Source organism: Engraulis encrasicolus, chromosome 15 (assembly GCF_034702125.1).
Source record: "Engraulis encrasicolus isolate BLACKSEA-1 chromosome 15, IST_EnEncr_1.0, whole genome shotgun sequence".
Taxonomy (NCBI): Eukaryota; Metazoa; Chordata; class Actinopteri; order Clupeiformes; family Engraulidae; genus Engraulis; species Engraulis encrasicolus.
In genome coordinates, this window is record NC_085871.1 from 300,918 (window position 1) to 404,659 (window position 103,742).

At 43.6% G+C, this 103,742-nt stretch overlaps 3 protein-coding genes and 1 long non-coding RNA gene across 5 annotated transcripts; 2 read left to right on the forward strand and 2 right to left on the reverse strand.

Annotated features, from left to right (window-relative positions):
• The first annotated feature begins 24,189 nt into the window (after window positions 1–24,189).
• On the forward strand, window positions 24,190–65,211 carry lmo3 (LIM domain only 3). Of its 2 annotated transcripts, none has more exons than XM_063217834.1 (4): window positions 24,190–24,391; window positions 32,256–32,469; window positions 57,042–57,167; window positions 63,460–65,211. In XM_063217834.1, the coding sequence occupies exons 2-4, from the start codon at window positions 32,264–32,266 to the stop codon at window positions 63,563–63,565; spliced, it is 438 nt and encodes a 145-aa protein (XP_063073904.1). In that variant the 5' UTR covers window positions 24,190–24,391; window positions 32,256–32,263; the 3' UTR covers window positions 63,566–65,211. The 2 variants fall into 2 exon arrangements, with proteins under 2 accessions (XP_063073904.1, XP_063073905.1); XM_063217835.1 differs by lacking the exon at window positions 24,190–24,391 and adding an exon at window positions 25,121–25,341.
• LOC134464374 (uncharacterized) lies at window positions 27,086–29,765 on the forward strand. The gene is made up of 6 exons (XR_010037869.1): window positions 27,086–27,129; window positions 28,144–28,243; window positions 28,382–28,439; window positions 28,553–28,659; window positions 29,047–29,102; window positions 29,274–29,765. It is a non-coding gene; the product is annotated as an uncharacterized LOC134464374 (long non-coding RNA).
• Window positions 65,212–83,015: 17,804 nt separating the features above from the next.
• Window positions 83,016–85,420, reverse strand: LOC134464375 (microsomal glutathione S-transferase 1-like). Its single transcript, XM_063217836.1, has 4 exons — window positions 85,167–85,420; window positions 84,670–84,802; window positions 84,456–84,550; window positions 83,016–83,644 (listed from the first exon to the last, which is right to left on the reverse strand). Exons 2-4 carry the CDS (start codon window positions 84,793–84,795, stop codon window positions 83,398–83,400), a joined length of 468 nt encoding a protein of 155 aa, XP_063073906.1. The 5' UTR covers window positions 84,796–84,802; window positions 85,167–85,420; the 3' UTR covers window positions 83,016–83,397.
• Window positions 85,421–86,351: 931 nt separating this feature from the next.
• On the reverse strand, window positions 86,352–88,990 carry LOC134463564 (microsomal glutathione S-transferase 1-like). The gene is made up of 4 exons (XM_063216727.1): window positions 88,830–88,990; window positions 88,273–88,396; window positions 87,800–87,897; window positions 86,352–87,059 (listed from the first exon to the last, which is right to left on the reverse strand). Exons 2-4 carry the CDS (start codon window positions 88,387–88,389, stop codon window positions 86,813–86,815), a joined length of 462 nt encoding a protein of 153 aa, XP_063072797.1. The 5' UTR covers window positions 88,390–88,396; window positions 88,830–88,990; the 3' UTR covers window positions 86,352–86,812.
• Between the last annotated feature and the right edge of the window lie 14,752 nt (window positions 88,991–103,742).

Here is a 103,742-nt window from a genome sequence, read left to right on the forward strand (position 1 = left end):
TTGAGGTGCGCCCCAACTTCAAAGAGAATTATTCAGGTCCCTCCTTTATTTGATTATGGCCAGTCGCCTGACCTCGCCTTTGCCTGTGACCACAATACATTTCACCAATTAGCTCCAGCACCTGGGTGCAATTGATATGTTGTCTCACACCCCAGACATGGTGTGGAATACATAATGGTGTGGCATCTACGCAAATCCACAAATAATTTAATAACAGATAAATATTTCAGGACTTTACCGTTAAGCAACCCATTGGATTTTTTTTGCTGGACTTGTGGGGCATTATGTGCATGGCCCCTTTATGGATTTGAAAAAATTGTTTTAAAAATGAAGATGTTTTAATATAAAGATTTCAGGTTGTGCGCTCCATCTATCCCCATCTTACCTCTTATTCCACCCTCATTTACTATTTGAAGCAACTATTAGTGTTTTAACACCACAGGAAAGTGGCCTCATTGAAATGCAATAAAACTGCACAGAAAGGCAAAGTTAACTAATGGGCTCAAATTTTCAAACGAATGCGAGATTAAAGTCAATTGAATCTCCCATTGGGTTTTGACTGAAACCCTTTGAAAAGGAGCCCCGTAGTGAGTTTGTGAAATGAAAAATAGGGCTTGTTCTGAAATATTAATAACATTTTATACCCTCATTATGGCGAGCAATAACGTTTGTTGAGAAACTTACTTTGGCCCCCTTACCTTGGGGTGATTTACACATTTCCTTGATTGGATTGAAAGCAGGTGAGGGGACCGTTTGCCCAGAGCACACTGTAAAAAAAAGCACAAACATTTGCTCAGTTAATGTAAGCCATTTACAAACCAGAGGAAATTATATCATTTAAAATAGGACACATCCCTATTTGATCTGCCCCTCATATATTTGATGTATTTTCTGCCAGTGCAAGCATTCTCTTTGCCAGAAATGAATTGGACTGAAAACAAAAAGGTGGGCTACACTTGCTGTTATGTAACAACATGTTTAGCAAGGTTTGACACAAGTCAAGTAGAGTAGGCCTTAACACAACCCAGACGCTGTGCTATAACATTAGGGACAGACACACGTAAACTTCTCTGACCTAATTTTCTCAACATGACAAGAGTTCATGCTTAAGTACCCGATGAGAAAGAAGCATACAAGGCGACTACACTGTATTTCTGTGTGACTGTTTAGGGCAGTGGATACAAAGTTGCATTTGTTCCCCTACAACTCCTTTTCTCCTTCTGCCTGGCCCTCCCGCCTCCATTTGGGATTTTTTTTTCGGTTTGTGGAAAATCGCACAGATTGCACACACAAAGGAGGAAGCAGAAACTCAAAAGAGTGACAGCAAGGAAGGTTTTGAAACTCCCTCTTTCTCTTTCTCTTTCTCTGTCTGTCGAGCCCCTCTACCTCTCTATCCTGTCTTTCACTCCCTCTCTATCTCTCCCTCTCTCCCTCTCTATCTCTCCCTCTCTCCCTCTCCCTCTCCTCTCCTCTCCTTTCCTCTCCTCTCTTCTCCACCCGTGATGGGGTAGAAGTCATTAAAAACATCACTGCAGGCCTAATTAAGACGGGACATCTGGTCTCTCCTCACAGAACGGATCGCAGCCGAGTACAAATAATTCCTCCATGACAAGTTGAGAGGTGTCATACATATCAGTGATCGTCAATCAACAGGGGACTTGGAGAGAGCTCCTTCATCGTTAACGAGCAAGTGCTTTGTTTTCCCTTTATTGCAAGAAAATATCTCCACAAATTTCAAACAGGTAGAGGAGCTGAGTGTCTTCTGTCGTCTTTCAAGTTGCCTTTTATACGGCTGCCAATTAGTCGGTGTAAACTTTAAGTTGTGTTCTTCACCAATGATGACTTTTGCATCGCTTAAAACAGAATATCCATGTGCTGGTCTAACACTGCTGTGACTTCACATATATAGATTGGTATGATTTTGGTATCAAGTTCAAAATAGTGACGAGGTCCACAAAGTTTGTAGATTGATCTTTCATTGATCTTTCAACATCGTGAACTCAACTAACCATTAGCGTTTCAAGGCACAACAACATTCAGAAGAAACCCACCCACTGTAAAATGCATGTTTTTTTAAACAATGACCTCTGGTTTTGACCTGGCTGAAAAATGGCTGTTTCCTTCCTCGCAAAGACCCACTCTGAGGGTGAAAGAAATCATTTGTGATTAGGAAAAGAACACACTCAGTCAGGAGCTGAAGAAGCAATGCATGAAAATAATTGGGGCCCAAGGGGTGATATTTGTTCTCCTGAAATAATAATTATTCTTATGGACTTCTGTGCGCAAACATTCAAACACAGGGGGGAAAGTAAAGTCATTATTTCCTGGGCTAGGCAAGCATACATTTCAGCAATGTTGCTTACTACATTGTTTAGCAAATCTGGGGATTATGCCTTGCATATATAATGATAGCTATAGAGGCCTTATATAAACGACAGTATAGTTTACCTGCTATATGGGGCTGTGTGTTCAGCAAGACAGATTCTGGGCATTTAACATCTAAGCCCTATCCCCTTTTACAGACAATAGATAGACGGATAAGTGTATGAAAAAGTTCTCATTGGGTCTCAAATTAGGCAATTTCTATGTAAATCGGCAATAAAGCAGAACTTTGACAAACACCCTCAGCCCCTCCCCATCTTATTGACACGGACTATTCAGAAATCGTTTACCGCCTTGATAGCGGTTGTCCTGCTGCTGCGGGTAACTATTTACCTTTCCACTCCTGTTATTTTCTCTGTGATATTAAGCCGTCCTCAGACACTGTGGGAAGCCACTGGGCCTCTTTCATTATTTCTTTTTACCTATCTTGGATGTACTGCACTGTAACCGGATTGCAATAATGAGTCATCTTGTCAATGTCAAATGTGGATTTTTTTCTCTATCAAAAATATTGGTCTTAAGGTAGCAGCCTAGATATGGCGTCCACATGAGAAAGCAGAGAGCATTTTTTTTTTTACCAAGCACTGCCATGGAAGTCACGATTCTGGCATATTTATATCTTAATGAAATGTCTATTTAATTAAATGTATATTTCGGCCTATTATTTAGGCTACATTTATTCATATTTGTGTAGATTTTAAGTCATCATCCATCACATTCATACCACTGAGAAATAAAAACAAAACATAATAAACGCATTAACAAAATGGTGTACTGTATATGCTTGTGAAATCTTACAATCTCTCATTGTTACATTATTATAATCAGTTGTAGGCCTACTGAATCTGAAACCTTAGGCACCGCCTTTTAAAGGAACATTCCACCCTTTTTTGACTTTCAGATGTTTGCAGTATGTCCAAGTATTACATATGAATGTGTGTATAATTTTCGTCTCAGTGTGTTCAGTACTTAGATTTATTAGTGTTAGAATTATTAGCATAGCTTAGCATAATCACTGGAAGTAAATGGTACAATTAGCATCAAGCCACAAGTGATCACTGTACAGAATTACAGTGTAAATTGCTGTTTTGTACTCTGGTGAACTTTACATTCACTTTAAAGTGATTTCTAAGTACATTTGATGATGTTTTATTTTGTACATAGACTTCCATTGATACGGCTAATATGACTTGACAAAGCAAACACATAGAGACAATATGTTTTACCAGGACTTAACTATATACTATGAGCAGTTTTCTGAAATGAGGTGGGCTGTTCCTTTAACCATGAGCCCCCACTCGACCGCATGAGCAGTGGCTTGTATGTAGAATGTTAGCTGGTAGCAAAGATGTGGGTCCAGCACCGCCCCCTTTCCCACCCTGGCCTGGATGTTTATATCGTCATGATTTTCCCGCCAGTGATATATCACTGTTAATTCAACTATGCCGTAATCGCTATCACTGTTAATCTGTGTCAACTGACTTTTGCCAGATGAATGTAGTTTCACCAAGCTCCTCATGGCGTCCCACTGAGCTCCCCACATCCATCTGGGATCTCACCCGATGGGAAGGACTTCAAGAAATGATTTGATAGCAAAGTTAAATAAAAGCACAACACTTGATTCCTCCGAGCAAGCCGCTATTGTTGTCTGAACCAAACAGTCGTCACACTGTGCCTGAGCCCACCCATACTTCATGTGACATTGCACAAAGCTTTGCTGCTCAGTTAGTCTGGCTAGTCCTGCTATCTAAAACATGTTAAATCTTCAAACTCAGAATACATTATTTTTTAGCATCTCCAAAGGCTCAATGGGGCATGTTTACAGCAATGATGCACTAGTTCTGCTGACAAGTGAGTGAAAGGAAAGCGTTATCCTGATTGTAACTTGAATGTAACTTGTAACTGATTGTAACCACGAGCATAGCCCTTGGAGAAGTAGATGTGGGTTTGGGGCCTCCTTTGGAAAAGTGGGCTTACAAGGCAAGATGGCCAGAGCAAATGCTCACAAAGTGTAGCTAATCCACCTTTTTGCAGGACAATTATGTACTTTCTCATGCACAACATCATAAGGGATCTGCAACCCTTTCACGTACTAACATATCAAATAACAATGTTCACTGTTGCATATGTAACGGAGGCCAACTAGCAGAGTATGGCGTGGAACGTTAGTAAACCTCCTTCCCGAAGCCTTATATAGTATTGGTAGCGCTGGGCTATCGGACTTGTCCTTTACCCCAGCGGTATTTTGCTGTGACTCCATACCCGAACCAATGCATTGACGAGGTGGCGAGCTCGAGATCCCGAGGGGTACTGACATCACGGGAACACCTCGATTACACTGGTGCCTTGACCCGGATGGGTTTAGGGGGGTGATTGTAACGGAGGCCAACTAGCAGAGTGTGGCATGGAAAGTTAGCAAACCTCCCTCCCAAAGCCTCACGGTAGGGACACATAGACACGAATTTGGCCAAGCGAAGCAAACTTCGCCATTCATTCCTATGAGAAAGACGAAGGCAAGCGAAAGCAAGCGAACAGGAGCAAAGTGAAGCAAAATTATTTAACAAAGTTTAATGTTATGCAAATGAGGAGCGAATTCGTCTGCCACGGCCCAATCAAATCAACAACATAACTGGTCCATTCCATTTGATTCACCACCACGACCTGATGACGGTTGAGCTGTCAGTGAATTTCGCCTCTCTTCGCCTCGCTCGCTTCGCCTGCTATGTGTCCCTACCATCATACCGTTTCCGGTAGCGCTGGGCTGTCGGACATGTCCTTTAGCCCAGCGGTATTGTGCTGTGATTCTCATAACTGAAGAGATATGTTGATGAGATGGCGAGTTCGAGATCCAGAGGGGTACAGACTACGTGGGAACACCTCGGTTACACATACAAGCCCTCCAAAAAGCAAACTGCTTTCCGGTGGACCGATAGTCTGACCAACTGTGTTGTGTAAAAGTGCTGCATGTGACTTAAAAGGAATTTTGAGATATAATGTTGTTCTTCACAAAAAGCTACTTTGTTCCTTAAAAAGTACATTATAAGAAGATCATCAATTATCACCTTGGAGCACTTTACAAGTGATACAGATTCATGCTCCACTTGGGGCCAAGCCAACAGGTATACTTGGCTAGAATACAGCATGCTCTGCAGTTAGGCCTACTACAGTAATGATAGATTGTTAAATATTGTAAACAATTTCTCAATCAGAAAACATCCATGACATACAGAAACAGTTTCATTATTTTTAATAACCATGTCTTTCTCTTGATATTTTAACTTTGACTTGAATGTTTGGTATGGTTCGATGATTTGCAATCAACAGATGAGAAATCAAACACATTTTAAAACAGATAATGCAGCATTGCCGTTGGATACATGCGATTCATGTAAGTTTGAAAGTAATGGTACTTTTTGCCACCAGCGGTCACTATTAGGTTCAGCTTGGCATCACATGAATCTGGTTGAAAGGCCATTCATTTATTCATGTTGTTTCCTTAAAATATTCACATTGTGGTGATCCATTGTGGCAGGAGAAACATCTCCAGTGCCAGACTGAATGGAAGGCAGGGACCCGGGACAGTTAATTATTGAAAGTATTCACAAGTGTTGCCCCCAAAATTGCATATAGGCTACACATAACCTTCAGAATGCCCGCACTTGCAAAAACATGCAGTGTCATAACCTTCCAGTGTTGCTTACGGTGCTTACAGAGACACGGTAAGGATGTTCCCATTCATCACAGGCTGCCATTGAAATACTGTTTTCCCCCTACGTGCATACAGTCTTTCCTATTCCACTTTGTGGCATGGCCTTTGGGATCAAATGAGGTGAAAAGCACCTTAACCCTTAATGTCCTGTCATAGTACGAATGGCATTCTGTTTGGAAATCAATGATTAGAATCTCAGGCGAGTGGAGTCGCTGTGAAAAGATGGCAATGAACTGTATAAAATCTTTGTGAGGCATCTTTTTATTGACTGTAAAAAAAACCTCAACACCCCCACAAAACTCAATTTATCTACTTGGGGTTTTTTTCCATTTCACTGCCGTTACATACATAGAACATCTTTAGAAAAGGCTGAGACATCCCAATCCATTAATCGAAAGTGATTTCACCAAGCCACACATTTGTCCAGTTTCAGAGTTCAAATGTTTATACATTTCATTAAAAAAGCTACTCTCTTGACAATTGAATGTCAGACATTACCCTATACAATTCATATCTTTGTTCAACAATACAAGTTGTGTTGATAATATGAATAATGGTGTAGGCCTATAATGGAAGACTTCATTTGCTGTGAAGTGTAAGTGGAAAAAAATATAAATTACTTGGCTTTGGAAAGAGGCCGAAAACTGTCAGTGAAGGACAGAAAAATGTGTGATACAATACTGCTGGGCTAATGCTACAAGAACTGCTTTGATCACGTAGCAAAGATTGCAATTCCCAGTGGGACCATATATGTATATGACAAAATGTATGCATTGACTTTAAGCATCATGTAAGATAAAGGATGTATTTAGATAAAGCACAGAGTCAACATTAATTTAGTCCTACATGTTAGAGGGATGTAAGCTAATTGTGATTAATTAGCACAGAAATTAAGTTTGACAAGGTGAGATTTTTATGGCTATAGGCCTTGGTTGAAAGGAGTTTAACTGCAATGAGATATCTGTGCTTGGATAACAGAGAAAAAGAAAAGGGAAACGCTCCGCGCTTTTGGTGTTTCCAAGCCGATATCTTGTTTCAGCGCATCCTCCGAAAGCTAAACTAATGGAATTCTGTGTGGTGGTGCTGTCTGGCGTATTCTGATCACTTGAAGATTGCACTATTGACCAAATGTCAGGCACGGAGCGATGTGATGATTGAATAAAAGAGTATACATAATCGAAGCTGAGAACTCTGCCAGGGCTGCCTTCTGTTACTTCTCTAACAACACCCTGGGAAATTCTGAAAATCATTACGACTCCCTTACCACACACACACAGCACACAAAAGCACCCACCCACTACCATCACCTCCATCACTGATCACCTCCCATAACACAGTGATGCTCTCTCTTGCTCTCTCTCTCTCTCACACACACACACACACACACACACACACACACACACACACACACACACACACACACACACACACACACACACACACACACACACACACACACACACACACACACCTGACGTATGCAGGAATTCTTAAAAAAACATTTGCCTTTCTTCACAGGTATTTTTTTATTTTCTTAAGAAACTATATAGCAGCTAAGTGCATACACATGCACGCACACACACACACACGCACACGCACACACACACACACACACACACACACACACACACACACACACACACACACACACACACACACACACACACACACAGAGGTCCCACATGATTCAACCAACTGGTCAATGAATAGATCTTGGCCAGTGTTGCACCATTGTCTGATGAAATATTTGAGTCTCTGATTAATCTGCTATCAGTTGCTGAGGAGTGAGACGTGAAGAAGATGACGAAGCACCTGCCCAGCCTTCAGAAAGCAATTTAAGCCCCAGGATATTTAGATCTGTGCCACAAACCAATTGGTTATTCGCTGTGTGGTGAGAGGTGAAGACCAGCCCCTAGGGAACATGCCCTTAGAACATAACTCTTGCACCTTAGTGGACCAGCTGGGCTATGGATGAGACTTTCATTTGGAGTGGGAAAAACCCAAAGGAATCCAACAGCAGTGAGGCTACTGTCGAAAATATGCCTCTCAGCCATCCGTGTGGTGCTAACATGGTAATGATTGGACTTTAATCTAAGGCCTAATCCCTCAGATACTCACATATGTAGCTTTGACACATGTCCATAAATGGTCAATATTTTACCAGCAGGTGGTAAAAGTCAAAACTTTTTAAATTTCACTAGGATTAGTGTCTGCCATGAATTACATGAATAAGCTGTTTATCCATCAAGTCTAAAGAAGTACATTGTCAATATATAAACATTTCTGTTGAAAACAGAATTTAGTTTTTTTGTTTGTTGTCAGCATGTATGCATACATCTTAGTTCTTCGCTGGAGAATGGACTTCTCGTGATCATGTCGCTCTCGCAGGAGAGCGGCTGTCCACGCGGTGGACCGATCATCAAAGTGCTTCACGGGGTCAGCGGACCACTACACTTGAGAAGCTCAGAGATTGCATGGCGTATTGGGCATGGTTGCTGACCGTGGTGCTGAAGTACTGCCACGGCTGAAATGTCTATGCAGTAAACATTCTCGAGCTCGAGAGTACGGGGTGCCACTGAGAGCTCGGGCAGTACCTACGCCCTCAGATATGTGCGAACTCTAGCACTAGCCTGATTATCATCAACGTTCAAATCTCTTCGAGACTTGGTCTGAACAAGAGCATAACAATTTCCCAAACGGCAATGGTTGACCCGTATCCCTTGGTTTGCTTATGGTTGTTTGCTTACAGACAAAGTGGGAGAAGTTCCCGTATTTTCGGGAACTCAGAAAGTACTTGCATTGCTCTTGACCTGACTAGTTACAACGCTGAAAGTGTTTTGTCATTAGGAGGGCACGGCCTGGCTAAGCGGACACCCCCTGGCGGATGATGGGCAAAGGAGCGAGGTGAAACTGAGAGGAAGCTAGGGCAAGATGCTTAAGGAATCGATAGATCAGCGGTGTAAGGGAGGCTATCGGGGAGTTGGTGGTTGCGAGCGAGAAAGAACATTTCTGACTGGAGACAGGTGAGCGGAGAATAAATGCTGTATAGTTAATTAAGGGGCGTTCCAAATTTCAGTGCACTGAAATTTCACTGAATGACGACAGAGCAGAGAATGAAATGCAGCTGGTTAAACAGGCGTGCAAATCTTTCGCACTGAATTCAGACAGATTGACAGTTGAGCGGAGAATACAATGCAGGTGGTAATTAGGCATGCCAATTTCATTACGCTTCTCCCAAACGTTTGTTTTTTTCACAACACGTTCATTGTTATCGTTGTTGAGATCTGTGTTCATACATTAGCTGATTGTTTTTTTTATCATTTGGTTCTTGAGAAAATCTGGGGGAAAAACAATGTCGAACACTATTCAAACCATGGCTGTAAATAATGGTCTAAATAGAGAAAGCAAAAAAAAGCAGGGAAAGACCCTTGTGATTGAACTGTGACCTAACCAAAAATGATTGTAGGATAAAGAGAGGAGTCATCAGCCTTCATCAGGGGGATTCTTCATGAATTACCTTTTACATCTTGAAGAGAAGCAATCTCCATCTGTTCCATGGCAGGACCCCCTCCAGCAACCCCTGATATCACCCAACACGATTAGCCGGCAAAAAGACTTGGGTAATGGACCCTTTACTAGCTCATCTGTTTAAAGCAATTATTCCGAGGCAACGACACATTTCTCAAGTTGAGCATTTCCTACACAAAAGAAAAAGGACTGCTGTAATGCTTGTGAGAAGCTGATTTTGATGGTGCGAGTTTGGGGGAAACACGAAAACAGAAGTCATTTCCCTGTGGCCAAGTGGAGACCAATAATCAAATGGTGCATGCAGTTCAGTGTTGAGGTGAGCCATCTGGCTGAGCAGAAAGGCAAATCTCTCACAGTCCATTTCCAGTTTAAGACCAAGCTCTCCACAGGAAAAGACGGGAAACACTCAGAAACGGCAGTTGAAGACTTAACACTTAAAATCAAATGGCAAGGTAATGTTCCTAAAATAGCACTAAGACCTCAGGCATCTTTTAGGATGATATTCCTGTAGCATATCTGAAATATACTATGTACGGCCTAGACCAGTGGTTTTCAAAGTTGCGGCCTGGGACCCCTGGGGGGGTCGCAAGGAGGTGCTAGGGGGGCCGCGCAGGGTGGCAGGAAAATTACAGCACAACAAAAAATAAATAATTGAATGAACTGACTAACGTACAACAAAAATAAGCTAAACAATATTCCTATTCCTATTGGTATTATTTTATATCCTAGTGTCCCACTGCCTCACAGGCCCAGACTATGGTTGTGAAAGGGGGTCCACAGAAAAAATAGCATGGCGCGACCCATTTACCGGTAATAGGGGCCTTGACTAGAATCTACTGGTATATGGGGGGCCTTGTCATGGTAAAGTTTGGGAACCCCTGGCCTTGACCATTGATTGAGTTATAGACAATGAGAAGAGTTCTAAACTCAATTCTAAACCTCACAGGGTGCCAGTGCAATGACCTAAGCATTGGAGTGATATGATCTCTTTCTTTTGTTTTGGTTGGAATAGCTGCTGCATTTTGGATTCTGCATCTGCCTGAGTGACTTTTGAGGAAGGCCTATTGGTAGAACATTGCAATAGTCAACTCTACAGGAAATAAAAGTGTGAATGAGTTTCTCCAGATCCTAAAATACTTCAAAGACAATGATGGGTATTTGCTGAGGATGAAATGCTACATTTCACATATATGATCTGGTGGCTTGCATCGCAACATTCTATATCCTTTCCTGTTCAGATAACTGTGAGGCAGACAATGAATCTAGAGTGACTGTATGCTTTGCACAGTTCCACTTTGCACAGTGTCTGAAGAGCTTGGTGAAACATAGACATCCTATGATCATAGCTGTAACCTGTTTGTGTCATGCCAAAATATATACAGGTCCAAGATGTGTTTGTGCAACAATGACACTGTCTTCTGTAACTCCCGGCTAAAAGTTAGGCAGAACATGCTGAAAAAGAACATCAGATCCCTTGCCTCTCGCTAGAACTCTTTTTTTCATCTTGTCGTTTTGGAGAGGAGTGCATTTGAGACTAGAGCTCTGCTGGGCTAAAAGAAAGCTCAGACAGGGGGGGGAGAAATCAAAAATGGCTCCGGTGGATGACAGCCCCATTGTGTCATGAGGCCCAGATCTTTGCAGTCTCGTCGTTTCGTGATTCTTTGCTTAGCCCAATGTGCCAATCCCTTCAATATAGACAGTGCCTGCACGAGTTGCATCCCTTCCACCATTACCTCCTGTGTGAATCTACGTAAGATGCAAAGTAAACTTCTAATCTCCAGCTTAGTTGTGTAAGTACTGTATGTAAGGCAGTTCATAGGATTTCTAAGATGGGTTTGCTGCTACCTCTCTCTCCTTGAAAATGTTTTCATACCTGTGCAGGCTGGTGTAGTGCCATACACACACATCAGACAATGAAGGAGTGATGTAATATTGCGTCCTGGCCAGATCCAGTAATACAGTCGGAGGTATAAGTCTGCCGCAATTTAAAACTACTTATCCGAGCCGAATCCAGATGGGAAATCATTCCCAAACACTTTTTCTTTCATAAGCGCCAGCCAGGGCTTACCCGCCACTCTGTTTATCCCCATGCTGTGGACGGGCAAATCACTTTCAATAAAAGGGCCCAAGAGCAAATGAGCGGTGTAGCGGCAAGGCGAGTGGCCTCACTCTGATGGGGGCCGCGTGCTTCAGATGGCATTCCTGTCTAATCTCTTTTTCACTCTCATGATAACGTCCTGCCTCCAGGATGACATTCTGGTACCACAGCCCTGGTTTGGAAAAAAAAATCAAATAAGGATACTTGTGCAAGCAATTGCATTTTTTTCCCCACTCACAAAAACAACATTTAGGCTAGGTAAATATCATATGTTCTAGCAACACAGCCATTTTCACTGTTGTGTCAAATGTTGAGATCCTTGTGTCTGCACAACAACACACACACACAAAAAATCTGACGCTTTTTTGAGTACCTCACATGTAATGCATAGTGAGGATGGGCCAAAGTGGAGGTTCCCTTGGAAGAAAAAAAATGCTTGCGTGAATAAAAATCCTGCCACAGCCATCACAACTACAATGAAGCGTGATCTGAGAGAGACGTGCGCTCGCTTCGCCGTGCCCGTCCCTTGGAGAGCGGAATCTGTTGTGATCACGAGGGGATTAGCAGACGATTCCACTGGGTCTCCCGACTTGCGAGGAGTGCAGCCAATTAAAACATAAAGGAGGGGGCTTATGCTCCTATGCAAAAAAGGCACAAGTGAGATGTAAAGAATTTCAGCATGCTGTGCTCCCTCCGTGTATCCACCCAGGTCCTCTGAGCTGCACTTCTATCTCAAAACCGGGTGGGAGCCAATCTTCAGAGTTCTTTTGAAACAAAATGAGTTGTGAACTACATCCGTGATTTGCCGCTTTGCAGGGGAGCCCATTTCCATTAGACTGACTACAGTTACAACATCAGGCACAAAGTGACAAAAGCGCTGCATCTACACGATGTTTACTGATTCAGCATCTGTTGTTCTTCTGTGCTTTTTCAAATGTCAGAACAGCATCATACTCGTGTACAGATATGGGGCCTTGCATGTCTCTTTTTGATAGAAAAATGCATCCAGGTACTCTTAACAATTTGCAGTTATATTGTCATTCTGGCTCCAGCCATCACAACATGTGCTGTACAAATCAGACGCTATTACCTAGCCATATAGAATTAGCAGGAGAGCTGCCCTGCAGCTATATGTTAAAATCTCTCTTTTTTTCCTAACAGTAAGCAAATGTGTAAGGGAGCTTTGCTGAGAAATGCTTCCCAGTGACAGCTATACAACAATAGCCATGATTTCAATACGAGGCCTGTGTGGAAGTGTGACAGTTGCACCAGCCTCTGTGAAACGCAGCGATTAGCCATCTTAATTAGCTGTCTTCTTCATTGATGGTCTTCCCTGGCAGATGGAGAGTTGCTGTGGAAGGATCGATCCCCCGCTAGATGCAGCCCTCCCACAGTTGTCCTTGTAATCTCTCCATCCCAAACTTTTTTGAGGGCCAGAGAAGACTTGTTCCTAGTACCACAGCTTTCACAAACTTGAACAACAAAAATACATGATTTTATCACACCTAGGTTTCTCTCAACTCACTGCCACTGGGTTATCACATTAGATTGAGAGTTGTTTTTAAAGAGTAATAATCTCACGATGCTGAGGAACTGTTTGATTAAACTCACAAGGATATGCCATGAGCTTGTACATGGAACATTCAGAGATGTTACTTCACAGTAGGCCTAATTCAAGTCATCCGAATACGAATATGGTCAGTAGGGCTGTAACGATATTGTATCGAACCGAGAAATCGTGATACACAGAGTCACGATACTGTATCGTGATACAAGGAGGCAGTATCGTGATACGCCCTTTCAATGTTTTATTACCCATTAGTCCAGAAAACAACCTTATGATTTGATGTGGTAGTGTTTTCAAACTTCAGTGGAGATACATTTCAGAAATCGTGGGCTGTATCGAACCGTAGGTCAAAAATCGTGATACGAACCGAATCGTGAGTTGAGTGTATCGTTACAGCCCTAATGGTCAGTGATGTTTTTTGGGCTCAGACGTCAGGTGGTACAACCACAACTAATGTCCACAAATGGATTAGTAATTGATTCACTGAAAACAAAAACATCATTTAGGCCTAATCCATACAACAGTCACATTAGCTGTGTCTGCATCACCCTGCGTGTGCTGCTGCTACTAACGTCACTGACACACATCTACTGTACATATCCCAATGTTTGTCCAGACACGACAAGACAATAAAGGTTGTATTTTTTTTTGATGACTTCTGCGTATTAGGCATTGCTACTCCAGGTAGCAGAATGTGCCCCATTAATTTTCTCTTCAGGGGTGCTGTCTGCAAACACTATAATGAATAGCATAGTCTGAACACCAAGATCATGCTCCTGCTGTAAAAGTCAAGAGGAATTACATAGAATATGCTCTGGCCATAGCGTTACAGCATACCTCTGAGGACTTCAGCTGTGAATCAGACTTCCACCTTTGTCATTGCTCTCAACCTAATGACACATTTAGCGCGCTGGAGGGGCAAAAAATGTCACTTTCTCAAGGCCCCTAATGTCCTTTCCTGTGAAAGGTGTCTGTTAGTGTACTTTTGAAGAATTGTTCCACATCAGACTGTAATGGCCTCCATTGTCTGCACAGTCTGGCAAAAGGGCTTTTAGCATTAGTGGAGTGGCTAACACCTTCCTAAATGTATGAGTCAATTAGGGGAGCAGTGTGGAGAGAGAATAGACCCACCACTTAACGGCACAGCCAGGGAGCCGCGAGAAAGAGGAGGAGAAGGCAGAAGGACACAGAGAGAGAGAGGGAGAGAGGGAGCGGGGTCTCTGCCATAGTGAGTGCTGCACAAGCTTCAAGACCATGAGACTGACAGGGCTAATATAATTATGATGACTGACACTCGGAGGAGTGCCGAAACTGCCATGAGATCATGAAGCTCATTAGCGACATCCATGTGCTGTTTCACCTTGCTCGTTAGCGGACGTGCACACACAGACACACGCACACACCCACACACACACACACACACACACCCGCGCACACACACACACACACACACACACACACACACACACACACACACACACACACACACACACACACACACACACACACACACACACACACACACACACACACACACAGCACACTGTACGACTCTCAGTGTTCAAACGTGGCAGTGTGCACATACATATACCACGCAGTATGGATTCCAGTGTTCCAATGTGGCAATGTGCCATGGTTGATGTCATACAGGGACCGCACAGTGTGCCATTCTGTGCAGCATCTTGCAGCGATGTCATTTTATCGGGTCTTGTTTACATGAATAGGCCCGTGGGCTCAGTGGCTCAGTTCAGTGATGAATGTTTGACTGTGTGTCTTTCTAGCCTTGGTGGACAGGCTATGATGGTCTCTCTCGAATAAAGAAGTGCTTGTAAACAACAGTGTTACCTTTTGAATGACACCTTTGTCCTATTATAGTAAAAATAGCTCTCTTTAGTACATGTTTGTAATGTTTCTTAAAGTACCATATCATATATTATCTGTTGGACATAATCTGGTAACGCATCAATATAATGAGGCAAGCATATAGGTCCAGGGGAAGACATTTGATGGTGTTTATGAAGGATACTTGAGCATGTTCCATACACATTTGTCTTTTATAAGTGGCTGTCAGAACAATGGGCTCTTGGACTGTCCTTCAAAAGTAAACATGCTGCAGCCCCATGGGTGGTATTTAGCATTTTCACTGGGTAATAAATGTTGTAAATGATGTGCTCCTCGGTAAATAAAGCAGCAATGAACAAGGTCAGGGCTGATGCAATAGCTAATATAATGACCTGAGAGTTTTGTCCATGGAAGACTATTGTATTTATAGAGATATGATCCAGTCTTTATGAAAGATATACAGTAGGTGTCTGCTTTAATGCCTATAATATAACGGTAATGGCAGATGGAGGAGGATGCAGCATATTTAAGAAAATGTCCTTTCATATTTAGAGGTTTAATCCACAACAGATATCGATCTTGTGGCTTTCTTACACCATGGCCTCTTTTCATTATGCAGGCTATGCCTTTCAGTTTTTCAAAGGCCTTCTCCTCCTGTTTTCATTTACAGCTGGAGAAAGAGGACATTTCAAAAACCATAATGCAAGCCTAACATTTGATGAAAGAAGGATAAGCTCATCAGAAATACTGAAAAGGGGTATATAGAAATAATGAAATGTTTATCAATACATCTATAATATAGAATAGCAAGCGTAAATGTAGCTAAAAATGTATGCGCGTAAAACCTGTGGTACCATTTTAAGCAGAACTGCTTGACTGTCAACTGATGGTAGGCATAGCAATCAGGGATTGTCGACAAGAGATTAAAAGATATTTTCCTCTTCAGGCGAAGTAAATTGGTTTTGGATTAAGGCTGATTGATTGCTGCAGAGGTATACAGCAGTCTGTTTGAAATGCTCAGTTCTGAACACATAAGTCATTTCAGCAGAGCTACTCAAGGAAATCACACTGGATGGAATCGATAGATATTATGTAGCAGTTACCAGTATCGCATCGCTCAAGGTTATCATTAAAGGCTTCATGAAACATTCGAAGGTTCATCTTGTGGTTTTGAACAAAGTCTGAGATGTGTGTGTGTGTGTGTGTGTGTGTGTGTGTGTGTGTGTGTGTGTGTGTGTGTGTGTGTGTGTGTGTGTGTGTGTGTGTGTGTGTGTGTGTGTGTGTGTGTGTGTGTGTGTGTGTGTGTGTGTGTGTGTGTGTAGGTGTGTGTGTGTGTTGTGTCTCTGTGTGTGTGGGTTGTGTCTTAGAGAAAGGGGTTGGAAGAGCGAGAGGAATTTGTTTGAAAAAGAAATTGCGTCTTTGAGCGTGCAGTTTTTTTGATAAAAGAGAAGAAATCACGTGTGTGTATGTGTTTGCGTCTGGCAATAAAATAAATATGAGCTTCACACTCACTTAATGAGGCTACGAAAACACAGCTTTGGTAATTAGATACCCATTTCACATTATATGCTTCTGTATCCAACAAATGCTATACAAAAGACCCTTGAATATATCAAAACACGGGCCAAATAACAAGGCAGAATTCACAAACATAAGGAACCTTGAGTCTTATGAAGAATACAGCTCAACACTAATCACAAGTTGTTATTAAGTCTTTCATACAACTGTAATATATCAAGTTTATGTGGACCTATGTCTGGTAATTCATTGCCAAATGCTATACCAGTAAATTCAAAACACTTTTTACATTCAAAGGCACATATCCCTCAACCGAGGAACTTCTGTCTGAGGCAATTAAGTGTACATACTACCATTCTCATGTGTAATTTGTGATCCTGTTTCGCCTGCTCCTGGAAGAAAGTAAGGCTTGTTAGCAGTCTTTTCAGATCAATAAACCCTAAAAATGTAATCATGAGTGCCGAAGAAATTAGTTCAAGTCTCTCAAAGGTAGATGTCAAGATATCACAACAATTTTGTTTATTTTTTCACGTTTGAGTACTGTTTCCTTGGATACTACAGATTGTATCACTACTTAAATGAGATCAGTTTAAATAGGTCTTGAAACAGGTCTGAGAAAACCAGCTAAACTATTTTGGTGGAAAAAACTCACACATGGGCAGCTGTGGCCTAATGATTAGGGAGGTGTTCTTAAGGTCACAGGGTTGCAAGTTTGAAGGCACCTAACCCCACATTGCTCCAAGGACTGTGACCAATATCCTAACTGTAAGTCGCTTTGAATAAGCATCTGCTAAATGTAATGTAGTGTATTTGTTACGTCACACTGTAACATAACAATGGGCCTTACATGGAAACGTTCTCTTGATCTTTTTTGTGAGGTCACCATAGCGCGGACTTCATAAATGCATGTTTTGTCAAAAACGAAAGTTCAGGAGAAGTGTAATGAAATTTGAGATGCCCTAATTCCCACCTGTATTCTATTCTCCTCTCAACCGTCACTCTTCAGAATTCAGCGCGAAAAGATTCTCCATTCAGCCATTATTCGGTGTAATTTCAGTGCACTGAAATTTGGAACACTCCTTATTTTCCTACACAGCATTCATTCTCTGCTCACCTGTCTCTAATCAGGAATTTACTTTATCACTCACACCCACCTCCTTCCCGTTCACCTCCCTTCTGTCGCTGTTCGGTCGATTGTCAGGCATCCTGCCCTAGCTTCCTCTCCAGTTCACCTTACTCCATTCCTCTCTGACCATCATCAGTCGGGGGTGTCCACTCAGACCCCGCACATATCTGCGGGCACAGATACAGCCCGAGCTCTAAGTGGCGCCCTTCACTCCAGAGCTCAAGAATGTCTACCACGTAAACATTTCTCGGCCGTGGCAGTATTTCAGCACCACGGTCAGCGATCTTGCCCAATACGCTGCGTAATCCAACTATCTCAGCTTCTCCAGTGCAGTGGTCCGCCAGACCCCTGAAGCACTTTGATGATGATTTCATGACAAACAGATTACATGAGTTGGTTAGTACTAGGCTATATATTAGAGCCCTTAAAAAAACGTTCAGGAACTCATTCACTCGTGCCATGCCTTAGTAGTTCGTTCAGTCAAACACCTGATATGCTGCTATGTAGTATTAGTTGTGGAAGCTGCCATTGCAACACTAATTCTGTTCTATATTGTATTACAACTCAGTAGGACATACTGGTTCTTGGAGTCTCCCTGATTAAACATTCAGGAGCAAATTAATTGTCAGTTGAATTAAGTAATCTCTATCTGTTCTCAGGGGGATAATGAGAATGGCCAATATCCGGTGGCCTGAACATCCTTTAAATTCGGAGGACTCCCCTCAGGCCTCTTACTACCGTAATTCTTTAGACCCAGTTGGAGAGGGTGTCAGTTAGCGCACCACACTTTGCTGCTTTGCCATGGGCTGAAGAGAAGAACATGAGAGAGAAAAGAGAGAGAGAGAGAGAGAGAGAGAGAGAGAGAGAGAGAGAGAGAGAGAGAGAGAGAGAGAGAGAGAGAGAGAGAGAGACTAAGACAGTTGTCATTATAGCTGTGCATCTTTTGACCCTTTTTGAAGGTCACACACACTCCTTAAGCACTTATGGAGGATCTCTTTGAGGAAGAACCCTGAATTGTCATTACAGTCCTCTTCTTCAAGTAGGCCTATGTTAGGTACTGTATATCGGAGAAAGAGCAAAGAGTTGGCCAAGCTACAGTGCTAGTTGAGAAGTACACTCCTCAAACCTTGGGTGGGAAGACAAAGAAGTCAAGTTTGAAAAAAAAAAGAATATGGAGGAGGCCTAAGAGCCTCTTATAAATGTCAGAGTGGCCAGGGAAGAGGTGAGAATCTCAGAGGTAGAGATACACAGTCTTTATGCTTCACATCCCACCTGAACATTCCTGTTCTATACAAACACACTAATGCACACAAGGAATGGAACACACATGCACAATTGTGCATACCCATTACGTGATCTATGCGAATGATGGCTGACACATTAGTAAGCCTCCATCCAGACACCCCAAAAGGAACAGAACACCTCTCTCACACCCTCATCCATGGCAGAAGGTACCCTTGAGCAAGGCCTCTTATCCAAAATTCAGTAGGAACTCTTTACTGAAACAATTGTGCACATCTCATCTTCACAGTAAAGTAAATCTATTTTGCAAATAACATTATTGTGAAGCCGTGTGAATAAGGCACGGAAAGACCTCGCTTACACACCTGCACACTTGTGCACTTCCATGAACAGATATCTACAGGATGTAGCCAAACTTGCCAAGTAGGACTGGGTTGGGATCAATAAAAATGTTGCCATTTCTGTGAAGTTCCCTCTAAATTATGGGCCAGTCTCGAAGACTATCCACTTTGGCCCCAGAGAACTGTCGGCTCACTGGGAAATTACCAGTATGCCATATTACCATTTCAGGCCAAGCAACATATTCTGTGCAATGAAAATATCTACCCATATGCACGTTTTGTTAAAAACGAAATTAGGGAGAAGCGCAATGAAATTTCACGTGCCCTAATTTACCACCCGCATTCTATTTTCTGCTATTTTCTGTCATTTGTCGGAATTCAGCGTGGAAAGATAGGCACCCCTATTTATGCACATTTCATTCCCCACTCAGCCACCATTCTGTGGAATTTATCTACACCGAAACTTGGAACACCTCTTAATTAACTACACAGCATTTATTCTCTGCTCATCCATCTCCAGTCAGAAATTTGCTGTCCCGCTCTCACCTACCACCTCCCCATTCGCCTCCCTTCCGCCGTTGATCAATTCGTCAGGTATCCTGCCCTAGCTTCCTTTCCAGTTCACCTTACTCCATTGCTCTCTGACCATCATCGAATGGGGGTGTCCATTCAGACCTCGTACATGTCTGCGGGCTCAGATACTGCCCAAGCTCTGAGTAGTGCCCCATACTCCCAAGCTTGAGAATGTTTACTGCCTATGTTACGGAGGCCAACTAACAGAGTGTGGCGTGGAACGTTAGTAAACCTCCCTCCCAAGGGGGGCGCTGTGGCGCAGCGCGCTAAGCCCCCCACATTTGGGCTCTCACCCAGGGTTCGACTTCAGCCTGGGTCATTTCCCATCCCTACCACGTCTCTTTCTCCACATTTGCTTCCTGTCGCTCTTCACTGTCCTATCTGAAATAAAGTCGAAAAAGGCCATAAAAATACATTTAAAAAAAAAACCTTCCGTCCCGAAGCCTCAATACAGTGCGGTAGCGGTGAGCTATCGGACCGGCCCTTTTAGCTCAGCGGTCTCGTACTGTGCCTCCCATTGCCGAACCCGATGCGTTGACGAGGTGGCAGGTTCGTGGCCCTGAGGGGCAAGAACTGTGTGAGAACACCATCGGTCACACATAGACATTTCCTGGCCGTGGCAGTACTTCAGCACCACGGCCAGCGATCTTGCCCAATACGCTACGTAATCAAACTATCTCATCTTCTCAAGTGTAGTGGTCCGCTGACCTCGTGAAGCACTTTGATGATCAGTCCACCGCGTGGACAGACGATTTCCTGTGAGAGCCGCATGCATACCTGCTTACTCCAAATTTTAGATCGTGAACTAATGAAACACATATCAATAGCCATTACCATGCAAAGGTGCACATTTTACATGCACGCACATTCAAAAGAAATGCGGCAAGTAAAATACTCACACCAACCTGACCAAATTCTTATGAAACTGTGGTCCCATCTCCACATTGACTTTGTCCATTAAACACTGATCTGCACATTGTTACTTCTAACTTTTTGACATGGTGACAAAAAAGTCTGTTAAATGTGCACGTCATAACATCACCATTTCCCTAAAGTCCTCTGAGCTTAAGCATGTCAGGAGAGGAGGTGGCACTGATTGGCATTATAAAAAGGCTGTGCCATCATTCCTTACCCATGCTCCTCTTTTCACTCTTCCTCAAAGCTGCCAGCAGAGGACTTTTAGAAGATAAAAAGACATGAGGAAAGAAAAAAAGTCCCTTGACAGATATTATCATTACAACCTTTTATCAAAAGTGCAAACTTATTTTCCCCACCCTTCATATGTGTCTCGAGCTTTGCCCTCCCCCACCTCTCTCAAGGTATATCTATGGAATATGTGTGTGTGTGTGGAGAGAGAGAGAGAGAGAGAGAGAGAGAGAGAGAGAGAGAGAGAGAGAGAGAGAGAGAGAGAGAGAGAGAGAGAGAGAGAGAGAGAGAGAGAGAGAGAGAGAGAGAGAGAGAGAGAGACTGAGCTCTGTCAATTGGAGTGAGTGCACAACTAAGTCTGGCTTCACTACAAAGGTTAGCAGATCTGACTGTCAATACTGTCAGAGGAATGGAGTCTTTGGGAGGGGAGGGAGAGAAGGAGGGGGTGGAGACATGGAGAGGTTAGGTGGTGTTGGTGGTGGAGGAGGGGGGTGCAGGAGGGTTTGCTTTGAGAGAAAGAGATACTTTGATATTTCGGAATGTTAGAAGGGTGAATGTGGAGAACTGGAGGTTGGGGATCTAATTACCGGGCCATAATTGGGGGCTGGGGAATAGGTTGCCGTCCTCTCAACTCGCTGCAGATCAATTATGTTAAGAGAACATCTGTAAGTAGAGCTTAATGAGGTCCATTAGAGCAACATGGCGCTGCCTTCCCTAACGGTGCTTGTCAGCTTCTTGGATGAGCTGCTGGAGTGTGCTGCTAACTAGGGACCTGGTGGAGGTGCTTAAATAGGCGAGCAGGCGTGCGGCCGCGGCTCAGGTCTGTCTTGCTGCTCTGCCAGAGACAACGGGAGAGTCAAGTCAAGAAGAAACACAGGGCTTTCGTCCAGAAAGAGAGACGACTTCTTTTTAGCGAGAGTGAATCAGAAATGCGTGAGGAGTTGGGGCTTTTGCTGTGCTACTGATACTTTAACAATAGAGACCTCCCCGAGGTGAACTTTCCTGATGGCGTATTGACAGGTTAAACCTATTGATATTGACCATTTGGCCAGTGAATAATACTGAATCACCATATGAGGATTCGCGGACGCAAAAGTGTTAATTTAATTCAAAGACTACTGTGAAGCAATACTGCAATAAAATATGTGCCATACGTTGTGTGACGTTCAATAAAAAAACGGAACAAAGTGGCACAAAGAAGATTCGTCAACAACTTTTAGCTTTCGCCGTACTCCTTGGCTACAGAGAAGGTAGGTAACATATTTTTGTCTGGTGAAGTGCACCGTGCTGTCCGAACTTCATACAGTATTGCTAGAGGTTTGTTAAGAGGGATTAAGTTGATTCTTCCATTGAATGAGGGCTTAGGGATAGCAGGCGAGTAGGCTAAATGAGAGAAATAACGCTTAACTCCAATCCTCTCCCGTTGGAATGATTTCCCAGCGAAACCGGTAATTAAACCCCCCATTTTTTTAGCCCACCAGAAAAGGAGACATGCTACATTCCATCCCTTTTGTGTTGCACCTTTATACTCCTTTAGCCAGTGTCCCCGTCATATGAGGGCGCGCGCGCGAGAGAGAGAGAGAGAGAGAGAGAGAGAGAGAGAGAGAGAGAGAGAGAGAGAGAGAGAGAGAGAGAGCAAACCCGCTGTTCTCTTATTACTATTATGATTTTGCCGAAGTGTCAACGTGCAGAGCCACCGCACTTCACCCTTTCCTCGCTGGACACCCTTCAGTCTGTCACGTGACAGCTCACCGTCGCTATAATAGCATCCTCTCATCAAGTTAGGAATTCCAGATGTCCACGGCGAATAATCGACGTGGTAATGCGTGGTGAGATGAAATGCTGGCTTGAGGACAGAAAAAGAAGTTCTCTCCGCTCCCTGTCTGCTGCAGCCTATTTCAGGTTTTTTTCCCCGTCTGTCTTTAAGACCCGTTAAACCCTCTCCCCCGCAAATTGCCTGATTACGCAGATAGCCTGCTTTGAAATAATTCAATCCATGACAAAACCTAATTACTGGCAGGTAATACGCTGTCAGCTTTAATGCATCTCATCACTCATAATGGGAGAGAAGAGCATTTTATGACCCATCTCATTATCGCTGCATTTTAGAGAGTGATTGGCGGGAAGCCGCAAGCCAACTATTGACGGTATTCTCCAGCAGAACTGTCTGTCTGCATTATCCCTCATCTTTCTGCTCATCTCTCTTTAAAAAAAAAACTTTTGTGTCTATCAGATTCTATAGATACAATTCCTGTTTTCTTACTTGCATTGCGTCTTCTTCCTTTCCTCCTGACATGCTTTCGCTCACTCATTCTTTCCCCTCAATTTGGTCTCAATTCTTTCAGTGATATCATAGGCCTGTTTCATGCATCCAGGCGTTATCTATGTGTGTATGTATAATTTGATGTTTGCTGCAAGTGTATGCGCATTACTAGGTCAGAGGCCTTCATTTGGGGGGGGGGGGGGGGGCATTTCTCAGGTCCCGCGAAATTAGATGCCCAAATACAGGTAAAAGATGAGTGATGTGCCAACACCCACAACACTTGTGTTTCCACCAAAATGTGTTCTTGGTATGCTGAAATGTAGACCTGAAAGAGATGTTGTCCACTTTGCTGACGAAAGTTTGAAATGATCACCACAAAACAATGGGAATGATTACAACTTCAAAACCAGATACCAAATGTCTACAAAGGCTGCCGTCTGTCTAGGTATAGGAGAAGCACATTCACTACCAGCCTACCTCGTGCCCACCTCGTGGCAGAAATGATTAATTATTGCAATGCTGTATGCATCACGCTGCCACAGTCCCTATGAAGAGCAGCGTTGACGGGCTGGCACCTGCCTTTCTACTTTTTCAACATAGCTCACTCGGTGAAGTGCTTGTTTTGCGCGCCTCTGATTCAGTGTGGAGGGTGCGCGCTCTCCCATGCCTGCGCGCCTGTGCTGGATATGTTGGTAATGACCTTTTCCTCGTCGTGTAATGTCTCACTGGTGAGGGATTGAGTTTGAAGATAATAAAACGAGGCTTCACTGTTCTTCGCTCCTCACTCAATGGGCAAGTTGTTCTTCAGCTCCTTCGAATAGGCTATCTACTACTTGTGACGACGCGCCAGAGCAGGCGTGGAGAACACCTGTAGCTTCTGGTTCGAACAACTCCTTGCACACAATCCTTGAGGACCTCATTATTTTCAACCTGAAGATCATACCGCACTAACGCGCGATGTCAGTATTGTGAACTTTAGCTTGCCAGGAATACAGTTGGCTTCTGCACCTCTGTGCCCGATTTCAAGTTATTCCTCTCCATAACTTGGCGAATAAGGTGAGTGGGTGCAGTGTTTTCCCTGTTCGCATCGGAACCCGGTGTTTTAAACATTTTGTGCAGATTGGCGTGGTGATTTGCTCTTCTCTCGCAGTTTAGCCTGTTTATTGTAATATAGCTTCGATAATGCATGGTTTGGGATTGGATTGCATTGCAAATGACGAAGCGCAAGACTGTTAAACCACACTTTCAGTGTTGCGCAGTTGTTAGAAAACGTTGGATGCTCCTGTCATTTTAGTCATTGTAAAAAAAACACTCATGTATCGGTGTAGCCTAATAAGCAAGTATCAATGTGCTCTTTTAAAGTAGCCTAACATTCATTGCATCCGAGGACCAGTTCATTGATTTCCTTTTTTAATGTAAAAACTTTGAGCCGTTTTTTTCTCCAAAATTGTCAGCTTGGATGCTCAGATAAACCTGTGTCATTCATTTAAAAATCGTTATCCCCTTCAGCAAGTTGATTATTATCCCTTGCCCTTATTACCGACTTGCACATCCACTGCTTGGAATAGCCTATGCCAGCTCGGAGCACGATAGGATTATAAGATTACGGCGCCGCGAAGGGGTAAGCATATGCCTTTGTCATCCGCTGTCATTTGTTCACCGCCACTCGCCAAAGCGGCGGCTGCTGCTCGATCTAATTTCATAGCTCGAGCTCTGTTGTAACAAACGGTTTAAACGCTGTGTGGTGCTCTGCGATAGTCAGCCACAGCTCCGTTCCTAGTCGTGTGTTGTTGATTCGCGTATTTCTTCACTCATTTTCATTCTTTTTTGTGCGTGGCGAGAAGGATTCTTACTTCTAACAAAAGCGAAGCCACCCTCCGCGAGCGTGCATACAGCTGCTCACTTGATAACACAAACGGGGGATTTCGAATTGTGGTTCCTCTTGCTACAAGGCGGCTCGGTGACAGAAGCTGGTCAACAAATGCAGAAAAGGGAGAAAAGTTTCGGTAAGAGGCTCTTGTATGTTCCCTTGTGCATAATTTGAACGTACCTTTGCGGTGTGTGATGGTGGTCGCCAATTGACTTAGTTTCCTCTCATTGATGCGGTTGAATGTTTACTGTGGGGGTACGAAGACCTACGCTCCTGTTTTCACAAAAGATCACCAGTTATTTATTCAGACAATATGATGTTTCAACATCTGACAGCTTATCTGTCTATTTCATTCACTGCATAGTAGGCTACTGGAACAATTTCCCACTTAATACATGGGTCGGTTTTCATTAACGTGAAAGGACATGTGCGTATTTTCTGGCTTTTTTTTTTTTAAACACGAGATGTGTTCGTCATCGATTCGCAAGATGCCTCGAAAATTGGTTTGTCGGTGGCAAATCTTATTGGCCTTTACCAAGCACTATGCTGCCATGGCAACAGTAATTAAACTGATAAGAGGGTGAAATGTCAGCATCCCGCACTCGCGCAGCTGCGATGTGGGGAGAAGGAATCAAATTGGGAGACCAGGCTACTCCGTGTGTGCTTTCGTCGCCAACGAGCAGTGTAAAGGCTGGTATGGTTTGCGGGGAAGCACATGCATCCATGCTTTGCAGTTCGCGGAATCGAAAAGGGATGTGAATTGTGTGCGTAAAGAAATAATAGGCTATTCGCGTTTGGCCTCCCTAGTGTAAAATCCAGTTGAAAGTCTAATGGGAATTCTACTGGTGTGAACTGGTCCGAACTGGTCTCTATTGGTTTGAACTGGTTTCGAACATTTCTACTGGTAGGTCCAGTTAGAATACCATTTGACAACCAGTAGAACCATTAGAGATCCAGTAGAACCATTAGAGCTACTGGATTATGACTCCTAGGTCCAGTTAGAATACCATTCTGACAACCAGTAGAACCATTAGAGCTACTGGATTAAGACTCCTCACCAGTTCGGTTGAGTTTAAACCAGTAGGCCTAGGTCTAGCCTTTAACTGGTGTGTGTTGAATTTGGATTTTGGATACCATTGCATCTGTAACTGGTGTCGTTTCAAATGGATTACAACGCAGCCAGTAGCCTATAGGCTGGGTACAGCGTGTCTGTCAAAACAATATCCTTTCAAATTACTGCACATCTGTGGTGTGTCATTTATTTCCATTTATCATTGGCTGCAGGAAAGTCCTTAAATGGCATTTGTCAACACTGTAAACCCACATTTTATCTGTAAATACAGTATGTGTTTTGGATATAGATTTTATGATATCTAGTTTGAAACATACATGGGCCTATTTCTAAATTAGAATGATGATATTATTGTTATTATTAATATTATTAATAATAACAATAATATATTCATTATTGATATTATTAATACTGATATTATTAATTCAACCTGGCCTAAAGGCTATTTAAACTGAATTAATCAGAAATGTTTAGCAACTGTAACCTTTTTTTTTTCATTTAGGCCTATATGACCTAGTTCCCTTGGACTAATTTGAAAACCAATTATTTTATATTAATAGAACTTTCTTGTGCACTTTGTACTTCCAACCTGTATTTCTAGACTGAATGCACAAGTTATTTCCAATATGCATTCAGAAAAATGCTGGGTTATTTCCGTAACCCAAAACGCTGGGTTAGGTACGGGTTGGGTAGTTTTGGGTAATTTTAACCCATAATGTTAACCCAGCCAGTAACCCATTTCATTGGCTCACGAGACTGCTCTGATGGCCGTGAAAGATCGTTTCAAATTTCAACTGACAATATGGGCCAGAAAATGTTCAAGAAGTCGGTGAAATTAAAGCCCTATGTAAGGTAAGTTCATTGTTTTAGTCCCATCATGTAATTTTTTTCATAATTTCAATACGTAATTGACAGGGGATAGTAAAACCGTTGTAATGTTTATGGTTGCTATTCGTGATTTGAAATGACTTCGCATAGGCCTACTGCACTCAGTTATGGTAGGTCCCACTGCCACTTCACAGCTATGTTCAGTTCGTTGGGAGCTTAATTTCTTGTTAGAAATTGACTCTATTATAAATGTAACCTCGTTTTGAAGTGTATAACATGTCCTGTTCGAGTTACATCAGTGGCATCCAAGGAGGTCTTCCTTACTGTATCATTGGTGACATCTGAAGTTAACACCAGCAGTCTGGTTTACTAATGCCGTTAGCATTATGCTAACGGTTAGCGTTATGCTAACGGGTTAACAACAAGAATCATGGTTTGTTTGCAAGTTTGTTGCAAAATGTCTGCTTCATTGGGTGCTTGGTTTACTGTAGAAACGAACTCTGTTTCATTATGAATTCTTTTTGATGTAAGTTTAGCCATAACATGTCCAGTTAATATCACACTGTCACTGTATGGCATCTAACACCAGAGGAAAAAACTAGCTACTTTTCTCTGCTTTAAAATGCCGCTAGCATACATGCTAACGTGCTAGCAACAAATGTTACTTTGTTGAGGCAAGAGTTGTTTGGATATACATTAATGATACACCCATGTTGCCCTTTTCATGTTCATGTAAAAGGGGGTTGTCAAGGAAGCATGTTTTGAACCTGTTCTTTGCAAATCTGTAACATAGTTCTATATTATTGTATTCTATATTATCCCTATGTTCCCCGGGTCCTATGTTCCCCAGGTCCTATGTTCCGCATTATTGTGTGTACATCTCTAAGATAAATCAAAAGACAGAAGTCAAGTGAGGGAGGCTACTGGGTGGGTTTAAGTTTAAAAGTTGTATGTGTGTTTCAAATGTCAGTCTGTTTCACAGTGTTTTTCAGAGATGAATACCCTAATGTTTATGTTGTGTTATATTTTGCTTTGCAGTTGAGAAGATATCCAGAGACCCTGTTGCTGGGTGGAGCTGTCTTGTTACTGTACGCAACCGCCATGTCTGAAAATAAGTGGAACTAGTCGGTTTCTGAAGGTGAGCAAACTTGAATTGAATGAATTTACACAAAATGTAGCCTATGTATTTTTAAATGTCAAAAATCTATTTGTTTAAGTTTCATATTTTATCCTGAGACCATAGTGTTTATGTTGTGTGTTATTCTCTCTTTCGCAGCAAAGAAGATGGCCAGGACTCCTTGCTGATAGATGGGAGCCAGATAGAGTTGGTAGAGGTGAGTAAAATGTTACAAATCTACACAAAATGAATGTGTCAAAGATAAAACAATCTGTGTATCTCACAGTGTTAATCAGAGCTGTATGTTGTGTGTTTTATTTTGTTTTTCAGCCGAGAAGATGGCCAGGATTGCTGCTGGACGGAAGTTGTCTAGTTACATTGATTCCCCTTGTAGGACCGTGTCGGAAAATGCTGAGAAAGACCAACGTTTTTTAAAAGTGAGCAAACATTCATACATTTACACCAGGGATGTCAAACTAAGGCCCAGGGGTCAAAACTGGCTGAGTCCTTTTATTCGGCCTGCGAGATCATTTGAAATGTTTATTACAGTTGGCCCACATGCACCATTAATACATACTGTAATAAGACTTGAAATTTGGTGTGTCACAAGAATATAAGTGGGCTCAGGCCAGTGAAGTAGCTCACGCTCATGTGCACCAGATTATATGCAGGCACAGTGAATTATGATGGGAATCTGTTTATGAAATTCAAATTAGTATTAACTGTGTGTATGCACAATTTTAGTTCAACTTATAACAATCAGTGTATCTCACAGTGTTCATCAGAGATGCAGTCATGTTCTATGTGATTATTCTGCTTTTCAGAGAAGATGGTCAGGGACTCTTTGCTGCTGGATGGAAGCTGTCTAGAGCTGCTAGAGGTCAGTAAAATATGATAAATCTGTACAAAATGTTTGTCAAATATTATGTTAATCAGATCCATAGTTATGTTAATGTTGTGTACTATTCTGTTTTCCGTGGTATGTGTTTCAAATGTGTTAAAAGAATCTGACAGCCCACATATCAAAACTTTTTTTCCCCACTTCCCTTAGTGTCACTCTGGTTGCCACCTTCTCCCATAAGGACACGTTGACTGAGGGAGATATTGAGCCCTGCCCTGACTCTGCACACAACCAAGGAGAGTGCCAGTAGCGCGCGCGCGCACACACACACACACACACACACACACACACACACACACACACACACACACACACACACACACACACACACACAGAGAGAGACACACACCTTTTATGGATGACAGTGTTTTTATATTCATTAACATTTCAGTTAGAGGCTGCCTGAGTTTGTAAGAATGTCAGTGTTGTATTTTCAGGTTATTGTCATTTTAAGTTAGCTTCAGCCTTGTCAGACCATCAGATTCGCCCTGCTTCCAAACCAAAATTTGGAAGATTCAGGCAGGATCACTTAATTTTAAGTTAGAAGTCATGTGTGTTTCCTATATGTGTTTTTTTGCCCTTAATACCTACTGGGATATTGATTTGTATTTTAATTGCATATCAAATAAACTGACTTTCGATTTGAAATCAGCTGTATCTGTGTGGTATGTGTCTGCATGAGGTCGTTATTAATTGATATTACATAATGAGATTGAATAAGCATAAGTGACAATAACTTGGGTAAAGCAAAATTCTTACTGCCACTTTTTGTTAACATTTTCACTGCCTCTATGCTTGAGCAAGGCTGACTAGTTACTTAAATTAATAACCCATTGCAGAGCATCCAGTTGAAAACCAGTTGAAAATTCCAGTAAAAAAAACAGTGGCTGGTTGGAGAAAACCAGTAGAGACCATTATAGAACATCCAGTTGAAAACCAGTTGAAAACTCCAGTAGAAAACCAGTAGCTGTTTGGAGAAAACCAGTAGAAAACCAGCTACCCTACCAGTAGAAGTGTTCCAATTTCCAGGTAAAAACCAGTAAAAACCAGTTCACATTTCAACTGGTTTCCAAATGGTTTTTCCTACTGGTTTTCTACTGGAATTTTCAACTGGTTTTCAACTGGATTTTCCGCTAGGCCTTAACGCGAGCAATGCAATAATACAGCGATGAGAATTGTGAAAGCGAAGCCATCATTAACAAGGTTGCTACAGGACTGCGAGAATCCATAATTGGAGCGCAGCTAGCAGTGTTTCTTGCCACCGACAAAAAAATGATGACAGACCAAGCGAAAACTACTTCTGAAGGTTGGTGCTGAGACTGACCTGTGTTAACCAGCTGAGTTGGGACGGCGCGGATGAGTGGCAGAGAACAAGGACGTTCAGCGGAGGCAATCAGCCGTACACTGCTCTAACAGTTCAATCCAGCCAATTAAAAACTCAACAGGGAAAACGCAACTGTTGAGAATAGTTTTCTCATGCAGGCTCCACAAAAACGGTCCAAGTGTTATTCTGGTGTGTCCCAATGTAGGCTACACCTGACTTACTACACTTGGCTGTATTGTGAACATCACATACTCAAAACAAAGACATTGGTGTGATCTTGTCGAAAAGTAGGCTAATCAGTTTCAGAAGTCAATACTGGCAAGAGGAGTGTTTTTTTCTGATCTCAAAAAATGTTGTGCTTTCGGTTGGCTGACATCAGCCAAGCCTATTAGCAGGCATGCACATTTTGTAGCATGCGCTTTACCTAAAAAACTACTTCAGTTGCTATGCATTGGTTTGCATTCTAATATCACACCAAAGGACAGTGAGACAGCTGGGGGCATTGGATTCCTTGTTTCTGGCTTCATCATCTCCAATTTTAATTACGAAATGTAGGAGATTGCTTGTGTCTAAATGAAACACACAGCCTTATAAAAGAGCACTCTGTGTACCATATAAACTACAGAGACACCAGCAGGCTATGGAGGAACACACAGGAGCAGCTTGCTTGCACATGGGATTTCAGGGATGGGGGAGAATGAAGTGAATTTGGATGACACTCCTAACCTTGGAACAACAGATGCACTGTGTCTAACAAGCACCCTCACCATGTGATGCTTCCCAAATTAACGAACAGCACACCGCCTCGCCTCGCTTTGCTGGGCCAGCTCTTGCAGACTCAGGAGTAGTGTGCGTGATGGGAGGAACTTTCTCTCTCTCTCTCTCTCTCTCTCTCTCTCTCTCTCTCTCTCTCTCTCTCTCTCTCTCTCTCTCTCTCTCTCTCTCTCTCTCTCTCTCTCTCTCCCTCTTTCTGTCAGGACAAAAGAGGAGCCGAAGCCCGAGCTGTGGGGGAGAGGGGTGGCTCCTCTCCGCTCCTCTCCTCTCCACGCTGTATGGAGGTAGAATACTAATTACTGGCTGGGCTGCGTGGACCGGCATTGTTCCCCCGGTTGCCTAACAAAACCCTTTCATGGCCCTGTGTTGAGGGCGTCACAATTGGTTGCCCGCCTTAAGAAAGCTTCTCACAACAGCCCCTATCCTGAAAGAGTGTGCAATGTCTGAAAGGAGGCAAGATGAAAGAGAAAGTTACAGTTAGAAAAGAACACTGCTCAGCAGTGCTATGCTAAATGTGTTTTAAAACCCACACAACATTTGTGAGATCAGTGTCCTTGCTTGCTAAAGTGTTTTTTTTACCCCTGTCTTAACATGCACATCTTCCAACAAAAACAAGTGTTGTTCACAGAAAGTCTTTCCAACAATAATTGTATTGCTGGATTGTTTCCCTTGCAGTAGAAAATGGCGTAGTTCGTCCACTGTGGACTATTTTGATTCCCAACATGACTGGTTAAATTGCTTAAATCATGTCAATTCCTTGCACCTGTTATAGACGTCCAAAAAAAAAGTGACCTATACCAACGTTCAAATGTTCAACTACATTTTCACGTACTAATGGGGTCATAATTACATCCAAATAGTGGACCTGGTTTGCACGTCGATCTGAGGTCCAGAATTGGTCAAGGACCGACAGGCGCAATATAGACATCATCTCAACGTCTATACAACGTCCAATGTTTAGTGGGGTGGACAATTTAGATTCCCAACATGGCTGCTTTATTAACCGTGTTTGTGTTCTTCTTTTCCCTCCACAGGTATACAAATGCTCTCCGTCCAGCCGGACACCAAGCCAAAAGGCTGCGCCGGCTGCAACCGGAAAATCAAGGACCGCTACCTGCTGAAGGCCCTGGACAAGTACTGGCACGAGGACTGCCTGAAATGCGCCTGCTGCGACTGCCGGCTCGGCGAGGTGGGCTCCACGCTCTACACCAAAGCCAACCTCATCCTCTGCCGGCGTGACTACCTCCGGTAAGACCCTCAGTTAGACGTCGCCGTCCGTCCTACACCGCACTTACATTAGCTGCACAAAGTCTGGTTCTGTTGTGATACACTGAGAATATCTGAACATAGTATTGCTGTGGTGCTGGGGAGTCGATGGAAAAGTAATTGTGTCTGGAAAAAAAATACTTTTTGTTGTGCATACATAGACATGATGCAGAACTGTAAGTCATTCAAACTTTTTTGTGGTCAAATTATTATTTGCCTCGAAGTTGGATGAGGACATTTCCTAAACTGAGGTAATCTACTCCATCGAACCCTACACCACTCTTCATCCATGACTCTAATGTGGTTTGCGAGGCAGTATTCAAAAGCAACACGCGCTAGTCTGAGAGGATGTACTTATCCAGTCAGCTCCTCATATCCTAGTGATGTTTGAGAGTATCTGGGTGTCTTGAGCACTGCCAGGCCTCTCAGGCAGCAGGGTACCTTTTATGAGCTCATAAACAACATTGTTATTCGCCGGCTCTTGCTGACTGCTTTGGGGGGGTTCAGCTAATCAGCACATTTCAATGTGGAGGGCAGGCCATTGTTTTGCGGAGGACCACCCGGCTCTGTGCCCCTTCCTCACCCTACGCGGTGGCTTGTGCTCCAGACTCTCATGCCTCAGCTGTTTGGGTGGCGAGACCCACCCGGGGCCCCCTCGGTGTCAGGGCCTTTTGGTCCTTGATCAAATTAATGTTGTATCACCTTAGAAACGACACAAAAGGTCACCTCACTTCGGTGTCTTGCCTATCTTTTCATAATAACTCGTGCCATGATTATGATACACTGTTTAGTAGTCCCTCTGTGTAACCATGTAGGCAGGAAGTCATGGGCGCCCATGATAATGCACTCCGTTTTTTTCAATCAGTCTTGTTTGCATTCGTAGCATTCAACAGGCAGAGGGGGGTGGTGAGGTGGTGCTGGAGATGCCTTGCATGATACAGCCAAGGAGCGGTGTACAGCCTACCTGTTGTGCCGATGTAGGGATGATATCGGTCTTTGTACGGCTATAACTCACCGCCTGCCTGTCACCAGCGGCACTCTGCCCCACGCATGAGGGTGTGTGTGTGTGTGTGTGTGTGCGCATGGTTGTTCATGAGCGTTATGTGCCTGAGTGAGAGAGCAGGGGAACATGTATGTCACAGAGCTCAGCGTATATACCATTGTGAGAGTGTGGGGCCTTGTGAGCCAGAGCGCAATGCAGACGGGCTGCTTTGAACGGCACAGTTCATTTAATTTCCGCACTGGGGGGGATTGAGGCTCTCCATTAGACGCAGTACACAAACAGGCTTTGGGGAGACGCCGGCTATGAAGTAGTGCCAGAGGGGGCTTGGAAAGACAGATTACTATCCGACAGTAAGGCTTATTGACTGCGGCCTCCAAAAAAAAGCTTCCCCCATCACACAATAGGCTCTTGCATTTTTTAAAGGGAGACTCGGCGAATATATACATCAAGTGAGACGACAAAAGGCAAAGAGAAATGTGTTCTGTGCATCAGTTGTGGTGTATGTCTGAGGTAGAGAGGCAGCCAGACTGTCTTTCTCTTCCCTTCGACAAGAAATATCATCTCTACTGACTCGAAAATGAATAGCACAATGACACATTCGACCAAGAGAAGCGTCCTCGCGAGTGGTCTGAGTCTTATCGAACTCATAAGGTGCATCCTTCATTCCTTATATGAGTTTTTGTTTGTGCACTACGATTCACTCCTATAAATCAAAAGTGTGTGTGTGTGTGTGTGTGTGTGTGTGTGTGTGTGTGTGTGTGTGTGTGTGTGTGTGTGTGTGTGTGTGTGTGTGTGTGTGTGTGTGTGTGTGTGTGTGTGTGTGTGTGTGTGTGTGTGTGTCTAGCCAAACGGGTCACAAGAGAGCCCAATTTCACCATGTTATTCTTTCATCTTTGGAGTTCAAGGTGACTGAATTGATTTGATGCCTTGCTATCACACAAGTGGCCCGCCGTGAATGCAGCCTTACATCCCCTCACTGTCGACTAATGAATGGCAAATATAGCCAAGCGCTCCGGCTCCTCTCATCTGATGCGTTTGTGCAACAAAGCCAAGCAAGGCTCCATCACAGACGCAATCAATGGCCCACCTTCACACGGCTCACCTTTTCACAAGCAACCTATTTGGTTTCGGTGTTCACTTTGGGGGAGGTAAGGGGGGGTTGCTACTTAGTTTAACTGGTTAAAAAGAGAGGCCGAAGAAGAGAAGAAGAGAAGAGCAGGAACGACCACACCACACTGCTGCTAAGTCCCAATTTTGTGTTCCATCTGAAAGATTCTATTTAAAAGTAAATTATTCAAGGCTTTATTATACTGCTCGCTCCCTTGTAGAGAATCAATCCCATCCTGCTTAGCAGTGTGGCATGTTATTAGGGCTGACATAACCAGGGTTAATAGAATTCTGCAGGGGTCTACAACCATTAGCGATGTGATCCCACCAGCTGAGAAATAACAATCCCTATCCTAACACACACACACACACACACACACACACACACACACACACACACACACACACACACACACTTACACACATACATACATAGACGTGCAAAAGCAAACAAACAGAAAATAAGGACAAGAAAACTGATTTCTGTCCACATATACCTTCTATAGTGGGTTTGTGGAGAGTAAATATTGTGTTTGTGGTGTGTTGGTGTAGGGTGGGGGTTGTTTGGTCTAGAGAATGGTCAGTATGCATTCTTCGAATTGGGGGGAGATGATTACTGAGCGAGGGTGTTTTTATCTTGCGTTACATGAATCCTCTGTCGCACTCTAAGCATACAGTAGGTAAATGTTTTTTTTTTAACGCTCTATCAACAAATGATTCTTTTGATACTCCCTCCCGACGCCTGCACTGATGATAATGGTAATAACCGCTGTAGCAGTTTATATGCTGATGCGCTTGCATTTTTTTTTCTCCGGCGGTATAAAAGCGATAAGGTTAAAAGCCCTGACAAAAAAGGGAGTGACACATTCAAGTTAGGCAGCCAGGGGAAAAAGCGAATAGTGTCACAGCCTACAGAGAGTAGCTGCCGACAACACAGCCGCGCCACCAAGGCCAGAAAGCAAGGCGGGGGAGAGAAGGCTGGATGCTGCTGGGCATCAGTTAATGGAAAACTGTAAATTTCAGGCATCCATTTTAAAGACAGCACAGGGAGACCACTTATTTATTTATCTATCTATTCATTCATTTTTTTAATCCAACTTCAATTTTCCTCTACAGTGGGTTTTACTTAGATTGTAAATGCAAGCAAGCTCACAGAGGCCCGTCAACATGCCTGGATTTATTACCGTTTTGGAAAGCTGGCTATCAGGGCGAGATAACCAACATGTAAAGCATGGTTTGGTTGTAATAACTTCTGTTTCGCCCTACTTTCTCATTCAGAAGCAGCTTTGTGGTCCACATCCGCGATGCACAGCACATAAAGTCATTGAAATGAGCCTGAAAAAAATAACATTCATCTTCTTTTTTTGCACTTCTATCAGGCATATGATCTGTATTGCCCAGTGTGTATTCATGTATTCAAAATGTGTATTTGTCAAAAAGTTTATAAAGTTCTACTTTGTCCCAAGGTAAATTGATGTGAAACAGGTTATAATGTAAATGTCTTTAGTGCTGACTGAGAAACAAAATTGTGTTGAAGAAGGGAAAAATGTCATTTAAAAAATGCAGTTTCCTACTAGGGATATGTATACCTGGTGAGTGAAAGGTTGGGCACTGATAAACGTTAAAGGCAAAATGGAAGTCTTATAAAAGCTTATTAAAAGTATTGCCAGCAGTCTGACAGTGTGCTTTGATGTAATGAAATTCAGTGGCTGTGCACCAGTGACCTTGAAGGACATGGACACATAAACTAACATTTGGAACTAAGCCATTACACGGCCACTATGTTGTAAAATGGCATCAAATTAGTAGAAAGATTAGGCCACATTTGTTATTATAGGACAGAATATTGTTGCCGTCAGACATGTTGAATCATATCCTAATAGCATTGATGACATATTCGTATGCCTAAGAGTTGCAGGTATTTAATTACAAGGTTTAATTACATTAATGACTTGTTTTGTTTTTTCCCATCATATAAAATGATCTGCAAGTGCTTGACCGATCATTGAAAAACAAAGAAAGACCAGATGGTCTGCAAAATCACACATTTGCTGACACAAGTAACCGGAGTATCAAGGCAATGTGAAAACAACAACTTAGAGGGGGTATGCTGGAGGGGAGAGTAGGGGAGGGGAGGGGAGAGGTCCATCTCTGGAGGAGAGTGGTGCAGTGAAGCCCAGTGTACTTTGTCATGGGCTCTCCTCCAAGCGTCTCTGCTGGCTGAAAGATTGAGGCCAACTCCTCTCTCCTAATGACCAGTGCAGATGTTTGGTGGGTAGCATGGGGGCTCGCTAGGTGCGGCACTCTGTTGCACTGAAGGGCATCGGAGAGACGCAGACGCCGCCGAGCTAACACTTACTCAGGGTAGCCATGCACAGCGCGGTCACTCCAACCACACTGCAGGACCTCTACTCTTCACCAAAGGCACGCACGCACGCACAATACACACATGCATGTATGCGCGCGGACACACACACACACACACACACACACACACACACACACACACACACACACACACACACACACACACACACACACACACACACACACACACACACACACACACACACACACACACACACACACACACACACACGGTTTTGTCAGTTGTCAAACTCAGGGAAGCCTAACTGTGTTGGTGAGAGTGAGAGCAGCAAGGATCTGGACATGCAGTACAGATAGGATCAGCGAGTTTTATAGACACTGATTGCATATCACACACTGTTTGAGCATAAATCCCTTATTGATAGCGAACCAGCAAAGCCGCGCCAAAATGGCAGATATCAATCAATACGCCATGGAGTTGTGGGCACGAATAGAAGGCTTAGTGCAAACTGGGGCTAAAGATGTCTGTCAGTGTGCTCGGGAAATGATTGCTTGTGGGCATAGGTGTTCCTATATTTTCTTTTGTGCTCAGGGTTGTAAATATTAGGTCAAAAAATGTGATCAATAGTTTGACAAGTATGAAGCTTCAGACCCTTGATGAATGGATAATCGAGAAAGGAGAGAGCATTTCAATGCAGAATATTTAGCAAAACTTTTTCCCTGTTCTGCCTTGCAGCAACATTGTATGTACAGTAAGAAACTGATTCGGAGGCATAAAATATGTAATGTATTTATTGTTTATTCACAGTCCCCAAAAAGCCAGTTTTTACTGTACGCTCGTTGTTTGGAGTGTTCATCTCCCCTGTAGCGTTTGGCTGTGTTTGTGATAAATACCCAGCTTTCAAGGAGCGGATTTGCAAGGTCAACTCCAGCACATATGGAGAAGGGAAGATAATGCTGCTTTCAGCAGGCTGTAGGTGCACCTGTGGCCTAATTGCATATTTCTCGCTGAAGAATGTCCCTCTTGTGAAGGTGACAAAGGGGGCAGTGTGCAAAGTGAATGCCACCAGATTCAGAGGCTTTGTCTGTGTGTTCACCATATGCTCATTGTTAGTGCGCCGGTATGTGTTTATTGTAGGCGTTCATTTATTCTTTTGTCTTGTTAGTATTTGTCACTTTTTCCCCTCCTGGCTTTGCTGTGTGGTCCATCAAGTCGTTCCTGGAATTTCGTGATGTATCAGAAAGATATTTAGCCCCCTCCCCTACCTCACCTCTTCAGACGAGGGGGAAAATAGAACACTCCTCTCTACAGGACAAACGTGGCGTTCGCCCTGTGCTGAGGTTGTCCAATTAAATAACAAACTTCCCCTTGGGTCGTGTGTGCGACGTTACCCAGTGGTATTCAGCTTTGTATAAATGGCTCTTATTGGTTGCAATTACACAAAAACCGAGTCGAGCTGAGCTGGAATACGCGGCGGCGTTTTCAAGAGAAAGAGAGAGATGAGATCCAGGAGGAATGGCCTTCAAACAAGGATCAGAGGCTTTGGCAGTATGGATTCGGCTGGCACGCCGTGGCATTGAGCCCGGCTCGTCTCCTGTCTCTGCGGCACTCGTTACAATAGAACACTTATCCTGCACAAAGAGTTTTCCCGCTGCAGGTTTTAGAGGGGCTTGAGGTGAGCGGAGCACCACCCTGATCTCCTGCGTCTCATTAGATGGACCCCTCATCCACTCCTCCTCTCTTCTCGCTTTCTCCTCTTTTTTTTCTGTCATTCAGAGTCCTATTGGCTCTCAAGGACCTTCTTCATCTGACCACTTTGATGATATCACATTGGGCGTTTGATGCCTGGCATGCTACTTTAGAATGGGCTTGTTCTTTTTTTTTGTCTTCTTCTTCAGTTCACATGGGAAGATAAAAGTTGAAACATTGATGAGGCCCAGTTACAACCTAGTGTCCAAAAAGTTTAAAGAAATTTGAAGCAACCTGGTTTGCATTGAGGAGACATGTCCAAGGCCTTTGGATAATTTGCACTTGATAAGGGAGACTCGCCGAAAAAGATCCCAGACAACTTGCTCGTTTTCAGTCTTGTGTGTGTGTGTATTTTTTTGTTTCAGCGATTTTTATTATTCTTCTGCCTCTGGCTCCGTGTGATTCCGTTTTCCCCCGGAGACTCTGGTGTGAGTGTACGCGGACTGCAGCGAACGGCCGCCTTGCCTCACCACAAGGTGAACTATTCCCCACTGCGCGTTATTATTAATAACTGTCAGCCAGAGGGGGTCACCCACAACAACTCCTTGAAAAGTACCTGGGGTGAGGCAAGTAGGCCGCAGCTGGGCGCCTTGTAAAACAATACTCCCCCCACCACCTCCACCACCACCACCACCACCACCACCACCTCCGCCCTTCCTCTCCTCCTCTCCGCTTCCCCCGGAGGACCCGTGCTTAAGGCAGGAATAATGCATGGGAGCGATTGAGGAGAAGCAGCACCGCCATTTTTTTTTCGCCCGGTGAAAAATTAAGATGTCACCACCTGGTGCTGTTAAGCATACCTTTGGCTATAGCGCACAGAGGACGTCTACGAGAACGGAAATTGTACTGAGCCCTGTAACTTTCTCTATCTTTCGCTTCACACGTTTTTTTTTTTTTTTTACTCCTTTACCCTTGTCAAAGACTATTGCTGTCATGGTGACATTAACTGTAAATGTGATGTCATGTGTGGCCCTTGCCAGCAAAGGTATAGAACTCTTTGTGCTACCATTATTTTTTTCCTGTATTATTACATTGTTTATACATGAATATGGCTCACAATTTATTCTGATAGTGACAATTGTACATAATCATCTACATAATGAAATATGATTAGGGCTAGTGCTATATCAAGAGCGTATGTATAATGTTACATATTAATGAACATTTTTACATGCTCATAGACTGTAGAAGGAACTGTAACAATTAATGTTCCATTCTAATGCCATTGGAATGGTATGACGTTCTAGTGTATAGTATATTTTGGGTGTATGTATGTAACTCCCCCAACATACCCCCCTAAAATGGGTTTTAAACAAAGCGAGAGCCAGGTCTATTGAGGCAGTGGTGAGGGCTAGGAGTGCTAACTTTGCACTTCTCCTGTGCTGGCATTTTCAAAAAGCTGGAAACAGATTGAGGAAAATGGAGTCACTGCTGTCACTTTTCTGAGTGATCGCTTTGATCAGGTCAACATAATTCCAAACAAGTCTTTTTACCTGTCTAAATGCATCTCTACACCTCCAACACTGGGCCTAATCCAGCCGGGTTTCCATTTAAATAAATGTTATTACTGATGTGCGGGAGGGAGAAAGTGACAGCAATTTATTCCCCATAACCTCCCATCCCCAGTTGCTCACCGTTTGAATGCATTACAAATCCCGCTTTAATTTTCTCCCATGTACCCACACGGACATCCAGATACATCACTCTCAATCGCTCCAAATGAAATTGGTTTCGCCGGGGTCAGAGTTCAGCGAGTTTGTCTGTGTTATGATTTCCCATCTAATCTGGGGGAGGAATATAAAAGTCTAATCCCCCCGTACCTTTTACAGCCCTTGTTACATTCTCCATTCGGAGTGTGTGTGTGTGTGTGTGTGTGTGTGTGTGTGTGTGTGTGTGTGTGTGTGTGTGTGTGTGTGTGTGTGTGTGTGTGTGTGTGTGTGTGTGTGTGTGTGTGTGTGTGTGTGTGTGTGTGTGTGTGTCCGCTCGCGCGTGCCTCTGAAAAAGGCATTTTTTTCTCCTCTGCCTATTTGTTTTGTGGATTTATGGGAAGTGAAATGTCGGATGGCTCGGGCTGTGCCATGCGTGGACAGACTCCATGAGTCCGGGGCTAGATTAAATGTCAACTTTGACCCTGTTGCTGATCAGAAACAGCCACCCAGGGGCTAGTGATGGGTTTGATTCTGTGCTAAGCAGAAAACGGCTCTTTGGCAGGGTAGAGTTACAGCCGTTGACAAGCTGTGCTTAGGAATCCTACCTCTGCATCACATTTTTAGCCTGTGCTATTCCATTTTATGTGGGTGCTTCTGTATGTAAATAGCTGCTGAATTTCAGGGGCAATATCGTGTACACTGAGACAGTAAAGTGTGATTGATCATTAAGGGTAATTTAATGGAAATATGTTATTCCTCATTGAATCAATCAATCACAGAATAATAAATGAATAATGATCTGCACTAAATCCATTGTGTCCTCTCAGACATAAAAAGCGTCTTATTCAGCCACACTGCTACTAACCTATTTTACTCAGTCGACGGAGTACTTTGATGTTATATATAGAATATGGCTTTCAAATATCACGTGGACATCAGAACGTGTAGGTACACGGTGGGTTGATTTTTCTTGCTTCTTACACCTGCAGAGTGTCATATTATCTCTCTTCTTGTTGTGGCGGTGGAGGCGCCTGTGTGTTTGTGCAACCTTGCTGTTTTCTGCCTGTGTTATTGTTGCTCTATTGATTTTTGCCCATCATAGTTTTTGCAGAGTTACATAATTCTCTCAGAGGTTTGAAGTCTTTTCGACAAGCAAACAGAGATGTGACTGCAAAGGGGTGGAAATGTAGTGCCCATACACACACACAGAGTCGAGTTTGCTTGTCTCATTCTTTTGCAGGCAGACCCGACTGTGAATTTAAGTACACCGTGGTCTGTATGTCGTGACATTGCTTTCTTCAGCCTTTCTGTCCAAGTCCTGTTTTGTGCTACTGATCACACACATTCATACATGGCCATGGTGCTGCTGACTTAGATGAAATGTAACATTTTGCAGGAAATTATGTTCGTCAGATTACTTAAACTTACTCTGGTTAATTTTATTTGTAAGAGGCGTAAGTACGACACTTGGGTACAACACAAAATTGGATATTTTTTTTGTCACGAGGCACACGTATGAGCACGTCGGAACATTGTAAGGTGAGCGTAGGTATCAAAATAATTTCAGAGGCCTTAATAGCTTTCAGATAGCCCTAAGGGATCTTTCCCTCTTCAATTTTCATTTAATTTCCAGAAACTGTAGCTAAACTAATGATGGAATTAAATCCAGCACCTGCTGACTAGCTCAAAGGGCTCATCATTTTTTGTAGTCTTTCAAACTAAATTTAACTTTCACCAGCAGACATTCGTGTGTGTCTCTGTGTGTGTGTCTGTGTGTGTGTGTGTGGACTGGTCTTTCTCTGCTCCCAACCATTAAATATCCTCACTCCTCAGAGATTAACCTTTATGCCCTTAATAAATGGTCTATATTGACATCAAAGGGATGGGGAAGATGACGCGGGGCCTTCTGGGAAGGGATCCTGGGGCCCTGCTGAAAGAGCCGGGGCCTGTCTTCTCTGCTACTTCAGGAGTGGTAATCGGGCCTGGCCGTATGGAAATCATTCTCCTCTTTGTCTTTTTAATTAAACCGGAGTGCAGTTTGGAGGCTATTTGACCTTTCTCAGCCCCCCCTCTTTGTGGGCAGAGCTGCGGGTCATTTCCATGCATACATTACCACAGTTTTTACCCCCCTCTTCTTCCGGCCTGGCCAGCAGTGATCCGTCAAGCCTGGCGGATTAAGCCGAGGTGAGGTTCAAGCGGATTGGCCACATTTTTATCTGCGGCAGGTTAAGATTGCCAGAGAGGAAGAAGTGTAACACTTCAGACAGGTGTAACTCTTAAGTTATGGTGTCATAGTTATAAAACTAATGGGCACATTAGGTATACCATAGTGCAAGCGTGCAATTTTTTTGTTTGGCGATACCATTACACATATGTTTTATACTTACACCTGTAGTAGCAACCCTTTTGTTCGCTATGCATACTGAGTCAGTGGATGGGGTGTGGATTGGATTATGGTCAGTAAAATCGGATTCTGCCCATTTTGTATGCATTAAAATGTGGAAAACATTTAGCCTGTTTATTCACAAAAAAGTGGCTCTGTGGAGATGAACAGAAGAACAGTGTATGAATTTGCTGATGCTTTGCAGCAGGCATACACCCATGAGGTGCTCCAGCTTTTCAAATTACCATAGCACACACACACACACACACACACACACACACACACACACACACACACACACACACACACACACACACACACACACACACACACACACACACACACACACACACACACACACACACACTCCCCATGCCATCCCCATCCCCTACTCTGAAATTCCTTTGTAGGGGGGCTCCTCTATGCCATGCAGTGTGGTGTGTTTCCTAATTCAAAAGGCAGAGCTGCTGTGCCATCTGTGGGGCCTAGAGAGAGTGGCACGTTCCCCAGCCTCACCTGGCACAGTCAACTTCACAGTGTTACTTTAACACTGCGTAGAGGGTTAAAGACTGACTAGGTGAGTGTTGGATTCAGCTCTCTGAGTGTTGAATTAGCACTGTGTAAAATGTACTGCGTGGCACCCGTGTGGCGGGGGTGGATGAGGGAGGTGCCACCGCATGCTTGGCACCCACACGCCCCTCCGACGGCATGCTCGGCCATGATAACCAGCCCTGCTGTTTGACACACAGAGATATGCCCCTCCACCCCCCCCACCCCCAACCCTCCAACCCCCAACCCCAGCCCTGCTGCTGCCCCTGGGGCTGTTGGCAGACACCGATCTGTTTTGTTTTTGCAGAGCGGCACGTTTGGAACTGTCACCACCCACCACCCCCCCACCCCACCCTCCTTCACCATTTCAGCTCTGAATGGAGTCTGAACTCTGGGGACGTTCTCATGAAAAAAGCTTCATAGTTGGCTCTCGGTATCCCAATCACACACACACACACACACACACACACACACACACACACACACACACACACACACACACACACACACACAAGCCTGTGTGCACCTTGAGCCTGCGTTTGCCGCCAAAACCACCCTGTTCCTCACCTGTGATGGAGCCACAGACATCCACCAGGAAACAGAAACCAGGAAGGAAGCCCCCTCCCCAAGGGAGAAAGCGAAAGAGTTTTTTCCCCCCTAATCTCCAACCAAAGCTTCACTTTCTCGGCCCAAAACCTTTTAAACTATTGATGCTGAATCGCTTGGAGTAACAAAAGAAGATGGTGTGTTGTGTTTGAACCAAATGGAGCCATACATGATTCATCTCCCCTGCTGGAACATACAGAATACTGTTGTTGTGTTTTGCCTTAAAGACAGAGACAGTGATGGGGGGGGAAAGAGGATCGTTGAACAACACACTGGGCACCAAGCCCCCATTCTCCCCTTTTGTTCCAGGACTTTCCTCTCCGTACTCTTTGTCCGTGTTGGCCTTTCACCTGTGGTGCTTGGCCTCTTTATGATGGTAAATGTAAAGTTCAGTAACAGCATAAACCATCTGCAAGACCAGGTTGAAAGGCTCCACTTGATCCCTGGAGAGAGGGGCAGACCGGCGCTGCTACAGAGTGCATCGTAAGCATTGCCTAGTTTCATGAAGTGCAGCGTTTTCAGGCCCCCCCTCTTTTTCACCAGAAGCCTGCGGCCCTTGGCGAAACAGGCCAGGTCATGGATCTCACCGCATCAGCACACCTGGTAACCGCCTGGTGGCATCATTCGGTCAGGTGTACACATGTGCAGTTACCAACAGAGCACTGAGACTTTCTCTATCGTTTTTCACTTCACTAGTGTTGATTCAGATTGCAGATTTACGCCGTAGTCCCTCTTATCTGTGTATAGTAAAGATACAGTGTTGTGTGAGCATTGTGACGGTGTTGTAATGATATCGTATGGGAACCAAAAAGACAGAGATAGTATTTATATAGGCGAATAAAGTGGAGATGAATATAATTGAAAATCTGAACAACATGGACAAATCTTTCTCTCTCTCTCTCTCTCTCTCTCTCTCTCTCTCTCTCTCTCTCTCTCTCTCTCTCTCTCTCTCTCTCTCTCTCTACTTTAAGAATGTATTATCAGATGCAGTGCAGACCTCAATTAAATGGCTTCTGTCCTCTGTAAATACTGCCAGACTGCCAGAGAACAACACCTACACACTTATATGGATACTGCGCTCAGATGTATTTGCATTTATTTCATATACAGTTGTTGAGAAGATTTCTTGGTGGGGTGTTGGATCTGCTGTTTTTATTTTAGGTAACCTTTTACACACTGCCTTCATTTGAACATAAGATATCTAATTCTATAGATGTGTCGCCTTCTGATAAAGTGACATTAATCAGTGTTATAACCAAGAAAGGACATTTTTGTAAAATAATATTTATGGGAAATGTTATTGGTTTTGAAGATCATTTTAAATTGTAGTTTATCAGGTGTGCTATTTTTTACGTTCATACTATTGTGGGGCAAAACATTTTGTTATGAATTTGAGTGCAAGGAAATGGTATTCATTTATATTTTTCAGCTTTCAGCAGAGGTGAAAAAAAGCTGTGACTGTGTGGACTGGGTTTTTTATGAGGAAGTTAGCCAGGGAGACGGTACCCCTAACTGGGGTGACATTATGTATGCTGTAGCCATGTTCAGTCCCGGGGCCCTAACGAGGCCTACCGCTGGCTCCTGCGCCCATCAATCAGCCCCGGCGCGGCTCTTTGTCTCCTCCGCGTGACTGGCAGCTCCCCGCACTTCATCAGGGGGGCCACGTGCGTGCCGCACAGGCCGTCAGCCCCACTCACCGGCAATTAGTCGGGGCTACCATGTGAGGAGGAGAGGGCGGGACCAGGGCCCTCCGTCACACCCGCAGCCTAATGAGGCCCTTATGGAGATGAGGTGGCGTGGTGGTGTGGGGGGGTGGGGGTGCATGGGACGTGGAGGCAGGATCCGCCCCACCCACCCAGAGTTGAGGTGGGGGAAAGGGGGTGGATATGGGGGTGAGCGAATGTGAGGGAAGGGGGTGTGTGCAGCGGGGTGCCGCGTGGGGGGCTGGGTGGGTCCAGATGGCAATTGGTCAATGCCAGGGCCGTTTATGGAGGCTAGATTTGGATAGGTTACACAGTGCAGTGAAGCCCCCCGCCACTCAGTTCCCTGAGTGACTTATCAATTAGTGTGCGGCCTAGCGGAACTGCAAGACACCAATGGATGCTCCCCATCTCCCCACATGGCCGCTCGCCCCTCTGGAAGGCCGTTGCAGGCTGTCAGGAAAGGAGATCTCTCAGAACCATCATATGTGGATATGGATTATTTTGGATTTTTTTTAAAACATGTGCATTGCCATGCACTCAGTATTTTGTACTGTAACATCTCACTGATCAACATGGCCATCCCCTCAGCTGATGGTACAGGGAACACTTTTTTTCTGCAAGACATAAGCACATACATGTATTGTTTCATTTTTTTGTGTCATTTTGAATGCATGACAAAAGACAATCGTAGCATGACTTAAATGCTCAAAGAAAATAATAACAGGAAGAAGAAAAAAAACGCTCTTGCGCAATGAAGCTTCGGTTGGCTGAGGCGCTTGCATCACGGTGCATCTGTGTAAAATGAGATGTAAATGTGGCCATTTTAACGCTCTGATTTATTCATGAGCAAACTCAAAAGAAAAGAGGCGCATGCAAATGAGATGTGTCGACTTTGCCCTTGGCCCAGGCACGCTAACAAACAAGTCAGTCTCACCAAAGAAATTAACAAGTTTATTAAGGCCCTCGTCTGACAATGAGCCTGTCAACTGCCAGGTAAGACTCTGTACTGAAAGACTATTTATCTAGCCGTCAAGAGCGAAGCAGACAAAACAGACAGTTTGTTAAATCCACATCAAAATACTGTAATGTCTGCCATTCACAGAAGAAAATATAAACAAGCCAGCGGAAACCATCTGTGTTCTTGTCTGGGGGGGGGTTATTAAATTAGCTGGTATTGTTCTGAGGTAAGACTGCTGAGAGACCCGTATTTAAAAAGTGGGTTGTCAAGACGCATGGAAAACCCATAAAGGCTCAGGTTGGGATCTATTGGAAGTCCTATTATTCGTCTGCCATCAAATCTATAATGCAGGGTGTGAAGTGAGAGGGGTTAGGAGGGCTGGAAGTAATCAATGGAGACCCAAAACTCAGGCCTGGTCTGTTCATTAAATCCCTTCAACACAGGAAAATGAGGCCATGGGATTAGACCAGTGCAGTGCCTGGATGGATAGATATCTCTCTTCTACTAGGCTTCTACTCTCTCTCTCTCTCTCTCTCTCTCTCTCTCTCTCTCTCTCTCTCTCTCTCTCTCTCTCTCTCTCTCTCTCTCTCTCTCTCTCTCTCTCTCTCTCTCTCTCTCTCTCTCTCTCTCTCTCTCTCTCTCTCGCTCTCTCATGCAAGCTCTCCTTATGAATATTTCTGACTGTCTGGATGTGTGTATTTATGTGTTCATGTCTGTGCCAGCTGTGTGTGTGCTTTTCCTTTTTGTTGTGTGTACGTATGTGTGTGTCTTTGCACAGTGTTTGTGTGCATGTCTGTGTGGTGTGTATTAATCTGATGTGTGTTTGTGGATACTTTTGGGCCTTGTGTGTGCGTGCGTGTGTATGTGCGTGCGCGTCCGTGTGTCTGTGTGTGTGAAGAGGGTGGCGTGGATGAGAGAGATTGAGAGAGTAGACACGGCGGCGGGCTGCTTAAAACGCTCGGCAGCATTGATTGTGCGGAATCTCCAGCACTTTTCCATACTCTTTTAATCTCTCTGAAATGCTAAGGAGGCAATCAAAGGGATCGTCGGCATTCACGTCAAAGCTTCAGCCGTCTGCCTGCCTGCCTGCCTGCCTGAGCGCGCATCAGCGTCAGGCCGGCCGGCTGATTTCTGGGCTGCCGGCTCCTGCACATTAAGGGAGCCCTGATCAATCATCTACGGGCTGCACCCCCAGTCAGAGCAGGATGAGGTGCATCAACACAATTTCCCTCTCCTCTTTTTCATGCAAAAGGCCAGCGCTGATTGATTGGTTGCCTTGGTGCTGCGGAGAGAGACAACATTCAGTAAACCAGCCTCAGTTTAACAAAAAAGAAAAAGCCCATCATCATCATCATCTGACAACATTAGATTTCCTTCCACTTAACTTCATTTACGTATTGAGATGTTTTAATATGCGAGTCAGCAGTTTGATCTCTGCCGTGCCTTATGAAATGCTCGTCTCAACATCCTCCAGATTTCATCATGTGTAGAACGTGCCACCACTTGGTGAGGGGAAAAGACTCGCCTGACTGACTGGTTTTAAAGAGATATAGATTATATATAAGACTGTATTTCAGATGTCAGAATATAAGCCATATTGTCACACATTGTCATCAGAAGCATGAATATTTGGTAGGATATGATTCAGTGAGACTTCAAACAAGTTAACATACACTGTCGCTCACAATCAAAAAAGCATGGCGAATTGTTGAATAGAGTTTCCTTACATGTTTAGGCTACAGGTTTTCACATAACTTGTGATTTTATGTAACATGCAGCAGCCATATTCACTTCCAACATACAGTAGGCCTATAGCCAGGCTCATTTTGGTTCAGGGGCCACATACAGCCAATTTGATTTGAAGCATTAATATGATTGCATATTATTGCTTATTTCTGCTTCATATGAATTGCATTACTAGTCAATCATATTGAATTGCACCCCTCTACTTGTCTGTCCCATTTTCGCAGTGAACTGACCGATGTTTTGAATATGTTGTTTTGTTTATTTCCCAATCTAGTGTCCGTTTTCACTTTTTCTCCCCTAGTGATTCAGCTGAGCATTTTGGTTACTTATTTAAAAGATCCCAAGTCATGACAGGAAAGGATACAAGGATACAAGGTATTTATTGCCATATCCTCATGAATTCAAGAATTTATGAGCAATGAAAAGCTTCCCTGCTCGGAAAGTCCCAAAAAAGAAAACAGAAGGTTTTTTTAAGTTTTAAAAGTATCCGCATTTAAAAAGGCAGGTTTAAAAAAGAGAGATGACTAGTGAAGGAGTGTTTCATTATATATATTGGAGTTAAGCAGCCTGATAGCTTCAGGAAAGGGCTGGAAATAGACTTTTTAAAACATTCTTATAGTTTACTAGTCTGGGGCCAGATGAAACCATCTCACAGGCAACATCTTATGTTTGACACCCCTGGTAAAACCAAAATGTTGCAAAAACTGTTTGGAGAGGTTTTTCCCGGTGGATTCACGTTTGAATTTGACCAGATCCGCTCCCTTTGTATGTTCACATAATTGGCTTCTCTTGGTTCATTCATTAAAGTCTGCACCATTGTTAGGCTTGGATAGCGAGATCATTTTGTTTGATTTCCTCCCGACCACCCATCTGAACAATAACAAGTCATTACACCCGAAGAAAGTGTAGGTGGTAGTAGCTGTGATACATTACTCTGATACCCCATGTTTACTGGGTACAGAGCGCTGGGTTTTTTTATATGTGAGGGAGCATAAATTAATTTGATTTTCATAAGAGAAAGAGGGAAAAGACATATTGATCAAGAGTTCATTCCTCTAATTACTTTCTGGGTGGATTTTCAAACCAGCACCAGGGGGAATTCTCCTTTTTAAAAATCTCAATTTGTATTTTATCAGTGATTAAAGCATTTCAATCATTACGTCCACAAAAAAACACCCCAGCAGTTGAATGCAGGGGGCCCATTTAGAATTCTGCCTAATTAAAAATCCTTCATTAAGCACTTCTTTAATAGTCTGATTCATTTTATGAAAGGGAAGAGAGTTAATCAGGTAAGGGTTTTGAAGTGTACTTTAAAGATGAGATCTGCAAATGGAGTGCTATAGAAACTGGGTGTTTCTTTGTCTTTTCATAGGAGAGCCTTCTGAGAGGCTGACGTCTTCTGTCTGAATTGCATGTACTGTACTGTACATGACTGAGTGCTTCTACCTTGTAAGTTTTGACTCCTTGCAGTCAGGTTGCAGTTGAGCTGAAAGTAGCATGAAATAGTATAGAAATTGGCAGCTACTCAAAGATGAATGCTGAATTGATGGCCCCCAGGCAGTGTGCCCATTTCAACAGCACGGCTATTTAGAATGTATCAGGGTTTCACAGCAGCCTGCCATTAAATGCAGCTGAATAAAGAGGTATATGAAGAAGAAATGAATGTACAGAGAGACGCCATTGACCTGACTAGCGTTCCTCTTACCTTTATATAGGTGGACCATTGACATTTTACAGCACTGTTAACAGTTCAGGATATGTACGCCATGCAAAGATGTTTCATGTCTGCTTTAGTTTGAAACCATACGAAAACAAGACCCACTTACTCACATGAGGATTTTAAAACCCAGGGTCTCATCATGGGGCTTTTTACAGTGCTGTTATCACAGTTATTTTCTTGCTGTGCTCTCAGCAATGCCTCCGCAATGAATGCATCACCATGTTACACATAAAAGCCACTTTTTTTGTTCCTTTGACAGAAATTTATTTCTCATCCACCCCCTAAAAGATTCCGCAAAACAAAGAAATGTGATGTCCTCGCCTTGCCCTGTTTTCAAAGTAATGAGATGGTGCGTAGATGTTAAAAGCTCTGAAGGCATTCTGTAATTGCTATGTTGTGTTTGGAATAAGCTTGGCCACCATTAACCTCCCCTACACTACAATTCACTTCACACGTCTGGCAATTACCTCGCCAATAATGCCCAATCTTGCAAATGTGTGCGTTCTTGACTTCCTGTAATTAAATTGGGCTTTTCACATGTAATCTGAAAACGCGGAGGGGTCAGAATGGGCACCTGTAATCACCATCGATCGAATCTGAAGTAGGGTTGCAAATACTTAATCCTCTATTTTTCCTCCCGTGCTAAATTATCCTGATGGAAAGGTCAGACTCGCTGTGGTTGGGTCAAGGGTAGAGTGGCATTGTTTTCCTTCGTTGAAGCGGCACGAAATGTAATGCTACTCAGGATTTGATGCATTTGAGTGAAATGCCACCAGGACCTCTCACGTCAGTAATTCAAGTGACTTTTAGTGTTTTCGCCACAAAAGGAGGCGATACAATTTTCTCGTTTTGACATTGCATCCTTCATGCCATCCAACAGCACTTTCTGAAAGTCCAAGCAATTGTTATTCTTGACCCTGTTGATTATTACAGGAAGGTGTTTTTTGTCTTTGGTTTAAGCCGCCATGAGCCAAATACTACAGTGCTGCATTGAGTACATTTTCAGGAGGCAGCTGCATCATCTTGTTGCGTTTACCCAACCAAACACTCTTCCACACTCCTCCCTTCAGAAAGCAGACGCCCTGCTGTTTTAACGCCACCATTTTGTTTCCGTGTGTGTGTGTGTGTGTGTGTGTGTGTGTGTGTGTGTGTGTGTGTGTGTGTGTGTGTGTGTGTGTGTGTGTGTGTGTGTGTGTGTGTGTGTGTGTGTGTGTGTGTGTGTGTGTGTGTGTGTGTGTGTGTGCAGCTCCAGCTCCAGCACAACGCCTAGCATTTCCATTTGAACTAAATGGTTGTGAGTTCAGTCGCCTGGACACATTATGTTTTTGGATGGTCCCCTCCAGTGGAGATTAGCTTAATTAGCTGTGAAGAGCAGTGACTCGTGGGACTGTGCATGTTTGGTGCAGATAATTGCAGGGCTAGTGTGGAACAACCCTGGCACCCAGCTTGCTATTGCAGGTGGGTTGGCACCAAGAAGTGCCTATCGGGAGTGCACATCTGGACCCGGCGGGGGTTGAAAACTTTCATTACACCCTCTTCAAAATGCCCTCCAAATCCCTGCACAGCCCTGCCAGATTTTGTCTCTGAAAGGTCCTCCATTCCCCTTTTTGTCTGTGAAAGGAAGGGCATAATTATTTTCCCATACTGTGTTTTTTTCAGCTTGCTGAAAGAGTAGCTATAATCGGTCCCTGACTCATCTTTGTCATTTTCGTCTGTATTCACGGTCTCTTAGAGCAATGATCTATTCTTCAGTCACCTCAACGATGCTATGCGCATAGCCTTAAGAGAGAGACTCCAAGTCAGTGACTTCAATTTGCCTCCTTATCTTTTATTAGTATAGCTGTTTTCCTGGAGATAATGTTGTCATTGTCAAGAGCAGCCATGTTCTTTGGCAGTTGTTTACAAAAAATTATCCCGTTAGAAACCCTTGTGTTTGCAACATCTGATGATGATAAAAAAGTTGTTATTTAAAGCACGTGTTCACTGTTCGCAGGCAGTCTTGTGATGGGGACCTCGATTGTTTTCTGCATGGAAGTGAGAGAGGGAGAGCGAAGAGGAGGAGGAGGGGAGAGAGAGAGAGAGAGAGAGAGAGAGAGAGAGAGAGAGAGAGAGAAAAAGAGAGAGAGAGAGAGAGAGAGAGAGAGAGAGAGAGAGAGAGAGAGAGAGAAAGAGAAAGAGAGAGAGAGAGAGAGAGAGAGAGAGTGAGTAGCCAAGGGAATGTGTAAAACTGGAAGGGTGCAAAAAACTGCTCATGTGTTGTAATCATATGCATTGTCTTAGATTTAATTAGCTCAGTTATCTGTGGTGGTCGCAGACGACTGACAGTTCACTGGAATGTTTCGCTGTTCTCCTGGCACTTGCGCTGAGCGGAGACCATAATTCATCATTAGGATATCAGAGTCCAGGTGTAGATTAGAACTGATAGAGGCAGCAGTCAGGCAAGGCGAGCCACTCAAGGTGGAAAATCTTATCCAACGGGACAATTCCCCAGGTCACGCCCGCCGTAATTGAAATAATTTTGCTGTGAAAGTTGTTTAATCTCCGAAAATCACACACACAGGAGTGGCCCTAAATTGAAAAGCATATACGTCTGATTACATGTGCCAGGCCCACACCTCCTCCCTTCCTCTTCCTCCTGCCTCCCCCTCCCCCCTCCCATCCTCAGCAGGCCTTGACAAGCCTAGCCTATACCCAAGCATCCTAGTTCCCCTTCCCCATAAGTTTATGAAAGTCCCCCAAGCCTAGTGTCCAGTGCTACCCACTAGCCCATCCACGCCACTGGACACAGCGTTGGTGTGTTCCCCTCTGTAGAAAGCCTCTGTTTCAGACGCAACAAATCATTTGTCTGTTATTAACCCTGAGCCTGTAATTATGCAGATTGCCATAGATTTTTCCCCGGGTGCCGGGGAAGTGAGATCCAGGGGTTGCTCTCAGCGTGGCAGGCGGACGGGGGGGAAACGGCTGTGCATTACTGAACTTGCCACATTCATCATGTTGACTGATGGCACGGGGAGCCAGTCCCCGGGTCCCGGTGGTTAATGTAGTGGGTAATTAACTGTCATTTGGCTGGTAATAGGCCGATGATCAATGGTTTGTGAGGAAACAAATTCTAATTCGGCAGCTGATGAATGCACGCCGAGGCCAGAGCAATTGAAGTCGCAGGGGTGGCAGAGGGTTGGGGGAGGGGGAGGAGGGGAGTGAGCGGAGAGAGGAGGAAGGGGAGACGGGAGCCGCTGTCAGAATTTCAAATGGCTCTTGAGGTGGCGGTGTTATCCTTCTTTCTTTTCAGCCTCTTGCTTGCCTGCTCCCCTCTCCAAAAAAAAAGTTGGGGTGGAAAAATGAAATAAGTCCCTGGAACAAAGTAGGGCTTAATTTGTTGCCCTTGATGTTCTGTGAAATACCTGTGCAGATGAATTATCGCCAACGAGCATGTGCACACATACAGAGAAATGTGTTATTCCTTGTCGAATAAACCAACGGTCCTCTGTCAACATGGCCCGCCATGTCGCATGCTGTCACCTAACATCGGCACCCTTTAATGTGTTAGCATGTCTGGACATGCCCACAAAAAACAATGGTGAAATTTTAAGGCGACAATTTTTGTATGATACTTATAAACCACAGTGTTGTGTTTGTTTCGTGGCATAGCCATGGCTATGATGTTCACACGGCACACTCTGAAAGGAAAGCAAGTAAATTACATAGACTGCGTTGAGCACTGGGTGCAGTGAGGTGACAGTGCTTGTGCGTTTTCCACTGGCACATCGTTTAATGATTACAGCCCTGCTTCCAGGCACACTTCTAGCGACCACTGGGCTAAAGCCTTGTGGAATAATTTAATTGGTGTCTGTTTTTCTCTCATCAAAAAGGTACCACTGAGCGGAATGATACTCTGGTAATACGCGGGGAATGTCTTTGTCTCAAAATAAGGTGCTGCTGATATAGCATTCTCTTTCAAAACAGTGATTTGAGCAGACACAAATTTAAATTTAAATGTGTGTGCATGTGCGTGTACGCGTATGCGTATCTTGCGTGTGTGTATCTGTGTGTGTGTGTGCGTGCGTGTATGCGTGCGTGTGTTACAACCACTGCACACTACATGCTCTGTTCTCTGTCTGAGAAGTTCGTAGCTACCATAGACAACGAAGGCCTGGATTCTATCCTGTCCAAACCCTTGTGTATGGGCACAGCCTTGTCTGCGTTGTCTAGCGCTCTCTTCCTGGTTATTCCATTCCACCCATGATCCCTCTCCTCTGAAGCTCCACTGCACAGTGTGTGGAATAGGGGCCCTCTGAGAGGGGTTTCTCTTTTTTTGCACACGGAAGGTTCTGGTGTCTCCAGCAGGGGCTGTGTTCCAAAGTGTGCCTTTGAATTCATTAGGAGCCAACTACGCTTAATTTGCCGCCTCCCTCGAGAGCCATTAGCGTCTGTGGCATCAAGCTGACGGAGCGTCGAGAGACGAGTGGCAGGTAGGCTCCATCCATCTCTCACCACCTCCTGCACCACCTCTGCTTTCTCTCACAACTCTCTCATCCAGTTTCCCACTCTCTCCTGTGGGGTTAGGCTGGCATGGGGGGCGGGGGGTGTGTTCCTGGGAATGTTTTTGGTTGTTGTCGGAGTTTTGAAGCCACGTGTGCCACGCAAGCCACACGAGAGTTAAAAAGGGGACGGCTGTTTGCGACTGCTCTCGGTTCAGTCTGGATGAATCTTTGATGTCTATTATTAGCCCCAGCAACTCCCCAACACCCTCACTTTTCTCCGTGTGTCTTTGTGTCGGATGCTCTAAACAGAATGTTTGATTTGAGAAATGCAATGTATGTATTGTTCCCCCCCTATCTGTCAGGGCAGGTTCAGAGTTTCCTTTAATCATTTAACTTACTGGTTAAAGCAAGCCTAGGACTACACTGGATGAATTATGCAGAAAACATTGGGAAGGGGAAACAGGAGAGAAGTTTGAATCTGAGCGGAGCTGAGCTGGAAACTCGTGGGTCTTCTGCCTTTTACTTATTTAAAGCTCTCGGTCTACAATAGTCCTTTATCTTGCTAAAGACAGGCTTCAATATCCAAAATACTGCATAGGTGGTTTGCGCCAAAGCAAGCGTTGAGCTTCCACCAAAAAAAACCTTTCTGTAACGTTATCTGATTTTCTGAAGTCTGAACATCCACACAAGGTGTAGAGTCTGAGGAGACTGCAGTCAAGCTCATACTGTATCTCAGAGTGTCTGATGCGTTGGGTGGTGTGTGTCTCAACAGGGGAAACTATTGGGGGTGGAGAAGCCAGCCATGAATGGTTGAACACAGTAGATAACTTGAGTATTTCGTGAAAAGTGAAGTGCAGACCTTTTGTCCCTAGTCATATGGAGCAAAATAGCGTGACAGTCTCATTCAAAGGTGTGGTGCTTCTTTAAATTTTCAAGAAGTGAGGAATGGATGCATACAGATTGCCGGAAAGGCAAAATAGAGCACTATTTTGATTTGACTTGACAAGAGAAAACCTTTTAAGCATCACTCTTCGCACATACATCTTCCATCATTTATCAGCAGCAGCGCTTTAGTGCAACTTATACTTTTGAGGCAAATAAATGGAAAGTCTCACCCTTTTTTGCAGGCAAATACTAACACGCACAAATACATCAAACCACAAAAAACAACCCTGGCTTTGTGTCTTAGTCCCAGCGTGCTACAAATAAGGAGGGAAATGAAATTGCTACGGCTCGCTCATTATCTCATCCTCTATCTATCATACTCATTTTTATTCATTTTTAAAACATTTAGATCAATGGCAAAGCCCCTTAAAAAAACTCTGTCATCATTTCATCTATTTCACGCAGAGGGCCTTTAGGCAATGTACATTCGCCGTTTTCACAGGAAGAGCAAAGAGAAGATAACAGAAATGGATCTATATTTAGGCTGCTCAAAAAGAGAGGCATAATTCCTTTAATTTAATCAGCACAGATCAGAACTCCTTTTATTCCACCCCGGTTTTTGCCTGCTACCTAGAATGCTGCGAGAGATATCCTTCATTGTCTCAAGGTGTGTTGACAGTGGCCCTTAATTCTGTAGGTATACAAGAGGGCACAATTTATCTGCTTCTTTCGCCTGTGGGAAACATACTTTGTGAAGGTTAATAAACAACCCCTGCATATCCCAAGCTCCGAGATCATTTATCAGATTGCGATCTCTCACAGACTCGGGAGAGTGGCATGCAGTTTTATCATTTTAACAACGATGGCTAAAAGTGCCTCAAGAAGTCAGCCTAATAGGTTATTTTGTTGTATGATTTCGTTATCAGATATATCCCCCCACCTCCCTCCCTTCGCCCCATAATACTCAGTCTAGGTCACAGAGTGTGGCTGTAGCCCATGAATCCCTAATGAATACTCACACTAATGCCCTCAGAGCTGAAATAATAGGGTCGCTGCAATGGGCAGCAGCACTGCCAGTGGTGCTCCAGTTGCACAACACAGCCCTTATCAAGTCCATGTCTGCGGCGCACACTCACAACGCGGACATGACTAGTGTCAGTTAAGGGCCCTGCGTGCCCTTGATATCATCTAACTGGAAGCCACTCCGATATCAAATCAGACTCCATCATTTGTTTTTTTTCCCGCGGAGTGAGACTCATTCATGCCTCAAGGCCCCTACACACTGGGCTTTGACAAAGTTTGGTGCACTGAGCTTGCAACCTTTTTTGTTTTGACACTACGAATGTCCAATAAAACCACTGCACACCAGAATAAATCCTGGCTCCTGCTGTTGTGGCAGTTCAAAATATTTTTGCTTGATAAGTGCGCAATAAGTTACTATTTAATTAAAAGGTTCCAATGTTTTGTAAGTGTGGTACTGGTATCTGTGTATGAGCAAATAAAACCGTTGAATTCAGAAGTGTGCCGCAATAATATTATAATATCAAATATTAATGCCTGTGTGTGGAACCTTGTGTGTTTTTTGCTTCATATTGAGAATGATTTTCAGAGTTTCTCTGTGTTTTTGAGGTTTTCTAACATACATGTTTGTTGCTCTTTGTGTTTGTTTGTTTTTTCCCCTCACAGCTTGTTCGGCGTGACGGGGAACTGTGCGGCCTGCAGCAAGCTCATCCCAGCCTTCGAGATGGTGATGAGAGCTAAGGAGAACGTCTACCACCTGGACTGCTTCGCCTGCCAGCTTTGTAATCAAAGGTGAGCCACTAGCCCGGCCTCACCCCGGCCTTCTCCAAGTCAGTGAGAGTTGGGGTTCAGGAAGCTCCATCGACCAGAGAGGAGACCTGTGGCGTCTACCGTTTGACATTCAGTAGGGTGAGGAGGAGAGGCCTTACAAAGCCATCAGCTTCTAACGCTGAGGAACCTCCTATTGTTTCTTGCACTTACACTGTGAGGAAAGTTGCCCAGGCTTTTTAGTTTCCCTCAGCTCATTTTATAGCAGTGGTTCCCAAACTGAGGGCTGGGACTTCAGCAGGTCTCGTGGAGAAGAGGGGATTGTTTCTTGTAAAACCTTGAATAAACACTGTATACGGTCATAAGTTACCTAACATTCCATATTGGTTAGTAACAGTGTTCAGCTCAGCTGAATGGTTAATAAATGTTTTTACTTCTCCTATGAAATTCTGATTTAAGTCAAGCTACATTAAGGGGCAAAAATATGGCATATTTCAAACTGAATATTTAAAACTTTGGAATATTGGGGGGGACCGGGGGGCTATTGGTTATTGCCCATCCTACTGCAAAGTATACATGACTACCAAGAGTGCACGCTGTCCATGCAAAGTTAAATCTAGCACAAATTTTCACTCAGACCATATTATTTGCCTTCTCTCTAAAAACTGAGCCGTGAATTGGTGAAACATGTACCTCATGTATGAGGAGCAAGTGTTGGGAATTGTTAGGAGTTTGAGTTGAATATCTTTACAGTTCATTTAGGTGGAGTACCTCATCAGCTGGTCTTGCTGAAAGCCAGAGAAGTTTCGCCTTGTTCTGAAGGTACACTGTCTATTCACAATTGACAAACACACATGCATAGCTAGACCCACCAAAAGGCCTGAAAAGCACTCGTGTCGAAGCGGGAGTCGATCACACAGAGTCTGGTTACGCACAATTAACGCTCCGTTATTGTCTTGCCACTCCCCTCGGCCACACCAGACAGCCCTCACCTAATGCAAGAAGTCAGCTAATCTTCATCAGCCTGGCTTGCGCTCAGCCAACTCAGGTCCTCGGCATTAAAAACCCATTTAGGCGCGGGCAAACCTTTCTTTTTGCATTAGAGTGGGCGATCAACTGTTTAATAAAACGGACATCGGTGCAGTTCGCATGCACCCACCGTGCCCCCCCCACCCACCCCCTGACGTCACTCACCTGCCCGTCACAATTCTGTCTCGAGGTCTATGATTTATGGTGTAGTCGCTGCATTAATTGACATGGAGGCTTAGATTCAGCTTTGCCATTCTTTTGTTCGTTTTTTGTTGTTGTTGTTTTTTTTTTTCGTTCAATGTCTTGACACCTTGAGAGATTTGTTGAGGAGGAATGCTCGCGCTGATTGTCCTTAACAGACCTCCATATCTTTAACTGCCTCCAAGCCTGAACAAATGCACAGACACGAGAGAGAGGTTGTGAGAAAGTAAAACGGAGAGCGATAAAGAACAGAAAGACGGATCAAAGGAGGGGGACAGAGTGAGAGGAGAGAAAGTGATCACAGAGGAATAAAGATAGATGAGAAGGAAAAGGAGAGGGAAGAAGGAGAATCGCGCCCAGTGAGGCTGTCTGTGGAAGGAGGCCTGTGAATTGATGATGCGTGCTAGCGTTGGGAGCCACGGGTGATTCAGTTCCCCCACTGTCACAACTCCACGCAAAGAGTCGAGCCGTGTGGCATGTACAGTGCGATATGCAAATCTCACGTCGCCGTCGTTTGACCACGAGCAAATTCATTTGTCAACCTTTTGCGAAACGGAGCTGCCACACGAGACTTGTCTGAGCATCTTTGTTGTCTTGTCTTGTTGTGGCAGTTGCAAAGATCCTGGTAGATTTTTTGAACGGAGAACCTTTTTTTCATTTAAATAAAGGATTTAAGACTCTCAGCACGCATCTCGTCATGACAGGTCCGACCGCCTCAGTGACGTTTGTGTGCGCCTCACAATCACATGAGCGCACATCTGTTCTCTGATCCACTTGGATAAATATCAGTAAGGACAGCAGATCCCATCAGCTGCCTGAAGATTAGTCATCTGATATCCCATATAGCACCAGAAAGCTGTCTGAATTAGGCGTAGCTCAGGGTTTCAATGCCAGCATGCACCGGGGCATTATACCTCATAGGCAATGCTGCTCTTTATCTAAATCTCGAAAAAACAGCCGTCATCTGCAGAGCTACCATATAACAGCTCATATCATGAGCCGTGGAGCTCTGTCTCATAGTTCAACCAATACTGCAAGCCACCCTCTAAAATGCATTCAATTTGAAGCATATTCCCACTAAAATTGCTGTCATTGTCAGATTCATCTAATCTGATCTGTGTCAGGTCTTTTCATCCGATTCCTACCCCTTTCTTTCCACTTGTAGACGGCAAAGCAACATGAGGCGTCTTCCGTAAAAGGGAATAAACCACAGAGCCTGGCGGCCACGGTTGCCGTGGCGTTGTTTCTTTTGTGTAGCGTTCATCAGAACATTGGGAGGGCTGATGAACATGGCGGCCAAGCAGGGTCACTGGGGGTCGGCGAGTGTAATTACACACTGCTCCCCGGGGTCAGCTGCAGCCCGTGTCACTGTTTGAAGGTTAAATTGCTACAATCATGTTTGTACGCAAAGCACAGAATGAATGCCCAAACCACCCCCAACCCACCCACCCACACACAAAAACACACAGACACGCACGCAGGCACACACGCACGCACGCACGCAGGCATGCAGGCATGCAGGCATGCAGTCAGGCAGGCACTCACGCACGCACACACGCACGCACGCACGCACGCACGCACGCACGCGTACACACACACACACACACACACACACACACACACACACACACACACACACACACACACACACACACACACTACACTACACTACACTACACACATCATCTCATTTAGAGTTGCTTTATTAGCCCTAGCCCACACAACACTCGGGTCCAGTTGAGGCCAGCAACAATTAGCCTGATTTCATCAAAGGATTTTCCACTGAGCTGGAATGCATGTTTGGTGGTTTCTCCGTTCAGTCTCCCTAACCGCACTGGTGGATGATTAGAGACTAGAGGCAGAGCAGGGTTTTTTTCTAATGTGGTTATTGATATTGTATTTCTGTCTATGGGTATTATTTTGTAATATAAATTTGATACTACAAGAGTAATTGATGGAGGCAATAGCCACTGTGACAGCCAAATTTTTAGGTGTTGAATTTATGACTTTTTCCATGACAAGGGAAGGCACGCGGGAAGTCATTGTTTTTAGTCCATATAACCCCCCTATATCCTCTTGGTGGTGTGTTTGACTGCCCATGTCTACAGTTTGACCTTAGACTTTTGATTCCGTTATAAATCCACCTCACCTGCATCAGTGCTATTTCCTTGGGAAGGGCACATGGAAAGTAACGAAGGGAGAGTGTAACTGTGCTGTGTTTGTGTTGTCGCTGTGTGTGTGTGTGTGTGTGTGTGTGTGTGTGTGTGTGTGTGTTTGTGTGTGTTTGTGTGTGTGTGTGTGTGTGTGTGTGTGGTGTGGTGTGTGTGTGTATTCGTGTGTGTGTGTGTGTGTGTGTGTGTGTGTTGTGTGTGTGTGTGGTGTGTGTGTGTGTGTGTGTGTGTGTGTGTGTGTGTGTGTGTGTGTGTGTGTGTGTGTGTGTGTGTGTGTGTGTGTGTGTGTGTGTGTGTGTGTGTGTGTGTGTGTTGTGGTTTGTAAGGTGGAGGCAGTGTGTCGGGTAGGTGGATGTGGGAGGAGGGAGGGGGGAGAGATTTCAGCCAGCCTTTAGCCACAGATCAGCCCCTGCGGAGACAGCTAATCGATGAGTCTGTCCTCCTCACCGGCCTCATCACTCGGCTACTCCTGGCCCAATTTCTGCCTGATGAGCCGGGGGGAGGAGAGGGGGGATGGCACTCCCTCTCTCCCTCAGCCCCTCCGCAGGCTGCAGCCAGAGGCCCGCGGGACACGAGGACCCAAGCTGGGTGACAGGGCAGGGGAGGTCAGTGGTGATAAGGGGGACAGGCTTCTCGTTCCTCGGCCCAGGCAAGGTCCCATCCCAGCTAGAGAGTAGGAAGTAGGGCTTCGTTAGCGAGGACTTGCCAGCATTCGAACATTTAATGTGTCTTGGCTTCCAAGCCTGAATCCAGAAAAAAAATCATTGGTTCTTTTATTTTCTGCTTGCTCCGCTAGGTACCAGTCTTTTCTTTTTACACATACAGTAACTAGCCATGGAAGTTTGTAAAAAGCTCATTTTACTGGAAAGAGTAAGCCTCCATGACTGAGATAAAAGTGAGCATTGTAAATGTTTTGACTTTGTTGTAAATGGAGTGGCTGAATCACTTAGTCTTTTTGTAGATCTTTCATATCACCTCACCTGAGTAAAGCACTGCCGTAATGTGCTGTCACTTCTGACAAAAATTGGGTAGTTCTTCTATTAGTCTTTTGAATAAAGATAGATACCACTTTGCTGGTACAAAATCATCTGCAGCTGAGTAAATGTGGCCGAGGGCAAATCTGCAATGGCCGCATACCTAAATGCGGAAATGGAGTTGGTGTCGAGGCATAATTGGATAAAGTGAGAGGCGAAGGGCAGCACAAGGGCATTTTGTTATGTGTATCTCTGATGGGCCAAATGTAATATCCTTGTCATAATTGGCACACAGATGTCACATATGCTGTTGACATTTCACCAAGCAGAAACAATTTGAGATGGGGGTAGGGCTGGGGAGGGGACGCTGAAGAGCAACAAGGGGAGAAGGGGGCTGAAAGGAAAAAGTCGGTAAATAAACACAAATAGAAACCATTCAGCAGAGTGAAGGAGAGGAGAAAGAGAGAGAGAGAGCCATAGAGAGAGGGAGGGGGAGAAATGGAGGGTACGAGGCCATATGGAGGAGTAGTGGGACACGGTGTCATCGAAAAGAGACACTAATGGATTCGGGGAAGAATGTGTCATTTAAACAGGACGTTTTTATTGGGGGCCGATGACACCATTACATTAAGCATACCTCAGCTGTGTGTTAATCACTTTGTCAACAAGCACAATAGATGGATATTACTAGTCTTGTTTGGTACTTGATCTTTTTTTGCAATAGCCAGAGCCTAACCACAGGCTTTGCTGACAACAAAACAACCTGCACCAAGTTCTTCCGATAGGGAGGGGGAAAAAATGAAAAAGGGGTTATATGGTTATATGAAACCAGCCCCCCCCCCCTTCTTAGTCATCGCATTGTTATTGCTGAGCAGTACCACTCAACAAGATCCATATTGATTTGTCCATTTCATTTGCGCTTTGGTTTTTTTTTTCTAATCCGGTGAAAATGCGTACTCTCTCAAAATTGTTATTATCAGGTATTGCCTGTCGGTTTGGGCGCTGGGACGAGGGAGGCATCTGTTGAAGGCCCCCTGCAGTGAGGAATAATAGGTTTTTAATGCCGGCAGGCAGGGCTGGGATGGGCTGGGCTGGTCTGAGCTGAGAGCCGAGCCCCGCTGGTGGCTGCTGGCCTGGGCTCCAGGAGCTGAGCTGAGCTGAGCTGTCCAGCCGGCCGGGCTCAGGGAGGGAGGCTAAAGTCAAACACCACACCACACCACACCAGCCAGCCAGCCAGCCGTGCCGGTAAACACGGGCGCTTGCTCACTCTCCGACCTTGTCGAACTCTTGCTGTGAGCAAGATAAGCGGCCCTTAGGACGGCTCACGATGCCAAAGAAGATCACGCACGCTCTCTCCCTCTGTCTCACTCTCCTTCTCACGTCTTTTTCTCCCATGTTCTCTCTCTCTCTCTCTCTCTCTCTCTCTCTCTCTCTCTCTCTCTCTCTCTCTCTCTCTCTCTCTCTCTCTCTCTCTCTCTCTCTCTCTCTCGCCCTCTCTCGCCCTCTCTCTCTCTCTCGCCCTCTCTCTCTCTCTCTCCCTCTCTCTCTTTCTCCTTTTCCTCATCCAACATAATCTTCACTCCAAAAAGGTCAAGTGCGACTTTGGCCCATCCCTGCAAGAAAAAGTCTGGGACTGTGGTGCGTGTGTAGGATTTATTTATGAGACTGCTGCAGGTATGGAGAAGCACAGTGCTCCTCTGATTCACACTGGAGATAGGTGCTGTATACATGCAGTGGGATCACAGTGCTGATTCTTCTTCAGGTCATGGGCGTCACCACCAGCAGTATAGTGATGGGACGAAGGAGCTCGTTCAACATTAGCTTCTCATGGTGGGTTGGTGGAGTGGTGGGTCAAAGAGCTGCTGAGGAGAAGTAGCAGCCTTGTTTGAAGTTATGTAAACAGTGTTTGTTTTTTTCTCTCTCCTCTTCTTGTCTTTGTAGGTTTTGTGTGGGAGATAAGTTCTTCTTGAAGAACAACATGATCCTGTGCCAGACGGACTATGAAGAGGGTTTGATGAAGGAAGGCTACGCACCCCAGGTCCGCTGACACCCCCAGAACAACAAAAAGAGACACAATGGTGGAGGAGGGCGGGCTGAGCCGGAAGTGGAAAAAACAAACTGAAAGGAGCACCTGCAATCAGATGCCAAAAAAGCACTAAAACTTTGTCCAACCCCCGTCCCATCAACACATGTACATACCCTAAAGCGGCCCTTCCCCTCCCCCTGAAATGGGGGCTCCAGTGTACAGAATAGCCATAGACTCTCAAGGTTTTTTTTCATGGGCGTGGGAAAAGGATATTGGGGTTGAGAGCCTCTTTTACAGTGTCACCGTCAACAGTGAACGTTGTGCTATTTCAACGTTGTTTCAAGGTTGTTTCAACGTTGCATCATGAACATGCTGCCTCTCTCCCCCTCTGCCCGACACCAACACAAGCCTTATGGAGACAGCCAGCCCCCATCCACCAAGCCCCTCAAAGGACAACCAGATACCCTACTGCTCCATGGGACATTGCGAACAGTGAAAACGTATCCCATTTCTTTCCTGGACTAAGGACCCTCAAATAAAACAATCAATGTAAATGGCTGAAATAAATACAAACAAAAAAACTTTTGCAAGCAGGGTGCTGGGTCAACATAAGATCTCAGGTTGAATGGGTTTCTTTATTTCCTCTCTCACCCTTGAAATGGCAATGCCTGCCTACCAACCTGCTGCCATCGCTGAAACAGTTTTAATTAAACCTTTTTTTGAGACTTGGACACAGTGCAGAGTGCAGACTGCATTGGAATTTGAGGGAACTGAATACAGTGCAGTACAGTATAATGGAGGCAATTAACAATTTCAGTAAGCTTTGTCTGCCTTTAATTTAATGTGTGTGTGTGTGTGTGTGCGTGCGTGCGTGCGTGCGTGCGTGCGTGCGTGCGTGCGTGCGTGATAGAGACAAAACATCAAAATAAGTTTGCATGTGAGAACGAGAGCGTATGTCTCCCTAAATAATAGGAAAAGGCTGAGCTAAGAGGGGCTTGAAGGGGAAGTGTGGTAAAAAAACCTTTTTGTACAATGTATTTATTTAATGCTTTCAGTGATCACTGTATAGTCTTCTAAGGCTTCACTCCCAATTTGTTTATACTTGAATTCAATCACTGATGCGTCACTGATGGCATATTTCTACATGAGTGTTGTACTGTAACTTTATTTTTTTCTCTTCCTGCTTTGTCAATGTCTCTTATGGCACTTGGGCCACATTTGTCAAGGAGAGCGCCAATGTGGTTGCCTTAAGAAACCGCTGGTCACATGTTGCGGAGGTGTAAATGTCACCTTAAATCCCTGGCTCAAGAGGTCACCTTTTCCTTATGGGATGCCATTTTAGTTGTTGACACAAATCAGCCGGCATACTTGCATGAGCTGACTGTCGTGCCACCCGCGCCCCCACCACCAGACCACCACACAGGTGATCGCAGGCAATGATTCAAATGCTCAAATCCTAAGGGCACAAAAGCAAAATGAAAAAATTATAGGAATATGAATTGATTTGTAAATCATGGTTGTACATACAGAAAAAAAATCCTTTTGCTTGCTATTGTATAATGATTCCTTTTTATGTGTCATTCAGCATGAGATGTTATTTTAGAGCGACGCCTGTACATACTGTATTGTAATCATTTTAAGAACAAATGTAATACAGTTTTATTGTGTTAATAGCACGTGCATCCTTTGTTGTGTTTTTGTCCTTGCCTTGGCCCGTGCCAACACTTGTCAACGGCTGGGCTGCGGCAGCTTTGCGTGGAGTGTCATCCATTTTTGTGGCACCATGTTTACTGAAGCAATTTGGGTTAAGTGCCTTGCTCAAGGGCATAAAAGTAGATGCAAACCAGCCACCAGAACCCCCCTGTGCTCTGTTCACCAGTCCATTACCCTAACCGCCAGACCATGCTGCAGTCCTTGCAATATGATTGATCGTAAGTGCAATCGTGTTGTCAGCCATTTTGTTGTCATCGCCGCACCTCCAAAAAAATGCTTTCTACTTTTTTTATTTTTTCAAAAAGGGCACATAATGTCAAGTAGCACTGCAGAATCTTAAATGATAGAATTGTTACTCAACCTATGTAGAAATAAGCAGAAACAATTGCTGGTCAAAGGTTTTTTTTTAATGATGATTCCACAAGTAATACTTGATACTATCATATTGATTCATTGTGTAAACCCACACTAGAGCAAGATTCCGATTTTATTAGTGGTCTAAGATCACAGCTTGACCCTCTGAAGATCTGAACGGTTTTGTAGTTTGAAAGAATACTGGGAAAGTGTTTGAAAATCCTCCTCAGTGTGCAAGAAAGGCAGCGATTTAGGATGTCCCCCGAGATTAAAGTTCTCCCTCTAATTAGTGAGACAGTTTAAAGTATCCTGTGAAGTTTGACAACAGCAATGCTTACATTACATTATACCACACAATAAGCAGGCCAATTAAACTAATTGAATTTCTTTAGCCCGAAACACACAGGGAGAAAAATAACTTTGATTAGACTCAAGCTGTTAAGACTTTCAATGGATGGCTTCAGAGGCATAGCCCCTGCAACCAATTCAGCAGGAAACTAAATTGGAAGAAAGTCCTGCCTTAGTAGCCTACATCATGTCATTACACTGTAATTGTTTGAGATTGTGCCTAATTGAATCATATGTCTTTGAACTGACCATCAGTTTCCAGGACTAAAAGGTTTCCCATTATTTGCAGTGACATACTCAAGGCTGCTGGAAAGCTAGCAAAGAGGAATATGTGGCTCTAATTGGTGGAAAATAAACCTTACAAATGTGCACTATGACAACAGAGTGGTACCAGCTGCAAAATGTGCTTAAATGATCTAGGCCTACTCAAAAGAAATAGTAAAAAAAAAGATAAGTTCTTGAAGTGATCTCTCTTCTCCCTTATCTTGTACAATTGTCAAAAACAGTGCTGGTGTTGTTTGCGGCTACAGCTTTTAATTATAGTCTCTGACAGATATGTCCATCTATCTTCTTGGGCAAAAGCTCCATAAACTGTAACGTTTGAATTCACCCAACATTATGATCTGTTTCTCCAAGGAAACCATTAGAAGATCATAAGGGACATAGAAGCAGTTAACAGAGCTTCATGGGAAGCCCTTTGTTGTAATGTGAGGCACTAGCAACTCACAAGGGCATTTGTTAAGCATCACTCCTTCAGAAAAAAAATGAAGGAGGCCGAAGAGGGAGAGAAAGACAGAAAGAAAGAAAGAAAGAAAAAGAAAAAAAGAAACATTGCATCCACGTCCCCCAAAGCAACTGCAAGCTGACGAAGCACAAAAAAGGAAAATAACACAAAAAAAATCACCCAAGTTCTCCCACAAAATAGTCATTAGGAGCATTTAGAAAAAACATTAACTGCCAGCCCGTGTATCGTTAGCGGCTCCATCCCTGCGCAGCTACTGACCCTGGAGTTAGTGCTGGGTTGCGCACAGGCCCGTCTCCCTCGTTTCGCAAACGGCTCCAGGGGCGAAAATAATGATCTTCGCAGACATGCCAATGCTATCTGGACCAGATAACGCTGCTTTAATGACTCCTTATACTTCAGCCTTTTTCGAGAGGAGATGGGTGCCCTGGCAAAGGTATTCCCGCTGTTGGGTCATTAGCCCTTTATGGCAAGGATAATAGAGTTTCGTGGGCCTATGTTGGTTGGATTCTAGTGTACGTTACCCAGTGGAAAACACCCTTTTAAGATAAGGCTGCCCTCCCCTGATGAACAGCAGAGAGATCACCTTTGCTTTATTGACTTCTGCGGCCAATAAACTAGGACATGACTTCCCTAAATAAATCTGATCCAAAGAAAGAAGAAAACTGATTACACCAAAGTGGATGATGGTCTTGCATGTGTGGTTGAAATAGATTTGATCAGTCAAATTGTCTGTTAGGTTAAGTTAAGAGCCCACTTTTTTTTTTTAAACATTTTTTTCTTTTTCCTATCTTCATGCATCATCCTCATTATTATTATTGTTATTATTATTATTATTATTATTATTATTATTATTATTATTATTTATTATATGTATTTTTTTTAAAAGATATTGGACCTTGCCTTTGTACAGTGCAACACTAAACAATCTTGATCATAGTCATATTCCAGTTTTTTAACAGTTCAGTTGCATATGCTTTTGGGAGACCAAATCCATGACAGTAGCACTGAAACAATTTATTGAACGTCAAACGAAAGCCTTACCATACAGGGGCACTATTTCAGGAATGTGGAGCACAATGCATTATCAGCACCGCCAAATCTCAGAAGTCTGTCTACCATTATCAGTAATGTGCTCTGCTTAACATAGAGCAAGACAAATGACTCCTGCGAGATGGGATGGAGGATAGATACCGTGGCTGGGCCTCCTCTGAAGTTCTCTGTTTGATGTGAAGCTCTAAGTTCTACCACATGACTGGGGGACTGTTCAAGCAACAGATGGCCCCTACAATGGCTGCAACTACCGTGCTATGGAGACCACGCAAAGCTTCTCTACCATACACTCCTTACGACATTCCTACTGAAGTCAATGGGTCAAAGGCGTTGCTTTGGGATCAGAGGTCAGGTGGCGCAATGGCATCTAATGCCCATAAATTAATTAGACATTGGTGGATGATATGCTATGATGAATATGCTTCTTAGATGGTCCACTGAAAACAAACAGAAAAATCTCAGACAATAGTGGCACTGGCTGTCATTGCGCCGCCCTGATGTGTGCTACTGCTGAAACGTCACTGACCCTAATGCATATATAACGCTAAGGGGAAAATATAACAATGCACAACCTCTTTACAAACAAGGAGAGAAGTGTCTTGTTCTGAGCAAGCGTGAAACCCCTTGCAAATAATTGGAGTGATTGGCGTACACGGAGATAGACACTGCTTAACAATATGACTGCCATCTCAAGCGTCTTAGCCTACAGGTTTCATGTGTTTATAATGTTATTTTTTATCAGTGAAAGCGTGTTTGTCCTCTCTGTTGTTATCCTACACAGTCAGCAGTCATTGCAAAGAACAAGCCATTGTTTACCCATACTTTGTTTCCAGCACAAACCATTCCCTGGCAAATTAGAAAGATGATTGTCATCTGCTGGAGAGTAGAGAGACAACATTATTCCCTGCAATGACCTTCACGAAAACCTTGCGAAAAAGAGATATTAGGTGATTGAAGGCTATTTACTCCTGTTACCGCCTCAGCTGAGCTCATCTAGCAGAAAATCACACGGTGCCTTGGAGGACTTATTTGGTTTGGTGTGGAAATGCTTGAGGAGAAACAAGAGAGTGGTGCTGTATAGCGCAGTGTGCTTGAGTACTTAAAGAGGATGATGTGAGAAATCAAATAGGGCAGATGTGTGATCAGAGAAGAATAAAGCTTGTCTCAGTTAAACGATGCCATTGTTTGTGCTGGGGGAAGACAACCGCTGCTGTATGCTGCCACCCAATCCTCCTCCCCTTGTGGATTGAGGTGAGGGAGAGAGAGAGAGAGAGAGAGAGAGAGAGAGAGAGAGAGAGAGAGAGAGAGAGAGAGAGAGAGAGAGAGAGAAGCAGTGCTTCTTCCAATACAACGGTTGGGTGATGGTCTCATTATCACAGCAGTGAACAATAAAACAGCCATGCAGCAGGAACCTCTGGCTGTAAAGCCTTCTCGATGATGAGCCTCGGAGGATGGAGGTTGCATCCTGCAAACACGACTCTCACTGTCTCTGGCCACAGTAGCACATTATATCCGGGTAATAAGAAGCATGGGTGTCTAGCTGGCTAATACATGTCGGCCAGAAAAAAAAATAAAGTGACACACTGGCAAATTAATAGTGATGAGGAAAAGGTAACTGCCAAAGTATATGTTTTCTAAGCACTATAGCCTTTCTATAGCTCTGCTAGACTCACCAGTAGACTTGGCTTTTCTTGGTTTGCACTCATACCCCGTTGACACTTAAGCACTGACCTTGTTGTAACCCTAGCCATTTGAGCCCTAACGAGTAAGCATTGCCTTCACTACATAACAACTGCAGGTGAACCTGGAGCTTCTCCTCTCTCTATCAGACGTGGAGGCTGTGGAAGTAATCAGGCCGTCCAGTCTACTTCCTAATGGGCACACTAGAGACCCAGGACCAGCGGACCCTGCCAATCCACGCCATTCGTTTTGACATGGGGGGATCTGGACAGAGCGGTGAGGCCTGGTAATTAGACCTGGCCGTCACGCCTCTGACATCTATAATACCTGACGAGGTTCCCCACATAGCATCAACGAGTGGGAGATGGGCTCACCATGAAAACAAGAGCTGGTGCGAACGCTTCACATCAAACAGACAAGACATGTCTTTTGGGTGTTTTCAGGGTTGTGTGGTTCAATGCCATGTCACGACGAAATGTCTCCTGTCCTCTGGAACTCCTGTACATTGTTCTGTGTGTCAGTCATTGTTTAGCAGTTTATCACACTGTGCACTGAACAGTTGGAGTCAGACACACAGTAACAGCAGAACGAGCAGCGTTGGCTGCATACACTTTGCAGTAGAGCAGTGGCGGTGAGATGAAAAGACGCTCGTTAGAAGTTTTCATTTCTCCCACTTCACTGAGGACACAGTAGCCTACGTGTATTCCATGAGGACGCCTTTTGCTAAGGCCCCCCCACCTGAAGTCAGCAAACTCTTGTACTGCATTTGTTGTGTCTCCTCCGAGTGTTTGTTTATTTTGTTTTGTTTATCTCTTGGTCAGATATGCTTATGTTGGAAATGCTTATGAGAGATGTCTCTTCTCCTGCTTAGGCTTGCTGACCTCCCACCCTTCCTTAGGGCTGTAAAAGCACGCCCACACACCGCACGTTGCAAGCCCAAACAACTGCAGGTCAGATACGTGGGCTGGAGAGAGGAAAGCAGAGACTGGTAGAAAATGGGCATCTTTTGTCACTTTGACGCCAAAAAAACTGCTGCTTTATGTAAACTGATGAGCAGACGGGGCCTGCAGGCTTGTTTCAGCACGTATTACCTAGACAGGCAGACGTTCATTATTTATCGCCCATCATTGCTGTAATTGAAATATCTTAATAAGACTTAAGAGACCAAGCATTTACTCGGCTGTCTCTTTGTTCTCAAAGGAAAGGGGCCTGCAGCAAAGTTTTGCCATGGCAAAGCAAAGTTAAGTCTTGGACTCACGGTCTGTGCTGACCCCATCAGGGTGCAAATGTTTCAGTCCATGAATTCCATGCTCTCATTTCTTACTCTTTTCATGAGTTGCTTCAGTTTTTTTCCTCCTTTTTTCCACAGAGTTTGCTTTGCTTTACGTTACACAGGGGTATTTGGGGATGAGAGACTTCTGCCTTGTCAGCAAATTCGCAGCATTTATTTCCATTGCTAATAAAGGAGGCTGAACGAGAACATCTGCTGTGTCTCGTACGCACCTACAGTACTCTAACAATGCTCTTTGTCCTCAGCGGAGGAGGCATTGTGTGAGCTAACCAGAGTCGAGTACCTGCAGGATACTGGACAACACGTCGCCTACCCCGGCTGCCATACCCTAAGGGTGCCTAATGGAAGCAGTCCCACAAGACCCATTTATTGGGGTCAGCATTTAACTTTTTTGGGGGGTGCGGCTGGGCTGGGCTGGGGGGGGGGGGGTAGGTAGGGGTGCACGTACTCCTCCCTAAACTTAATCAAGCGATGAGGGGCGGAAACAAGCAGAGGTAGATAAAAGTGTGGGGAATGGTAATGATGCCAAGTAATGATTTCCCTGGAGGAGATCTGATCTATTGCCACGGGGAAGAGAGGAGAGAAGAAGAAAGGCCTGGGGGATGAGGGGAGGGTGCGGAGGCCGCGCAGGGAGAAAGAGATATAATCCACATCAGCATTTCATAGGCGCACCTAAGCCATGAAAGAGAGGTGGTGAGGAACCACATCATGGAGAGAGAGGCAGAGAGAGAGAGAGAGAGAGAGAGAGAGAGAGAGAGAGAGGGAGAGAGAGAGAGAGAGAGAGAGAGAGAGAGAGAGACTCCCATCACGCTGCACAGGGTGTCTCTCCTGCTTTTTTATTGCGTGGGGGGGAGGGGTGAAATGTAAAATACTTGTGTACGCAGGGCAGAATGTCAAGATGGTATGAGGTAAAATTAAAGTGCTGAAAGGTATGATTTAACAATGCTCAAAACTCAATAAGTACAAGATAAGCTGCAAATTAGAAGTGTCTGTGTCACGGCAATAGGAGGGAGAGGAGGGAAAAAATCTCTCCAATCGATCGCGTCGTCAAAAATTAATCTGTAGCCCTGCTCCCCCAACTCCTCAGCCAAGGTTGGCGAGAAGTGAAGAAACGCACAGAATATAACGAGGCCCTCTCTCTCTCTCTCTCTCTCTCTCACTCACCCCCTCTCTCTCTCTCTCTCTCTCTCTCTCTCTCTCTCTCTGAAACGGTTTTAAACCTCATCATCAAGGACACTTGTTTGTGACGCATAGGTCTTCATTTATCATCGCCAAATTAAACCATGCATCAATATACAGCACCTGACTGCAACAACATATAGAATGTAGCCTACGTGTTGACTGGCATACAGTATTTCTCTGCCCCCAAAAAATATTAAACTATTTATAAGATGTCTGTTGAGGATAAAAATTGACATCTGAATGCGCTGTATTGATGATAGTCAATGTTATGGTTTGTTTTGTTTATGGACGTTGGGCTTATCTCTACTTTTCACAGAGAGGGAGAATAAATACACTTCACATTAATGAGTAATGTCTCCCATATAGGCCTACTCAGCCTTCTTACAATGAATGGTGCATTTCATACCCGCAGGCACAAACTGCAGTAAGGAGATATCAGCATGTCTGAAAGCGCCAAATGGTGCGGGATAGTATGATAACCTCATAAGGTAAATCGAAGACTTCAAAACTTTTTAATGTATTTTTTTATTTTTATTTGTTCATCATTCCTTACCAGTGTGCTCTATTTTCCCTGGTTGTTAAGGAATGTTCGGCCTAATATGAGGGCTCCACACACCAGTAAGTCCACCATGCATCTGGCATGAAGCAGCATCTACCCAAAGGGGGAGAGCAGGAGCAACATGGATTCCTCTCAGTGTGAACTGCGATATGAGAGAGTGCATCAAGCTCAAGATTGGTCACACCCTTTAGTGACAGCCGACACACGAGGTGTGAAAAGGAGAAACAAGAAGCGCGCGTCAGAGAGGAGTGAGCATGTGTAGACATGCACGAGGCTTCGCACAGAAATCTGAGTGCCCTCGTGTCGCGTCGAACCTTTAAAAAGGACGAGGCCTTCACCATTCAAGCAGCCGTTTTTTCACCTCCAAATGAGTTTCTGTAGTGTTCTGCCATGCTCCAGAACAGCACAGTGTGTGTAGAGGCTATTATCCTCGGTCTGTTCAATTATTGATTGGCTAGCGCCACGGGGCGAGGGAAAGCACAGTACTTGGAGACCAAATAAATCTCTGTTTGGGCTTTTTTAGGCGGTGCCATAACCTCTACCTTAGAGCCTCTGCAATATGTGATGTTTGGCTCCTAAAGCAACTCTATTGTTGCTCCAGGTGCGTACTCCGTCAGTATGTACTATTGCTTTGGTTCAGTTGCATGTTAAGTCATTGTTTTTAAATAATGATTATATTATATTATATTATATTATATTATATTATATTATATTATATTATATTATATTATATTATATTATATTATATTATGACAAAAATGTAATGAAATAAATAGGCCTATATACAAAGAAATATGATAAAATGTTTATATGTCTGAATATAAAAGTGATGCAAGTACATTTGTTGGGAAGTTCACATTCGAGAATTTGTGATAACATAACTCATGATCACTATTTACTAAAGTATGACTTCAATTTATAAAATTTGTCAATATTATTTTTTTAATCATGTAAATAATTCCATTCAAAATTGTTAGCGCAAATAAGAAAGCGTGGACGGACTTTGTCTTTGTAGAGAACAGTGAGCCTGATTCACCATGAGTCACATTGAGTCATATGCATTTTGCATTGAATCTTAAAACAGTTTGCATAGATTAGGCATTAGCATTGCATATAAACACTTACACATACTGTATGCCCATTCTAACCTCTGTTATCATAAGTCTTCATTCTTAGTACAGCACTGTAGGCCTACTTCATTGCCGGGATGATTCAGGTATTGCCTGTGTCATTTATCAAGACCAACAGACCTACGTCACGTGCAAACCAAAACTGAAAAACTGATTTCTGTCCAACAAGCCAAACAACATACAGTAGAGTAGACAGTAGAAGTTGTACATGAATTAAAAAGACATTAAAGGTCTGTCCCTGTAATATAGTGTTACTACACAGGATTTGATATAAATCCGTTCATGAATGTTTCAAGCTAAGGGCCCTTCTTCAGTGTGTAATGGCAATTGGTATTTACCTCAATACATGTACTTTATTTGGGATTCAGCAGGGATTCAACCCAGATAAAAACTTTGTGAGCATGTCTTGTGAGTATGTCTTGTGAGCAAGTCACTTCAAGCGTTCTCACGCAAGCAAAACATTGCCCAAATGGAAAGACAGTCATCTTAAAAGCATTGACCTAAAATATTGAGTAAAATATCAGTTCATGCACTTATTATCACACAAAGAAAACATGTGCTCCCTTTCGAAAGCTGTCGTGTTGACACCAAACATCTCTCGTGTCAGTTGGGACAACACCATCACTTCTCCTGTCCCTTTGCTTTGGTTTATAATGAAGTTGAAGGTTATTAGGTTATGCTGTATGAATACCCTCTAACAAATTGTGTCACTATCATCAATATGCAAAAGATGATTTGTGAACTTTTATCTATGTATGTGCTGAACAGCGAACATGGTATGGGTCTTAAGTTTTCGACTGTGACTTCGACTGAGCTTGTGAGATAGTGAACAACTGAGGTTGATGTTGCTATGTGGTGGGTAGAAGGTAGTTTATTGACTTGGGCCTGCCCATACAACCTGTGACACTGCACAACGTTTTGCTTCTCCTGGTAGTCTGGCGAGGCACGCTATCTAGAAGATTTCACACTCTAGTTGGATAAGGGACCAATCAATTTTGAGCATTTCCAACATCTTGATGGGGTGTGTTGATGGTGATGATGACGCACCAGTTCACTTAGCAGGCGAGTGACAGTATCGGTATGGGTGGTCTGGTCTGATCAATTGTAACGTCAACCAATAGCATACGGAAGAATGAAAGAATGCGAGTTAGACACACCCTTTGTGTCTGCCTTGACGAAATGGGTAAGTGTTCGCCAGATAAAAATTTTGAATAGAGTTATAATCGCGATATCCAGGCTATGTCGAAGATGGATTCCGCATTCCATATCCATTTTCTGGCACAGAAAGGACTGGGAGTCAAGAAAAACAGAACTTACTTATAGCATAGTAAAAAAGATAACATTTGGGACAGATGGACACATTTACAGCTGACCTTGAGTGTATAATAGAGACCTGGCCAGATGGTGCCCAAAAGGTCTTGCAGTGAGGGTGTGCAATGTGGATTTATCCTCCTCCGTCAGCAACTCAAAGATAATTACCAGTAACTGCAATATTGCTGGGACTAATAGACAAATAGATGCAATATGTTGCTGTTGTGTGATGCTGTAAAGCCGAGCACCTGTGCAGTAATTACGTGGGCCGCAATGAAAGACATCATCCTCACACACAGACGCAAGCTCATGAAACTTGAAAAAATATTCACTGTTAATTAGGGCATCTTCAACTTCTTGATTTCTTTTTCCCCTAGCAACATGAAAAGAAACCATGAGCTTTCTGAATGATGGTAGCCTAGTCAGGAGTGGAAAAGTGTCAAAAAATAACATATTTTCATTTTATATGACTAATGTATGATTATTATCGATTGTCTTTGTGTTATATCGTCGGTATGACACACACACACACACACACACACACACACACACACACACACACACACACACACACACACACACACACACACACACACACACACACACACACACACACACACACACACACACACACACACACACACACACACTCTCTCTCTCTCTCTCTCTCTCTCTTTCTCTCTCTCTCTCTCTCTCTCTCTCTCTCTCTCTCTCTCTCTCTCTCTCTTCATTGCAAACACTTGCAAGACTCTTCTATATGGTAAGTAGACCAATGAAACATTTTGTTAGAAGGCACTTAATTCTATCTAATAAATGCCCTAATAAAACCAAATATGAACACCATATTGTACAGAGTATGCAGTATGCGTATGTTTCCTAATCATAAGTTCTGGATTCAATAATTCAGTGTTGTCCTTTTGGCTCAGTGCAGTGCCAGTAGAGTCTGAGGTTTTGAGCCTGGTCAGTGAAATACTCCTCTTGAAAGACATGTGGAGGTTAACGTGAGACAACAATTCTCCATCCACTAAACAAACAGCTATGTAATCTCTGAGAGATAGCTTGCTAATATAATCTTGATAGGTCAGGAACAACATTATTTGGAAATTCACACAACCAGCATTGTCTTCTATCACATCTATTGTGTCTGAAGTTAATCGACACAGAGGAAAGAGCAGTGTCTTTCAGGACAATGACTTTCTCCATAGTGGCATCAAGGACAAACCTCTCTGTTCTCTGAGCCACTGGACAATATTCAAAGGTGTAAAATCCCAGCCTGATAAGTCAGACTATAACATGACAAGTACAGTCTGTCACTGGACTATGAGCAAAGCAGTGGAACCAAACGCTACAATTCAAACCGGACAAAATTGTTTAAGTGTTCACAGTAACCCAAAGGTTAGGCCGACCAAGTGGAATAGAGATGAGAAATGGGCTCCGTAGGAGTATGGACAATGGTAAGGCATGTGAAGGGCATGATGGACTACAATCACCAGACATAACGGTGTGCCCCAACTGCCATTCCAAGAAGCATTTTGTTCTTTCTTTCTTCTTTGACATTACACAGCATAGAGAAATAATGATTTCCGTCACTCCGGTAGCGTAGGTCGCTCTTGGTGTACACGCACCTTAATAATGTGCTCTAATTGCCATTGCAAGAAGCGTTTTTTTCCCTTTCTCTCTATCTTTCTTTTTTTTACATTACAGTCAGCATTGACTGACCTAGGGCTATCCCAGGAAGCCTACCAGTACATTGGTGGTACATCAGTGAAAGAGATTAAATGTTTACAGGCTAAAAATGTCCAGTTGTCTACAACTAATCTCTTTTGACCAAGATACAAGCCTATTAGTCTAGGCTAGCTAAAGCAGCACTGATACCAGATTAGCACATTGGTAGCTTGGCAAGGCAGACTATAACATGAAATGTTTAGTCTGACCTCACACCATAGGCTAAGTCCACTGTGCTAATAGCATCCCAATGACTCGCTACATGGATTCAGTAATGGACAGCGCCAGACCAGATTCATGTCCCAGCTGTGGCTAGGGTGCAAGGCTAGACCAACCTGGCCATGAAACATTCAGACTGTAGGCTTTGGTGTAGTTTACCAGGTGAGGGTTTTTTTGCTCATTTGGCGTTCCCCTCTGTTTTGTGTCCACATGGTTTTAGACACCTCTGGCCCCGCTCCAGCAGAAGACAAGACCTGTTGGATGACTATTTAACTTACCTGAAGTTTAATTCCACCTTTGCTCCAAATGCTTTCGCTGAGATGTCTGAGTAGACGCCAGCACACTGATGGATGGTCTTGTATAAAACATGGGGTCATTTGAGAATGCCATGCATTTCTTTGTGCCTTTGGACTTTCAGAACACTGAAACAAACACAAACATCACATCTCACAATTTAGTGGAAGTCATTTTTCATTGACATCATTTCAAAGATTCAGTGTTCTAATATCAAGCCCTTATACATAATTGTATTTGATTGTACAAACAGTACAAACCTAATCACCTAACACACTCACACTTGCTACTGATGTATTGTTCCCTAAGTGTAATATAGAAGAATCAACAGAACATCAGCTGGCCTTTAGCTGGTGTGAATACTGTTAACAGTGTAGACCTACAGTGAATCTGCAATGCTACATTCAAGTAGATGTTTACTGTTCATGTCCATTTACAAAATACAAGACATTTTTGTTTATTTTCACACACACTTTCTTCCTTTACAGTTTGTTGGTCTTGAGTCAGTGTATAAGGAGGACTATATTCAACAAGCACACTTAAGTACTGTACATTTGAAACAGGAGCTATTTCATGTTGTTTACCCTTCTGCATTCAACACACAGAGAGGCACTGGCATGACGGACAGTGGGGGAATGAAATATGATGGGGCCGGGGACCCCCCACCCCTCCCATCTGCTGTATAGGTGGGTAGCCTACCCTGACAGGCATAAATTATGCTAATAGATCTGAATAAAAACACTTTATTCCAAAAAGGTTTCACTACTTTGAAATGTCAAGATGATCTAGTGCATTACCTGGAGAGAACACTGAAGCTCAACTTAGAGCGCTAAAATATTAAAACAAGAAATTGTGCACTCTCCAGAGAAATGGGGGAGGTCGATGAAAAATGGAAAATGTGTAAGTGCGTCTTCCAGGTGGAGTTTTCCCCTTTTTATTAATTGATGCGAGCACTAAATTTATTCCTGAATAATTGAGCAGAGGAATGTTGGAACATATATATTTATGAGTGTGCTTGAACAGAAAGTTTTGTCATTAGCTCGCCTTTGTCTTGTTAATCAATACAGCTGCTTTCCTTGTTATCTAAATGCTGAATTATAATTACCAACAAAATTAAGTATTTGATTTAAAAGAAGTCGATTAGCTTAGGGTTATTGTGCGTAGGCTGTTATCTGAAGCAAAGTAACATTGGGCCCCCATTATTCCTGCCCAGATGAGATACACAGAAGACATTCACTACAAAATTGGAAGAAAGGTCCCTCTGCTGCTGCTGCAAAGTCTGCATATAATTTGGAGAAGCAACAGCGCTAAGCTGCTAAATTAACCAGAGCGGCCTGTTAATTGAACAGTTCCATTGTTACCGTGACAAACTGCCTATTGATTGGCCTTCTAGGCCTGCCCTGGACCCCGACAGTCCACTCCTGGGCTGGAAAACACAAAACACAACCTGGCCTGGTTGGGAGGAGGGAGAGACAGGGGAGAGAGTCAGAGAGAGAGAGAGAGAGAGAGAGAGAGAGAGAGAGAGAGAGAGAGAGAGAGAGAGAGAGAGATGGAGAGGAAAAGAAAGGAGGTGGAATGACACAGACGGGAAAGAGAGAAACCAAGTAAGTGAGAGAGAGATAGAGAGAAAAGAAAACGGGAGAGACAGAATCGGAATAACAGAGAGCTTTGGGTGAGCCTGGGAGAGAGAGAGAAAGAGGCCCGGGTCTGGGTGTTCAATTACAGCACCCACGAGCTAAATCAATACCATTTAAATTGCTTATGGTAATCACCTGCATTCCAATCACCCGGATCAGCATAAGCAATCTGCTGACCTGCAACCATATGCTCTCCCGTCCCCACCTCTTCAAATTTAAGCATATGAGAGGTCATTCAGTCCAGTCGGTGGCTTCTAGTAGCTCAGGCCTCAGTGATGGGGCTGATACTCCTCTGTACGCACCATGGAAGGTGAGAGGAAAGGAAATGCTGCCAGAGGATGCAGGAGTGGAGAAGCTCATAGCGCAATACCAATAATGTACTCCCAAACATGGCGTTCTATTACATGAATACTTTGGTGGTAAGCCCTACCGCCTACAGCCCTCCACACAAAGGCCCGCAGGCCAAATCCGGCCCGGGCATGGCAAACATTTGGCCAACCATGATGTCAGAACAAATGAAAACATAAATGTGTGTGATTTTTGATCACTAAAACTTTAGTGGATCATATCTCTTCAAAGCATTCACAGACAATTAGATCTTATGCTAACGGTCTCATAACAGACCTTTAAGAAGGGAAAAGCAAAAATCTGTTCTCGGTCCAGACTAGTCCACTAGTTTCTCATGGAGTTGGGGCGTTGGTTTGGCCCACAGCTTCACTTGCTCTACATAATTTGGCCCTTGGAGAAGAAAAATTGGAGACCACTGCCCTACATGCAAATGTATTGGTCTGGGGGCAAGTGAATGATGCGATTTCACATGAACCTTGTGATGAAATACGACTAGAAAAGAACAATCAGCTGTTATATTTAAATGTTGAGAATAATCAAGGATATATTTACCTGTGTCTCTGACTATTCCTAGTGCAGTGAAATAAGCGTATGGACAACCACAAGCCTGAAACGCTTTCCCAGTTCTGCACTGTTTACTGCCCCATTACACCAATTTAACACCAATTTAATCATTCTGAGAACTGCCGTATGAAAAGTGAACAAATGCTATTGTCGGCTCTTCTGAGTTGGTGCCATCCACACCGTGGTTTTGATAATGGCGCCATGCTAAGGTTGACAAATTGCAGTGCTGTGTTGAAACAAAACCCTCACAGTTGCATGGGGCCGAGGGAGTCTCTTTGCTTTGCCTGCCCTGGATTGGCCCCAGCATTTAAGCAAAATGTCACATCACAGCCCTGGGCTGGAGTCTACCCCCTTCAGTGCCTACCATTTAACAGTCTTACACCTGCATTATCAGCATGCCCTAACATAACAACGAGACACCTCTGAGTATCGGAGGCACTGATTGGTGCATCCACCAAATACCTGGGCCTCTTGCTGATGTATCATTTTGTGGTGATGGGGCAGACAGTCGGTATATGGCTAACTGTTCATTAATATTTGAAGGGCCCAGGGAGCCATTGTGGGGTATAAATCTTTGCTGTAACTCGTGCTGGTTGTGTGTGTGTGTGTGTGTGACTTTGAAGTTCTGCCTAATTAAGCCCCTGTACAGTTAATGAGCCTAACGGAGAAGTCGTGTGCAGATGGGGGTAGAGCTGTACGTCCACACACACAGCAGCCACACTGACACAAAGCAGCAATGTGGCGTAATGGATAGAAGTTGTTGCATGCATACTGTTACCTGCACCTTACCTGTTCTTGTGTCCTATAGCCTACTAATATCTGTATATACGTATATACTAGGCCTATTTATATAATATATACTATCCTTATTTTGTAAAATAGCTTTTCTTGTTTTAATACAAAGTGGAGGTATGTAGTATGTATTGATTTTAATGGTACAAAAATAAAGTTTTAATGATGCACAGGTAATGCTTTGCCCTGTTATATGACGTGTGTGTGTGTGTGTGTGTGTGTGTGTGTGTGTGTGTGTGTGTGTGTGTGTGTGTGTGTGTGTGTGTGTGTGTGTGTGTGTGTGTGTGTGTGTGTGTGTGTGTGTGTGTGTGTGTGCGCCACAACTCCCCAGAGACCAATAGGTGCATGGACTTGCTGCCTGAGAGTGTTTGGTTCAGTATTAAATCTTCATGTAGTTCTTCCTTTAATTCTAAATAAGTCACATTCCAGTTATCTACTGAAGGAAAGCAAAAAACGGGTTGTGAACAACCAAATAACCAAAAACAAACTTGCTTAAAAAACACAAAGGAAACCTTTAACTTCACAGAACAACCATTTAGCTCATTGAGTGACCTGGAGTAACCTGGAAAAACGGAATAACATTACATCTCTAATCCAGTAGGAAAGTAATATAAAATACTATTTGAAGCCTAACTCCACGGCATATCACTCCAGAAAAGTTATACTGTGCTTCAGTTACATATCCTAAGTTCTACACACGACACGCAGGCAGACATTGCTAAGACATTTTCTCATTTCCTTCATTTATTACTGTGTGTATTTCAGTTATCTTTGCATTTGGCATGTTGTGTATGTATGGCATGTTGTGTACTTAACCCTGTGCTAATGTACTTAAAAAAACCTAACCCTAATTAGCATCTGCACTTGATGTTCTGTATATTGCACTTTCTATCTGCTAGTCTTGTTGGCTATGATTATGTCCTGGATTGTAAGGCGCTTTGGTTAAAAAGCGTCTGCCAAATGCAATGTTATATAATGTTAAAAAAATTTAATGTAATTAACTGATGACTGACTTTAATAACATGTGTATTTTTCACTTTTATTGTCGTTGTTATTTGCTCCTTTCCACATGCACAGGGCTGCAGATCATGAGAAGGTCTTGGGTTAGTGGACAGCAGAGACTACGGGTGTGGCCCACATATTATCTGGAGTAAACGGCATCAGGTAGCCTATTAGAAGAAAGGCGGGTGATGTGGTGCACTGCAATAACACACCTAACTATAGTATAAGGATAACATTGTACATAGAGAACCAGGTAGATATCCGACCTTCCCAGTCCAAGATCCTACCCAGCTCAAGATCCTACCTCATTTCCCAGTCCTTCTCTTCCCCATCACTCTCACTACATTCCTGTGTCTCTCCATTACCTCTTCATAACCCAAACAAATATAGGCCTGTTTTATATCAGAAGGAAGAAGACCCCTGAACTGTGAACAAGGGAGAAATACATATGGAAGCATGCAGTGTGTGTGAATAATCCATTTGAGCTGAGCATTCTGCATCCTCACTTACGACGGATGCTGTACGGTAGGCAAGAGTGATAATGCTGATATTAAAAGCCATGATCTCTAATGAGCCCATCTCTAATGAGTGTGTTAAAGGAACAGACTAGTACTAAGCCAAGCTCTGAGAAACGATAACATCTCTCACGCGAGGGATGAAAGATGAGAGCCAGTGAATTTGCTCGCCTGCAAAGCAGATTATCTTGTACCGAGGGTGAGCTGTGGAAATTAATTATAAGACTGTAAATAACTGAAGGGAAATACGGACTACAATACGGGTCGAGGGATAGAGCTTTTAAACTCACTGCCGCTTTACACCCTTGACAGGCCTCAGGCCAACAGGTGAGCAGGAGACCCTCCTGAGAGGAGAGACCAGTTGAGGCACAGCGAGTCGAAACTTTTACTTTTTCGTGGTCGCATAATTTTTGGTTAACAGCAGCATTCTGGTATACAATGGCAGGAGGCCCAGGCAGTCAGTCATAAGGAATACATAATGTACATAGCCCTGACTTGTAGGACATAAAAGTAACACAATATCAAAGATATAATGCAAGTTACTGTCCCCAGTCCGTATTATGCTATTGCAACACAGCCCAGTCCAGAGATAAATAGGCCTACAGAAAACCTTCACAATAAAATCTAAGAAACACTGAGTACCCTGAGAAAGTATGTGAAAATGTTGGTTATGATGGAACAACTTAAGAGGCTCAAAGGCAAATGAGCCTACTTCTGCCACAAAGGAGTTTGCTTTTTTCATGGTCTAAAATAGCAATGAAAGTTTCCTTTCAAATTAAGGTTTTTTTTCAACTGCAATTGTTCAAACAGTGTGTCAGATTTGGTGGATTTCATTAAGACAGCTCTTCCCATGATCTGAGCTATTAGAAGAAAATAAATGATGGCAGACGTTTTCTTTGACTTTTAAAATGGCTCCCTCTTCTGGGCTCAGGTTGAAGGCATTCCTTAGCTCCAGGATGCAGACTCTATCTATGATGATTAATAGCACACTCCATGTTAATGCAACACATAATAATATCGAAATTCTGTTTATTAACTTTTCAATTCTTTTTATTTAAAAAAATCTGAAACTTCATTGAAATTGAGTTCAGCTGGTACAGTGCTGGTCACTTCATATCCACAACAGAAAATGCCAATGATTTAAAAAGGCATTGTGTAAGTCATAGATGAAATGGGACAAAATAAAAACTGTAGCCTAATGTTTAAGTATAATCTTGAAAAGTACATCCTAATGTTTCAGTGCCATAGGCTCTATTGAGTGGCATATTCCTACCAGTTAAAGGCTTAATAGTTTTGAAATAATTGCAAAACTCCAAACACAAATTACAAGTAATGTTCTGAAATGGTGAATGCCCAAAGGCAGGTGACTATACAAGTGGTGGGTGGCATCATCTCTATAGGTAGAGGGCCGTGGTGAGGACCCGGTAGGCCATGGAGGCTGTGGCCATGAGACCCACACCGAAGCACAAGGCCCTGCTTGGCTGCGGCAGTGGCAGCAGGTACGCCACACTGTGACAGATGCGGGACACTACAAATACCCGGAAGTGCAGGAGTGCGGAGCTGACTGGAGGGCCGGTGAGGGCGTAGAGAAGGCCGATCACCAGAAAAGGGATTACATTCTCCAGGTCGTTCTGGTGGCATCTGAAAGAGAGGGTGGGGTAAAATGAGGTCAATGGCGCACACTGGGAATATTGTCATTGCACTTTATTTGTCTCAAAATACTTTCATTGTACATGGGCATGGCACACGCATGGCATGGTTCATTCTTGCCACATGGCAAAACTGGCTTCAGAACTTCTTACAATCCAGCACTATCCTACATATTTCACCAATTACACCACAATCTCAGGCCAGGTAGAGGAGTTGGTTATTGCAATGCACAGGTAGCCTACACATGGATCAACATCATATACTAGATTGCATGTAGCTTCCAAAGTCAAACTGACCACCAGTGGATAGCCTAAAATAATACAACAGGTGATATTACAGTCTGAATTTATATTATATTCCCTGCAGGACACCTTTTAAAGGGAGACTGTGTGAGATTTTTAGTTGTATTTCCAGAATTCATGCTGCCTATTCACTAATGTTACCTTTTTCATGAATACTTACCACCAGCATCAAATTCTAAATATTCACTATGACTGGAAAAATTGCACTTTTCATACATGAAAAGGGAGATCTTCTCCATGATCCGCCATTTTGAATTTCCAAAAATAGCCATTTTTAGCTGCAAAATGACTGTACTTGGACCATAATAGAAAATAATTGTTTATTACTTAGTAAACTTTCATGTAAAGATCAAATTTGGCAATAGGCTGCCCAGTTTCAATGAGCAGCATAGTTGCAGTAGGCCTACCTTTTTTGACCATTTCCTGCACAGTGTCACAGTGTTAATTTAGGGTCAGTCTATGTTTCATTTAAGACAGTCTGAAGACTGAGGCTACTATACCTCCTAACACGTTCAACATCAGGGTCCACCCTGACCAGTTTCTTCTTATCTTCTCCAGACATGTCCAAACTGGTGTCCTCCATGTTAGCAAATGCCTTTAAGGTGAAGGTTTGGTGTGGTGTGTGTTAAAAATTGAATGCAAATTCGTGACATTCCAAACACTCGTATTTAAGCTTAAGTAGGATACCTGAAATGGTTAAACTTGAAAACATACCTTTCGTGTCAGACGAAAATATGAAGTGAAGGGAGACATCAGCATCATCTTAAGGGTGACAATGGTGGCATATGTTGAATAGGCCAAAAATACCTCACTGTCGATCATGTGCACAACTTCAGCCATGATTTCACTGTGAAGAAAGGCAGTCAGATGAAACTATGTTAGACACCAAAAAGCTCAAATTGCTCAAGACTTTAATCTTCCCGATGGCAAAACGTCAACCAAACGTAATGACAAGCGGAAAAAACGTCCTCGTAAATTATGACAAACGTGGTAAGCCTACGTGTAGCCTACTCTTTTTTTCTTCTTCGACACAGAATAGTCTAGTTACTTTTGGAAAAAAAAAACTTTTCCAGACCTCAAGACATCCATAAAGTGCTGCGTAAGCAATAACTGCAATAACTCCATACAGCCCCTTACTGTAATTTGACTACGCTATAATAACTGTTCACAGAGCCTCTAAGACGATTTTTTAACAAAATAATTGTAGTTACCTTGATCGTCCTCAACGGGCTGCGCGTTTACAAGAATTAGCACATTAATTCGTGATCTATTCCCAGTTGGTAAATGTCCACCAAGAGTTTCAAAGAACACCGATGATTGGACGTCACAGTTTCAGAGTTAGTTGTTGGACTCTGTAAGACTTGGAACACAGCGTTATGCAATGCAACAGACATGCGAAAAGTGTGCCCTCGGCGTTTAGTTTTTTACAGGCACACCCCCTCTTGTAATGCAAATGCTGGCGGTGCAGCGCCTTCACGCGGCGTTTATTCACTCGCCTGGATGAACTAAAATAAAGGCAAGATCTGTTTGTTGAAACCATCATACATTTTTCGATGCAAATATGTAATGATATACTGACAATAAACTCAGAGAGGAAGTGTCGACCCAATGTGTGCACAAATAAACAAGCATATTCACTGTCTTTCTTCAACAAAAACTCATAGTGGGCAGTAGGCCTACACAGGGCAGTAGGCCTATGCCCATAAGCTGCCCACAAATAGGTCACAGAGGGTCCATGCCTCCCAAAAACTTTGGAGAGAGTTGCACAGAGAGAGACAGAGAGTTACATTATTAGAGATTCAAGAGTAGCCAACATATAAAGGACCGTATTTTCATTTAGAAATGCCTGGTACTGATTGATATGAAAGTCCAACTGGGAAACTCAAACTCCCATTGTCGTGGTGACACAGCACTCCATTGCACACTGCACACTGTGTTCACTGCACACGGCACACAACAAAATTGCATTTATGCCTCAACCATGCAAGGGGGCAGCCCCCAATGGCGCCCGGGAGGGAGCAATGCGGCAGGACGGTACAGGGTACCTCAGTCATGGAGGTGAATGGGGGAGAGTTAGGCTACTCCCCCCACTAACCTGGCGGGTCGGGAATCGAACCAGCAAGCTTTCAGCTGCAAGTCTGACGCCCTAACCACTTAGCCATGACCCATGAGCCATGCCCATATCATAATAACATCAACATTTAGTCTACTACATCTGTTACGAACACAGGTACAGTCAGTCCGTCAACAAACACTGACCTGGCATTTCACCAGGCCAATACCCTGAACCAATATAACTGTAAATCCCTTTAGATACAAGCATCGGCTTAGTGAATTTAAACGTCATGTAGGCCTAGCCTACTAGATGTGTTTGACAACTCAAGATGCTTGACGAGGAAGTTGAGCAGAGTTTATTTATTTTTTACAATATTTTTCCATTATTTTATTTTTCAAAAGGCACACTTTTGAAAGTTGATACTAAAATAAATGTTGGGCCTAAGTCACATTTAAACGAGCTGCTTGAAGGTCCATTACTGCTTTGGAATGACAGTAGGCTATAAAATAACAGATACTGGTACAAAACCTTTTCTAAACGCACATACTGTACATGTGCAACAAAACGTACTAGTGTTCTTTACCTTTGCACAACAGCATGGCATAGCACTTACATGTATAAAATATGCATTCAAGTCAACAAAGAGAGGAAGCCACTAGATTATAAAAATAGACCTGCGAGAGATATAATTTCTTGGTACAGACATGCAAAATAATTCATTTACAGACACGTGTCAGCAATACCAATTTGATAGTTCCAAAAAACAAAGCAGGCCTATGTCAACAATGCAATAGTCTACATCTAAAGCAACAGCACAGTGCTGAGAGTCCTGTAGATCATAGACACTGTGGCGAGCATCCCAACCATCCAGGACAGACCTCTGCTTGGCTGGGGGAGGGCACCCACGTAGGCCACGGTGTGGCAGAGCCGAGAGACCGTAAAGACCCGGAAATGTAGCAGAGCCGTGGATAGGTCCGGTCCAGTCAATGAGTAGAGAAGCCCAATGATAATGAATGGGATGATGTTTTCCAGATCATTCTGGTGGCATCTGCAGATGTAAAAGTGCCAAAGACACGTAATGATGCAACAACGACAAGATCATGCTAACACATATCAACACAGAAGATATAGGGCCATTGGTTACATTTTACTTGACACCAGCGTCATGCGTATGACAACAGTGTCATAGCCTAATAGTGTCAAAACAATGTCATGACACTGTCGTGAACGAGCCATAAACTTGATGAAAAGTTGAGTGAAAGCCCAACTGGGAAACTCCAACTCCCATTGTCATTGTGACAGAGCACTTTACAGCACACAAGTGAACCCTGCACACTGCACACAAAGAAATTGTATTTATGCCTCACCCGTGCAAGGGGGCAGCCCCCAATGGCATCCGAAAGGGAGCAGTCAGTGGAACTGTACATTGCTCAGGGTACCTCAGTCATGGAGGAGGATGGGGGAGAGTGCTGGTTATTTACTCCCCCCACCAACCTGGCGGGTCAGTAATCAAACCGGAAACTTTTGGGCTACAAGCCTGATGCCCTAACCGCTTACCCATGACTGCCCACAATGAGCAGCATAGTTAGTTACAATACCTACTCTTGCCACCATCCTACACAGTGCACCTTTAATGAAATAATGTTTATGACACATGCATGACTGCGTTACGACACTGTTATGACACGGTTATGTCATATGTATGACGCCAGCGTTAGGTAAACTATTACCAATTTTCTGTAATGTGTATTGTAAGTAAATGGTCAATTTTCATGATGCAATGTCTACCTGCGGACTCTCTCAACATCAGGATCACTTCTTATAAATTTCTTTTTGTCCTCAGGGCTCTTAGCATGGGAACTCACATCTTCTGCGTTAGAAAAGGCCTAAATCAAAACAGATTGGGTAGAAACAGTGTAACTGATGAGAATTTAAGGATCATCATACCTTTCTTATCACTCAATATTGGCAGTTGAAGGGCAAACAGAATGAACACATCAGTTTGCAGAATTTGTTTTCGAAGCATGTTATTTAATTGATTTAAATACATCTGATTCCTGCATCCAAAATGCAATTTGATAGACAAGCAGATGACAGATGTACTGGTCTGTCCTGATGTGTGTTTTTATGTGTCCTTCTGTATTACGCGACTGTGGACCAAGAGTCCCGCAAATAAACTGAATTGAATTGTCAAGCTACAATAGAGGTGACTTCAACTTAACTCTATTGACTAGTTTTCCAAACATGTTTTGTCTACTTACCTTGCGGGTGATGCGGAAGTATGCAGTCAGGGGTGCCATGAGTAACATCTTTAGAACCACCAGTGTGGCATGAGTGGTGAAAGCCCGAAATACCTCACTGTCAATCACGTCAGCCATTCTTGTTCTGTATGGCAAAATGGGGTTTAGTGGTAATCCAACAAATGAAATAAGACACTAGAAATGCACCCAGAGAGTGCAGACCTCCGCCAAGCAAGCTGTTTGATAGAACATTTGACTGTTACACCCTATTTTTATTTCTGTCTTCTTTTTGTGGAGTTAGAAACTGGAGTGTCATTGTGATCCGAAACACCACAAATATATAATCACTTTTTCCTTTTGTCTTTTCCAACAACTCCACAAAGTTTCATCCAAATCTATTCTTTTCTTTTTTAGTTATCCTGCTGACAGACAAACGAACAGACAAACCAATGCAACCAAAAACATAACCTCCTTGGCGGAGGTAACTAGGCCTACAGTATTTACACATTTTCAACAAGTAACAGAAGTGTTGAAGGATCAGGAATAAGAATAACAACAAACGCAAACATATTACAGACCTTGTCAGTAGACAACTGTTCTACTCAGTTGGGTTAACAATTGAAACAGTTGAGAGTGAATAAATTACTTCTTTATTCACTGCCTTGCTCTTCACTCACTATCACCACGAAGCTCCGTACCAAAGAGCCGTTGTTGACAATTCATTTCCTGCCAGACTTCTCCCCTGTCACATGGGCATGTAGACATTGAATTTGAATGGTTGAACTTTGGCCAACACCCACTAACCACTATCTGATTGTTTTGCCTCAAGGTTTTCCTGCAGAAAGTCAACACGCGTCATCAACATAGACATTTAGGGTCTAAGATGTACAGTAATTATAGGCCTACATATTAATTGGTTGGAAGTCAAGGATTTAAAAAAAATAATGAACAGTCTCCTGATAAATAGCACAATCTTTTTGTAGGTGAAAGTTTGGATTTATCAGCAAAATCTCAGTTGCCTAACGTGTTGACCTAGTTTTGACACTTGCACCTGTTTTGAAATAGTTGCCATGTTTTGTTGAGTCATGCTGAGTGTCAAAACAGTTAAGGTTGTAGTATGGATTAGAATCAACACTGTGACTCTAAGTGTTTAATTAATACAACACAATTTACTGTGAAGGCTGCAAACACACAATACACGTACAGACAAGTTTATCATTGTGGATTTAGGAATAACATTAGATTAGCTTAGGATCATTGAGGATATGGCAAACTTAACACTGCTATGTTAACAATGTATCATTTAAGTTGCAAACTATTGCTATATCTTCCAAGAATCACATTGGTATTATTCACTCGTCAAACAAAAGTTATTGACACTGAAAAAAATTGTAGGCTTACAAGTGTTGTGTATTAAGACCTTTTTCATTTAGTGAACATGTAGGCCTACAACAATAACGCTCACAGCATTACAAGCTTAGTCTACCTGGGAGTTGCACCAAACTATGTAGTGTCACAGGCTGTTCTATTGGGTCCCATCTACTTGATAAATGTTAGTAAATGTCATTGTATAACACATGGGAAGAAATTGTCAATAGTGCTTGTTGAATGGGGCGAAGGTGAAAAGTCTTCACTGAACAGGTTTTGCATTCTTAAAGGAACAGTTCAGTATTTAGCACTTGTCCTCTTACTGTTGTTGGCATTAGCTAACATTATCTTGCACTGGATGTTGTGTTAGGGTGAGACATTTACAAAAGTATTTTGATTTCTGGCTGAAATAAGAAACAATATCATTCCCTGTCAAGCCAAGGACATTACAGGATGAATTAAAAGTTCTGAATAATGTGCGTGTGTGCGTGCATGCATGTAGGCCGGTGTGTAATAGATTTTGTCTGATGGATTATTCGGTGTGAGTAACTTAACATTTTGCAGATGTAGTCTCATCACACAGAGTGGAGAATGCTGTCAGTCAGCGTGTGACAGGAGACGAGGTGGGAGACTGTCTCTATCGTGCCTTCAGGGCCTGGGCTACATCACTCCCTCTCACTTGAAACACCAGTCTACTCAAACGCTAACTGCTAATGCTAGGAGACACCGAAAGTAACGTGCTAAAGTTAAATTATAGCTGTGTAGGACGAAGATAAGGGCATGTTCTGTATGGGGCACAGCATCATCTCAGACAATATGATCTTATCTGGACTACTGGCTACAACAACCAATGTAAGTTTATAAACTCTATCGGACAATATTGTAGTATGGCTACAGTAGGTATTGCAACTGTGCTGCTCATTGGAACGGTGCTGTATATTGCCAAATTTGATATTTTCATCAATATTTACGATGTAATAAACTAATATTTACTAGTATTACAGAAGTACAGGAATTTTTTGCCATTAAAAAATGTCTATTGGAAATTCAAAATGGCAGACATGGAGAATATCCCCCTTTTCATGTATGAAAGGTGCAATTTTCCCAGTCATAATGAACACAAAGAATTTGATGGTGGTGGAAAGTATTTGTGAAAAAGGTAACATTTGTGAATGGACATCATGAATTCTGGAAATTACTGAATCTACTGAACTACTGAAAAAAATGACACAGTGCACCTTTATGTATCCTATTGTGAGATTTATCTGTGCTGTATAAATACAGTATAAGTAGGCCTATTACAAACTAGGTATCAAATTCCGTTGAATTTTGGTGGTAAGAAAGAGTTCATGGAGAAAAAAGATTTGATTGAAATTGGCATCCGGACCCTCGAATTCAGGCCTTCAATTTAGGCCCTAATGTAAACTCCCTAAAATTAAGACAAAAGAGCTGGTGTGTGTGTGTGTGTGTGTGTGTGTGTGTGTGTGTGTGTGTGTGTGTGTGTGTGTGTGTGTGTGTGTGTGTGTGTGTGTGTGTGTGTGTCTGTGCGTGCGTGCGTGCGTGCGTGCGTGCGTTTGTGTTGCTGTGAGAGAAAGGGTGTGCGTGTGCACGTATTTGTGTGTGTGTGTGCGTGCGGCCATGTACGATTGTGTGCAAGCATGTGTGCACATGTGTAAGAGAAAGAGAATAATACAGTGTGATTTCCCACCAGGACCCGTTAATGGCAAACACTTGCATTGATCTCTCACCAGTCTCACCAGTAATTGGGATGCTGGCTGTGATGCTGCCGCATTGATTTCTGGTGCTAGCCAGCGTGCGCCCAGCCGGTAGGACAACAACGACTAAATAACAGTCCAGCCAATGATCTTAATGCCAGGAGCCAAGCATGCCTATTGATTTCATTACTGAATGCCTCCTAGGTTTCAGGCACATACATTTTTTTATTGATCCTGCGCCAGCGTCACATTACTTTCTGCACTGTCACATGCAAGTTGTCCAGCCAATCAATGGGGCCAAGCGGAGACTTGCTGAGTTGCGCGAGATTGCATAGGTAGAGAGCGTTTGTAACGCAATAAATTTCCCATCATGCAATCACGGTTTGGAGGTGACCCCCATCGACAAAATTGATGTGCGTGAGTGGCCCCGGACAAACCCAGGGAATAAACCTAAACCGTTGACTGATTAACCTGTCCCCTTACATTTAATTTGTCCCCCTTTGGAGAACCAGAGCAATTACGTACATCAGAGCAACCACTGCTCCGAAACATGTACGCTAGCATATCATCACAGAGGGCACTCAGGCCTGCTCTCCTGACTCAGCCAAATTTATTTAGAAATTAGGTATTTTTTCATTTCAATTGCAAGTGATTTTGTGAAGCAAAGAAGCTTTTGATAATGCACTGTTTCTCTTACATAGTGATTTTGGTGATTCATTTAGCAATTAATTGTTCTCGTCTATTTTGTAGTGGGTGTTAAATGACATAATGGCTGACAAATTAAATTTAAATTTCATTTTTAAGTTGAAATGGAAATGTCTGCTCCATTGTAATAAATGATTTGGATTTATCCCTGTGTTTTATCCACATTTCATACATTTTCCCCTCAAATATTTGTCTTTCTGCATGCATAATCAGACTATGTGATGCAGTTAGGACTTGACCATAATGGAGGGTACCTGTCTGACTGCATGCTTGCAGCTGGCCAAGGGGGACTCTTCCCTCAGCAAATGGCCCTTAATGAACACACTCATTAAGACGCCACACTTGCTTTGCACCCCTAATGAAGCCCACGCATGTACCCCAACGCTAACAGCTTTGTCTAATCCATTTGCACCAAACAGTACATCAAATTGGCGTAAATAAATGAGCGTCTTTACCCAGAGGGTCAGACCTCATATGTGTTTCCTGGTTTTAGGGTTGCATGTTGCAAGAATCAGATGCTTGTGTGTAACATTGTATTGCTGACCTCTACGCACACTTATTCTGCTCTGTATAAACTCATTCAGATTTATGGTGAGTGAAGACAATAATTAACAGGGTTTTATAGACCAGTTATGAGGTCCAACCCTCAATTCAAAGGGACTGTTGTGAAGGGGAGGAGTGTTGTCCCACCTGGCTTTGGGCCCAGGCCTCTGGGTCAGCCAACATGTGCTCTGACTGATACACCAAAGAGACTTGTTGGCATATCAGTCAGAGAATAACCACAACCATCTAACCACTCTGGTGTTGCCGCCGTAGTGCACGTTTGTTACCCCAGGAGGGCCGTGTCAGAAACTGGGTGGGGCAAGTCTCCTCCCCTTAGCTACAAATGGTTTTTTTTTGTGCATTTGGGCAGCGGAGAGTAATCATGGAGGAATTGGCAACAATAGATCATGGGCTCGACTCTTAAAGAAGACTTTCATGCATCCCTAGCTGACGTGTCCGGAAACATGTCTGCTCCATTATCATCTCTCTACAGCTTAGGAGAGTGAGGACTTTATTCATTTCATTAGTTCACTCTCTGAAATGTGGACATGTATGCATACATCTTCGTTCTCGCTGGAGAACGTACTTCTCGTGATCATGCCGCTCTCGCAGGAGAGCGCCTGTCCACGCAGTGGACTGATCATCAAAGTGCTTCACAGGGTCCATGCGGACCACTGCACTCGAGAAGCTGAGAGATTACGTGCCGTACTGGGCGAGATTGCTGGCCGTGGTGCTGAAGTGCCGCCATGGCCGAGAAATGTCTATGCAGTAAGCATTCTCCAGCTCGGGAGTACGGGGTGCCACTGAGAGCTCGGGCAGTATCTACGCCCATAGATATGTGCGAGCTCTGAGCGGACACCCCCCGTTGGATGATGGTTGGAGAGCAAAGGAGCGAGGTGAACTGAGAGGATGCTAGGGCAAGATGCTTGACGTATCGATAGAACAGCAGCCTAAGAGAGGCGAACGGGGAGGTGGTGGGTGCGAGCAAGAAAGGAAATTTCTGACTGGAGACAGGTGAACGGAGAATAAATGCTGTATAGTTAATTAAAGGGCGTTCCAAATTTCAATGCACTGAAATTCCACTGAATGACGGCAGAGCGGAGAATGAGATGCAGCTGGTTAGATAGGCGTGCCTATCTTTCGCACTGAATTCAGACGATTTACAGTTAAGCGGAGAATAGAATGCAGGTGGTAATTAAGCATGCCAAATTTCATTACGCTTCTCCCAAACGTTTGTTTTGAACAAAACATTCATTTAGGGTGAATCCCATTACATCCCTTAGCCCTGCGCCGATCCCCTTTGCCTCCGTTTTGCGCGTCCACGTGTAGGCGTAGTGCCATCCCGATTCACGTTCAGACAGAGGGGTAGGGGTTCGGCGAAGGGCTTTCATCCCCTCCGCGCGGAGATTTTCAGACACCTCACTCCACGGACGGAGGGCTTCGACAGATTTCCCTAAATGCATTACGATTGCATTTGAAAATGGGCGGCAAACCGCGGCATCCACAACAGCACAAGAGATTAAGTATTTTCGCTGCAATAGTCGGTTTAAAAGTGGTAATAATTATTCCATGGTACTAAGTTTAACATTGTCCTAATGTGTGATGGAACTTTTCTCCGTGAAACGCACATGAGAAAAAACGCTATTAACGTCAACCTAAATGCATGGAATTAGTGACAGCTGTGAGTGTCATTCCGTGATTGTTGAAGGGGCATCCCAATCCATAGGGGTTGCATTTCAAGCCCTACACCTTGCGGCTTTGTTTGAAAGCACAAGGGGCAAGAGGAAGGCAAAGGGGTAGGGGTGGAGATTAGTAATGGGAAAGGCCCTTAAAATGTCTCAAACTTTTCTCTGAAAAATTAGCAAGGTCTAGACCTCGGTGACCTCATAGCTGGCTATGGCAATGCTAGTAGCCAGTATCGATTGCTACTGTCTTCGGTACCATGGCGCTAGCTTTAACCCGTCACAGTAATTATGTAACATCCAGAAATATTTTACTATATGGTTCACATTTAGTTTACTCTTCAGCACCCCTAATAGAGATTTTCCTCCTCAAAATGTGTTCTGAGGTATGTATCTGTGGCATTGCTAAAATTATTTTCATTACTTTGCATCAGGAATTACTAAATTATAATTACTGTGAGACCTGGGGCCTCATTTATTACAATTACTTCATAACATTCTGTGTAAAACACTGCTGAGGAGAAAACCGCGGAATTTGCTAACGCACAAAAAATATTCCGATTTATAAAACCGTGTGGCACACGCTTGTATACAAAAAACATCTAAATTCACAAGGCATTTACAATGAATTACATTTACAATGAATTTAGATGGGTTTTTTAGGTGGTTTTTGAATGATTTCCCAGAAGAATGAAGCCGTTTGTACAGTTCAACATAAGTTTTTAGGAAGGTAAAGTGGAAGCGAAAGCCCACCTGGGAAACTCCCATTGTCATTGTGACACAGCACTCCACAGCACACAGTGCTCAATGCACACAACATAATTGCATTTTATGCCTCACCCGTGCAAGGGGCAGCCCGAAACAGCGCCCCAAGGGGGCTGTATGGCGGGATGGTATCACATGGTCAGGGTACCTCAGTCATGGAGGAGGATGGGGGGACCACTGGTTAAGGAATGTCCTTTACCTGACCTTATGCTAAGGCTAAGACTTTGAGGATTATAGAGTCTGCTGTGATTTGTTATGGCATTCTACGTAACACACTTTGGTACTCCATGGTACCATATGTACACAACCATTACAATATACCATAAAAGCATATTTTCTGTCACTTTCTTTCAATTTTGCCTGGGAACTGATTTTTAGAAAAGTTTAATTTCAGTATTTGGGCCTACCTTACAGGCACCTTAACGGCTTCAGCGACACCAGCGACGGAAGTAATGAGACAAAAGCTATTTTGGTGACGAGAGTAGATTTGAACGACTTTAGCGTCAGTTTATAGTTGAACTTACTTCAGCAAATATTATGCTAATTATGCGGTTCAGCGACAGTCACCGCAGCGAATTGGAACGTCAGAATGCTTGCGGTTTTGTTGTGTGCAATGAGCACAATGTGCACAGTTGTTCTACTTAACCTTTCCTAAACACTACCTGGGTTGAACTGGATTAACTGATCCATTCCTCAGTCAAATCATTCAAAAGCCTCTTACATTCACACATTTTCACTGTGGAAAGACGACATATTGATATTTTTGAGAATCTTAAAAGTTTGACACATAAACAAAGGGAAAATCCAACAAGCTGAGAGCTTTATCAGTGTGGCACAACTGTAGGCCTCGGCCTACTTTGACTTCCAGAGACAATGTGTGGTTCATTAGTAGGGAATCCACGTACCATTTATAAATCTTCACATCTTCGTCATATCATTTGACATTAACAAACTTATCAAATTGATGGAAAAGTGAAATTACTTTGTGTTTGCACACAGTACTTGTTTTGCTGTTGTGCTTTTTTTGCTCATATGTCTTTGATGTCAGGGATGTGCCAAAACAATTTCCAGTCAACTGTGCTGACATGGCAATAGACCTACATTTATTGAATCTTGATTGAATCAGTATTCTAATTGGGTTAAACATATATATACAGACTATTACCATTTTACTGTAATATCCCATATAATTCCTATCCCTTGCCACCCAGTTTGTTTCACCGCTGTTGAAAGCAGGGAAGCTTTGAGTAGATGTTGACGCCATCTTTGAGGGCAAGGCACCAGCAGGAGCTCGGCCTCCAGGGTTCAAATTAAGACGAGCACGGACAGAAAGCTCTTGCTAAGAGGACGTGGCTTATGTACGCTCTCTCGCACTTAGCCCGCACCACAGGCGCAAGCTTGAGCTTCTGCCTGGCACCACGCCTGCACCCCCCTTGCATGCAGTGGAGGTGGGGTGGGGTAGGGGGCTTCTGACTCATTAGGGTGCTTATTTTAACGAAGAGGCTCAAATGCTACCGCTGCAGAACTAACCCAACGCTGGGTGCTGAATCCAACCCCATGGATCTCGCACTCCCCCTGCTCACAAAGGGGATATAAATCTCCTTTCGGCAGGGTAATTACTGGGATAATTTTATCCGTAATGATGCTTGTCAGTCAGGGGTACTGATGAAATTAGAGGAGAAGCTCGTGGTACAGGCGGGGGAGAAAAAAGAGAAAACTCCCAGCAGATTTATCTGTCAAGACTCTAAAAAGAGAAGCAGAAAGAGACTCAGGGCCTGAAACTTTTGCTCATCTCCTGACCTATTGTGGGAGATGCTTTAATACAGCCTGGTGGTGGTGAGAGAAAGAGAGATGGTCTTTTGAAAATAAAGTAGAAACAGCACATAGGATTCTACCTCTGGCCATGCATACACAGCCAGACACATCACCGCAGGGAAAGAGTAAACACAGAGGACAAATGACCATTGTTGACACAATATTAACATCACTCAGAATGATTAAATTGTCCTGCGGTAGACACAACATAATGTGTGTATTTCTGTGCTGGCTTGCCACCCAAGTACATCATTCAACCTGACACCTCATTTACTGTTCATACATACATACACCTGCCGATAAATATGCAGACACACTGTGTTATGGGCAAAAGCTTGGAGAACCAGGACAGGCTTTTAACAAAACAGAGTACTTGATCACAATGTAAAAAAAAAAAAGCCAGGGAAAGTCAACGCTTGCCCTGGTGGCGACGCAACTGCGCGGCTTTGATCTCCGACTGTGAATTCTCTCAGCTTGTCTTAGTTTTTCAAATAGTGCTACTTAAATTATTTCGGAGATGCTGCTACCCTGGCGAATGTGGCAAAGGTAAAGCCCTCCTGTGGATTCAGGAAGATAAAAGGGGAGCACAAAGAGGCGTCACGACAGGAGCGTTATAATATTTAGCATAAGCAGCTCCAAACATCCCTTTAAGGAAGAGATGTCTTACGCGCTTCTCTCTTTTTTTTAAATTAGCAAGGAGGAACTGGGGCCCTGTTCAGTGTTGTATCACTCAACAAAGGCGAGTGAACAATCGCTTATTATGTCAAACTTTGACAATGACAGAATTAGAGCAGGGCTTCTTCTGTGTCTCGTCGTCCCCCACTGGGAAAAGTGCCAAACACACAACTCAGAAAGAAAGTTTACTTTCCCTGTCATTTGAAATTATGCTCATTTGCATGTGGAGAAAGAAGGCGGCCACAAAAACAATAAGGTATCATTATGGAAGAAATTGGGTATTAGGAGAACAATGGGCATATGGGCAATAGGAAAACAACGTAAAAAAAAATCACAGGGCACAGTTCACAAGTGCCTACCAAAGATGTGAGCAGATCTGTTGAAAGGCCTGTAAGAAGGAAAATGGCGTCTATCCGTCCCTTAACTTTTAAACAAGGGCTATGACAGCTATAGTGCCTTTTTTCCACATTATTTTATCACCTCGTACGTATATTCAATTTCTAGTCAGCCCGCGGTTCTATGCTCCTCACTCTTACCACAAGAAACCCACTAGAGAGGACACGTGGAGTTCTTCTCTCTTCATCAAAAAGGAAACAGAGAACCAGAGAGAGCAGTAGAGTGCAGAAAAGAGAAAAGAAGCAAAGAATATAAGGAAAATCAATGTGGGTGGATTTGAGTTGGCGCGCAGCAGTGTGAGAAATGCTGGGCAACGTTGGTTTCACATGCTGCGCTGTGCGGCGGCGGTGGGCCCGCTCACTCGCTCGAAGGCACTGACCTCCATGAGACGATCCCACAGGCGGACGGCTCCATTGACAGGAGCGCCGAGGCCACCGGGGCATTGATTGATTAATCAAAGCTAATGTTCTTTTGATCAGCAGGCTGCCCTATTAACCGGCAGAGGCGACGGAAAAAGTGCCATGTTTTATTTACTTGCTCTGGGTCCCTCGTTGGCGCCATTGGCAGACTTCAAAAGAGCCTGTGACAATTCTGTCAGCCGCCTTGATTGATAAAAAAGAAAGTTTTCACTTCCACTCTCCCCCACTACGGTACACCCCAACCCATCCCCATCTCTCACTCACTCACTCTCTCTCTCTCTCTCTCTCACACACACACACACACTTCTTTCTCGTGGACTTTCTTCCATCCTCTTTGTCTCTTTCTTTCTCTCTCTCTCCCTCACTCACTCACACGCACGCACGCACGCACGCACACGCACGCACGCGCACACACACACACACACACACTCTCACACACACTTTTTTATTTAATCGTTTACAGTTTTGTTCTCCTCTGATATTCGTCTGAAAAAAACCTCATGTTTTCTTCATGACTTTTCCTTTCTCATCTGACTGTCTGGTGGGTTGTCCTCTTTTCACTATGTGCCATGTTATGATTTCTGCTGCCTGTCATGGGTACACCCAAGGAAAACTTCATGCAACTTTTTACAGTGCGCTATAATTTATCCCCTTGTTTCCACACCGATTGTGTGTGCCCATTTTGATCCTCTGCAGGCATACATATTCTCTTATAGCAGATGTGTCTCACTGATTTCAATTTATGATTACATTTCATTTCATGGTCCATATGTACAGTATATGGTGCATTTGTATTATGAAATATAGTGTAAGTAAGTCTGTTATAGGCCTACTATGTGCAGCACTCTGAGCTGTAGGTTTAAGGTACATGAAAAACATATACAGTAAGTTAGGATTTGGGTTACTGTTACTGTACTAAAAAAACTCAACTTAGAAACGTAAATCTTGTGTTATAAAGTAGCGAAATCTGAGCAATATAAATAGTTTATACCAACGTAACTACATGTAAGAACTGGTTTTCCATCCATTGGCATTAATTTTTGGTACAGTCTTTCCACTCATCCCTATATGGCCCATAGCCCTCCCAAGCATTACAGTCAGAATGAAATGTGTTATGTGTTACAAGTCATACTGTCATTGATTTTGTAATAATATTTCAGTACAGTGGGGTATCTATTCGGAATGCTCCCCTCTGTGTTCTTCCGAGCCTGTTTAGGTTGGTCGTTCGTGGGAGACCACTGGAAAGAGAAGCGGCTGATTTTGAGGATGTCAAGGTTTCACAGTGGGACCTTAGACTCCAGAACATTCCTTGGACTCCCCTTGGTCTTCCCTGAGCAACAGTTGTCGCTCCATATTTAATGATTTCATCTTGTTCAGAATGTAGTGGTTGTCCTAAGCTCACTGTACCCCTAAGGCATCCTCAGCACAGAGCCCGTTTACTTTTCCAAGCTTCAAATAAAGCACTGCTTAGAATTTCTGAAGAGAAGTTGGGTCGGTCTTTTTTTTCTTTCTTTCTTCCTTCTTCTTCTTTTCAAGAGCCCCCATTTCCCTCCCCTCCTCTCCCCGCCCTTGAGTTTCTCCAATGTCAGCGAACACTTCAAAAGCCTGAGAACAAGCTAGGAGCAGTCCGCTGAGAATCCCCATTCCAAACAATTATTTTATCCTTGATTCTCTGTCAGATTCCTTTGGAGTATAATGGAATCAAAGGTCCCACCTTCCCAATTCTGCCTCCTCAACTGTGGCGCTGCTGTTATGGGAATTATTTGGCTCTGAACAGTTGCTGTAGCATCATGTCTGCTGACTTGTTATTGGGGCTATAGTCGGGTTTAAGGCAGGCTAATATAGCCACAGTGGACACTCCTTTGGCTTACATTTCCTAAATCACAAAAATAATGCAGAGTGCTCTTTCTCGTTCACCCTAGTTTTATTTTCTTCCTTCATTTCGCTCCTTCCTCAAATACCCTCCTATTTCTTTTCTCTATGCTGTATGCTCATAGGACGGGCCAGGGGCCTTTACCTAGAAATATGTCAGGCAGGCAAACATAAGGCTCCTCATGTTTGTGGTTGAGGATCTCCATCATCTAAAATGGATGAAAGCAGCGGTCCTCACCAGGGAGAGGCCTGTGTACGCCGTGCACGTCTCCGAAGAGGGGGCTGGAGAGCAGATGTGTATGTGCGTGTGTGTGCACCAGTGGTGCTGAATGTGACCAAGAGTAAAGCGCTGTGTGCCTACAGCATCCAGCTCAGGTCTGCATCTGAAGGGCTGCATGCACAGGTGTATCCTCTGCCATATCCTCTGGGCAGCATCCAGGCCTCACATGACCAGAAAGAAACATAGTGGTGTGGGAACTTCACTGCCAACCTTTCTTTTACCCCATGTCTTTGATTATTCTCTCTGATAAGTTTGACCCAGGTGGATTTGACCAAACTATTTCACTTTTCCTCCTCCCCCCCAAAACATAAAATCAATGTGCTCCCTCATCACTGTGCGGGAAAAGTCTACACTTCTTGGGTAAGAAGAATGCCAACCCAGGCTGAATTTGCTGTCCAAGATGAAATCCTTAATTATGGAAACTTTTACTACAAAATGGGAATCAATAAGGATCAGTGCCATGTTCCTGTTTATCCATCAAGCTTAACTACGGCAGGTGATTTGGTTCTAAAACTAATCTGCTTCCTCCCTCGGCGTCTGCTTTTCATTTTCTGGGACCAAAAGGGGGATATTTCCATATTGATTGCACTGTGCTTGTGGCTTTCTTCGAGGCATCTTAAACCTCTAGACCTCAGCCTTAAACACACAGCAGTAGTGGTTGTGCCGATCTCGCATTGCAATGCAGAGGGACCATAGAAATAGGATTTTATTATTAATTCAAAAGGTTCAATATTTAAGAATTGATTACGTGCTCTCACAATGATTAACTGGGGGCCTATTTTGTTCAGTTCTCAAGGGTGCCATTTCACCACTTAATTATTGCCAAATGATTAACCAAAATTAAATTCCGACATGGTTTTTTTGTTTTAGGCCCAAGCTGGTCATGTGGGTTTTAGAGGCACATTTGCCTGGATAAGAGTATTTGCACAGAAACAGCAGTGCATAGTGGGCAAAGTAAATTCTGTCTATGTAAAGGTGTATAAGATATTACACATCTCAAATGCAGTTGATGTCATAAAGGAAGCTTGGATAATAATTAAGGTTTTATCATTAGCGTGATCTCGGAGGCAGTTTGTCTGCTGGCTAGGAGACAGGTGAGCCTCAGCACGGCTGTTTGATCTCTCATACATGTATTCCATCTCTTCTCTGTCGCTGGGGAGCCCGGCGCCAAGGTCAGCACTCAAAGACAGGAAACACCCAGGGAAACAATCCACTCTGAGCAGCGCAGCAGCACAGCAGCACAGCGCAGTGCACCTCGCCTCCCCTCTTTTGTGCGGATCACAGCGGCATCAGAAGGAGTGGTCTGACACTAGTGAAGTCCCCGGGTAGCTCCGATCACTACCTGTTTCTGGCACGTCGGAAACCAAAAGCCCACTCTAATTGCATCATTAATATCATTGCGGTAGGAGAGCCAATTATTCTCTGTCTCTCAGTGTTCACCTGTCCTAACCTTGAATTAGGGCGCCATGTGGATGAGAGAGGGCTGGAAAATTTGAGTAATTGTTCCTCCCAGCTCTGTGGCTTTGAACTTTTCTGTAGCAGTGCAGGTGTGTTCGTGTGTCTGAATGAAAGACCCTGCGTTGTCCTTTCCTCTGGTGAAATTTGGTTATTATCTGTAATAGTTTTCAGACGAAACATTTGTCTTTTTTGGGCAGAATAGGAATAGCATCAAAATGTATTGTGGTGAAATTTGTTCTGCTAATTGCAGAGAACCTCTAGGATGGTTGGGGTTTTTTTTTCAGTTCACTGGTGAGTCCTGGCTGGAAATAATATACTAGACAGGTAAGGGCGTTAAGGGTTGATTTTTAGAAGTCCATCCATATTTGTAATGATCAGTGCCCTGACAGAACTGACAAGCATACAGTATGCATAATTGATTCTGACCATTTATTGTTCTGACTTCCAGGTAAAATAAAGGAAAGCCAGTAGGAAAGACCCGTTGGAAACTAGACACAGTAGGGGAGTGCTGTACATGTGCAAAGTGCTGTACATGTGCAAAATTACACAGAAGACAAACAAGTCATTTCCTCTCCATTTCATACTGAAATATGACATGCAGACTTCCTCTTTCCTACCGATAATTAGTTAATATTAACCAGTTGTCAGTGTGGTTGATGGTAATTATGTGCATTTTATCATCTCAAATACAATATTTATGTAAATGAGATGTTGCCACAGGTGGAAATGTCATAACAGCACTTTAAAAATGTAGGGCTGCCATCTAATACAAAATGCCCTTGCTGGATCTCGTGGGCTTGTTTATGTGGAACTGACTTCCTGTGAATGTGTTCTACCTCAACCTGTATCAGTCATTATGACTGTCGTGTTTTCCAGGCGGGTCTGTGCAAAGAAAAATTGAAAACCATGTTGGTGGTTAATTTATGAAATCCACAGTTTATACACCCCGAGACACACCACAGTAATTATTTCACAAATAAGATGACGGATACCGAAATCCCCAACAACGTAATGGGCAGCAGACACATTTCCAACACTGTTGCTCACACGAGCAGTCTGTCTTTATTACAGTGTCTCCACACAAGAACGTGACCCAAAATGTGCAATTTCTCACAGCTTTGCCTCCAGGGGAAAGAAACACTGTTGAATAAAACAACAGAAAACCAATCAATCTGTGTGAGGTTATTTGTCAGGTGAGTGAATGGTTCTCCAGACCCCTGACAAATCCAGCCAGTTTGTTAGCGGAGCCGTTGGCATCTCAACACATTGCCACACAGGCAGCCGGCATGATTCACTCCTAATAACTAGCAGACCACCGAGTCAGCCTGACTTAATTCTACCTACAGTTGGTGTCGAGCTGGACTTTGCTGGGAGTCTGTTACAATATCCTTTGAACCAGGTCATTTGAATGCACCCCTCCTCTTAAATTAACAATCAGCATTTGTTTCTTCTTTTATTTCTTATTTCTTCATAGACTACTCAGACTTACATATCCCTCTGATGCATAATGATTGTGTTTATAAATAATAATCACAGAAAAACAGATGGCAGCTTTTGCTAGATCATCTTACAGCTTCTAAGTATGGTCATAGGCCAATGCACAAGCTTATGAAAATGTGCAAAAGACTGGAAAAACGGGAGGGGGAGGGGGGGAGGGAAAGAGGAAGAGAGCGAGAGAGAGAGAGAGAGAGTGAAGAGAGAGAGACAGAGAAAGAGAGAGAGAGTCAAGAGAGAGAGAGAGAGAGAGAGAGAGAGAGAGAGAGAGAGAGAGAGAGAGAGAGAGAGAGAGAGCGAGAGA

Excerpts from the sequence above, each read along its gene's own strand:
- lmo3 (XM_063217835.1), top strand. The coding sequence starts at position 25,317 with ATGCAGAAAAGGGAGAAAAGTTTCG. Across the intron at positions 32,470-57,041 it reads TGCCGGCGTGACTACCTCCG|CTTGTTCGGCGTGACGGGGA; the intron begins GTAAGACCCTCA and ends TTCCCCTCACAG. Across the intron at positions 57,168-63,459 it reads TGCCAGCTTTGTAATCAAAG|GTTTTGTGTGGGAGATAAGT; the intron begins GTGAGCCACTAG and ends TTGTCTTTGTAG.
- LOC134464375 (XM_063217836.1), bottom strand. The coding sequence starts at position 84,795 with ATGGCTGAAGTTGTGCACATGATCGACAGTGAGGTATTTTTGGCCTAT. Across the intron at positions 84,551-84,669 it reads ATTTTCGTCTGACACGAAAG|GCATTTGCTAACATGGAGGA; the intron begins GTATGTTTTCAA and ends TTCACCTTAAAG. Across the intron at positions 83,645-84,455 it reads GATGTTGAACGTGTTAGGAG|ATGCCACCAGAACGACCTGG; the intron begins GTATAGTAGCCT and ends CCTCTCTTTCAG.
- LOC134463564 (XM_063216727.1), bottom strand. The coding sequence starts at position 88,389 with ATGGCTGACGTGATTGACAGTGAGGTATTTCGGGCTTTCACCACTCAT. Across the intron at positions 87,898-88,272 it reads ACTTCCGCATCACCCGCAAG|GCCTTTTCTAACGCAGAAGA; the intron begins GTAAGTAGACAA and ends GTTTTGATTTAG. Across the intron at positions 87,060-87,799 it reads GATGTTGAGAGAGTCCGCAG|ATGCCACCAGAATGATCTGG; the intron begins GTAGACATTGCA and ends TTACATCTGCAG.